The 144,179-nt window shown below is 43.8% G+C and overlaps 1 protein-coding gene across 2 annotated transcripts; it reads right to left on the bottom strand.

Annotated features, from left to right (window-relative positions):
* Nucleotides 1-12,601: 12,601 nt before the first annotated feature.
* LOC123771591 (zinc finger protein 84-like) lies at nucleotides 12,602-121,141 on the bottom strand. Of its 2 annotated transcripts, XM_069313750.1 has the most exons (4): nucleotides 121,003-121,141; nucleotides 117,304-117,413; nucleotides 116,772-116,839; nucleotides 12,602-19,786 (listed from the first exon to the last, which is right to left on the bottom strand). In XM_069313750.1, exon 4 carries the CDS (start codon nucleotides 17,773-17,775, stop codon nucleotides 16,057-16,059), a length of 1,719 nt encoding a protein of 572 aa, XP_069169851.1. In that variant the 5' UTR covers nucleotides 17,776-19,786; nucleotides 116,772-116,839; nucleotides 117,304-117,413; nucleotides 121,003-121,141; the 3' UTR covers nucleotides 12,602-16,056. The 2 variants fall into 2 exon arrangements, with proteins under 2 accessions (XP_069169851.1, XP_069169852.1); XM_069313751.1 differs by lacking the exon at nucleotides 116,772-116,839.
* Nucleotides 121,142-144,179: the final 23,038 nt, after the last annotated feature.

The raw sequence follows: 144,179 nt of genomic DNA on the forward strand, positions 1-144,179 counted from the left end.
AGAATGTCGAATTTTACGAGATAGGAGTAGAGCTGTTTGTAGATAATTTTTTCAAATATTTTTGATAGTATGGGTAGGTTCGATATTGGTCTATAGTTGTTTGTCTGCCGGAATACCTCCTTTATGAACTGGCGTTACTCTTGCTTTTTTAAGGATATCAGGGAAGGTATGACACTCAAGGGATTTGTTGAACGGCAGAGCTATAGGTGGCGCAAGGGCATGGGAGGCGCTCTTGTATACAATGGATGGGATTTCACTGATGTTCCCAGCTTTGGTTTTTAGTGAGTGTATGATGGACACAACATCTGACGGGCTGGCAACAACGGAGGTCTTCGCAGCAAAAGCAGTACGAATATAGACCTCCAATTTCACCAGGACATCAGTCGTGCTGTGGCACTTGCGGAAACCAAATTGAGAAGGGGAGAGGAGGTGATGGTGTTCCAGGAAGCACATCAGACGAACGTTAACCATACGTTCAAAGAGTTTGCAGGCACAACTTGTGAGGGCAATAGGGCAAAAGTTCTTAGGGGATGTTCCCAGAGACCCTAGTTTGCGAACAGGGAAGACAACGGCATCGAGCCAGTCCTCAGGGACTGACGACGACTCCCAGATCCGATTATACAGACTCAGTAAATACCGAGACGTGCACGGAGGGAGATGGCGAAGCATCTCATAATGAATAGCATCGGAGCCTGCCGCCGTAGAACCGCAGAGGGCAGAACGAAGCAGAACGAAGTTCAGAGAGAGAGAAGGGATTGTTATAGGGAAGCCGAAGATGAGTGCAGAAATCCAAAGGACGAGACTCAAGGACAGGTTTACGAAGAAGGAAAGATTGGGGAAGATGAAGACCAGAGCTAACAGAAGAAAAGTGGGAACCCAGTTCGGTAGCGACCTGCAACGGGTCCGCCACAAGAGTACCATGGAGGTGAAGGACAGGTGAAACATTGGGAACGAACTTACCTGCTATCTTGCGGATATGCTTCCAGATCTGTGGCAGAAGAGTTTCGGACGTTGTTACGACCCTGGGTTCCTCAGTGGAAACCAGAGGTCAAAACTGAGCTAATAAACTGCCTTTTAGTATTGAAAACTATTATAGTCTGTGGGTTGGTTGGTGTTGTCGTCGTTGTTCCTCCTTTGCAGACAACCCAACCCACAACTCGGTAGAGTGCTTATACCTCGCTAGGAGATCACACTAGGCGCTTCTGGCCCTTGGAGAGGGGCTCAACGTCACACATTTAGGGGATGCGGCTCCAACACTTAGCCTCGTTGTCACGTGCACACACCCACTCGAGCCGCTGTGACTCCCCACTCTCTCCTTAGGTGATATGATCTCCTCAATCCCCCTTTGACTTATTAGTATTACCTTCTACCCTGTCCACAGCAGTGGTTCTTGGTTCTTTCTCTCTCTCCTTCTTTACTACCTCCTGGGAAGCCTCACTAGGACAAGGGCAAACACCAGCAAATTGGGATACATTTACTGGACAAAGCACATACACGATACATACACACATATAATAATAATGAATCCTATACTCTATAATATTACAATCAGGTTGCACTCCAACACCATCAGAACTCTATCATCAGCTTATCAAGTGGTATCCTATCTCCTGGTTCACCACCTGATACTATCAACCTCCTCAAGTTGATCAAGTCTACATACACTGTTGCACCATCAGCAAGAGAATATATATATGTATCTATAAATGTGTACAAAGAAAATCAGCATTTGAATGCAATAACATATATCAGTATAAATGTTCATTGATACACAACAATGATCAGTCGATCACTCTATCAGTCCTAGAACGCATACATCTGTAGGTAATCCAGCCTACGACTGTAACTCTAAACTTCAGTGTAAAACACTCCTTGACATAAGAATGCCAACAGTCACTCACCTCTCACTGCGTCTTGCACGCTAATGACAACCAAACACTATCAACTCCCTACAAGTAATCCACCAGAACTTCCCTTCCACCTCTGGAAGTTCACTACCCTAATATCCTTAGGTTCTTCCGGGCTTCACTACCAGGATCCTCTGCAGCTCCTCCAGGCTGCTATCATGAAGTTTCCTTGAGCAACTACGGTGCTTCACCCTTCTGCTAGGTTCCTCCACAGCTCTCTTGGCTGCTACACCATGCTGAAGTTCCCTCGAGCAACTATGGTGCTTCACCACCTCTACAGAGGCACGTGACACTCCTCTTCACTGCTGCTTCTCCTCACAGCTCGAGGTCCTCTCCTCCACTACCTTGGAGTCTCATCAACTACTTCATCTGTGCTGGCTTCGAAGTTCTCAGCAACTTCTTCCCCAAAGACAAACCTGCAACCCATCGACACTCCAATAAAAATGTTTCCCTTTTAACACAAACAAAATCAATCACACAATATGTTTGCCTCAAACCTCTATCTGTCCTCTACATACAGTGAGAGTGGACTCCCCCGTTTTGGGCGGGTCCATACTCCACCTCGCCTGGCGGCGGTCCTCACTCGCTGGGAGGGTCTTCCTCCGTCAGGAGCCAGGCTCCCTCAGTCGCCTGCCAGCGCTCAGAGGGGACGGACGTCGCTCCGTGTTCCTCCCTCTCCACTCTCTTATTTCAGGCCTTCTGCCTTATTAAAACATGTCTAACTTATAAATAAACATCGCTACTGTCGCTGGGCACACGACCAACTACAAGCAATCACTATGAACTGGCGTATATCGTGCTTACCACAGATCGTCTGGTTGAGGGCGCTCCTTCCTCTGACGAGGCTTGGTCAGGGCGCTTCCACGGCCCACAATAAAGCCTCCGGGCGGCTTAATATTCACTAATTATCGCCCACGACTTAAGACCACACGTCCCCAGCTCGATTCCACAGCTGGTACGTCTACAAACTTCTCTTCTCTTAGAGATATATCACAAGGGGTTCCCTTCTGACGAGAGCTCAACGGAGCGCGGCTTTCCCCTGCGATGTCTGGCACTCAAGTGAGGTCAAAGCCCCTCCAGAAGCGAGCCTCACGCCTCCAGCAAAATGTCCACATCTCCTAGCCAGTCATTTATCTGTTTCCTTCTTCACTGCCCATAATCTTAAATTGTTTTACATATCCAACCAGCCATTTTACATATGGGTTATCACCTCAATATTTGCTAGACCTTTTAATCAGGTCAGGCTTGATGAATAACTCTCAAGGAGGGAGACTCGTTTCTCCTGCAAGCTGAGATCATAACAAAACGCATCACGAGGTGCGCTTGTTTGTATCTTCCCTGCCAGACGTAAGACTATTCTTGTTTTCCAAAGAGCATTTAAGACTGAGCTTGGGGTTGATTATTAAATAATAACATAGGCACCAACTATGTTTACTAATACTTTCTAATCATTTGTAAAGTTAAACCTGAGTAAACTGGGTATAGGGCTGCGGTACGATTAGTTGAGCAGTCTGCCGGCAGCGAGCCAGCTGGGGGAAAGGAGACAGAGTCTTTCTTTCTCTGAGCTGGCGTGGTGTGGACAGGATCCTCCTACCCTTCCTCCTCGTTTCCTTATTTCTGTGTCTTGTTCAAGCTAAGTATATACTGTGTACATTATTCAATTTCTGGCATACACATGTTCTATGTGTAGAGTAGTATACTTTGTGTGTAGTAGGTGTTTTTAGTTTATATTACTAGTTATTCTAAAGGGGGTCCCAGTGGAACCACGTGGTCTCCCTACCCTAAGCTGACTCTAGCTTCAAGTGTTTCCTTAGTAGAACTTTACCCTAGCTTGTTTTCAGTGTAAAACCTTGTGTCCTGCTTATGTGGACCAAGGCTTTTAACGTAAGATAGTGTGGTAAAGTAATTATTATTTTTGATATTGGTGTGAATGTATATGGGGGGTTGTTAAGGGGTTAATAAATAAGTGAAGTAAGAGTATCAGTTCTTCCTGTGTAGATCTTAAATCAACCTCTAGACTGACCTTGTGTATAGCCAAGTATTCAGCACTGCTTATAGTTTTATTTAGGGGCCGGGCCTTTTAGATCTCCCACATTGATAACTCTTAATGCTTACTACTGCCCCTACATCCAGATAATACTAGGCCCCATAGTACAAACACTCCCCATATATAACATGTAATGGAGGAGACATAAGATGCCCAACATTCACGTTTAGCTGTATGGATGGCCCTATGGGCCACCACACTCACCTTCCAAACGAAGAAAAGAATCGGCCATATGCTGACGGCGGTGCCTCTTCCAGGCTGCACGCTTACAGCGGACAGCCCGAGCACAGTCTGCATTCCACCAGGGAACGCACTTCTGTGTAACCTGAAAGGAAGAGTGAGGAATAGAGCAGAGGGCAGCGTCGAAGACAGTGACCTCTCCCTTCTGCCTCTCCCTCGCTCTCTCCTCCTTTTTCATGACAGAGACAGTAGCACTGAGGGTAAAGAGGTTCCAGTCCGCTTTCGCAAACTGCCACCTAGGGAAGGAGAGGGGAGGGCGAAAAGAGAAAAAGGAAACAAGGATGGGGAAATGGTCACTGCCATGGAGGTCATCAAGAACCTGCCACTTGAAATCTAAGTAAAGAGAAGAAGTGCAAAGAGAAAGATCAAGACCGGAAAGGGTGCAAGTCCGAGAGTCCAAATGCATGGGCTCACCAGAATTCAGAAGAGACAGGGAAGAAGAGAGGATAAACATCTCAAGAAGGCGACCCCGGGTGTTCATCAGAACATCACCCCAAAGGGAATGATGACAATTGAAATCACCCAGCAGGAGCACAGGCTCTGGCAAGGAGTCCAGTAAGTGTTTCAGATCAGGAAGAGAAAGCAGGACACTCAAGGGGAGATAAATGGAACAGTGTACCATTTCCCCACAAAGATACGAGCAGCATTAGAATGGAGAGACTAAGGAAAAAGTAAGGGGACAAAGGGAACATCAGAGCAAATCAAGAGAGCAGAAGAGTTAGGAGCCCCACCTGTTCTGGAGGGGGGGGAGAGAAAGGAAAAGCCACGAAAACGACCAGGACGAGCACCAAGCATCGGCTCCTGGAAACAGACACAAAGGGGCAAAAACCGCGAAATCAGAAGTTGGCGTTCAAGGAAATTGGCATAATAACTTCGAACGTTCCATTGAAGAATAGACATCGACGAGAAGAGAAAGGACAACAACAGAGAACAAGGAAGAAACAAAGGCGAAAGAGCAACACAGCACATTAAAGAATGCCAGGGTCGGGATCAGGGTCAGCAAAGTCAGGGTTAGGGGGCATGGGTAAACTGAGCAAAGACGGAGGGAAGGAAGCGGGAGAATAGATCAGAGGTGGACAGGTGGGGTCCGGAGGAGGCAACCGAGAGGAGCAGTCAAGGGCAGCAGCAGGAAGAGGGGGAGGAGAAAGAGGGGAGCGCAACTCAGAAAGGGCAGCAACCGAGAGGGAAGCGGGGGCCAAAGAAACCTCCATAGCAGGAACAGGAGGCACAACCACCGAAATGGGAGGGGAAGGAGCGATAGAGGCAAAAGTAGGGGCCAAGGAAGTAAGTAATTATCAAAAGAAGGCACCAAACCAGGAAGGCTATGTAGCACCATCAAATACGCAAAATAATCAGAGGGCGCTAAATATCACCAAGGATGCCAATACGAGAACAAAAACGCATAAGGCGAACGATATCAAAAGTATCCGAGTCACCAAGAATTCTATCGAGGGACAGGTGACCGCGAGGGGCGGTCGGAAAGGAAGACACACGTTCGTCCTGGAAGTCAGGACATTCAAGAAGGACATGCATAGCCGTAAGAGGGACAATGCAACTAGGACAATAAGGAGCAGGGCGGCGCTCCATCAAGTGACCATGGGTTAAGCGAGTATGGACAATACGCAACCTCGCCAGAGCTGTTTCCCACCGCCGGTTACGATGGAAGGACGGCCACGAGGAAACACAACATTTAAGAGTACGTAGCTTGTTACCAGTAACAGACAACCAAGAAACCTGCCAACGGGTAAGGACAGAGGAATGGATAACCGGGTAAAAGTCGGAATACGGAATGCCTTTACGAGAGATGGGACAAGAGCGGACAGCTTCCTTGGCGGCAGCATCCGCACGCTCATTTAAAGACACACCAATATGGCTGGGAACCCAACAAAACTCAACCGACTTAAATTTACTGTGAACAAGAAACAAACAATGCTGGATCTCGACAACTACTGGATGAACCGGATTAAAGGACCCGAGAGCCATGAGGGCACTACGAGAGTCAACAACAACTACAAAGGAAGACTGACAACGAGAAAGCAGGAGACGAAGAGCATAGAGAATAGCATAAAGTTCCGTTGTAAAGATGCTAGTCTCCGGAGGCAAGCGACACATATAAGTGCGATCAGGAAAAACAACAGAGTAGCCAACACCGTCCGCTGACTTAGACCCATCGGTGAAGACAGAAACGGAGCGGGAGTGAGAAGAAAAGTGCTCGAGGAAAAGGCGTTTTAGAACCGTAGGAGGGGTAAAAGCTTTAGTGATACGGGTCAAGGATGTACAAAGCCGCGGCAGAGGGACCCTCCACGGGGGCAAAGAAGAAACAACATGAGGAGAAACATCAGAAATACGAACGGAAAGAGAATCCTGTAGGCGAGATAACCGGACAGAAAGAGGGAGGTGGTGAAGAGGAACAGGAACCGCAGGAGGGGTAAAAGTTAAAGCACGACAGAGGCGAGAGGAAGGATGTTGCAAGGACCGCGCAAGATAGCGAAGACAGTAGCGATCACGGCGGTCCTGGAGAGACAGGAAGCCAGTGTCAACATACAAGCTAAGGATGGGAGTCGAACGAAAGGCACCAGAACTGAGGCGCAACCCAGTATGGTGCAAAGCATCAAGACGGCGAAGAGTAGAAGGAGAAGCAGACGAGTAAGCAGGGCAACCATAATCGAGCTTAGACAGGACGAGAGAGGAATGTAAAGCAAGGAGAGTGCGCCTATCTGCCCCCCAAGAAGTATGGGACAAGACCCGAAGGAGGGTAAGGGCCTTAGAGCACTCAACACGGAGGTAAGAGATATGGGGAGACCAAGACAAACGAGTGTCAAGGAATAACCCCAAAAGCTTCGCGGAATCTTTGTATTCAAGGGGATGACCATAAAGTGACAAAGAGGGACGAAGAACAACCCGTTTCCGCGTAAAAGTCATGGCACAAGTCTTAGAAGTAGAGAACTTGAAGCCATGATCTGTGGCCCAAGACGACACGGAATCAATTGCAAGTTGAAGCCGGTGTTGAAGGAGAGGCGAATCATCACCCTGACAACAAAGGGTAAGGTGATCGACATAGAGAGCGGAGAAGACACCAGAAGGAAGAGAGGAAAGAAGACCATTGAGGGCAACCAGAAAAAGAGTAGTGCTCAGAACACTACCATGGGGCACACCTTCGTATTGCTGAAAAGAGGGAGAGAGAGCGGTACCAAGGCGCACCCGAAAGGAATGACGAGAGAGGAAGCTGCGGAGAAAGAGAGGGAGATGACCATGAAGGCCAAAAGAATGAAGTTGAGATAGGATATGATAACGCCAAGTGGTGTCGTAAGCCTTTTCCAGGTCAAAAAGGACGGCAACAACGGAGGTCTTTGCAGCAAAAGCAGTACGAATATAGACCTCCAAGTTCACCAGGACATCTGTCGTGCTGCGGCACTTGCGGAAACCAAATTGAGAAGGGGAGAGGAGGTGATGGTGTTCCAGGAACCACATCAGACGAACGTTAACCATACGTTCAAAGAGTTTGCAGACACAACTTGTGAGAGCAATAGGGCGAAAGTCCTTAGGGGAAGTACCCAGAGACCCCGGTTTGCGAACAGGGAGGACAACGGCATCGAGCCAGTCCTCAGGGACTGACGACGACTCCCAGATCCGATTATACAGACTCAGTAAATACTGAGACGTGCTCGGAGGGAGATGGCGAAGCATCTCATAATGAATACCATCGGAGCCCGCCGCCGTAGAACCGCAGAGGGCCAGGGCAGAACGAAGTTCAGAGAGAGAGAAGGGATCATTATAGGGAAGCTGAAGATGAGTGCAGAAATCTAAAGGACGAGACTCAAGGACAGGTTTACGAAGAAGGAAAGATTGGGGAAGATGAAGACCAGAGCTAACAGAAGAAAAGTGGGAACCCAGTTCGGAAGCGACCTGCAACGGGTCCGCCACAAGAGTATCATGGAAGTGAAGGACCGGTGAAACATTGGGAACGAACTTACCCGCTATCTTGCGGATGCGCTTCCAGATCTGGGCCAGAGGGGTTTCGGACGTAATTGTTGAGACATAAGATGCCCAACATTCACGTTTAGCCGTACGGATGGCCCTACGGGCCACCGCACTCGCTTTCCGAAAGAAAAGAAAAGAATCGGTCGTCTGCCTACGACGGTGCCTCTTCCAGGCTGCACGCTTACAGCGGACAGCCCGAGCACAGTCCGCATTCCACCAGGGAACACACTTCCGTGGACCCCGAGAGGAAGAGCGAGGAATAGAGCGGAGGGCAGCGTTGAAGACAGTGTCATGAAAAAGGAGGAGAGCGCGAGAGAGAGGCAGAAGGGAGAGGTCAGAGAGAGCAGCACTGAGGGTAAATAGGGTCCAGTCTGCCTTAGCAAACTGCCACCTAGGGAAGGAGAGGGGAGGGCGAAAAGAGAAAAAGGAAACAAGGATGGGGAAATGGTCACTGCCATGGAGGTCATCAAGAACCTGCCACTTGAAATCTAAGTAAAGAGAAGAAGTGCAAAGAGAAAGATCAAGACCGGAAAGGGTGCGAGTCCGAGAGTCCAAATGCATGGGCTCACCAGAATTCAGAAGAGACAGGGAAGAAGAGAGGATAAACATCTCAAGAAGGCGACCCCGGGTGTTCATCAGAACATCACCCCAAAGGGAATGATGACAATTGAAATCACCCAGCAGGAGCACAAGCTCTGGCAAGGAGTCCCCCCACACCCACCATGGAGCCACAATTAGAGGCAGGACACCCAACAAGACGCTATAGCCGATCATGCCTGGGCCACCTAGGGGTGCGTCACAAGTATACGCCCCACAAACCGCCACCTTAAGAACCGACAGTCCGTCGAGATTGGGTTCAGTGACGAAAGGGGGATTGACAATAAAAGGTTCCCCTCGCTCTCGACGTTGGGTACTACAGTTCTACAGGTGCAAGAGTATGCCTCCTCAAGCACCCGGGCGTCAAAATAGAGGAAGTCTAAAGAAATAACCAAAACAAGCAAAAGGTCGGCAGGAAACGACAAGCAGATAGGAGAAGAGGGGAGAGAAAAACGAAACAGAATGGAAAGGAAAAGTCGCTCAGCACAATTGGAGAGGACGGCAGCAGGACCACAAGGCTACAAAAGGACAGAGGACTGCCCCAAGGAGCATCACACTCCGGCAGCCGCCCACTAAGCCCCCTCACGGCATCAACAAGCTGAGCCGGGAGGGGGCCAAGCTTGTAAAGCATAAGGTAGTATTGAAAAGGTTATGGAAAAAGATCAATTTGTAAGGTAGTATTGAAAAGGTCGCTTTGTATGATCCCTCACAGGAAAAGATTCAGTTTGCCTCACGAGTGTCTGTCAGTCAGAAAGAGATTCAGCTAGCCTCAAAGTGTCCGTCAGTTAGGAAGAGATTCAGGTATTCTTGAAAATATCTATGGAAAACACCACCATGGAAGCCGCTAACACTGTTCATCTATGCTACTTGTATCAGATGCATCATCACTGAAGGCAGAAAACGATTCGTCTATGTATCATCTAAATATATTGTAGATAGCATAGGATTGCAAGGGTGACGCTCAGAGCTACAACTGGATACGCTTGCTGTATCATCCACATAGGTGCTGTATCACTTGCATCCAACCTTTGCGTTTGGTCCTTATTGTGCATAGCTTCACCAATATTTTGACCCCAATGTTCTTAAAACAATTTGGTTTGAATTTCACTGACAGAGCATGATCTTTCAACACCACCCCAGACAGGTGTTTGGAAACCAGAGGCGCGTGCGACACCCATGGTTGCTTATTCAGTACTAACCCAGCCAGCAGCCCTAGGGCATTCTGGGAATTTTTTCCAAGATGGCTGCCTCTCACTGGAGGTCCTAAGAGTCCATTTCGTACACAACCAACCTCGTACACATTTAGAATTGGTACCGAAAAATCAAAGAGTTTTCTCGAGGTTGGCACAGCACTGCGCCAACCGAGAATACTCGGTTGGCGCAGTTAAGTGGTTAAACGGGTATGACCAATACATAATCTCGCGAGAGCCATTTCCCACCGCCGGTTTTGGTGGTAAGAGAAAGGCCGTGGTGACATGCTACCCTTAAGAGCACACAGCTTGTTACCAGTAACAGAAGATCAGTGATCCTGTCACCGGGCAAGGATTGAGGAATGAATAACTGGGTAGAAGTCGAAATAAGGAACACCTTTGCGGGAAATGGGTCAAGTGCGGCTAGCCTCCTTCGCAACAGCATCAGCACGTGCATTTAAGGAAACGCCTATTTGACTGGGAACCCAGCAAAACTCGACTGTCTGAAATCTACAGGAGATAAGAAACTGTCAATATTGAATTTCGACGACTACAGGATGGACAGGATTAGAGGATTCCAGAGCCATTAGGGCACTGCGAGTCTACTACAACAAAGGAAGATTGACAGCGAGAAAGCAGTTCACGATGAGCATTCAAAATTACATTGAGTTCTGCCATGAAGATGCCTCCAGAGGCAGGCGACACATACAGGTGCACTCAGGAAATACAACAGGGTAGCCTACATCATCGGCAGACTTGGATACATCTGTGAAGATGGAGATAAAGCAGGAGTGTGAATAAAAGTGAGCAAGGAAAATTCGTTTCAGAACTGTAGGAGGGGTAAAAGCTTTACTCATGTGGGGTCAAAACTTAGGAATAGGGACCCACTATAGGGGCAAAGATGGAATGACACAAGGAAAAACATTTGCAAGACGATCCGAGAGAGAGAACTTTGCCAGCAAGACAGTCACACAGAAAGGGGAAGGTGGTGAAAGGAAACAGGGTCTACAGGAGGGGTAATGGTCAAAGTACGACATTAGCAAGAGTGAGGGTGTTGTAGGGACCGCGCAAAGTAGTGAAGACAGTAATGATCACACTGATCCTGTAGACACAGGATGCCGGTTACAACATACAGGCTCTGGGTAGGAATCAAACGAAAGGCACCAGAACTGAGGCGTAGCCTAGTACAGTGAAGAGCATCAAGACGACGAAGAGTTGAGGGAAAGGCAGAAGTAAGTAATTATCAAAAAGAAGGCACCAAACCGTGAAGGTTATGTAGCACTATCAAATGTGTGGGATAACCAGAGGGCGCTAAATATCACCAAGGACGCTAATACGAGAACAGAAACGCATAAGGCGAACGATATCAAAAGTATCCGAGTCACCAAGAATACCATTAAGATACAAACAACACCGAGGGACGGTCGGAAAACAAGACACAAGCTCGTCCCGGAAGTCAGGACATTCAACAAGGATGTGCACGACCGTAAGAGGGACAATGCAATTAGGATAATGTGCACTCTACATTATTAAAACAGTTAACACTGAAAAGCATCACTGAAAGTACTCAGAGTATGGGTAACGATGTGTATCAGTGCTATACCGACGGCTCTGTAGAAGAATGTGGACGATGTACCGAATGTGCATGTAATATATTTGAACACATACAGCAATGAAGCACGTCAATGACTGGGCAAGTACAACTCAAACCGAACTTGCAGGCATATACCTTGCCACTGAATTTTTAAAAGACAAAGGCAGTGGACTTTTATACTGTGACTCGCAGAGTGCACTCCTGGCATTGAACGCACATAGTAGTGACACCTAGAAAATAGTCAGTGATATTCGAATGAATGTTTTAGCTGCTAAAGAAAACAGATTTGAAATTAAATTCCTATGGATACCATCACATGTTGGCATCTCAAGGCATGACACTGTTGATATGCTTGCAAAGAAAGCCTGTAGAAAACCAGTGGTAGAAATTGATATGGGTGTTTCATTAGCAGTGACAAAGAGAATACTTAAACAAATATCTAATGCAGATCTCACCAACCTAACAAATTCACAAAGACCTGAAAGTTGTAGCATTAAATATTATGATGGATATTGTGAGGAGACATTCACATATATGGGACTATAGAACAAGAACCTGGCAATGTGATGTTATAGTGGCCAGAATACGCCTGGGATATAGACGTATCTGGCAGCTTTCTCAAAACCCAAATGTCGAGTACACAATGTGTCAACTTTGTGAAAGAGAAAACATGCACTCTCTTGAACATTATATTGTAGATACACTGACTTTCGCCCTCCTGGGCTAAGGTATGCTGAACTGTGTAATTACTATATGAGTACTGGAACACTTGATGATATATTGGACTTGTACCCAAGATTAACCATGTAATGTATCAATTATACAATGCATGTATGTGATGTAACTATATAACCTGAGCTTGTAAAAGCACCTTAATCACCTTCAGTGATTAAGCCATGGTGCTTAATCACCTTCAGTGATTAAGCACTTAATTGCACACTAGTTTCTCTATCAGCATCTCACCCTGTCAGAGTAAGAGAGACAAATGTATGTGAATGCATGTGTATGTGTATGTGTGTATATATGTATGTATATATGTATATATGTGTGTGTGTATGTATATGAATGTGTATAAAGTATATATGGAAGCTGATCAGAATTACATTTCACCTTTGTAAATGCACATTACTGCCAAAATGCCAAAACATTCTGGCCAAAGGAGGAGCAAGGTCGGGGCCCAATGCAGCGGAGGCTACAGAGCCCGGTCTTCCAACACGGACAGACTCGGGGGCTCGGTCGCCCACCCCACGAGCCTGAGAAGGTAAAGGAGAAACAGAATTTAACATGAGGACGAAAAAGAAACATTCATTCACATATGTGCCCCCACACCCACCATGGAGCCACAGTTAGAGGCAGGACACCCAACAAGAAGCTATTGCTGATCATGCCGGGGCCTCCTAGGGCTGTGTCGTGAGTATATGCCCCACAAACGCCACCTTAAGAACCGTCAGTCTGTCGAGATCATGTTCAGTGATGAAAGGAGGATTGACAATAAAAGGTTCCCCTCGCTCTCGACTTTGGGTACTACAGTTCTACGGGTGCAGGAGTACGCCTCCTCAAGCACCCGGGCGTCAAAATAGTAGTAGTCCAAAGGAATAACCAAAACAAGCAAAAGGTCGGCAGGAAACGACAAGCAGATAGGAGAAGAGGGGGGAGAAAAACGAAACAGAAGGAAAAGGAAAAGTTGTTCAGCACAATTAGAGAGGATAGCAGCAGGAGCACAAGGCTACAAAAGGGCAGAGGAGTGTCCCAACGAGCATTACACTCCAGCAGCCGCCCACTAAGCCCCCCTCATGGCATCAACGAGCTGAACAGGGAGGGGGGAGGCAGAAGAGTAAGCAGGACAGCCGTAATTGAGTTTAGACAGCATGAGAAAGGAATGTAAAGAGAGCAAGCAGCATGCGCCCTTCAGCTCCCCAGGAAGTATGGGACAAGACCTTAAGTAAGTTAAGGGCTTTGAAGCATTCAACTCGAAGGTAAGAGATAAGGGGTGATTAAGACAAGCAAGTGTCAAAGATTAACTCAAAAAGTTTAACAGAATCCTTTATAAAAGAGGATTACTATAAAGAGGACAGAGTGGGGTCGAAGAACGACCTGCTTCCAAGTAAAGGTCATAGCACAAGTCTTAGTTGGAGAGAACTTGAAGCCATGATTGGTGGCCCAGGACGACATGGTATCAATCGCAGGTTGAAGCCGCCATTGGAGAAAAGGCGAGTCATCACCTTGACAGCAGAGGGTAAGATCATCAACATAGAAAGCTGAGAAAATGCCAGAGAGATGGGAGGAAAGAAGACCATTGAGGGTTACCAGGAAAATAGTAGTGCTCAGAACACAACCTTGAGGTACACCTTCGTATTGCCGAAAAGAGGCAGAGAGGTTCCCTTAGAATCTCATTCTAAGGGAACGACAAGAGAGGAAGATCTTGAGTTAGAGAGGGAGATTGCCACGAAGGCCAAAAGAACAGAGTTGGAACAGAATGTGGTATCTCCAGGTGGTGTCATACGCCTTTTCCAGGTCCAAAAGGACTGCAACCACGAAGGTCTTCACAGCAAAGGTAGTACAAACATAGACCTCTAAGTTCAGGAGGACATCAGTCATGCAGCAACACTTGCGAAAGCCAAATTGAGGAGAGAGAGGGAGGGGGGGGGCGATAGCATTCCAAGAACCATATCAGACAGACACTGACCATACATTTAAAGAGGTTGCAGACACAACTCATTAAAGCAATGGAGCGAAAGTCTTTAGGGAATGACCACAGAGAACTAGGTTTTCAAATAGGAAGAATAACCGCCTCAAGTCAGTCCTTGGGAACTGATGACAACTCCCAGACACTGTTATAAACATTCAGGAAATACTGAAATATGTATGGAGGGAGATGTCAAAGTATTACATAATGAATATCAAATGAACCCGCCGCTGTAGAACCGCAGAAGGCCAGGGCAGACTGGAGTTCTGAGAGAGAGAGGAGCGTTATAGAGAAGATGAAGAGGCGTTTGAAAATCTAAGTGACAAGATTCAAGAAGAGGCTTAAGAGTAAGGAAAGGAGGAAGATGAGAATCGGAGCTAACAGTTGAAAAGTGTGAACCCAGTTCGGTTTTGACCGAGACCGGATCTGCCACAATAGAACCACAGAGGTGAAGAACTGGCAAGACATCTGGAAAAAAACTTACCCACTAACTTGCAGATTTCCTCCCAGATCAAGGGCAGAGGGGTGTTAGACATAATAGTGGAAATGAAAGATCTCCAACTCTCACTCTTAGTCATACAGATGGCCCTACGGGCCACTACACTTGACTTCTGGCGCAAAAGCAAAGAATCAGGCGTCCATCAACAACGGTGTTTCTTCCAGGCCGCACGCTTACAGTGGACAGCCTGAGCACAGGCTGCATTCCACCAGGGAACGCACTTCTGTGAACCCCGGGAGGTAGAGCGAGGAGGGCAGCATCAAAAACTATCATGAAAGGAGGAGGGGGGCTCGGGAAAGAGGAAAATCAAAGAGGTTGGAAAGAGTAACACAAAGGTAAAGAGGTTCCAAACAGCCTTGTCAAACTTCCACCTAGGGAAGGAGAGGGGAGGGTGAGAAGAAAAGAAAAGTGAGAAGGATGGGGAAAAGGTCACTGTTATGTAGGTCATCAAGAACCCGCCAGGTGAAGTCCATATAAAGAGAAGATGAGCAGAAAGATCAATACAGGAAAGGGTGGGGAATCAACATGAGTGGGTTTGCCAGAATTCACTAGTTATACATGAAGAGAAGTGAGCACAAATGGTTCAAGAAGGCATCCCCGGGTGTTTGTCAGAATATCTCCCCAGACGGTATACTGACAGTTAAAATCATCCAAAAGGAGCACAGGCTCTGGTAAAGAGTCCAACAGGTGTTTAGGATCATGAAGAGAAAGCGTAAAATTTGAGGGGAGATAAACGGAACAGACTGTATACCATTTACTCACAAAGATACGGACCACAAAACACTGAATGGGTGACTGAAAAAGTCGGGGGATGAAGGGAATATCACGACAGATCAAGAGAGCAGTAGAGTTATGCGCAGTAAAAGCTGGAGGGGAAAAGAGAAAGTAATAACCATGCCAAGTAAGTTTTATTGTTGTCTTTTGGGAGGGAGTTCTTTGGTTGTTCTACCTCTTCCCCTCACTTCATTACACACGCAAATCACAATAGCATGTTGCTTCAATGAACAAATCCACAAGGGCCGTGACGAGGATTCGAACCGTCAGAAGAGGTAGAACGGCCTATTGACATAGTTAGAGTGCATGGGGGAATTGTGTAAAACCCTGGTTTGTGTCTCGGAGAGGCTGCAGGATTCAAGTAAGTTCAGTAAAACTTCTGGTTTCAACTCTTTTTAGCATGTCGTAGCTCAGTCGATAAGGCAGCGTCTGCGATGATCTAAGACGTAGGTTCAAATCCTTGTCACGGTCCTTGTGGATTTGTTCATTGATGCATCACACTATTGTGATTTCTGTGTGTTTTTGACAATATTCAAATGACTTATGCTGTATGAATCCTAATGTGCTTTATTAGATTTGATTTTTGTTTAAAGTCTTTTTGACACTCTGAACAGTGATATGGTTTCTCTCCTGTATGAATCCTCGTGTGTGTTATTAGAGTTGATTTTTGTGAAAAGTCTTTTTGACATTCTGAACAGTGATATGGTTTCTCTCCTGTATGAATCCTCATGTGTGTTATTAGATTTGATTTTTTTGAAAAGTCTTTTTGACATTCTGAACAGTGATATGGTTTCTCTCCTGTATGAATCCTCATGTGTGTTATTAGAGATGATTTTTTTGAAAAGTCTTTTTGACATTCTGAACAGTGATATGGTTTCTCTCCTGTATGAATCCTCATGTGTTTTCTTAAATATGATTTTTGTGAAAAGTCTTTTTGACACACTAAACAGTGATATGGTTTCTCTCCTGTATGAATCCTCATGTGTGTTATTAGATTTGATTTAAATGAAAAGTCTTTTTGACATTCTGAACAGTGATATGGTTTCTCTCCTGTATGAATCCTCATGTGTGTTATTAGACTTGATTTAAATGAAAAGTCTTTTTGACATTCTGAACAGTGATATGGTTTCTCTCCTGTATGAATCCTCATGTGTGTTATTAGAAATGATTTTTGTGAAAAGTCTTTTTGACATTCTGAACAGTGATATGGTTTCTCTCCTGTATGAATCCTCATATGTGTTATTAGATATGATTTTTGTGAAAAGTCTTTTTGACATTCTGAACAGTGATATGGTTTCTCTCCTGTATGAATCCTCATGTGTTTTCTTAGATATGATTTTTGTGAAAAGTCTTTTTGACATTCTGAACAGTGATATGGTTTCTCTCCTGTATGAATCCTCATGTGTGTTATTAGAGATGATTTTTTTGAAAAGTCTTTTTGACATTCTGAACAGTGATATGGTTTCTCTCCTGTATGAATCCTCATGTGTGTTATTAGAGATGATTTTTTTGAAAAGTCTTTTTGACATTCTGAACAGTGATATGGTTTCTCTCCTGTATGAATCCTCATGTGTGTTATTAGAAATGATTTTTGTGAAAAGTCTTTTTGACATTCTGAACAGTGATATGGTTTCTCTCCTGTATGAATCCTCATGTGTGTTATTAGACTTGATTTAAGTGAAAAGTCTTTTTGACATTCTGAACAGTGATATGGTTTCTCTCCTGTATGAATCCTCATGTGTGTTATTAGAAATGATTTTTGTGAAAAGTCTTTTTGACATTCTGAACAGTGATATGGCTTCTCTCCTGTATGAATCCTCATGTGTGTTATTAGAGATGATTTATGTGAAAAGTCTTTTTGACATACTGAACAGTGATATGGTTTCTCTCCTGTATTAATCCTGATGTGTGCTATTAGAGATGATTTAAGTGAAAAGTCTTTTTGACATTCTGAACAGTGATATGGCTTCTCTCCTGTATGAATCCTCATGTGTGTTATTAGAGATGATTTTCGTGTAAAGTTTTTTTGACACTCTGAACAGTGATATGGGTTCCTTCCTGTATGAATCCTCATGTGTGTTATTAGAGATAATTTGTGTGAAAAGTCTTTTTGACATACTGAACAGTGATATGGTTTCTCTCCTGTATGAATCCTCATGTGTGTTATTAGACTTGATTTCCTTGTAAAGTTTTTTTGACATACTGAACAGTGATATTGTTTCTCTCCTTTATGAATCCTTGCGTGTGTGTTATTAGCCATAATTTATTTTTAAAGTCTTTCAGACACATTCTACAGTGATATGACTTTTCTCCTGAACGGTCACTTATTTATATTTTGATATTTTTTAAAGTAGTTGTAGTACATTACTACTACTAAAGTAGTAGTAATGTATTTATTTTTTTCTCTAAATGTTTTGTATGCTATTATGCGAGATGTTTTCATAATATAATTTTAAACATTCAACACTGATGACATTTTTCTTTTGAATAAATATTTGTACAGTTTTCTTGATTGTATAAACCTTTACAGCTATTTGATCCAATAAGCAAGTATTATCTAATGAAATATTCTACATTTCATTAGTTAAGTCTTGTAGACAATTATTACTAGTATTTGTCTCCTTTATAAATTGTTGTGTTCTTTATAAATCTTAGTAATATATTTTTTATATAATTTTAAATGCATGAGCTTTTATTTATTACTAAAGCAAATATTGTTAAGAGATGCCAAAAACACTTGGACTGTCGGATACATAAATAATTCAAGTAACTACATAGTAATCAGTATAGAGTAACCAGAATAGAGCACACAGGTTATAGTGTTAACTCTGTTGTCAACAGATGGCACTCAATATCAGATAAGCAATTGGAATAATCTAACTTTTGCAGGAATATAAACCAATTTAATTACTTGTCAAAGACACAAGAGAATGGAAAAAAGTTACAATATGTAAACCACAGGTATTATTCATAAATAGTAAGATAATATTGTGCTTATTATATTATAAAATGTGCTAGACATAAAATATACTCTACAATATTTCCTGTGAATCAGCAAGTGTAAAAGCAAACATACAAATCTACGTCTCCAGATGCGTTCACCAGCAGGAAAGTTAGTGTCTGTGTATAACTTTGTAATCATTACAAACAAATCTTGTGGCAATTTTTTTTTTTTTTAAGATTTAGCAAAATGTCTTTGTATAAGAAAATTAAATATATTATAAATTTATTTATAATTATACTGTTTTATCATACTGTACATATAGCAACAGCAGAGAGGGATGGTTTATTATAAATACAGCCACAGTATTAAGATGTTTCACTACAGAACCTTATTATAAACATCACCACAGAACTATGGGATGTCTTATTATATATATAACCACAGAACTGAGGGATGTCTTATTATAAATATAACCACAGAACTGATGGATGTCTTATTATAAATATAACCACAGCACAAGAGTCAGGTACAGTGGACCCTCATGTGGTCTGTCATTTGCAAAAATATATGTATGTGATTTTTACAAGAACTTACTGATCCAATGTACCATGCACATTGTTATTTTTATATCCCCTATACCATTCATGTAAATATGTAAATAAATAAATAAATTCTGAGCATTAAGAACACTGATATATTATCTTATTTCGAGAGCCTTTTGAGCTTAAGAGCAAATTACCTAAGAAAAAATTCATAATTACTATACAGTATAAAGATTATTTATTTGAAATGCTTTCTCAACATTTACAATGGCTCACATAGGAGAAAAAGTATGTAATGTTTTAAAACTGAAAATATATATTAAACTTTTTTATATTAGAACCTAATTATAAAAATAATTAATTTGGAAATCTTAAAATGTTTTCTTGCCAAACAATAGTATTAAAAACAATACTGTACCACATACACAATGAACTAATAAATACTGAGATTTTAAAATTAATGATACACCAAATTTAATTTAAATACACATTTTCTTTGTTACCATAGTGCATGAGATGTTAATAATGCATGACATATTGATAATACATATAGTCATTCACATGAGTGTGCTGAAGACAGTCTTACCCATCTACATGTAGTATTTCTTACACCATAATGTGTTTCATAATGCTGCTGACAACACGTATGCAGTATATCTGACAGTGTGTGTGGATGCTGACACTGCAGGTATTATTCAATACCACTGGGTCCTGACACTGCAGGTATTATTCAATACCACTGGGTCCTGACACTGCAGGTATTATTCTTCTGGTGACTGTAGGAGCTGTGAAAGAAAGGATTGAGAGATTACCAAATCGTTTAAAGTCAACAAATACCAAATACAGAATCTTTGAAATCTAGTAAAGATTTCCCAAACAGGATTTTTTTTAAATAATTCCAATACTATAATGGTTCTTTCTCCAAATAAAACAAAGATATACAGTATAGGTAAAATATAGAAGCCAGCAGACTGCAAACAGGTACCAATCCCTGCGCACAGGAATCTTAGCAGATACAGTATATAGAAAAAGGCAAACATAATTCCAATCTACAAAAATGGTATCCGAGAAGACCCTCTAAATTATAAACCCGTATCATTAACAAGTATGGTAGTTAAAACATTAGAAAAAAATAGCTAACACCAAATGGGTTGATCCATTGTTGTTAACACAACAATGGGTAGAACACCTGGAGAATACAATAATGACATCATAATGGACAGACGGTATGGTTTTCGAACAGGAAGATCCTGTGTAACAAATCTACTTAGTTTTTATGAATCACAGAGATTCTACAGGAAAGAGATGGTTGGCCAACTGTCTATCTGGACCTAAAAGACCAGCATTGATGTAATGAAATGCCATCTTCTGGGTGAGACCAGAGGCTCCCTGGAGCTATCCGGACTGATATGAGTGAATTAGACCGTGGTATCAGCCAAGTGAATGGAGTTCTTAGGCCTAACAGGGACCACAAACCAGAACCTAGGCCCCCCTCAGAGAGGCACGAGGAGCAATGGCCTATAGAAAGCCTCGTGAGGTTGGAAGCATTCTATGTCTGCCATCGACCAAGACAGGCACCAAAGAAAGGTGGGTACCCCAAAGCAAACCCTATCTGATTAAAAAAAACCAGCGTTGAATGTAATGAAACGCCATTTTCTGGGTGAGTCCCGGAGGCTCCCCGGAGCTATCCATGGCTGATATGGATACCCTAACTATTTTGCATCAGTCGATGTGGGTGGCGTTCTAGGCCTACCGGGGACCATGAGCCAGAACCTGGCCCCCCTCAGAGAGGCATGGAAAGCAATGGCCCATAGAATTGCACATGTGATTTGGAGCATTCTATATCTGCCATCGACCGGAACAGGCACCCAGAAAGGTAAGCGCCACAAAACAAACCCTTATTCTGGTTAACAACAAAAATCGACAAACGAGTGGACAGAACTCCCCCAGGAAAATGAACTAACAAGCATGACGTCACACGAGCCTCGCCGCCGCATGTCTGCGCAACTCCCCCCTCCCTGGGAGGGGGAAGGGGGAGCCCCAGACCCCCGCGCCGGTGATTCCCGCCCCAGTTCTGAGGCTGGATATCAAAACCGCGAAAAAACCGCCGACGAGCCTCCGGGACTCACCCAGAAAATGGAGTTTCATTACATTTAACGCTGGTTTTCTGGGGGGAGCTCCTACGGCTTCCCGGAGCTTATTCACCAAAGACTACCTAAGAAAACAAGGGGACATACCCGGGAGGCGGTCGGTGAACCACACCTCAACACCAAGTTGAGACAACCTAAGGACCCCTCCGGAAAGCAGCAGGCACATCATTCGCCAGAAAAACGGAGAACGGCTGCAGACGAAGAGACCTATGACCACGACCACAGGAGCCAAAAACCACTGCGCCTGAGAAGAGCATGAAGCTCTGCCACACGACCCCCAGAGGCCAATGCCAACATAAAAAGAGAGCAGAGACAAAGCAAACCTGAACCGAAGGAGCCACAACAACCAAGGAGAAGAAAAACAGGAGAGCACCCTGTCCAAAGACCAGAACGATACAGGCAGTGCATGAGCAGGCCGGAGGTGAAACAATGCACGAGACAGCCTGCGAAACGGCACAGAAGGAACATCGATACCAAACGCTAGCAGCAGAAACCAAGGTGCCAGACCCAGGAACGGCCCCAAGTGCCTATACATCCTCCGCAAGCCAATCCTATGACAGCCCCAGGAGGGGAAAGAAAATGCAGGACCAAAACCAAAATGCCACAAACATGCAAGTCCACCGCCACAAGTGCAGCTGACAGGGAAGCAACCCACATAAGGAGCCGCCCCGCACCAACATCCCGCAGAAGGGCAGGAGCGAAAAGACTCATTAAGAGGAGCAAAATCGCTCTCAGGAAAATGAGTAGCGCCAAGACAGCGCTAAGAGAAGATATGAACAGAAGAACAAGGCCAAACACCCAGAAACTGCCTGGAATAGGACCCACAAGCCCTAGAAAAGACCGGAGGGAAGCTCAACCGAATGACGACAGACGTACCAGAAAACGGGAAGGAGCAAAACCGTCCCGAACCTTCGAGAACAAAAAGAAGCAAACACAAAGGACGAAGGCACAAAAACCCCATCACACCCGAGACCAAAAGTCATGCAGAAACCCCAAGAAGAGGGGGACATGACGGAGAAGGCCCGTCCCGGAAAAAAGGGGCGAAGACCGTAGAAAAGCACCCACCGACAGGACGGAAGCAAAGGGCACAATGGACAAGGAAACTGAGCCCAGGGAGGGGCCGACGCCCACAAAGCACGTGCGGAAAGGGGGGAACAGAAAAACCCCACACCACAAAACCGCAAGCCCCGCCCAGAGGGGTAGAAATACCCCGGCGGGGACCAACGGGGCCTGAGGCCCCTCACGTTAGCCCCCCCAGAGCCCCAGCGTCAAGAAAAACCCCGGGGCAGCCGTGAAAAACACTAAGGAAGGGAGCCCACTAGGCTCTGGAACTTGAACCAAAATCGGAGGATAGGCGAGGGGCGAGACGAAGACCCCAAGCTCATCCCCAGCCAGCTCAACAAGGCGAGGACAACGAGGACAGGACAGAGAATCCAAGGAACATGGAAAAACCAGGCCCAGCACAGCAAGACCGGCAAGGAAGGAGGGCCCCAGAAGGAGCACGGAAGGGCCGAACAAAATGCCACAACCAACCCCAACACGCAGCCGCAGTACCAAAACCGCAGCAGAACGTCACCACACTCCCCGAGGAAGCGACAGAGAAGATAAAGATAAATCGGAACATGAGTGGCACACAAGGGGACATAGGCGGAAACCGAGCACCCAACTGAGCCACAGGGACGGTAGAAGAAACGTGTACAGTGGAACAGGCAATCGAAGGAACACATTAGGCAGCCCAACTAGGGCTGTCCCCATACACAGCCCCAAGAGCAGAAACGAGAGCGCCCATGAAGCACAGAATCCGCTCGACAGGCAAACGACAGGGGAGAGGCGGAACCAAAGAGCCAGAACCCAATCCTGCAAGCACAAGGAGGCGAGCACAAAACGCCCTCGACACAGGAAAACGTACCACCGAACAGGCACCCCCACTGTTGCACCGTGGAACAAGATGGAGGCGGGGCCCTGAACTCCAGCAAGGTTAGACAAGCATAGGAGAGGGGCAGGAGGAGTACAGGCAGGAGCCGTCTCAGAAGGGCCAAGAGGCCACCCACAGATACCCGTGAACCGAGCAAGGAATCAGGTGGAGAGAACAAGAGCTGCCCTGTATGGGCTAATAGCCCTGCAGTAGGCACCTCGGGTGGTACGGTCCACGTTCTCAAGTACGTATGTACACCCATTCCTACTTCCAAAAACAAAAACAGCGTCAGGACGAAGGAGACGCCATACCGCACCAACCCACCTGCAGAACATAGGCTCTGAAGGGCCATGACGCAAGCCTATGAGTCCGTAGCCGCCGGAGGCGGCCAGGGCACCCATGCTGGAGAGGAGGAGGGGAGCAGCGAAGGAGGCTCCCCACCCTAGAATGCAGGAAAAAAACCTTGTGACTTCCCCACAGCGGCACTCCAGAACACCCCCAAAGCAACGGGGCACGGATTGGATTAAGAAAAGAGCGAGAGGCAAAGCCCCCTGAGAGAAATGGATGCAGAACAACACGTGTGCACACCGCCCAGAGCCAAAACAAACTCCCACGGTGCATGTGCAGGACGCGAAAGAAAAGTAGCCCAACAAGGTGAGAAGTAGCCCAACCGGCGACAAGCAGCCCAACCGGCGACAAGCAGCCCAACCGGCGACAAGGAGCCCAACCGGCGGCAAGAGCCCAACCGGCGGCAAGGAGCCCAACCGGCAGCAAGGAGCCCAACCGGCGGCAAGAAGCCTAAACTGCAACAAAGAGCCCAAACCGCTACAAGGAGCCCAAACCGCTACAAAGGAGCCCAAACCGCTACAAAGGAGCGCAAACAGCTACAAGGAGCCCAAACAGCTACAAGGAACCAGTATGGAGGCAAATTCCGGGACACGCAGGAGGTAAGCCGCAAAGACCAACAGCACCGCAGGCGAAGAGATGCGGGTAGCCGAAAACCTCCAAAAGACGGAACCGAAAAACCACAGGGACACGGAACCGACCTGGGGAGGAGCAGAACCCAAACCCAAATCGTACGATTAGGGGGAAAGAAAAACCCCACTCCTCGCAACAGTAAGCCCCGCTCAGAAGGACGGAAATCCAGGCGGGGCACAATGGAGCCCAAGGCCCCCCTCCCCAACCTCAGGAGCCTCTACAACAGGCCCCAGGGCCGAGTCGCCCTCCAAAGCCCCGGCCCCAGAAGAAAAAGCCGGGGCAGCCGAGAGAGCTGGAAGAGAAGGGGCCCACTGGTCAGACCCCGGAGCATCGGCCGGAAGAACAGACTCAAATGCCTCCGCAGCTACCCCGGACGGGGCAACCCCCGAAACTGCCCAAGTCTCAGAACCTCTAACCCCGCCCCGACCCCGAAGCCTGCAGATGCGTAGGGGCCGGAAGCAGGAGGGAGAAAAACAAGGGGGAGTGGAAGGAACCAAGGCCGAAGTGACCAAAACCCCCAAGTCTGGGTCCCTACACAAAGCGGGGCAGCATCGGGGCGTCCAAGGAAGCGACAAACCCGAGCGCGTTGCAACAACCTACCTTGCAACGCGCGAGCTGCCTGCACCCACGGGAATTCATCAGCAGACTGGGTGAATGGAGTCACAAACAAGCAACAAAGCTCGCAGGACTCAGGGTCGAATGTGTCACCGACCCAACAGGCAGCATGACAGAGGCAAAAAACAAGTTGAGTCACCCTAAGACAAAGGGACAGAGCAACCCTCAACTCGCACAAAGCGAGAGGGGACGCAAGGGTCTCCACTATCGGACCCGAGAGCCCCCGGGGGGTTTCCCAGGGCTCCTAGACTGGGTCTGCTAAGGGTTATCCCAGGCAGGGCACTGCCAACTGGCGCCCCAAACTACCAAGCAAACTGCTAAAGCTGAACCCACGGGACGTGTCCACCCGTGAGGGCGAAGCAGGGGGGTGCCACCACACAAACAAACCTAACATAAGGGGGGGGGGAACACAAGGCAGACCCCCTACCAGGCAAAAACAAATATAAAAGAAAAACCACACAAGTGGACAACGTACCCGGAGGGAACAGAGCCGGCCGCTGTCATAGGTGAAAACTAGCGACGCAGTACCCTGCGCCCCACCAGTACTATAACTACCACGTACCCCAAGGTAAACAAGGGAGGAAAACCCCCAAACACTTGGGGCGGCTAAACGCCAAGCAGCAAAAAGCCAACAGAGGTAGACCCAAGGTGATTTGTGGAAGGCAACCCCAAGCCCCAAGGGTGGTACTTACAGGGCACTCAGGGAAGGTGACCCTAAGCACATGCAGGCTGAGTACCTGAGAATACTACTCCAAGCTCACACGACAACCGTAGTAGAAGCACTGCAAATAAGTCACAGCACTGAGACAAGACCGGAGCTGGAGCCACACGACCATGCATTATCCCATCAGCCGAGGAACTGGGGCGGGGATCGCCGGCGCAGGGGTCTGGGGCTCCCCCTTCCCCCTCCCGGGGAGGGGGGAGTTGCGCAGACATGCGGCGCGGCTCGTGTGACATCATGCTTGTTAGTTTGTTTTCCTGGGGGAGTTCTGTCCACTCGTTTGTCGATTTTTGTTGTTAACCAGAATAGGGGTTTGTTTTGTGGCGCTTACCTTTCTGGGTGCCTGTCCCGGTCAATGGCAGATACAGAATGCTCCAAATCACATGTGCAATTCTATGGGCCATTGCTCCCCGTGCCTCTCTGAGGGGGCTAGGTTCTGGCTCGTGGTCCCCGGTAGGCCTAGAACTCCACCCACATCGACTGATGCAAAATAGTTAGGGTATCCATATCAGCCATGGATAGCTCCGGGGAGCTGTAGGGGCTCCCTCCAGAAATTGCTACTGAAAGCCAAACTGTTGAGAAGAACTCTCCAAACTAAAAACGAACAAACGAGCATGATGTCACAACCATCTCCGTGCCACTGTCAGTGCAGCTCCCCACTTCTGCAGAAGGGGGAAGGGGGAGCTCCAGACCTCCCACACCGGCTATCACCCCCAAGTTCAGAGGCTGGATGTCAAAAACTGTGAAAAACCTCCGACCGGAGGAAGGGAGGGTTGCCGGGAAGACTCCGGGTCTAACCCAAAAAATGGTGTTTCATTACATTCAACGCTAGTTTTCTGGGGCAGCCCCTTTGGCTTCCCGGAGCTACTTAACCAAAGATAAAAACAAGAGGGACTTTCCTGGGAGGAGGTCGCCACTCGCTCCAGGGGCACCATGCAAGCGCCCGCTTCCAAGAGAAGCCGGACCTGGGACAAAGAAGTCATCCGAAAGCAGGAGCAATAGACCCAGGGGTTCAGATGGAACAAGTCCAGAATGTACCGCAAGTCCGCACAATCTCGTTTCAGAACCGGAAACAGGCGGGAAACCGACCTGAGGGATGAGGACTTTTGTCCACACCCAAGCAAACCCACTCCAAGATGACCCAACAGAGAGAGAGAGAGCCTGCCCTGCCAGCTCCAAGCCCCCCGAAGAAGGAGGGGCCACCCAATGCCACTGCAAGCCGCATGAAGAGACCCGAAAAGCCGACAAATCGTGGGACCAGGCGTGAGCAAACTGTACGAACCTCTCCCCCCCAATTGCCTCGTCAATAGGATGACCAACGAAAGGGCCGAAGCCCCTTATGAAAAGCCGATAGATGAGCAGAGCAATTACCGCTCCAACCAGACGTCGTCGGCCCGGAAGGCTGTTCCGACTCTGAAAATGGCACCACTGGCATACGACGACAAGAGGAACCTCGAGCCCTGGGGCATGACCCTTTTGGGAAGAAACCCCACGGGGCCCCCTAAGAACCAAAAAGTCCAAGATGGGACGACAACTAGAAACCTCCGTTTGCAGAAACTGCACCATCGCATACTCTGCAAACAGAAAGGACAAAATGGGCATAGAAAACCTAAGAGCCAGAGCTCAAGCGGATTCTAAGGATTGAGCGAGCACCGCCTGATGGCACCCAAAACGAGAAGCAAAAAACAGAGACACTGCCTCCCTCAGGATCGGCACAAACAGCTTTAACAAGGAAGCCGATGCCCGCACCACTGCGACCAACGCACCAGAGCTAGGATCAGCAACCAACGCCTCCATGTCCTCCTTAAGCCAGTCCGAAGACAGCTTGAGAAGGGAAAAGAAACGCAAGACCGAAGCCTAATGGTCATGGATGAGTAAGTCCTCAGCAACCAGGGCAGCCGAAAGGAAGGGAACCTGCACGCGAAGCTACACAGGCTGACATCCCAAAGAAGGACAGGGATGAACAAACAAGCAGTGAAGCGTTCAATCTCGCCCCCCGGGTAAATCTGAACAACTGTCAGGGCCTCTCGCCACTGAAGCATGTGGGACCGACAGAACGTATGTCATACCGCCATTGAAAATACAGGCTATTTTGCCAAAGAGGACGACTCCGGAACCTCGTAACGCACCCAGTAAGGAAAGGAAAAACCGATCACAAATGAGGCAGGATCCATTATCGAGGCACAATCCAGGTCGTGCAAGAGATGGCCTCGAGCCACAATGGCCTCCTGCACCTAATGGGGCACGATGTGGGAAGCCGAAAACCTCCGGAAGTGAGGGACAGAAGTACCAGAGGGATCCCGGGGAGGGGTTGATGCTATATCAAAATCGTATAGAGAGGGAGGGGATGAGAAAACCCCACCCCCCTGCAACAACAAGCCTCGCTCATAGGGTACCAACACCCAAGCGGGGTCAAATGGAGCCCAAGCCCCCCAAGTCAACCCCCTCCCTTGCCTCGGGAACCTCCACATTAGGACCCGGGGCCGAGTCGTCCTGCAAACCCTGTGCCTCAAGAGATAAGGCAGAGTCCACCGGAAAAGTTGGAACAAACAGGGCCCACTGGTCACACCCAGAAGCACCGGCTGGAGAAAAAGGCTCGAATGCCTCCGTCATCACACCAGAAGGAGCATCCCCTGAAACTGCCCGAATCTCACCACCAACTAAACCCTGCCCTGACTCTGAAACCCTTAAACACTTCAGAACTGGGTGCAGAGGGTCGAAGAACAGCAGGGGAAGGACAAGGGAGGCATGGACGAAACAAAGTTGAGGCGATAACAACCCCAAGTTCGAATCCCTATATGCAAAACTGGGCAGGCTCGGGGCATCCGGGTTAGTAACCAACCCAGCGCACTGCAGCAACCTAAAACATGAATGCAACGCCGAAGCTGCCTGCACCCGAGTATTAAGATCAGTGGATTGGATGAACTGGAGTACAAGCACGGAACACCACTCACAGGACTCCGGGTCAAAGGTGTCATGGACCCAACAGGCAGCATGAGGGAGGCACAAATTGGTGATTGTCATCCAGAGACAAGGGGACAGAGCAACCCTCAAACTGAGTCTTGAAGTGGGTAGAATATAGTTGTGAATTAATGCACAACTATATTCTACCCACTTCAAGACTCCGCTCCAATATAGAAGCATCAAGAAATATGGGCCAATAGGCCCTCTGCAATTACTTCCATTCTTACCTTCAATACCCATTATTTCGTGTTCTGTCTTGTGTTGAAAGCTTATTTTCACCTCGTCCAAAACTGTTGTAACATATCACCTCACCCAAATGCAGGTATAAAAAATCGAAGATGTTTAACACTTTCGCGCTCCGTAGAAACTCGCGGTTGACTGGGGGATCGTGGCCCCTCCGTGCGGGTAAGCGCGCGGTGACACCCAAATGTGTATACTCATTCCAGTTTTCTCACCTTAATTCTCGCGCTACGTCGCTCGTTTTGGTATCATTGTGTTCGCAATTAAATTCTCTACAGCTGTGTATAAATATAATGTCCAAAAGCCTAGCGTGACTCCCAACAGCAAAGCGTAAAGTCGGCAAAAACGCACAAAATCAGTAACATGTGCATTCTCCTTCCATTTTTTTACCTTAATTCTCGTGCTACGTCGCTCGTTTTGGTATCATTGTGTTCGCAATTAAATTCCCTACAGATGTGTAAGAATAAAATGTACAAAAGGCTGGAGTGCCTCCCCGCAGAAAAGCCTAAAGTTACCCGTGAACAAGCACCATTTTGTACATTGCAACCTAATGTTCAACTCGTTCAATTTGATAACATCAAATTTCGTGCTAGGTCGCTCATTTTGGTATCAAATTGTTCGCAATAAAGAGGCGAGTATTTTAAAACTAGTCCCAGAATAATAGAACAATAACTGGATTTTTAACAAATATTTTAATTCTGGACGCTCATCATCACAAATTTATTTATATCTTTCCAGTGTTCTGACATAAATATTTGTGTTATATCTTTCATTTTGGTATCAAATTGTTCGCAATAAAACGGCGCGCATTTTAAAACTAGTCCCAAGATAATAGGACAATAAATAGAATTTTAACAATTATTTTAATATTCGGACCAAAGGCCTATTTATAATATTTCAAGTGTTTGGACATCAAGTTTCATGTTATATCTTTGATTTTGGTATCAAATTGTGTGCAATCTAAAGGCGCTTATTTTAAAACCACTACAAGATTGATCTGATAAAATTTAAATTTTTAAAAAATATTTTAATGAGTGACTCAGTATTGCGTCGTTGGAACACATTCAGTAGAAAAATAAATGACGAGATAATCAGTCTGTGGAACCTCAAAGTGTTAAGCTCTATTCACTTAAAGTTCAGTTGTGTGTGTAAACTAAAGTCTTTGAAAATGTAATAAGTTTTACGAAACGCGCTCAAGTGTCGTGTCAGACTAGAAATAAAAATGAATTTTGGAGAATAGATTTTTCAATTACCATCAACAGTGAAAAGAAACATAAGAAAGATCAAGAAAATTCGTGTTAGAATTATTAATCTTACTTTTTCGGTCATATTTAATAATATATATGTATATATGTATATATATATAATTATTAAATATGACCGAAAAAGTAAGATTAATAATTCTAACACGAATTTTCTTGATCTTTTGTACATTTCTTTTCACTGTTGGTGGTAATTCAAAAATCAATTCTCCAAAATTCATTTTTATTTCTAGTCTGACGCGACACTTGAGCGCGTTTCGTAAAACTTATTACATTTTCAAAGACTTTAGTTTACACATACACAACTGAATAGAACTTACACATCTCCGATTTGTTTATATCTACATTTGAGTGAGGTGGATGGGGCGAGGTGGTATTAATAGGGTATTAATTTCATCAACACAAGACAGAACACGAAACAATGGGTATTGAATGGAAGTGATTGTAGAAAGCCTATTGGTTCATATTTCTTGATGCTTCTATATTGGAGCGGAGTCTTGAGGTGGGTAGAATATAGTTGTGCATTAATTGGCTGTTGATTGCTGGTGTTGACTTTTTAATGTGTAGTGCCTCGCAAACGTCAAGCCGCCTGCTATCGCTGTATCTATCGATGATTTCTGTGTTGTTTACTAGGATTTCTCTGGCGATGGTTTGGTTGTGGGAAGAGATTATATGTTCCTTAACCCTTAACATGCTCGGGGTCTAATATCCTGCCATCCGCACAGGCGCATGTCATTTTGAAAAAAAAAATTTTTTTTTTTTTTTGCTAATCTGTTAAGTTCTGTTCACTGATCACGGGAAAAATAAAAAAAAAAATTCTATTGTACTTACTTTTGTTACAATAGAGCCGAAAAGCTCGGTGATGACGTCACAATCTGCATGTTCGCTCATGCAGTACTTGCCCGGGAGGTGTTGCGCGCGGTCCTCAAACAGCCAGAGTTGCCACAAATATATTTTCGCGCTATTTATTTACAATGTCTAAGCGCATTTTATCTAATTTTTTTTCACTAATTGTATTTCAAATACTGTTTGAACATATTTTGTATCAATAATTGTTGCATATTTGAGTATACACAGGCGCACACAAATGTTTTCAATTACGGCAATATAATATGTCATTACAGTCTATTATATTGTATGTTCTGCTTATATTTGTACTGTCTCCACTCGATCATCCGGACTATATGGGAAGGACCCCCAGCCGGATTATCACATTTTTCGGATAATGGTACTTTTTCACCTACGAGTCCAAAAGTGACCATTTCCAACTATTTTTTATAACACAAACAACATAATTTGAATTGCCTTGCCACATACAATTATTAAATATTCAACTAGAAACCTCAACTTACCTTGTTGGTGTTCGTCTTCTTGATCGATGCCACACATCTTGAAGTTAAAAATTCTTAACAATTTACGTAACCTATACTAACACAACACTAAAATTAACACTTAAAATTACTGCACAGTTCATTAAGCTAAGTTAGTTTTGACTGCCAGCTGCTGAAGCCTCACTGGTTGAGGGCATTTGGGTTGCCTGTGAGGCCTCGGTTGTTGAAGGCGCTTGCTTGCACCTCACTTGTTGAAGCGCTTGCATGTCCTCACTTGTTGAAGGCGCTTGGCTTGCCTGTGACGCCTCACTTGTTAAAGGCGCTTGACTTGCCTGTAATGCCTCACTTGTTGAAGGAGCTTGGCTTGCCTGTGGCGCCTCACTTGTTGAAGGCGCTTGGCTGCCTGTGACGCCTCACTGGTTGAACAACACGTAACTTGTCTTTAATTGCTAGGACAATCTTCTTCCTCTTAACACTTCCAGAACGATTGATGCTGCTACCAGACATATTCTTGGCCAAAAATGTTCAAAATTACTATGAAAATTAAGAAAGTTATTTAAAAAAATATTTCACTAATGGCGCAACACTGTGAGGCCGCACTGGTTGAGGTGTATAACAGTGACTTGTCTTTAATTGTTAGGACAACTTTCTTCCTCTTAACACCTCCAGAACGATTGATGCTGCTACCAGACATAGTCTTGGCCAAAAATGTTCAAAGTTACTATGAAAATAAAAAAGTTATTTAAAAAAATATTTCACTAATGGCGCAGCACTGTGTATAACACGAGGGACGGACGCACATGGGTTGACCAGTGTTAGACAGGTCCACTTGGGGTGAGGCAGCTATAGCGCGTTACGTAGGCCGCCAGGAGGAAAAAAATTCACAATATTTTTTAAGGAAACTTCAGCCTGTGCACAATGCTTTTAGGAAACTTATTTATTTGTTATTACATAATTACTAGTACTTATTTCATTTGTTTTTGGCTATGATTAATTGTTCTAAAATTAATGGTAATTCCTGTACCCAGGTGGTCCCTCCTGACGCACCCCTCCCACCCTCCCAACACCACCCACCCACCCAACCCCCCTCCTCCACCATGTGTCTAGAGCCACAGACGGGATTAATACGGTATGGCCGTATTTTCATCCGGCCAAACCAGCTTTTATCCGGTTCCTGTGGCCATTTTGGCCGGATATTGTGATAACTTTATCCGATCACGATTTTGGCCGTATAAGGGCGTTTTCCGGATGTTTGAATCCCGGATAATCGCGGGGTTACAGTATATATTTACACACACGCACACGCTATCTGCTTATATGTTTACATATTTACACACTCGCACACGCTATACACACTTTGAAGCACACTTAGAAGATTTCTAGACTGTGGTAGTCATTGAAGCAGTCGACAGCACATAATGGGATACCACACGTTTCACACCATGTTTGCACAAGCTTCCGTTTCTTGTCTCTACGTGTCGTTGTTTTACACACCAAGCAATCACGTTGGGCTATTGCACGCTTCACACCAGGTGGCAAATACTTAAGTTTGTGTGCTAGGAAGCCTTCAGTGTGAGCGAGGCGTGGAGTACCAGCATGTTGCAACAGTGGGTTTATGATGGGCCGCTGAATACCTGGGACATCTTTTGCAAACTTTCCTAATAACTGTATTGCAGCATCAAATACAAAGTCACGGAAAGTGGGCTTACGTCCAGTTCTCACAAGGTACATGTTGAAACAGTTCAGCATGCTCATGTCCACAAGATGGAAGAACACTTTTTTCGTCCACCTACATGTCTTCCGCACACACTCTGCAGTGCCAATCATCATGTCTGATTTATCAATCAACCGCATGTTGATATTATAGTCTAAAACACAGTCTGGCTTATATAGTGGTGCGTTTGTTTTATGGCTCACTTTCCCACTGTTCACCAGTGTTCCATCATGAATTGTTGTCAACAAGTTCACCTCTCTTTTGTCTTTCCACCGAACTGACAGAATGTTATCACTTTTCCTTCTCTGACACTCACCAACTGCAATGTCGTTGTCAAACACAGGCATTTCCCTTCGTTGTGGCTTTACTGTACCAACCAATCTGGTTCTATTTTCTAGCAAGAACCGAGCTAGCAAGGCACTTGTATAGTAATTATCTGTGTATAAAATGTGTCCCTTGTTCATCCACGGAGCCATGATGGTCTTCACTACACTCCCCGAGAATCCATGTTCGTCGTTACCGGGAATGTCTACATCACTAGCCGAGTACAGAATCATGTGTAACACGTATCCTGTCTCACAATCACAAAGAACAAAAAATTTCAGGCCAAATCGGTTTCGTTTTGAGGGAATGTACTGTTTGAATGGAACATGTCCCTTGAAAAGTATGAGAGATTCATCAACCACCAGCTTCTGTGCTGGTACGTAAAAATCTCTGAATTTTCCAATAACATCGTTCATGTAGTGCCTCACTCGCCACAGTCTATCATCAGGTGTTCGGTCCTGAACACTTCCAAAATGTAGACACCTGAGGAGTATCTGAAACCTGTCTCGTGACATATATTTCCCGAATAAAGGTGTTGGTATTGTCTTGTCCTTGCTCCAATAGTCATTTATTGCATGTTTGTGACAGTGCTTCATCAACAAACAGAGTGCCCAACAAACAGAGTGCCAAAAACACATACATTTCCGCCACTGTGGTATTTTTCCAACGCTGCAGTCGTGAAAATTTTGTGATTTCCCTCTCAATCAGGTAAGCAGCATGCAGGTTCGTTTGGTGTACAATGTATTCCATGAGTGGTTCATCATAGAATGCTGTAAAATATTCCATCTCAGCCATGTCCTCACCTTGATTAGGGAAAAGGTTTGTAATCCCTACATCTTTATCGTCAAAGTGAGGAATATTAGGAATAAAATCGTCACCATCACTCCACTCAAGTACACCAGGCGTCCTGCGAGATGCAGAGGAAAGACGGCGAGGAAGCGATGCATACCGGCGACCAGGAGCTGAATACCGTCTGCGAGAAGCACGGCGGCTACGTGCACGTGAGGTGGGTGCATGTGAGGTGGATGCACGTGAACACGAGGGTCTTGGTCCCTCATGTGGTGCCATGCGGTGGCGCTTGGCCGGGCGAGATGCTGCTGACGCGACAATTTCTCGCCCAGTTACACCACTGGTACCAGCCACAGGCTCAATAAAACTTTGATCTGAGTCACTAAACCCAGAAAAGGAGTCACCTCCCTCTGACTCGTCACCCTCAAACAGAAAATATCCACAGGAACTGTGAGGTCGTGGTAGAATTGGGGTAGAAAATGGGCGAGGAGGCATGGGTGAGCGTATAGGCCTCGCCATGGCATGGTGGTCATTCTCACTTTCACTGCTGCTGCTACTATCACCCGACAACTGTGTATAATCCTCATCGTTGTCTGAATCGTCAAACACACTTTCTTCACCTTCAGAGAATAATTCGTGGGCTATTTGCTCTGGGGTGAGGGACTGAGTGGTGCGTGCCCGTGAGGCGTTTGACCGTGCGCTCGCCATGGTGACTCTCGCTAAACTGAGGCCTCTCATGCCTTCGGATCGTGAGCGGGAATTTTTTTCAAAATGGCCGCTGTTTACTAGAGCCCCTGGGCAGCGTATGGGACCCCCAGCTACCCCGCGGGCCATTCAAATCGTGCGCGGTACCCATAAACTTCATATGAAGTGAAGCGCAGTTGACTGGTAAAACGATTTACACTTCATATGAAGTGATGCGCACTTTAAGGGTTAATAGAGCCCTGTTGCTTATGCATCGTTAAACGCCTAGAAAGAGATGTTGTTGTCTTGCCTATATACTGGGTTTTTTGGAGCTTACAGTCCCCAAGAGGGCATTTGAAGGCATAGACGACGTTGGTCTCTTTTAAAGCGTTCTGCTTTGTGTCTGGAGAGTTTCTCATGAGTAGGCTGGCCGTTTTTCTGGTTTTATAGTAAACTAAAGTCTTTGAAAATGTAATAAGTTTTACGAAATGCGCTCAAGTGTCGCGTCAGACTAGAAATAAAAATGAATTTTGGAGAATTGATTTTTGAATTACCACCAACAGTGAAAAGAAATGTACGAAAGATCGAGAAAATTCGTGTTAGAATTATTAATCCTACTTTTTCGGTCATATTTAATAATATATGTCTACAGGAAAGACTGCTACCAAAATATACTAATATACAGGATATATATATATATTATACAGGATATATATATATATATATATATATATATATATATACATATATATATATATATATATACACACACATACATACACACATGTCGTACCTAGTAGCCAGAATGCACTTCTCGGCCTACTATGCAAGGCCCGATTTGCCTAATAAGCCAAGTTTTCCTGAATTAATATAATTTTTTTCTTTTGAAATGATAAAGCTACCCATTTCATAATGTATGAGGTCAATTTTTTTTTATTGGCGTTAAAACTAACGTAGATATATGACCGAACCTAACCAACCCTACCTAACCTAACGTAACCTATCTTTATAGGTAAGGTTAGGTTAGGTAGCCGAAAAAGTTAGGTTAGGTTAGGTAGGTTAGGTAGTCGAAAAACAATTAATTCATGAAAACTTGGCTTATTATGCAAATTGGGCCTTGCATAGTAGGCTGAGAAGTGCGTTCTGGCTACTAGGTACGACATTGCATGTATATATATATATATATATATATATATATATATATATATATATATGATTTCAGTGACAGAACCGAAACCGCATATATGATTTCGTTTCTAGCGCTATAATTTAAATGCCCTGCCTGGGATAAGGGCAGCAATAGTGCAGCCACGACTGATAGTTGCCAGACAGATGCCACCTAGAAAAACAATCCAGGCCAACATTCCTGGGTGTGAGAGCTTCAGTATTCAGCGAGCCACCAAGGCTGATGCACGTAGCATGAGATCACAGCACTGCTGTTAAGCTTGTGACCACAGCAACGCCTACAAATGCCATAATATATATGATCATGCACCTCTATTTGGTGTATCATGCACCATTAATTTAGCGATGATAGTATTACGGGAGACCTCTGACTGATAAAACTGACCAGGATTCTGATAATAGCAGGATTGTGGTGATAATTAGTGCTGTGCTCCATGGAGGGAGGAGTAATGCTGTGGGAGGGAAGGTGGTGGTGTCATCTTCTGACTGTGTGTGGCCACCTTTTATTGACTGCACTCACCATACCAGCTTAGTGGTTCGCTATGGTGAGCACAAATGTAGATACTTATATATAACGTGTGTATAGAGTGTAATAACAGCAATAGGAGTAGATTGGGAGCCACCATTTTGGTGAGGGAGGTGCGTCGTCTGCACGACTTGTCATGTTTACTGGTGGCCACTATGGTCTTTGGGCACCGTACCAGCTTATTTGTACAGGTATGGTGAATAAAACAAGTAGATACTTATATATAATGTGTGTATATAGCGTAATAACACCACAAACAATATTGTTGTAGGAGAAATATTAGTGTGTTTGGCCTTGAGGACGGCCGCCACCAGCTGACTGTGAGAGTAGCTACGTCTTTGTGCCTTTACTCATCATACAAGCTTAGATGTACAGTTATGGTGAACAAAACATGTAAATACTTATATATAATGTCTGTGTATAGTGAATAAATGCAAAAACAGTATTGTTGCAGGAGAATGAGGGCAAGTGAGGTGTTGAGGGAAGGAGTGGCAGCGTGTGGCTGGCTGGTGTGTGGTGGTCACTCCTTGTTGCATTTTGACTCACAATACCAACTTAGTGGTTCATTATGGTAAGCAAAACATGCAGATACTTATATATAACCTGTGTACATAGTGTAATAACAACAAAACTATTTGTTTATTGTTTTATGAACATAATTGAATCACTAATATGAACACCATAATTTTGAGTGCAGCAATGGTTCACACATTTTATTATATCAATACTGTATATCACAATTTACTCTATTGAATAATATTACTGCAAAAAAAAAAAAAAAATCAGAGACATTGAAATAATTAGGTAATAATATATTTGTGGCAACTGCCACAAATATATAGTGACAGCTCGGGAGGAGTAGACCTTGTCTGGCGAAGGCTCTGTCAACGCCCCTTTTTTGCCAGACTTCCCTACCCTATTGCGGCTAAAATATGCCACCTACGATTTTTTTGTTATTTTTTCCTTGATCAGGGAACAAAAATGAACACTTCTATAAGACAAAAGAATTTTATGGATTTTTTTTGTTGTTGTTGAGCCTGTAGGTGTTTAAGTAAGTAATTATCAAAAGAAGGCACCAAACCGGGAAGGCTATGTAGCACCATCAAATACGCAAAATAATCAGAGGGCGCTAAATATCACCAAGGATGCCAATACGAGAACAAAAACGCATAAGGCGAACGATATCAAAAGTATCCGAGTCACCAAGAATTCTACCGAGGGACAGGTGACCGCGAGGGGCGGTCGGAAAGCAAGACACACGCTCGTCCTGGAAGTCAGGACATTCAAGAAGGACATGCACGACTGTAAGAGGGACAATGCAACTAGGACAAGAAGGGGCAGGGCGGCGCTCCATCAAGTGACCATGGGTTAAGCGAGTATGGCCAATACGCAACCTCGCCAGAGCTGTTTCCCACCTCCGGTTACGGTGGAAGGAGGACGGCCACGAGGAAACACAACATTTAAGAGTACGTAGCCTGTTACCAGTAACAGACAACCAAGAAGCCTGCCAACGGGTAAGGACTGAGGAATGGATAACCGGGTAAAAGTCGGAATACGGAATGCCTTTACGAGAGATGGGACAAGAGCGGACAGCTTCCTTGGCGGCAGCATCCGCACGCTCATTTAAAGACACACCAATATGGCTGGGAACCCAACAAAACTCAACCGACTTAAATTTACTGTGAACGAGAAACAGCCAATGCTGGATCGCGACAACTACTGGATGAACCGGATTAAAGGACCCAAGAGCCACGAGGGCACTACGAGAGTCAACAACAACTACAAAGGAAGACTGACAACGAGAAAGCAGGAGACGAAGAGCATAGAGAATAGCATAAAGTTCCGCTGTAAAGATGCTAGTCTCCGGAGGCAAGCGACACATATAAGTGCGATCAGGAAAAACAACAGAGTAGCCAACACCGTCCGGTGACTTAGACACATCGGTGAAGACAGAAATGGAGCGGGAGTGAGAAGAAAAGTGCTCGAGGAAAAGGCGTTTTAGAACCGTAGGAGGGGTAAAAGCTTTAGTGATACGGGTCAAGGATGTACAAAACCGCGGAAGAGGGACCCTCCACGGGGGCAAAGAAGGAACAACATGAGGAGAAACATCAGAAATACGAACGGAAAGAGAATCCTGTAGGCGAGATAACCGGACAGAAAGAGGGAGGTGGTGAAGAGGAACAGGAACCGCAGGAGGGGTAAAAGTTAAAGCACGACAGAGGCGAGAGGAAGGATGTTGCAAGGACCGCGCAAGATAGCGAAGACAGTAGCGATCACGGCGGTCCTGGAGAGACAGGAAGCCAGTGTCAACATACAAGCTAAGGATGGGAGTCGAACGAAAGGCACCAGAACTGAGGCGCAACCCAGTATGGTGCAAAGCATTAAGACGGCGAAGATAGAAGGAGAAGCAGACGAGTAAGCAGGGCAACCATAATCGAGCTCAGACAGGATGAGAGAGGAATGTAAAGCAAGGAGAGTGCGAATATCTGCCCCCCAAGAAGTATGGGACAAGACCCGAAGGAGGGTAAGGGCCTTAGAGCACTCAACACGGAGGTAAGAGATATGGGGAGACCAAGACAAACGAGTGTCAAGGAATAACCCCAAAAGCTTCGCGGAATCTTTGTATTAAAGGGGATGACCATAAAGTGACAAAGAGGGACGAAGAACAACCCGTTTCCGCGTAAAAGTCATGGCACAAGTCTTAGAAGTAGAGAACTTGAAGCCATGATCTGTGGCCCAAGACGACACGGCATCAATTGCAAGTTGAAGCCGGCGTTGAAGGAGAGGCGAATCATCACCCTGACAACAAAGGGTATGATCATCAACAAAGAGAGCGGAGAAGACACCAGAAGGAAGAGAGGAAAGAAGACCATTGAGGGCAACCAGAAAAAGAGTAGTGCTCAGAACACTACACTGGGGCACACCTTCGTATTGCTGAAAAGAGGGAGAGAGAGCGGTACCAAGGCGCACCCGAAAGGAACGACGAGAGAGGAAGCTGCGGAGAAAGAGAGGGAGATGACCACGAAGGCCAAAAGAATGAAGTTGAGATAGGATATGATAACGCCAAGTGGTGTCGTAAGACTTTTCCAGGTCAAAAAGGACGGCAACAATGGAGGTCTTCGCAGCAAAAGCAGTACGAATATAGACCTCCAAGTTCACCAGGACATCTGTCGTGCTGCGGCACTTGCGGAAACCAAATTGAGAAGGGGAGAGGTGGTGATGGTGTTCCAGGAACCACATCACACGAACGTTAACCATACGTTCAAAGAGTTTGCAGACACAACTTGTGAGAGCAATAGGGCGAAAGTCCTTAGGGGAAGTACCCAGAGACCCCGGTTTGCGAACAGGGAGGACAACGGCATCGAGCCAGTCCTCAGGGACTGACGACGACTCCCAGATCCGATTATACAGACTCAGTAAATACTGAGACGTGCTCGGAGGGAGATGGCGAAGCATCTCATAATGAATACCATCGGAGCCCGCCGCCGTAGAACTGCAGAGGGCCAGGGCAGAACGAAGTTCAGAGAGAGAGAAGGGATCATTATAGGGAAGCTGAAGATGAGTGCAGAAATCTAAAGGGCGAGACTCAAGGACAGGTTTACGAAGAAGGAAAGATTGGGAAGATGAAGACCAGAGCTAACAGAAGAAAAGTGGGAACCCAGTTCGGAAGCGACCTGCAACGGGTCCGCCACAAGAGTATCATGGAGGTGAAGGACCGGTGAAACATCGGGAACGAACTTACCCGCTATCTTGCGGATACGCTTCCAGATCTGGGCCAGAGGGGTTTCGGACGTAATTGTTGAGACATAAGATGCCCAACATTCACGTTTAGCCGTACGGATGGCCCTACGGGCCACCGCACTCGCTTTCCGAAAGAAAAGAAAAGAATCGGTCGTCTGCCTATGGCGGTGCCTCTTCCAGGCTGCACACTTACAGCGGACAGCCCGAGCACAGTAAGCATTCCACCAGGGAACGCACTTCCGCGGACCCCGAGAGGAAGAGCGAGGAATAAAGCGGAGGGCAGCGTTGAAGACAGTGTCATGAAAAAGGAGGAGAGCGCGAGAGAGAGGCAGAAGGGAGAGGTCAGAGAGAGCAGCACTGAGGGTAAATAGGGTCCAGTCTGCCTTAGCAAACTGCCACCTAGGGAAAGAGAGGGAATGGCGAAAAGAGAAAAAGGAACCAAGGATGGGGAAATGATCACTTCCATGGAGGTCATCAAGAACCTGCCACGTGAAATCTAAGTAAAGAGAAGAAGAGCAGAGAGAAAGATCAAGACAAGAAAGGGTGCGAGTCCGAGAGTCCAAATGAGTGGGCTCACCAGAATTCAGAAGAGACAGGGAAGAAGAGAGGAGAAACGGCTCAAGGAGGCGACCCCGGGTATTCGTCAGAACGTCACCCCAAAGGGAATGACGACAATTGAAGTCACCCAGCAGGAGCAAAGGCTCCGGCAAGGAGTCCAGGAGGTGTTTCAAATCAGGAAGAGAGAGCGGGACACTCGGGGGGAGATAAATGGAACAAACTGTGTACCATTTCCCCACAAAGATACGAGCAGCAGAACAATGGAGAGGCGAAGGAAAAAGTAGAGGAACAAAGGGAACATCAGCACAAATCAAGAGAGCAGAAGAATTAGAAGCCCCAGCAATGGCTGGGGGGGAGGGGAAGAGAAAGGAATAGCCACGAAAACGACCAGGACGAGCACCATGCATTGGCTCCTGGAGACAGACACAAAGGGGCGAAAACCGCGAAATCAGAAGTTGGAGTTCGAGGAAATTGGCGTAATAACCTCGAACGTTCCATTGAAGAATGGACAACGAAGAGAAGAGAAAGGACAAAACCAGAGAACAAGGAAGAAACCAAGGCGAAAGAGCAACAGAGCACGTTAAAGAATATCAGGGTCGGGATCAGGGTCAGCAAAGTCAGGGTTAGGGGGCATGGGTAAACTGAGCAAAGACGGAGGGAAGGAAACGGGAGAACAGATCAGAGGAGGAGGAGGAGGAGGAAGAGAAGGAGACAATGGAGAGGAGCAGTCAAGGACAGCAGCAGGAAGAGGGGGAGTAGAAAGAGGGGAGCGCGCAGCAGCAAGAGCAGCAACCGAAAGGGAAGCAGGGGCCAAAGAAACCTCCATAGCAGGAACAGGGGGCGCAATCACTGAAACGGGAGGGGAAGGAGCAACAAAACCAGACGTAGGAGCTGAGGAAGAAAGCGAAGCCTTCTTACCCGCCGGGGAAGAGGAAGGAGAGGAGCCAGGCTTACGCTTCTGACTTAGAGAGACCGGTGTCCCAGCAACTACGTACCGGGCAACGGATTCCAGTGTCTCAACAGGAGAAGCCGAACGAGAGCACACACGACGGCCGCTAGGAGAGCGATGGACATCCGCCCGCACCGACAGGCGGTGGGGAGAGCCGATAGATGGAGGAAGAGGATGGGAAGGAGGATCGGAGGGGGACGAGGAAGAAGACACAGGAGACACAACAGACCGGGTAAAAGGAAGGGGAACCCCGGACAGAGGACCAGGAGGAGGATCCTTCGGGAGAGAACCCAAAGGAACAGAGGAAACAGAGGAGGGGGCAGTGGGCGCATCAGGGTCCAAGGCCCGGAAACGGTTGTGAGTCTGAGGAAGGCGGGAAGGACGAGGAGAGGAAGAGCGCAACACGCGAGCATAAGAGACATTAGCATAAGGCGGGAGCCGGCGAACCTGGCGTCTCGCCTCAGGAAAAGATAAACGCTCCCGGTGCTTCAAGTTGAGGACGGCTGCCTCAAGCTTGTAATGGACACATGCACGGGAGAAGGTAGGATGGGCCTCACCGCAGTTGAGGCAACGAGCCTGGGGAGAAGTGCACTCCGACTTAGAGTGACCTTCGCCACCACACAAAGGACAGAGAGAGTGAGTCCCGGAGCAGCGGAGGGCACCATGCCCAAACCTCCAGCACTTGTTGCAGAGCCGAGGAGAAGGAATGTACTCCTGGACAGAGCACCTGGCACCAGCAAGAATGACAGAGGGTGGAAGGGTCCTACCATCAAAGGTAATCTTCACAACCCGGAGGGGTTGACGGCGACTACCACGAGGGGGACGAGTAAACGTGTCCACCTGGAGAATAGAATGGCCCTGGGCAGCAAGGATATGTCGAATATCGTCGTGGCAGTCGCGCAGGTCCCGAACACTGGTCGCAACATGGGGCGGGAGCAAAATAGTGCCAACACTGGCATTCAACTGAGCGTTCTTCGAGACCCGAACAGGGGTCTCGCCAAGGCAGGATAAGGCAGCCAAGCGGGAAGCAGCATCCTGAGAAGGAGCAGCAACGACACGTGTACTGAGACGAGTGGGGTTGAAAGTAATGGAGGCATCCACAGAATCAACGAGATGTCGATGGTGGGAGAAATCATCAGGAGGCGCAGAATCAAGAGGGAGGAGATCAAAATATTTGGCCCACGAAGCGGGACCAAACAAAACTTGATAGGTAGCAGAACTGGAAGGAATCGAGCGAGGGCGGCCGTGACGAGGACGGCGGTGAGAACCCCCAGAGAGAGAGGGGTTAAAAGGCGCAGTAGTTACAACTAGAGAAGGAGCCACGCCTGGGGACGAGGTAGTCACCACCGGGGGCCTGGGGCTCGACCCAACCACAGAGGAGGGAGGGGAGCCAGGGGAAGGAGTCAGAGAGGCCAAAGGAGGAGCAAGGTCGGGGCCCAATGCAGCGGAGGCTACAGAGCCCGGTCTTCCAATACGGACCGACTCGAGGGCTTGGTCGCCCACCCCACGAGCCTGAGCAGGTACACCAGAAGCAGCCGAAACAGGGGTTATCACCATGACGAAAAGAAGAATTCATTCACGAATGTGCCCCCACACCCACCATGGAGCCACAATTAGAGGCAGGACACCCAGCAAGAAGCTATCGCCGATCTTGCCGGGGCCTCCTAGGGGTGCGTCGTGAGTATACGCCCCACAAACGGCACCTTAAGAAACCGACAGTCCGTCGAGATCGGGTTCAGTGACGAAAGGGGGATTGACAATAAAAGGTTCCCCTCACTCTCGACGTCGGGTACTACAGTTCTACGGGTGCAAGAGTATGCCTCCTCAAGCACCCGGGCATCAAAATAGAAGTCCAAGGGAAGAACCAGAACGAGCAAAAGGTCGGCAGGAAACGGCAAGCAGATAGGAGAAGAGGGGGGAGAAAAACGAAACAGAAGGAAAAGGAAAAGATGCCCAGCAGAATTGGAGAGGACGGCAGCAGGAGCACAAAACTAGAAAAGGACAGAGGACTGTCCCAAGGAGCATCACACTCCGGCAGCCGTCCACTAAGCCCCCACACAGCGACAACAAGCTGAGCGGGGAGGGGGTGTAGGTGTTTAAGCCATTTGACCCCTAGCGGTTTGAGGGTTAAGGGGGACTGAGTATTTGCATGAATGTGCAAACCCTGAGTTTATTTGTGGAAGTTTAAACAAAAAATTGCGTTAGTGTATAAGTTTTTGCGAAAGTAAGTGCAAGCTAGTGGTATTGATGAGGATAGGAAGCTGGTGGCTTGTTTTGAGGTCTCTCTCTCTATTTTTGTCCCTGATATGTTTAAGTAAGTTTGTGTGAGTTTAAGTAAGAGAGTGAAACTGTTTTAAGTTTAGGGGGGGACTAAGTATTTTGTGCGAATGTGAAAGCCCCGTGTTTATTTGTCTAAGTAAGTTGAACCAAAAAATTGAGTTTGTGTATGAGTTTTTGTGAACGAGTTTGTTTAAACACGTGCTATCATTAAAACTTCCAGAGTAATGACAGGAATGCCAAAAATGAATTTATCTTCTCCCTTTTTAAAAGGTGGAGGTCTAACATTTTTAAAAACCCTTTGGGCGTGACATACCCCTACTGACATCAACAGGTGACTGATGGATTTGACTTTTAAATTTTTAGGCATGATAGCAAAAAGGATTGTATAGCAACAGATAGCGACAGTAGTCACCTTACATTAGTTATTGGGGTCCCCCACTACAATAGCTGTGATCTATTGTGGTGTTTCAAATATACAATTTAATATGGAATATGCACAGATTTCTAATATATATTAAATTGTTGAGATGAAAAACACTCAACTACTTGGCCTTCATAGTATATTTACAAGTATTAACACTTTCGCCCACTGATGACTAAGGAAAAATAAAATAAAAAACATTTGGTTTTGTGAAAACCGTGGGTTTGGACATTATATGCATATACATCTGTAGGGATTTTTATTGTGAACACATTGATACCAAAATGAAAGACCTTGGACGAGAACTGAGGTAAGAAAATTGATGAATGAACACATTTTATTGCTCTTTATTAGCACTCACTGGGGTAACGCACTGTCACTTTCTCTATTTGCTGTGGGTGGTACATCGACCTTTTGGACTTTATTTGCATATACAGTACACCTGTAGGGAATTCTATTGCGAACACAATAATACAAAAATGAAAAACCTAAGACGAGAATTGATGTGACTAAAGTGAAAAGAGTGTACACATTTCATTGCTCTTCAGCGCTCCCGGGTAACTAACTCACTCTCACTTTGTCTGCTTTGTGCGGGTGGTACGCCAGGCTTTCGAACTTCGTATGCACTTAATTGTGTAGAAAATTCTATTGTGAACATATTGATATCAAATTGGAAAACCTAGGATGAGAATTGAGATGACAAAGTTGAAAAGAGTATACACTTCTCAGTATTACCGCACTCTCTAATGGACGGCCCGGCGCTCCTCCCTGCTCTCATCACCTGCTTTCATTACGTCGGCGGGTGGAGTGTGCCACGGTTTTTGACAATATATGCATATACTCCTGTTGGGAATTTTATTGCAAACACAATGATACCAAAATGAAAGACCTAGGACGAAAATTGAGGTGACCAAAGTGAAAGGAGAGAATACATTTTATCACTCTAGTGTGCTCCCAGGTAACTTTCTCTGTTTGTTGCGGGTGGTAAGCCGGGCTTTTTGAGTTTATTTGCTTTGAGTTCTGTAGAGCATTCTATTGCGAACACATTGATACAAAATTGAAAAACCTAGGACGAGAATTAAGGTGACAAAGTTGAAAAAGAGTCTACACTTTTCAGTATTACCTCACGCTCCCGCGGAATGTCCAAAACCACTAGGGTAGGAAAAATGATTGCTCGCCTAAAATGCGAGTGTTAAATTTATTTATGGGGTGTCAAACCCAACACATTATGCTGAGGCCCCACTATTTAGCAATGTTTTTTGTATTCTATAAAATATCGCAAATAATGTCAATGTTCTTAATGTTTATTACAAAAGACAAACATTCATTTGATGCTATTTTCCATATTAAAAACTAATTTGGGGCCCCACAAATATATCTATAAACAGCTTAGAACGAAATAAATACAAGAATGTCTTTTTCACCAGTACTCAACTGAATTCCACAGAAAAAAGGAATCTTACTTCAACAACACTAGTGCCATTTTCATGTTTACATATGACCTCTTGTTTTTCCTCTATGGTAATTCTTACATGTCTTTTCATATGTGGAACCTTACCACTGACTTTCTTGGGACCCATGGCATGATATATAAATCTGTTTTATGTTCAAAAAGCCAAAAATCACAACAAAATCCAAATTTCTTATAGGCGTGATCATCACTAAGTGGGCAGCTCTAGTAAACTGAGGCAGGTCGGCCCGCGTGACCAGGAACCACACGCTCGGTTGACCCAAACGTGTACCAACAAATATTATTAGTCGACGACACTATCGTAAGTCGAGTTGCATTTTTCAGTCAAATTTACACAGTAACTTGAAATTATCGTAAGTTGGGGCAATCGTAAGTCAAGGTGCCACTGTATTTATTTATTTATATATAAACCAGAGTTCTTACATTCTTGTACAGCCACTAGTACACGTATCATTTCGGGCAAGTCCTTAATCCTGTTTTCCCTGGAATACGACCCCGCGAAAAATCTTTTAACAACCAAGTGCTTCTAAGTACCTCTTTTACTGTAGAGTTAAACAGAGGCTACAGTTAACCCTTAGACCTCGCATATTACCGCACATATTGAGGGTATACTAGTGAAAAACATTCAAATTACGTAGAAATAACTGAAAAATGTTAAACAAATCTCCAACTTATTGACTTCAGTGTCGTGAAACTTTCATCCAAATATTTTCAGAAATTGATTTTAGACAAATTTTAAAAAAATAAGAACGTTGTGTTGATAAGGCGAACAGCTCCTAATAACTGGAATTGAAGGATTATGCAGTAATAGAGAGATGCAAGCACCTGTTCGACACTCAAAGAAGAAGAATAGTAGTAAGAAGTGTCCACAAAGTGGATATGCAGTTGGTGCCTTTGTATCATTGCTGAGTAATACTTAATAACACAAATAATAATAAATAACTATGTTAATATGCTTTATTTTATCAACTGAAATGGTAACATTTTCTCAGCTAATTTGGTGAAAAGCTGACAGTGAGTGAACTATCGAGGTGGAGCATGTTGGCGCCAGCCATGTGTTGCTAACTAACTGATAACCAGAGCTCACCACTGACCCCACCTGCCTCCACTGACAACGTCCACCATTGACAACATCTGCCTCCCCTGACACCACTTGCCTCCCCCTGACACCACAAGCCTCCCCTGACAACACCTAACACCACCTGCCTCCCCTGACACCACTTGCCTCCCCCTGACCCCACCTGCCTCTCCTGACAACACCTGACACCACTTGTCTCCCCTGACAACACCTGACTCCCTTGACAACACCTGACACCACCTGCCTACCCTGAAACCACCTACCTCCCATGACAACAACTGACACCACCTGCCTCACCTGACACCACCTGTCTCCTCTGCCAACACCTGCTTCCCTTGACAACACCTGACACCACCTGCCTAAGCTGACACTCCCTGCCTTCCCTGACAACACCTGCCACTCCCTGCCTTCCCTGACAACACCTGCCACTACCTGCCTCTCCTGACAACACCTGACACCACCTGCCTCCCCTGACACCACCTGCATCCCATGACACCACCTGCCTCCCCTGACTAAACCTGTCTCTCTTGACAACACTTTCCACCACTGACACCACCTGCCTCCCCTGACCACACCTGCCTCCCCAGACAACACTTTTCACCACTGACACTACCTGCCTCCCCTGACAACACCAGACACCACCTGCCTCCCCTGACAACACCTACCTTCCCTGACAACACCTGACACTACATGCCTCCCCTGACAAGACCTGACACCACCAGTCTTTTCTGACAACCTCCAATGTGAATAACTTCCAACACCTGCCTCCTGACACTAAACCCCTAACTGACACCACTTGCCCACAGACTCCAAGCCTTACCTACCTTGAGGTTACCTTGAGGTGCTTCCGGGGTTTAGCGTCCCCGCGGCTCGGTCGTCGACCAGGCCTCCTGGTTGCTGGACTGATCAACCAGGCTGTTGGACGCGGCTGCTCGCAGCCTTACGTATGAGTCACAGCCTGGTTGATCAGGTATCCTTTGGAGGTACTTATCCAGTTCTCTCTTGAACACTGTGAGGGGATTGCCAGTTATGCCCCTTATGTGTAGCGGAAGCGTGTTGAACAGTCTCGGGCCTCTGATGTTGATAGAGTTCTCTCTCAGAGTACCTGTTGCACCCCCGCTTTTCAACGGGGGTATTCTGCACATCCTGCCATGTCTTCTGGTCTCATGTGATGTTATTTCTGTGTGCAGGTTTGGGACCAGCCCCTCTAATATTTTCCACGTTTAAATTATTATGTATCTCTCTGGCCTGCGCTCAAGGGAGTACAGATTTAGGCTCTTTAGTCGGTCCCAATAGTTTAGGTGTTTTACTGAGTGGATTCTAGCAGTATCCACCCTCACCAATGATGCAACCTGCCTCCCCTGACACCATTTTATCATCCTTCAACAATTTCTCACTGGAAAGAATAAGTAAGCAAAATATAATACTGTACAACTGTTTACATTTTCATGATTCATAGTTGATGACAGTGGCTGTCATCAACTATGACAGCATGGCCTCGGTGATCGCTTGGACGAACAATCCTCACTTAAACATTTGTATGTTTCACTGAACATTTAGTACTGAATTCAATTTGTTCGGATCATCCGGGAATTCGATAGAGCGGGGTTCATTAGTGAGGATGCACTGTATGTTACTGTCATCAATGTCCAAAAAATATTTTTTTTAGGAATTATTCTTTTTTTAAGATTTTAGTTTTTTTCCTTTGTTTATTATCTGATTTAGTTGTAACCTTTACAGCCTGGAGAATGCATATGTTTTCCTATGTGAAGATTGATTTATTTGTTGACCAATTTCATTCTGTCACAACTTGCAAAACTTGGGACTTTTAATTTTTTTTGGTTGACTTTTTCTCTGATTTCAAACTATTTTCTTTGTCTCTTTAGGTTGTTTTGATGATTAGGGACCATATTAGGACTTTTTCACTTATATAAAGTATACCCTAAATATATCCCCTAAATCATTATAATTATCCCTATATTTTGTGTTTTTTGGGGGGTTATTTTTTCTTGACTTCATTTCGACACATATTGACCGACAACTTTCACATACTCGAGTACGAATGCCAAACAATGTTAATTAAAACATACAATTAAATTAACGAATTAAAACTACCTTTATTCATTGTTGATAACTTCAACTTCAATTATCTCTGAAACTAGAGTTTCAACCTTGAGTGGGTTCTAAAATTCCAGTTTTTGACCGATTCTCACTATTTTAACAATGTCTGCTCAGCTGTCTGCTCTGCAATCCCTTCAGAATGGATTTTTCATAAACTTTATACATTTGGAGTTATAATTTTTTGGGGTTTAAATTTGCCGCATACTGTAACCACTTGATTATCCGGGATTCAAACATCCGGAAAACGCCCTAATACGGCCAAAATCGTGACCGGATAAAGTTCTCAATATCCAGCCAAAATGGCCATGGGAGCCGGATAAAAGCTGGTTTGGCCGGAATGAAAAATCGGAACCGGTTAACTTGCTGCCGATGTTACACTATCTGGACAGTCAGCTGGATAATTATTGAATTGTCCGAATATAAAAGCCATGGGTCGGGCCGTACCGTATTAATCCCATCTGCCTGTGGCTCGATGCACGTGGTGGAGGAGGGGGTGGGTGGGTGGTGTTGGGAGAGAGGGGAGCTTTGGGAGGGACCACTTGGGGGGGGATAAGGGGGATGTGGAGCAGCCTATACACTACAGTACAGGAATTGCCATTACTTTTAGAACAATTTATTATAGCCAAAATCAAAAGAAATATTGTCTCCACTCGATCAACCGGACTATATGGGAAGGACCCCAGCCAGATTATCACATTTTTCGGATAATGGTACTTTTTCACCTACGAGTCCAAAAGTGACCATTTCCAACTATTTTTATACTACAAACAACATAAGTTGAATTGCCTTGCCACATATAATTATTAAATATTCAACTAGAAACCTCAACTTACCTTGTTGGTGTTCGTCGTCTTGATTGATGCCACACATCTTGAAGTTTAGAATTCCTAACAATTTACGTAACCTATACTAACACAACACTAAAATTAACACTTAAAATTACTGTACAGTTCATTAAGCAAAGTTAGTTTTGACTGCCAGCTGTTGAAGCCTCACTGGTTAAAGGCATTTGGGTTGCCTGTGAGGCCTCACTTGTTGAGGGCGCTTGCTTGCGCCTCACTTGTTGAAGGCGCTTGGCTTGCCTGTGGCGTCTCACTTGCAGAAGGTGCTTGGCTTTCCTGTGGCGCCTCACTTGTTGAAGGCGCTTGCTTGCGCCTCACTTGTTGAAGGCGCTTGGCTTGCCTGTGACGCCTCTCTGGTTAAACAACACGTAACTTGTCTTTAATTGCTACGACTACCTTCTTCCTCTAAACACCTCCAGAACGATTGATGCTGCTACCAGACATAGTCTTGGCCAAAAATTTTCAAAGTTACTATGAAAATAAAAAAGTTATTTAAAAAAACATTTCACTAATGGCACAGCACTGTGGTATAACACGAGGGACGGGAGCACATGGGTTGACCAGTGTTGGACGGGTCCACTTGGGGGCAGTTATAGCACGTTACGTAGGCCGCCAGGAGGAAAAAAACTCAATATTTTTTTAACCCTTAAATGGCGCATAGCTATATACCATTTGACACCCACAGGCACATACCAAAAAAAAAAAAAAAAAATTATTTTTTCTTCCTAACCTGTTAATTTGTGTTCACTGATCACGGGAAAAATAATAAAAAAATCGTAAGTGGCATATATTGCCCACTATAGGGCGGGGAAGTGTGGCAAAAATCAGGCGCTGACTGAGCGTGCGTCCCAGGCGGTCTGTTAATCGCCAGCTGTCAGGCCAGAGTTTCCACAATGAGATAATTACCTAATTATTTCAATGTCTCTGATTGATTTTTTGTAGTTTTTTTGCTGTAATATTATTCAATAGTGTGTAGTGTGATATATTTATATAATAAAATGAGTGAATCATCGCTGTACTCAAAAATATGATGTGCATACTGTTGATTCAATTATGTTCATCAAACAGTGAACAAATACTTTGTCGGTTATTATACTATATACACAGGTTATATATACAGTGCTTCCTCAGTCTAACGAACCCCGCTCTATCGAATTCCCGGAAGAGCCGAACAAATTGAATTCGGTACCAAATGTTCAGTGGAACATACAAATGTTCGATTAAGTGAGGAATGTTCGTCCAAGCGGTCACCGAGGCCGAGCGTCGGAGCTGGCTGTCATCAACTATGATTCGCCAGAGTGTAAACAGTTATACATGTACAGTATAGTGTTTTATTATCCTTACCCATTGTTTCTAGCGAGAAATGGTGATAAAATGGAGTCAGGGGGGGTAATGGTGAGAGAGTTGTTGTCAGGAGGCAAGTGATGTCATTAGTTAGGGTTTTTTGTTAGGGGGCAGGTAGTGTAAGTTACGTATTCTCATGGGAGGCAGGTTGTCAGCCAGGCAGCTGACAACCAGCTGAAATGGTGTCAGGAGGGCATTGGTGAGTTGTTGTCAGGAGGCAAATGGTGTCAGTAGTTAGGGGTTTTTGTTAGGGGGCAGGTGGTGTAAGTTTCGTATTCTCATGGGAGGCAGGTTGTCAGCCAGGCAGCTGACAACCAGCTGAAATGGTGATAAAATGGTGTCAGGAGGGCATTGGTGAGAGAGTTGTTGTCAGGAGGCAAATGGTGTCAGTAGTTAGGGGTTTTTGTTAGGGGGCAGGTGTTGTCAGTGGTAGAAGTTGTCAAGGGAGGCTGGAGTAATACTGTACAGGTACAGTAGTGGTGTCAGTAAAGGCTGTAGGCAGGCACCACATGTGACTGGCAGCTCCTTGCTCCCTCTCCAGCCCCCCCTCCCCACCCTCCTTCCTGCACCTGACCACCAGAGACCAGCCACTACTCCTCTCCTCTCTCGTCGTCAGATGCCAAGAGTCAATTTAATAATAATTATCGCATTATCTACACTGAGAATAGCCTTTTTATTAGAAAAATGTCATATTGGCACAATAATAATGGTGAAAATTGTGATATATACAGTACATATTTTAAACAGTTTCAACACATTTCCTTTTCACTGAATTTTTAATAAAATTGGGGTGTAGATAACAGTTGGCTTTGTGTGGCCGGCAGGTCGCTCCTTGAGCCATTGGGGGGGGGGGGGGGGGTTTGTTTCCTGGATCTCTCCCTCCCTCCCTCTAACAGCCTACGTACTGTACATGAGGTTTTATGCAATACAGTACTGTACTGTATAAAATGAATAAAACTTCAAAAGACAATATTTTATTAATTATAACAACAAACAATATTATTTGAAAACAATTTGTAAGTCTATTTAGATTAAATTTTGAGTAGGCCAATAAAACAAGCACAGGTCGTGTAAACGTTAGGCCTTGGTGAGGTGGCTGGCACCATTTGTCTCCCCTCCTCCAAGTGTGAAAACGTGTTGCTCGCGCGTGAAGGATAATTTTGAACAATTTTTATCGTTTGAACTCTTATACTGTCAAGATGTCTCAGAGCAGCATTCGTGGTGTTCAAGATTTAAAACGAAAGAGAAAATATTTGTCAATTGATCAGAAAATTGATTTAATAGAGAAAGCAGAGCGTGGATACTCAGTCACCCGTTTCGCCCAAGAATTCAACATCGGTAAAGCTACAGTTTGTGATATAAAAAAGCAGAAGGATAATATTAGGAAATTCGTTACTCAAACTCAAACTCATGCAATAGGCAACAGGAAAACATTGAAGCCTGCTATATATACGGATTTGGACTCTGCTGTATTCAAATGGTTTACACAGCATCGTGCGAAAGGAATTGCTGTTTCAGTTGATTCTATTAGAAATGCAGCTGAAAGACTTGCTGAAAAGTTAAACATTGACAATTTCAAGGCTAGCACTGGATGGGTATGTCGATTTAAAGAGGCATGGCATCATTAACAAGAAAATTTGTGGCGAAGCCTTAAGTGCAGATGTAGGAAGTGTTAATGCATTTAAATATAAACTTTCTCAGTACATGGTATCTAATAATCTAAGCTGGTTTCAAGTGTACAATGCATATGAAACAGGCTTTAACTGGAAATGCCTTCAAAGAAACACTTTGGCCTCTAGGCTTGAGAAGAGTATTCCTGGTCGCAAGGTAAGCAAGGAAAGAATTTCAGCATTATTGTGCGGTAATGCAGATGGCAGTCACCGAACAAAGTACGCAATTGTTGGGAAATCTGCCAACCCCAGAGCATTGAAAAACTGCATGAACAGATTACCTGTCGTTTACTACAACACCAAAAATGCCTGGTTCACACAGATTATTTTTGAAGACTGGTTCCAGAATCACTTTTGTAAAGAAGTAAGAAAGCATCAGATCAATGAGCGTGGCATTCGTCCTGCTGATGTAAAGGCAATGCTGTTGGTTGATAATGCCCCAGCTCACCCCATTGCTAAATTAACATCGCCTGATGGTAAAATAACATGTATGGCTTTACCACCAAATACTACATCTTTAATACAGCCCATGGATCAGGGGGTTATCTATGCTCTCAAACGGCTTTATAAGAGAGCTATGAATGTAGAAATAATGGAAGTTCTGCTCTCTCAGGAAGACGAGAGGCTTAATAAGGATACAAGAGCTAGTAGAACACTAGAAAACTTTAAGAAATATTCAATTAAAGACGCTATTTACATCTGGGCCAAACAATGGAACGAGTTGAAGGTCACCACATTAAAGAACGCATGGAATAAAATTCTGAGTCCAGTACCTGGTGAGAATGAAGACGAAGATGACTATGATTTTGAGGGCTTTGATAATGCGATTTTTGAGACATTAAGAGATGCTGGCGAGGAAGATTTGCAACTTTCTGATGTGACTGAGTGGTTAGATAATGATGCTGATGATCCAGGTTATGGTAAATTAACTGATGATGAGATTATCCAGTGTGTTACTGGTAATGCTGATGAGGATGCGGAAGAGGAGGAAGATACCTGTAGCATGTTACCTATTCCATATGCTGCATCATTGCAAAACCTTAATCAGCTGCGTGATATGGTTGCTGTAACTGATGATGAAGACGTGGCAGATTATTATCTACACCTAAGGGGATTGAAAGATATTATAATGAAGAAGCTCATAATGAAGAAACAAACTAAGATTCAAAAGTTTTTGGTACAGCTTAACAGTAGGCCTACAGGACCAGCACCCAGCACTAGCAAGGACTCACCTGAAGATGCCCAGGCAACTGGACCAGCACCTAGCACTAGCAAGGACTCACCTGAGGATGCCCAGGATACTGTACCAGCACCTAGCACTGCAACCCGTTCTCACACAAGACAGCACATATATGACTTAATGCTTAAAGTCAATATGTTGAATATGATTTAGTACATATGTGATACATTTCCAGTTACCTTTTTTACCAAGGCCCAAACTCTTCCTCACGTACCAATTTACGTGTCACAGTACCCGTCCATCAACATAGATAGCAGAATATTCGTGATTGGTTCAATTATAATGAAAATTGTAGTTTTCAGGTCCCACATGGGTTGTGAAATTTACCTACTATTGTCAATGCTCTTAGAATATTACAGATCAGCTACTTCCTATTGAAGGCTCGTAGTTTTGTTTTGAGAAATATTAGTTGTTCTTAGTAAATTATAATAAGCACTAAAAATTATTACATAGAATAACAGTCCTTCACCAATCAATATTATATACCATAGTTTGTGCTTTACAAATCTTTAAAGGATGTTTTGTAGGAACGCTAACAGAAAACGATGTTATGTTGGAATGTTTATGGGGTAAACTACTGCAAACTTGGGGATCACTTCCACCCACAGGAAGGGAATGGGGTCCAATACCATCCACTGGATGTGTATGGCGTCCACTACCACCGACAGGATGGGTATGGGGCTCACAACCACCCACAGGATGGGTATGGGGTTCAATACCACCCACAGGATGAGTATGGCATCCACTATCACCCACAGGATGGGTATATGTATGGGGCTCCAACCACCCACAGAATAAGTATGGGGTCCAATAACACCCACTGGATGTGTATGGCGTCCATTGCCGCCCACAGGATGAGTATAGGGTCCAGTATCGCCCACAGGATTAGTATATAGAGTCCACTGCCGCCCACAGGGTCGGTAAAGGGTCCACTACTGCCCACAGGGTTGGTAGGGGGTCAACTGCTGCCCACAGGGTCGGTAGGGGGTTCACTACCGCCCACAGGGTCGGTATGGGGTCTACTGCCACCCACAGGGTCGGTATGGGGTCCACTACCGCCCACAGGGTCGGTAGGGCGTCGACAGGGTCGGTAGGGGTCCACTGCCGCCCACAGGGTCGGTATGGGGTCCACTGGCGCCCACAGGGTCGGCAGGGGGTCCACTGCCGCCCACAGGGTCGCTATGAAGTCAACTACCGCCCATAGTGTCTGTATAGTGCCCACTACTGCCCATAGTGTTATTATGGGGTCCACTACCCCTCATAGTGTCGGTATGGGGGTCCATTACTACCCATAGGGTGTGTCTCGGGTCTATTTTTTTCTGTATAGCAGAGGTGGACGTTATTATAGACGTTATAGCAGACGTTATTATAGAGTAACGTCATCCCTGTTCTTAATTTTTATGTTATATTTTTTGACTTGTTTGCTTGCACTGTACATAGCCAAGGAATTGTCTGTTTTTAATTTGCTTTCAGTTTAATTAAAGTTTCAATGTTCATACTATGTGTTTTGTGTGTAGTCCCTTACTTTACCACAGACAACAGCCAAGCAGTCGATCTTTTTTTTCTTAATGTGATAGGCATTGACACCAGCCATTAGGAGGACTGCCGAACATCTACACTCCTTCAATTTTCTGTCACATTAAATAGGGGCCTGTCCGGGAGCCTCACTCAGGTACTAGTACTAGAACATCAATTTATGGTAAGTGTACTTGGCAGTTGCTTTTCAATATTTTCATTACTTTTAATATTTATATGGTGCTGTGTGTGTATTGTGCATTCCAAGAGTAGCATATTGTGAGTGTTGGATAACTTTGGATTACGTGGTGACTGAAGGCCTCAGTCATTCTCTTAACCCTTACACTGCTCAGGGGTCCTTGGGACATTTACACCCCTGTGCGCAAGAAAAAAAAATTCAAAAAAATTTTTTCCGTCTTCTAAACATGTTAATTTGTGTCCCCTGAGCACGGAAAAAATAAAAAAAAATCGTAGGTGACATATTTTGGGCGCAATTGACCGAGGAAGTCTGGCAAAAAGTGGGCGTTGACAGAGCGGTCGTCAGACCCGGTCAGCGTCACCCGCGCTGACAGATGGGAGTTGCCACAAAGATATTATTACCTAATTGTTTCAATGTCTCCGATTGATTTTTTCTTAGTTTTTTTGCAGTAATATTATTCAATAGTGTGTATTGTAATATATTTATATAATAAAAGTGGTTAATAATCGCTATACTCAAAAGTATGATGTGCATATTAGTGATTCAATTATTATGTTTATAAAACAATAAACAAATGGTTTAGCTGCTATTGCACTCTATACACAGGTTACATATAAGTATCTGCATGTTTTGGTCACCATAACGAACCACTAAGTTGGTATTGAGAGTCGAAAAGCAACGAGGAGTTACCGCCACACACCAGCCAGCCACTCGCTGCCACTCCCTCAACACACGCACTAAACTTTCTCCCCCAACAATACCAGTTGTGGTGTTATTACACTATATACAGACGTTATATATAAGTATGTGTATATTTTGTTCACCACAACTGTACAGCTAAGCTGATATAGTTAGTTCAGGCACTAAGAGTCGTCGCTATACACAGATGGCGGCTGGTGGCTACCTCACTCATTCAAGGTCACACGCACTAAACTTTCTCCCCCAACAATACCTTTTGCAGTGTTATTACCCTATATACACATATTATATATAAACATCTACATGTTTTATGCACCGTAACTGTACACCTAAGCTTGTAGTGCGCCCAAAGAGCATAGTGGCCACTCTCTAAACAGCTAGACAAATCGTGCAGACGACGTCACCTCCGTCACCCATATGGCTCCTCCCAGCATAATCCTTTTGCTGTTATTACACTAATACACACATTATATATAAGTATCTACATTTGTGTTCACCATAGAGAACCACTGACCTGGTATGGTGAATGCAAACACCAAACAGGTGGCCACACAGTCAGTAAACAATGCTGTCTCCCTCCATCTCTCAGCATCACTCCTCCCACAGGGCTAATTATTACAACAATCCTGCTATTATCACAACCCTGGTTATTTATATCACAGTCATTGGTCATCTGTAATATTGTCATCGCTAAATAATAACAATTATATATTTATTTTGACATTTTTCGGCGATGCTGTGGTCACAAGCTGAACCTCAATGCTGTTCGCTCATGCTGCGTGCGCCGGCCTTGGTTGCTCCAACAGTACTGTGCCTCTCACACCTGAGAATATTACCCACGATATTTTTTTTAAATGGCATCTGTTTACAAGAGCCCTGAGGAAGCTACTGTGAACCCCGTGTAGCCGCGGGCCATTTGAATCAGGCCTGGCACCCTATGGCGTATATATACGCCATGCGCACCATGGGACATGTTACTCAGGGCGTATATATACGCCATGCGCAGTTTAAGGGTTAATTGGTCATCCCTCCCTCCGTGTTATTACTCGTGTTTTCCACCTTTTGTCCCTAGGATATTTCTCAATCTCGACCAATCATCATTTTGGTACCCTGGTACTTTGATTTGTCTTCGGGTCAAAGCACCCTATCTTCTGCAATCCAACCGAAGGAGGATACAGAGGGCCATAGTTCCTCTAGCACGGACTAAGTTGCTGAGTTGGAACCTCAACAGCAGTTCTCGTCACCAGTTGACACTCACACCCCTACACATCGGTCAGAGATAATGATATTTACTTAGGTAGGGAATTAGCTTCCTTTTTTCAGAGCACAAAGTTCGCTAATTCTGTAAGTATCATATTTCATTTAGTGGGAAAACCCTTGCTTCTGTCCTATAGAGACTCAGCAAGGTATGCCTACATTCTTGGACTACTTAATTCACTTTTAAAACAATTAAATGTTTCATTTGTTTTAGAAACTATTGGTTTCATTTATTTAGTAGGATTTTCTTGCCCTTATTCTCTTACATTGAGTACCAGGTACAAGATTTCCTGTGCTTTTGATTGACTAATCATTTACCCTACTAAAATTAACGTTAATTGTTAACGATTAAAATTCCACAGGATAGTTACCAGTTGCCACGTCATCCTGTTACTGACACTTACCATATCACAAGTATATTCAGTGTACATTTATTTGCTATTTTCACCATGTTTCGTCTCCCAGCTTTCCGTAACGATCCAGCAGGTGAAATAGGGAACTTAATTCATGCCAAGAAGACCGAATTACAAACTCTTGCACAGGAGTATCAACTAGATGTTCCCCATGGAGCCAACAAAAATGACTTGCACAATTTAATATTGGATCACCTCTTAGATGAAGGGAAGATTGACTCGGAAACTCGCGAAAATTATTCTATTGCAGATAGACATGCCCTGGCAACTATGAAGTTGAAGCTCGAACTTGCAAAAATTGAACAGGAACTACAAAAAAGAAGCTTACAAATGAGGGAGAGAGAGGCTGCCATAAAGAAAAAACAACAAGAACGTGAGGCGGCCCTGGCAAAAGAAGCTCTCCAGATAAGGGAAAGAGAGGTTGCAATAAGGAAAGAAGAACTGGAACGTGAAGCCACCCTCAAGGAATGCGAGATGGCCCTAAAGATAGAAGAGACGGCCCTACTCCAAGAGCGTGAGCGAGTACAGCTTGAAGCAAAACAACGTCACCTGGAGATGCAATGCGAACATAGTAAGAAGCAAGCTGATATGATTCTAGCATGTCGTCAACAAGAACTCACGTTGGAAACTACACACCACACTCAGCGTCAACAAGTTACAGCTAGTCTTCCCTGAAGTTTCAATGTCTCCCATGTAAGTTAATGCCACCATTCGTTGAGACAGAGATCGATGTCTTTTTCACCACTTTTGAGACCCTAGCTAAAAAACTTAGCTGGCCTGCAGATCAATGGTCTACCCTTCTCAGAGTGCACCTCACAGGTAGAGCTGCAGTTACTCTCAGTACCTTAGTGTCTGAGAATGACTACCAGACCCTGAAGCAAGCAGTTCTGGACGCCTACCTTCTCTCCACCGAAAGCTACAGATGAAAATTCCGTGATTATCTAAAGGCAAGTACCACCACCTTTCTAGAATTTGCCAATACAAAGAAAAGATATTTCATGAAATGGCTGGAAGCAGCACATGTCTCTACATTTTCAGAACTCGTCAACCTCATGCTAGTTGAGGAATTCTTGAGACGTGTTCCCCCTTCCGTCCGTTTATATTTAGCACACAAAGAAGAAACCGACTACATCAGGTGTGCGAAGTCGGCTGCCCTTACAGCCTCATCCACTGGCTAACACCAGAACCACCTTCCAGTAAGAAGTCTTGGTATAGTTATGATAAAGTGAGTACAGATCAAGCGTGCTCTCAATTGTATTGTAAGTATTGCAACCTCTATGGACATACCATAGATAGATGTGGGAAGGCTCAATACAAAGGCAATAATGAAACTACTAAACCCAAACCAACTCCTCCTAAGTCCGGTAAGCCTGTGATGAATGTTGGTGTTCCTGTTAATGATCTCTCTCTCTTCAGCAAACACCTGTATCTTGGAACTGTCTCTACCAACGGTATAGATTCGGAGGGACGTTTCAAATTGAAGATCTTGAGGGACACAGCGGCTCTTCAGTTAATAATATTGAAATCAGCTGTGCCTAATATCACCTACACTGGGGAAACCGTCCTTATCACTGACCTCACTGCTACCACTCCGTATCCACTCGCCAGAGTCCACCTGGATTGTCCTTTGTGACCGGTGAAGTCCAAGTCGCCATCAGGGAAAAGCCTTTTCCCATGTCTGGAGTGCAACTTCTCCTGGGCCTTCGACTTGGCAGAATATCTGCAACCGTCCAACCTGATCATCATGGACAAACCCCAGGTGTGTAACTCTGTAGTGGACAATCCCATCTTTGAGTATGTTTCAGCAGAGGTTCAAGAAAGTGATGAAGTTTCTCTCCGGTTTTGGTGACCACCCGTGCACAAGCTGCACGCCCGCAACCAGCTGACTCTACTGCAACCGCTGTCCCTCAAGATCCTCAGAATCTACCACCGAATCTTACTAGTTTGGACTTCCGTAAGTTACAGAGGGAGGATCCTTCATTAACACCACTATTCTTCCAGGCTGAGACTCAACCTGACAGTATCCCTGGGTACTTCCTAGAGAATCAGTTGCTCTACCGCAGGTGCAGACCCAGTAAGCTGAAGGAGGATGACGATTGGGCAAATATCGAACAACTAGTGGTTCCCACCAGCCTACGGCCCGATATTCTATTTCTGGCCCACGGAGCACTTTCTCACTATGGTTTTAACAAAACCTACCACGGAATCAGACAAGACTACTACTGGCCAGGTATGGTTAAAGACCATACCAAAAGTTACGTGCAACAGTGTCATACATGTCAGATGGCAGATAAACCTAACATCTCTATTCCCCAGGCTCCATTGACTCCTATCCAGGTGCCTGCAGAACCTTTCCACAGACTCATCATAGACTGTGTTGGTCCTTTACCCCGGACCAGTTCTGGCAACGCCTATATACTAACTATCCTGTGTCCTACCACCAGATTCCCCATAGCAGTTCCAGTAAAGAACATTACGGCTGCTACTGTGGTGAAACAACTATTGAAGATCTTCACCCAGTATGGATTTCCAAAAGAGGTTCAAAGTGACTGTGGCACCAACTTCACCAGTGATCTCTTCAAGAAGACACTGGAAGAGTTCAACATCACACAGGTATTGTCCAGCCCCTATCATCCTGCTTCACAGGGTTCTCTTGAACGTAGTCATCAGACTATTAAAGCACTCCTAAAGAAATTTTGCAATGAAACCTTGAAGGACTGGGATAAACAACTTGACCTCAATATGTGCATTTTCAGAAGTCTCCCTAATGAGTCTCTAGGAGTATCTCCTTATGAGATGCTCTACGGACGTAAGTGCCGTACTCCTCTCAAAGCTTTTAAAGACTCTCTACGTAATGCCACCTTCAGTGACCCTCAGAATGTGCCCCAGTTTCTTCAAAACTTAAAACACATTCTAGAGAGAGTACGTAAATTTGCTAATGACAATCTATTGAAAGCTCAGGAGAGGATGAAGACTCATTTTGACCAAAGCAGCAAATTAAGGAAATTTAAACCAGGAGACTTCGTGTTGGCATACTTTCCTATCCCAGGTTCTCCATTGCAAAACAAGTTTTCAGGACCCTACCGCATCAAGGAGTGCAGAAACAACCACAACTACGTTCTTGAGACTCCAGATAGGTGGCAGAAGACCCAGTTGTGCCACGTCAACCTCCTGAAGCAGTATCAAGGTACTCCCCCCACTGTATTGGTATCATTATCCACATTTGAAGGTCCATACCTCCACAGTGAGACCTTCCCTGCTTCTCCTCCCGAAAGCACTAACATAGATGGAATTACAAATAAAGCAAATGAGCTTGGAGAACTGGTACTAGAGGAAAACCCAGACATAATAGCCCTCACAGAAACAAAGATCACGAAAACAATAACAAATGCAGTGTTTCCACAGGACTATTATGTTATGCGGAAAGAGAGGGAAGGAAGAGGTGGGGGTGGTGTAGCTCTGCTGGTAAGAAAAGGCTGGGATTTTGAGGAGATGGATATTCAGGGCTGTGAAGGTTTCAGTGACTACATAGCAGGTACTGTAACAAATGGAGGGAAAAAAATTATAGTCGCAGTCATATACAATCCACCACCAAATGACAGAAGACCTAGACAGGAATATGATAGAAACAACATGGCCACCATTAACATAATAGAAAGAGCAGCTTCTGTTGCTAGCAGGAATGGATCTGGACTACTAATTATGGGAGACTTCAACCATGGGAAGATAGATTGGAAGAACAGAGACCCGCATGGAGGACCAGAAACATGGAGAGCTAAGCTGCTGGACGTGGCAACAAGAAACTTTCTAAGCCAGCATACCAAAGAGCCAACAAGAATGAGAGGAGAAGATGAACCAGCAATGCTTGATTTGATATTTACCCTAAATGAATGGGATATAAGGGAAGTTAAGATGGAAGCGCCCTTGGGAATGAGTGACCACAGTGTATAGAACTTTGAGTACCTGGTAGAGCTAGGACTTATCTCCCCCCAAAAAGAACTAGGAATCAAAAGGCTGGCATACCGAAAGGGGAATTATGAACAGATGAGAAGTTTCCTAAGTGAAATACCTTGGGACACAGACCTCAGAGACAAGTCTGTACAGGGTATGATGGACTATGTTACCCAAAAGTGTCAGGAGGCAGTAAACAGGTTCATCCCGGCCCAAAGGGAAAAATCCGAGAAGCAACAAAAGAATCCATGGTATAATAGGGCATGTATGGAAGCGAAGAAACTGAACAAGAAGGCGTGGAGGAACTTCCGGAATAACAGAACACCAGAAAGCAGGGAGAGATACCAGAGAACCAGGAATGAGTACGTCAGGGTGAGAAGAGAAGCAGAGAAAATTTTTGAAAATGATATAGCAAACAAAGCCAAGACCGAACCAAAGCTACTCCACAGTCACATCAGAAGGAAAACAACAGTGAAAGAACAGGTATTGAAACTTAGAACAGGCGAGGACAGGTATACAGAGAATGACAGAGAGGTGTGTGAGGAACTCAACAAGAGGTTCCAGGAGGTCTTCACAATAGAACAGGGTGAGGTCACTGTGCTAGGAGAAAGGGAGGTAAACCAGGCGGCCTTGGAGGAGTTCGAAATTACGAGAGAGGAGGTCAAGAGACACCTGCTGGATCTGGATGTTAGAAAGGCGGTTGGTCCAGATGGGATCTCACCATGGGTACTGAAAGAGTGTGCAGAGGCACTTTGCTTGCCACTCTCCATAGTGTATAGTAAATCACTAGAGACGGGAGACCTACCAGAAATATGGAAGACGGCGAATGTGGTCCCAATATACAAAAAGGGCGACAGACAAGAGGCACTGAACTACAGGCCAGTGTCCTTGACTTGTATACCATGCAAGGTGATGGAGAAGATCGTGAGAAAAAACCTGGTAACACATCTGGAGAGAAGGGACTTCGTGACAAATCGCCAACATGGATTCAGGGAGGGTAAATCTTGCCTTACAGGCTTGATAGAATTCTACGATCAGGTGACACAGATTAAGCAAGAAAGAGAGGGCTGGGCGGACTGCATTTTCTTGGATTGTCGGAAAGCCTTTGACACAGTACCGCATAAGAGGCTGGTACATAAGCTGGAGAGACAGGCAGGTGTAGCTGGTAAGGTGCTCCAGTGGATAAGGGAGTATCTAAGCAATAGGAAGCAGAGAGTTACGGTGAGGGGTGAGACCTCCGATTGGCGTGAAGTCACCAGTGGAGTCCCACAGGGCTCTGTACTCGGTCCTATCTTATTTCTGATATATGTAAATGATCTCCCGGAGGGTATCGATTCATTTCTCTCAATGTTTGCGGACGATGCTAAAATTATGAGAAGGATTAAAACAGAAGAGGACTGTTTGAGGCTTCAAGAAGACCTAGACAAGCTGAAGGAATGGTCGAACAAATGGTTGTTAGAGTTTAACCCAACCAAATGTAATGTAATGAAGATAGGTGTAGGGAGCAGGAGGCCAGATACAAGGTATCATCTGGGAGAGGAAATTCTTCAGGAGTCAGAGAAGGAAAAAGACTTGGGGGTTGATATCACGCCAGACCTGTCTCCTGCAGCACATATCAAGCGGATAACATCAGCGGCATATGCCAGGCTGGCCAACATACGAACGGCATTCAGAAACTTGTGTAAAGAATCATTCAGAACTTTGTATACCACATATGTCAGGCCAATCCTGGAGTATGCAGCCCCAGCATGGAGTCCATATCTAGTCAAGGATAAGACTAAACTGGAAAAGGTTCAAAGGTTTGCCACCAGACTAGTACCCGAGCTGAGAGGTATGAGCTACGAGGAGAGACTACGGGAATTAAACCTCACTTCGCTGGAAGACAGAAGAGTTAGGGGGGACATGATCACCACATTCAAGATTCTGAAGGGGATTGATAGGGTAGATAAAGACAGTCTATTTAACACAAGGGGAACACGCACAAGGGGACACAGGTGGAAACTGAGTGCCCAAATGAGCCACAGAGATATTAGAAAGAACTTTTTTAGTGTCAGAGTGGTTGACAAATGGAATGCATTAGGGGGTGATGTGGTGGAGGCTGACTCCATACACAGTTTCAAGCGTAGATATGACAGAGCCCGATAGGCTCAGGAATCTGTACACCTGTTGATTGACGGTCGAGAGGCGGGACCAAAGAGCCAGAGCTCAACCCCCGCAAACACAACTAGGTGAGTACAACTAGGTGAGTACTGAGGCAGTGCTTTCCAACTCGGAAATCCTAACTGATCTTCATACCTATTAGCAGGACAGTAATAGTGCTCCTCTCATCAGAATCTTCAAGGAACATCAGAAGTTGTTCAGCGATGAACCACAGGAGTGTAATGTGGTTCAGCACGACATCCAGCTACTCCCTGACACCCGACCAATTCGTCAACCTTTCTACCGAATCAGCCCTAGCAAAAAGGAAGTTATGCATGCTGAAGTACAGTACCTCCTGGATCATGGGCTGGCCACCCCTTGTGAGTCCCCTTGGGCCTCACCCTGCATCTTGGTGCCGAAACCGCACAGTAAAGTGAGGCTGTGTACCGATTACCGGAAATTGAATCTAGTGACTGTCAAGGATGCTTACCCATTACCTAGAATAGATGACATCCTTCACGCCATTGGTAATGCTCGGTATTTATCCAAACTAGACTTACTCAAGGGATACTACCAAGTATGTTTGACAGAGCGAGCTAAGGAAATATCTGCCTTCACCACTCCTTTTGGCCTTTACAGATATGAACGCCTCCCATTTGGACTATGTAATGCCCCGGCCACCTTCCAGTGAGCTGTCAACCGCGTCATCCATGGCTTAGATAACACCTATGCCTACTTGGATATCTTTGTGGCAACAAACACCTGCAACGAACATCTGCTCCAGCTGCAACGATTGTTCGCCAAGCTCCTGACCGCCGGCCTCACCATTAACTTGGGCAAGTCCACCTTTGCTAAAGGTAAAGTGCGTTATCTTGGTCATGTGATAGGGAGTGGCAGCCTAGCTCCGTTAAACATACACACTCAAGCCATCCAGTATTACCCACAGCCTACCACCAGGAAGCAGCTCCTGCGCTTCCTTGGTCTTGCCTCCTACTACTGTAGGTTTGTGAAGAATTTTAGTACGGTAGCGACACCATTGATCACTTTAACCCTTAAACTGCGCAACGTGCCTGCAGGCTCACGTCTGGTTTGCGCAACGCGCCTCCGGGTATTTGTATTTTTCACGTTCTATTCAAAACTCACGCGGCTATATGGGGTTCACATCAGCTTCCTCAGGGCTCTTGTAAACAGACGCCATCTTTAAAAAAAATCGGGGTCCACATTCCCGGGTGTGGGAGCCTCAGTAGTGTGAGAGCAACCAGGGCTGGCGCTCGCAGCATGAGCGCACAGCACTGCTGTTCAGCGTGTGACCACAGCATCGCCTAATTATGGCAAAATATATATATAACTTGTATTATTTAGCTATGATAGTGTTATAGAAGAGCCTGAGTGTGATAATGACTGGGTACAATGTTCAAATATCAGTGATTCAGTGCTGTTCACGATGTTCACAGCGCTAGCCACAGCACCACAGCAATATTACGTCCATCTAGGAATCTTCAAATGATTTCTTAGGTTCCTTTTCAAAATAAATGTGTGGTCAATTATTCATTTACAGGAATTAGTGACCAAGATTGTGATAATAGCAGGAATGTGGTTATAATTAGCATTGTGTGTAGTATTGTGGAAGGGGGAATTTTGGTGAGGGAGGGAGGGCGAGAATTGAGGTAGCCTCATTGTGTGTGTGTGTGGCAGGCACTCGTTGTTTTGCTCACCATGCTAGCTTAGTGGTTCGCTATGGGCAAAACATATGTACATGGGTATATATAGTGTGTGTATATAGTGTAAGAACAGCAACAGGAGAATGTTGAGAGGAGCTATTTTGGTGAGGGAGGTGACGTAATCGTAGCGTCGTCTGCTGTGTGATTTTTCATGCAGTGTATAGTGGCCACTGTACTGTTTGGACACAATACCGGCTTACTTGCATAGTTCTGGTAAATAAAACATGTAGATAGGCATATAGAACATGTGTAATAAGAACTATAACAGTATAGTGGGAGGAGCAATGTTGGCGAGTAAGATGTTGGAGTGAGGGAGACTGGCTGGGTGTGGCTGCTCTCACTCGAGATGTTCTGAATGTGTTCATGGCCAAATGCTCCTATTGGCCCATACGAGGCAGCTGCTATTGGCCCATACGAGGCAGCTGCTATTGGCCCATATGAGGCAGCTGCTATTGGCATATACGAGGCAGCTGCTATTGGCCCATACGAGGCAGCTACTAATGCCCCATACGAGGTAGCTGCTATTGGCCCATACGAGGCAGCTGCTATTGGCCCATACGAGGCAGCTGCTATTGGCCCATACGAGGCAGCTGCTATTGGCCCATACGAAGCAGCTGCTACGCGATGTTCTGAATGTGTTGTCAGTCAGGTGCAATCATCAGTCAGTCAGGTGCAGTTAGTGAGAGGTTGTGTTAGCTGGAGCTCCGATTCTAGTAACATTATTATTGCAATAGTGGAAGGATTAGTGAAGGATTTGGTGAGTCTGGTTGGAGCTCTGAGAGCAGAGATGGATTCCCTGCGGGAGGAGGTACGACGGCTGAGACTTCGGGAGGATACGAAGGAGGAGGCCAGTGTTGACGGGACCTCATTAAGAAGGACTGACGGGACCAGTATTAAGAAGACCTCGTCTTGGCAAGTTGTGAACGACAGGGGTCTTAAGAAGACCTTGGCAAAACCGACAACTAATAGCCTACACCTAAGGACTTTTAATGCATTTGACGTATTAGAGGACGAGTGCTGTGGTGAACCTGTTGTTCAAAGAGGAGGCAAAGCAACGAGGAGCATTGAAGTGCAGGTCCCTCAAACTGCTCGAAAGGAAAAGGGAGAATCGAAGCGAATTTTGGTTGTGGAAGATTCCCAGGTGAGGTATTTAGACAGAACGTTTTGTGCCAGAGATAGGGGGTTTGCTATCCGGAAGCTGGAATTGGTGATATTGTTGGAAACATGAATGATATTATGACGGGAAATGGAAACAAACCCATTATTTGTATTAGTGCAGGGGGTAATGATGTTGGGCGAGTTAGGAGTGAGGAACTAATACAGAGATTCAGGACAGCCATTGAATTAGTTAGGAGCAAGGGAGGAATCCTGATCATATGTGGCATTCTTCCAAGAAATTGAATTGAATTGAAATTGAAATAAGTTTATTGAGGTAAAATACACACAAAGGGATGAGGTAGCTCAAGCTATTCTCACCCCATTCAGTACAACGTGTTAATATATACATAGACACACATCACAAATAAACATATTGCCAAACATTGAGAGGTAAACATATACATTTCCTCCTTCACAAGTAGTATGTTATCAGACGTACACACAAATACTTTTATGACCTAGGTATACTGTAGAGACAATTTGCAAGAGACATGCAGATAATTCAACAAAATATTACAATCTTGGTGCAAAATTTTTATATCTCTCAAGAATATCATCAACCTTTCCGTTGTGACACATCCAGGCTATTTGTTCAGGAACAGTCCTTATCTCAGTGTTTCTATATACATTAATCAACGGACAATCAAGAACATAATGGGCCAGGGTGTGAGACCTTAACATACCACATAGTTTACACTTCGTGTCATTATCATGAACATCTATCCCATATTCCCAGTAATATTTGTACCCAAGCCTGAGCCGCATGTACACAGAGTCACTCCAAGCATTTCTCCTTTTACCATAAGTGAAATGGGTGTTTTGACTCGCATACTTGTAGTGTTGCATGGTTTGACTACTCTCATACATTATCTCTCTCCTCACCACTCCCGCCTGTGCCTGAATATTTCTGATTTTGCTTCTTATTTGTCTCATTGTGAATTCACATTCAATGTCAACTTGTGGTTTTGATGTGGCACGTTTGGCCAAGTCATCCGCCACCTCGTTGAGCACTATTCCAACATGAGATGGAATCCACATGAATTTCACACTATAACCTTTCAGCTGTATCTCAGTTATTCTTCTCTTACAGTCCTCAACTATAGACATGAAGACTGGGTTTCGACTGTTTAAGGACTCCAGTGCTCCTCGGCTATCGACAAATACAAAAACATTTTTGTCGTCATGACGTACTTCCTCCAAACACGCCAGAATGGCCTGCAGTTCAGCTTGTGTGGATGATATATAATTACTAAGCCAGAGTTCAATTATCCTGTCCACAGTCCCAAACTCCGTATAATCCCTTATTAGGACACCACACCCGGCCCTGCCATCCTCCGCCACCGACTCGTCGCAATATACATGTAAACTGTTGCCTCTTGGTAACCGAGATATCATGCTTCCATACAAACACCGTAATTGTCCCGGTTCATGATGAATCTTTTTCACCTTGAGGGGTACAATTTCGACGTCTATTTTCTGTACTTTCCAGGGAGCAGACATATTACACTGTCGAGAGGGTTTACAGCAGTCAAGTACGTCGTATTCCCTGAGGTCATGAGCTAATCCCCTCGTGTAGCGTGTCTCCCTCAGTTTCCTGAAAGTGTGTACGTCACTCAAGCAGGTCTGAACGCTCTCAAACAGCTTATCCCCTCCTTTTCTCCGCATGAAACGAATAGATACTCTAGTGTTAATGTCGCGGACTCTATCACACACACTCTGTAAATTTAATTCCATTCTCATTATTTCAATCATTGCATTTCTTTGACATCGACGAATAATCCTCATAGCCTCGTTCTGTATCAGCTCTATTTTTTGAATTCTGCCTTGGCCTGTGTAAGACAATACGGGTGCTGCGTAGTCTATCAGGGACTGAACAGTACTTATGTATAACATCCGCAAGATAGGTACCCCAACACCTTTACCAGAAAAAGCCAGTGCTTTCAGAGGATGCAGACGGGCTTTACATAAGGTGCTGATATGATTTATTTCAGCATTTTTACTCTCACATGTGTATCCAACATACATGCCCAGATACTTGTACTTCTGAACACGGCTCAGTTCCACACTATTTAGAGTGTTATATTTCTTCGTTTCCTATACTCGTATATGGTTTTATCTGCATTTATAACTAAGCCTAACTTGTGACAGGTTGTACCAAGTATGTTAAGAGCAGTTTGAATTTTGTTCCCAGAAGTGCCTTGTATAATTATGTCATCAGCATATATGCAACCCGTTCTCGCAAATTCGTAAAGTCAATATTGACTTATTAACTACGTGCATAGGTGATATACTAAACATAATTGATACCCTTAAAAAGATTCATAGAAAACACCGACCTTACCTAACCTTGTTAGTATCTTAAGATAAGCATCTTATTGCTTCGTAATTACGATTATTACTTAACCTATACCTATTATAGGTTAGGTAATAATTGTAATTACGAAGCAATAAGATGCTTATCTTAAGATACTAACAAGGTTAGGTAAGGTCGGTGTTTTCTATGAATCTTTTTAAGGGTATCTATTATGTTAAGTATGTCACCTATGAACATATTCAATAAGTCAATATTGACTTATTAAATTTGCGAGAACGGGTTGATATATGATCGTCGTGACCCCTGGAGGATACATCTCTGATGCTAATCTGTTCATTAATACATTGAATAAGGTGGGACTTAATACTCCCCCTTGTGGGGTACCTAACTGAAACCTCTGTTCCTCAGACATGTATCCCTGGTAATACACCTGACCTTTTCTGCCTTGTTGATAATCCCTTATCCAGTGTAGCAATCTCCCTGTTATTCCCAGATTGGCTAATTCGTATAAGATTACTTCCCCATTGGCTTTATCAAATGCTCCTTGTAGATCAACAAAAACTCTACAATTGTCATCCACATTAGACAAACACTTTAAGAGACAATCCGCAGTACTTTTGCCTTTGATAAAACCAAAGAGATTACTGGACATGTTATCACCTACAAGGTAGAGTAGCCTATTTAACAAAATCCTTTCCATCATTTTACAAAAGCAGGATATTAAGGAGACAGGTCTGTAGCCTCCGTTTGACTTAGGGATAGGAATGATGACAGTCTCTTTCCATTTTCTTGGTAACTTTCCCTCTCTATAACTCATATTAAACAAATCAAGTAAGAGACTAGGTTTCATACCGGCTAAATAATTAAGTATGTCATACGTTACTCCATCTTTTCCCGGAGCCGTAGAGCTGCCACTTTTTATAGCATCCAGTAGCTCATCGTGAGTTATCTCAGTGCATGTTATAGATCTTGTATTTAAGGCACATAAAGTTACTCCATTTCTAATATTTTCCCATGACTCAATGGTGACTCTCGTGTCTGCAGGTAAGGACTCCATACCAGCAGCACTTGCCCATTTATCTACTAACTCATTAGCAACTTTCCCTGGATCTGAATGAGCAATGAATTTGGTCTTACAACCCCTGACTTTGTTTACTGCTCTCCATATGTCTTTCAGGTTCTTAGTATTACCAATGGACTTGGCAAAGTCTTGCCAGTATCTGTCCCGCGCCTCCTTCCTCGCCTAACTGCATTCCCTAGCCACTTCCAACATTGTATTTTTCTCTTCATCCCTCATTCCATATTTTAACCATTCTTTATGTGCACTCCGTAGCATTCTCTCCCACCCCTTGACTTGCTGATCATTGGAATATTTAAATTTCTTAGGTCCATGCGTCTTGCTTCCCTTGCCCCCGTTATTTTCCCTCTGTACTAATTTCTCTATGTTCTCGACCATGTCCTCGTAAAAACTATCAACGCAGAGCGGCGTGTATTGTTGATACCAATCTCCCATATTTTGAATAAAATAATTTTTCATATCTTTATTAATATTTAGCCTTTTCCTTTGAAAGTGGACTTGTTTTTTCCCCAGTGATAATTCCACGTTCAATGCAAAGTGGTCACTAAGTAGTTCCCGAACAACCCGAGCCTCCCCCATAATCCCCTGAGAGTTTAAAAGGCAGGCATAGTCAAGCCGTCCTCCCCTGATGTGAGTTGGTTCATTGTTTCCCAAGAGACAGGTATCTGGATGATCTTGTAGAAACTGTAACCACTTGACCCCATTAGTATTAAAACTACCCACTGTCCCAAGGTTTGTGTGCCGAGCATTAAGGTCCCCAATGACCAGTGAAGGATTAGTATAAATGCAGTCAGGTAAATAGTTAGCGTCGAAGCAGTTCCTGGATACATACAAATTAACTACAATAAATTCCCCTTCCCTTAATGATAATTTAACACAGACACACTCTATACCTTGCGTTTTTGATGGCGGTTCTACTAACTCTGCTGGTATGGAGTTCTTAACATAAATCGACGTGCCTCTGACGTTATTTGCGGCGAAGAGGTTAAACCCTTTATAGCCATTTAATTTCAATAATCCTTCATTCCTATCCCCTGTCTCTTGGAGAGCTACAACATCAATATTATTTCCCATCACATAACAATGAACATCTGTAACCCTGTTTCTTAAACCATTAACATTCCATGACAACACCTTCAGTCTAGGGTGATCCATTATTAATCAATTCACTGTCTAAGTCAGCCCCAATAAGTTCACTAAATGATAGCCATACCGTGTATAACATCTCCCACCTCCTCCCAAGTTCACCAGTAAAAGCGACATTGCGATTCTCAAGAGATTTTTTCAGGCCTGTGACGTCCATTAGCGGCCCAAATGATTCCTTCATTTTATGTGTAATTATAGGGTTCTTCCTTTCACTACGACTATCATCATTCACACACACTTCACTTTCCTTCATTTCATCACTCAATATTTCATTATTGTCCTCAACCACTATATCCTGATTATCCTTCACCGTTTTGTGATTTTCCTTGACCTCCTGAACGTTCAATTTCGCCTCGATGGACTCGATTCTCTGCCCAAGATGTCGGAGGAACTCACCAACTTTTCTAAGTTCAGCCCACACTTCCTTGACCGTATCATTATGGCCCTCTTTCTGAGCCACAGTAGCCACTTCACTCACCGTTACACTGTCCCTGCCGGAGTCCTGAGTGGTGGCGTGGCTGCTTGTTGCTTGAGCCTGCCTAAGTAAAGGTGACTCCTTTACCCACGCATTCGTCCGGTTCACTGGCACTGTTTGGGGCAGACTGTTTTGCTGTGCTCCCGGTGTCTGGGTAAGAGCTCTTGCTTGCTCTGTATCATTCACCGGCCGGGGAACATCCATACTCGGCCTCTTGCTACACACAGCCAAGCTGGCATTGTGAACACCTCCACAATTGCAGGCCGGCTGGAAAGATATTGCAAATCAAATGCAATATCTTTCATAGACAACTGGGAACGCTTCTATGGAAGAAATGAAATGTATGCTCGTGATGGGGTGCATCTATTGAGGGCTGGGGTTGTTGCTGTTGCGAACTCGTTGGAACCAGTGGTTAGAGGTGTTTGTTTGGGTTTAAACTGTTAGTAGATAGTGGTATGGGAATTGATTTGGAGAAAGGAGGTAATAAAAGTATGTGTTTATGGGAGAAAGGAATTGGCAAAATGATCAGGGAAAGAGAAAGGCCTCAAAATAACAATTCACTTAGGGTATATTACACTAACAGTAGAAGTCTAAGAAATAAAATTAACGAATTAAATGCTCTTGTCTGCACAGAAGAAATAGATATTATTGCACTTACCGAAACGTGGATGAATGTAGAAAATAGAGAACTATTAGCTGAATATCAAATAAATGGATTTAAACTATTTCACATAGATAGATATATTAGACGAGGAGGTGGAGTAGCCATATATGTTAGGGACAATTTGAAATGTAGTCTCAAAGAGGGAATCAAAACTGAGCCACACACACAAACTATTTGGATAGAATTAAACGAAAAAGCTAATAATATTATAATAGGAGTTATATATAGAAGACCAAATTTAGACAGAATGGAAGCAAAGCATCTATGGGATGACATATCTAGAGCATCTAGATCTAACAGTATTTATGTCATGGGTGACTTTAATTTTAGTGGAATAAACTGGTTGAACAAAACAGGGAATAGTGAAGCAGAAGATTTTCTACAATTAATTGACGATTGCTTTCTTACGCAACACATTAAGGAACCAACACGGGAAAATAATATTTTAGATTTAGTGTTAACTAACAGGGAAACACAAATTAATGACATCGAAATAGGGAGTGAGCTAGGGAACAGTGATCACAAAGAAATCAGATTTAGCATAGAATGGAATAGACCTGTAGGAGAAAATTCTGTTAAAGTGCCAGATTTTCGAAAAGCTGATTTTAATAGCCTAAGAAATTTTTTGGGTCAAATTGATTGGAAAGTCTTGGGTATGGGGTGTGAGCTGGTCTTGGAGCGAGACATGAACCCCGCGATAGGCGACTTAAATGGGGATTTCGATGTGGATTCAATATATAACTTATTTAAGAATATTCTAAACAAAGCACAGGAACGTAGTATACCATACAAATTGAATAGATCGAATACTAATGACCCAAAGTGGATAACAAAGAATTTGAAGAACCTTATAGGTAAAAGGAGAGCTTGGTACAAAAGGATTAAAAATGGGGAGGTCACTTTAGAACAGGAATTCGTACAACTGGTTAGAAATGTTAAAAAAGAGATAAGGAAAGCAAAAAGAAACTATGAAGTTCGCATAGCAGGGCAAGCAAATACAAATCCTAAAGGGTTTTTTCAGTTATATCGTACTAAGACTAGGGAAAGGATAGGTCCATTAAAAACTGAGACAGGTCAAATAACAGATAGTGATGAAGAGATGAGTAGTATTTTTAATAAATATTTTGTATCTGTATTTACTAAAGAGGAACTTAAGAATATGCCTTCAGCTGAACAAGTCTATGTGGGTGGGGACGAGGACAGGTTGACGAGTTTAGCAGTTACCAGGGAGGATGTTCTTAAATAGTAAAACTCAAACCAAACAAATCCCCAGGGCCGGATGAAGTGTTTGCCAGGGTGCTTAAAGAATGCAAAGAGGAGCTTTGTGACCCACTGTCAACCATATTTAATAAATCAATAGAGTCAGGCAGAGTGCCAGAGTTTTGGAAAGTTGCTAATGTGATACTGTACCAGTTTTTAAGAAAGGAGATTGATCACTTACGTCTAACTATCGACCAATTAGCCTAACGTCTATTGTGGGAAAGTTACTCGAATCTATAATAGCAAATAAAATTCGTCTTCATCTTGAAAAACATAAATTAATAATTGAGTCGCAACATGGTTTTATAAATGGCTGTTCATGTTTAACAAATTTGTAATATTTTTATTCTAGCATAGTTGAGGCAGTTGATAGTGGTAAGGATTGTGATGTTGTGTACCTTGACTTTAGCAAAGCTTTTGATACAGTGCCACATGAAAGACTGATTAAAAAGATAGAGTCTCATGGTATTGGGGGTGCTATATTAAGCTGGATTAGGGCATGGCTATACCAAAGGAAACACAGAGTTAGTATAAATGGAATCAAGTCAGAGTGGGAAAATGTTGTAAGTGGAGTGCATCAAGGCTCTGTCCTGGGACCTCTGTTGTTTATAATATATATAAATGATTTAGATTCAGGTTTGAGTAGCAACATTTGCAAATTTGCCGATGATACAAAAATCGGTAGGGAAATTATTTCGGAGGAGGACTCCCTATCACTTCAAGTTGATCTAGATAGGGTTTTGAAATGGTCAAAGGATTGGCAGATGCAGTTTAATGCTGATAAATGTAAAGTTCTGAGGTTAGGTAATGATGATAGAGTTACAAGATACGAGCTAGATGGTGTTGAGATTGCGAAGTCGGATTGCGAAAGGGATCTGGGAGTTATGATTAGTAAGAATTTAAAACAAAAGGATCAATGCATAAATGTTCGTAATAAGGCAAATCGGACACTTGGATTTATTAATCGCAGCGTTAGTAACAAGACACCTGTTGTGGTTCTCAAGCTATATCTTGCTCTAGTTAGGCCCCATTTAGATTATGCAGTTCAGTTTTGGTCGCCATATTATAGAATGGATATAAATTCACTTGAACGTGTCCAGCGTAGGATGACTAAGTTAATTTAACACTTTCCTGGATTTTTTACTTGGACTTACGGGCGGTTTGCTTAACTGCTTGTCGGATCACGACATAAATTTACGGACCGTGTTATATTGGGTATTTACTACTCGATCGACTTGGGGTTTGTATGAATATGTTTGCCATTAAATTTTTGTTTTCTTTAATAGGCACTGTGCCTATTTGAGAAAACGGCAATGTATTGTAACTTAGAGGAGAGACTATTGAATTGATGACAACGAGTGTAATCGCGCACTCCACACACTCTTGTGTTGGCCGCGATCATGATTCTACATTTATATGCATATGTCTGTGTAGAGAATTTTATTCCGAACACTTTACAAACAAAAAAACCGAGTGAATCAAGTATAAACTTGAAAAAACATGAGCAAAGTAAAAACTTTTTACGCTCACGGGTACAAACACGCGTAAGATTCGCGTAAGATTTTATTCGCCGCAAATTTATTTGACGCTCTGTTGGCCAATTCTACCCATGTTCTTATAGAACTTTCTATTGTGAACACATTGCTATAAAAATGAAATACGTAGCTCGAGAAATACAGTGTGTCCTCACTTGAACGAACTATATGGGGCGAGGCCGATTCGTTCCAGTGCGGAATTTGTTCCATCCGTCCGGCCCCAAAAAACCCCCTCTGACCCCCCCCCCCAAAAAAAAAAATTTAACCTTAATTCATGTAATCTTTCTAAATCTAAAATCTAGTTTATAAATCTAGCAATAAATTGTTTCTGTGTTTTACTGTACTTACCTTAACAGTTGAGTTGTGTAGTGCAGACTTTTAGCCTCAATACCCTGAGAGTGCCAGATATGATATGAATATAAATTCATTAAGGAACAGTAACTTTTCTAACAAATGTACATTATACACTACAGTCTGTACATAAAGTACAAACCACTAGAACCACACTACAGTACTTAACACTTTCGCGCTCTCCGCGAAGGTCAGGGAAACAACCGTAAGTGCTCACGGCGTTTTGCCGCGTAAGCGTAAAAACAAAAATGTGTATACTCTTTTACTCTCATGACCTTAGTTCTCGAGCTACGTATTTCATTTTGGTACCAACGTGTTCGCAATAAAATTCTCTAGAAGAACATCAGTAAAATAAGTCACGAAACGTATAGGGATACCAGCACCAAATAAATAACTACGAAGATGACTCGCCGTGAGCGCCCAACAGCAACAAAATGTTTTTACTCTTGGGATTGTTATCACCTCCACACTTGTCCTACAGCGTTAATTTTGGTATCAATGGACTCGCAATGAAATTCCCAACACGGTGATATGAATATATGCGTAGAATAATGATTGCGGCCCACCCGCAAGAGTGTGGGAAGTGGTGAAATTGTTACCCGGTGTCGATGACGGGACGACGCACGGCGCTTTGAAAGTTTATACTTATTTCATTCTCATGACATTATTATTCTATGTACGTCATTCATTTTTGTGTCAATGTGTTCGCAATAGAATGTTCTATGAGCCCGTAGGTAAAAAAGATCAACAAAGCGTAAGATAGAATAGCGCCAAATATAAAACAACGCTGGAACATATCAGTGAGAATCAAACACACACGAAATGTTTTTACTTTTGTTATGTTTGTGAACCTTTCATGAACTTATTGTACCATGCAGCCTATTGGTGAGAAAGAGAGCCTCATGGCACGCAGTTTGAAACAAACCCAAAGTAAATAGGATAAAAATTGAATTTTATACAAATATTTTACGAGGACATAAGTTTGTTTACTATGCGGGAGCGGGTAGGCGAAACAGGACTCCGGCGTGAGTCCTCATCCCGCGAAAGTGTTAAGTAAACGTATACTGTACTGTATCACTTAAACTACACTTTTTACACTTTGTACATTTATGTCATTAGAACTGTGTTGTACAGCTCAATTAGCACTCCCAGGTAAGTTATGGCTAGTGCTGGGTGCTGGTCCAGTTGCCTGGGCATCCTCAGGTAAGTCCTTGCTGGTGCTAGGTGTTGGTCCAGTATCCTGGGCATCCTCAGGTGAGTCCATGCTAGTGCTCAACCCGTTCTCACACAAGACAGCACATATATGACTTAATGCTTAAAGTCAATATGTTGAATATGAATTAGTAAATATGTGACATATTCCCAGTTACTTTTTTTACCAAGGCCCAAACTCTTCCTCACGTACCAATTTACGTGTCACAGTACCCGTCCGTCAACATAGATAGCAGAATATTCGTGATTGGTTCAATTATAAGGAAAATTGTAGTTTTCAGGTCCCACATGGGTTGTGAAATTTACCTACTATTGTCCATGCTCTTAGAATATTACAGATCAGCTACTTCCTATTGAAGGCTCGTAGTTTTGTTTTGAGAAATATTAGTTGTTGTTAGTAAATTATAATAAGCACTAAAAATTATTACATAGAATAACAGTCCTTCACCAATCAATATTATATACCATAGTTTGTGCTTTACAAATCTTTAAAGGATGTTTTGTAGGAATGCTAACAGAAAACGATGTTACGTTGGAATGTCTATGGGGTAAACTACTGCAAACAGGACGGTATTGTGTCTACTATACCAACTATAGCTAGGATGGGTATATTGTCACCTACCGCCTGTTAGGTGGGAAAGGGGTCCAATACCACCCACAGGATGGGTATGAGGGTCACATCCACCCACAGGATGAGTATGGGGACCACATCCACCCACAGGAAGGGTATGAGGTCCAATACCACCCACAGGATGGGTATGGGACTCCAACCACCCATAGAATGGGTATGGGGCTCCAACCACAAATAAAATGGGTATAGGGTCCAATAACACCCACTGGATGTGTATGGCGTCCATTGCCGCACGTCGAGCTCGAAAACCGCAGCATTCATCTCAGAACCATGCCTATTTCACACAGATTCCTTAATAAACGTAAGAGTTTTATATGTCACAAGAAAGATAGAAATATAAGCTTCATTCTAAATACCTTACCATGGGCATATTTAAATTTAAAGCGAAGATACGTGTACTTTTATAATAGCCGAGCTTTAACCCCGGACAGATTGATCGACCGAGCAACTCTCTCTCAGAACAATGTTTATTTCACGTGAATTCGTTAATAAACATATATGTTTTATATGTCTCAAGAAAGGCAGACATATAAGCTTCACTTTAAACACTTCACCATGGACATATTTAAAGTTCTAATGAAGATACATGTATTTTAAAAATTACGGAGCTCCCACCCCGTACAGACTGAACGACAGAGCAACTCTCTCAGATCAATGTTTATTTCACGTAAATTCGTTAATAAACACAAATGTTTTATGTCTTAAGCAAGATAGAAATAAGAGCTTCATTTTAAATACATTACAATAGACATATTTATAGCTCAAGTGAAGATACATATGTTTTTATAGTAGCGCTCAGTAGCTTGTCGGGCATGGAGTGCAGACGCCTACGCACTTGCCGATATATTGTATAATTAACAAAGATACGTTAATAAAGCCTAAAATCTTATATGCCTCCAGAAAGACCGAGATATGAACATTATTATGATTTCACCAAATGAAATATATCATGTTCGAGAACAAAGATATATCAATTTTAAATTAAGTTTCGACTCTTGCTCGGGCGAGAGAGAGGGAGCGACTCTCGCCCCATCTATTGGAGATTCTGTCCACTAAAGACCCAAAGCTACTCAAACCCTCCTAGCATTATTTAAGTAATGAAGTAATATGGTATATTTACTATAATGTGGGTGCTGAATGCAGAACATGAGAAAACATATATTTACTCCAAACTAATATAATTTCATTATGAAATAAGTAAATAAGTAGCATCAAAGGAAGTCGACGGTCCAAGCGTCAATGTTGTGGAGCGACTTATCCAAGATATATCGTTGTTTGGAAAGTGTTTGTTGGCATATCCAGTTGTCGCACTTCTCTGCACAAATTATCACAAATTTAAATTATAATGTTAACAAGTAGAATACGTATTTTTAATAAAATCTAACATAGCTAGCCAGAAAACATTTAACATTTATTAAAAAAATATATGTTTGGAAGTTAAATCGACTTAATAGGACAATAGTTTTGTTATATATACTCGTTATTCGTTGACATGCGTTCGCTACTTAAACTACCATGTACTGTACTTATGTAAAATCTCCCATGTCTCTTCGCTCATCTCACCGAACCCTACAGGCTCTTTGATATATTGTTTAATTAATTGAGATTCACAAATAAAGCTTATAATTGTATATGTTATCAAAAAGGCAGAGGTTATTTTAGTTCATTTATTATGCACCCCATACCCATCCTATGAGCGATAGTGGAGTGTTACAGAGGCACATAATGGGCTCAGGGACTGAGCCCCACAATTCATATAGCCAAGCAAGTTATAATCTTGATAAGCTAATTACAAAAGTCAATGCACATTGTCACATCAACAATGGGCTCGAGTCCGACCACAAGTACAGTTTATAATTTAAGCAACTGACATATATGGAGGGCTAGTGTCACAATTGATATGTTTATCCTACACATAACCCCCTCTCCCCCATCCAATGGGTAGCGGTGGATAGGTTACAATCAAGTCGTTTTTTGCGTTTTATTCAGAGATTAGATCTTATTGGGTGAGGAAAGATATTCATATTTTAAAGAAGGCTTCTTGGCTGATGCTCTCCATTGATGGAAAATATACAACCTTTTGAAAATCAATGTTAGTTTGATCTAGATATTGTAATTAACGAAAGTATTTATGTCATCTGAAAGGTAGAAATATAGGCTACATTTAAAATCCTTTGTCATAAATATAACTGAAGTGAAAACGAAGATATATGCGTTTTGATAGTTACTTGATGGCTAGCTCTGAGAGTGTGAAGCCCTGCACACCAGCCAATAAATTGTATAATTAGTTTCCATATATTTTAATTAATCTTAAAAATCTATATGTCAGAAGAAAGGAAGATGTAGCCGTTAATGTGACAACATTTAAAAATATATATATCTTAAGTTAAATAAATAATACCACCTTATTGCCGGTGTCCGGACACATGAAAATTACCTAGGTATCAGTATCCAGCCAGGCGGGGGATCACAGGCTGCACAATACTGATAAATTATGTAATGCACTACTTGTGGTCCATCTCGAACCCATTTATGATGTGACGACTTATAGTGAATTTTGTAACTAGCTCGTCAAGATTGTAACTTGCTTAGCTAAATGAATTGTGGGGTTCGGTCCATTCATTTTCTTTCTTTATTATGCACCCCATAATACACATCCCTTGGGCGGTGGTGTAAAGGATTACAGAGGCACATAATCGGTTCAGGAACTGAACCCTCTAGTTCGTTTAGCTAAGCAAATAACAATCTTTTGACGCTAGTTACAAAATTATTAATGTACACATACTTATGCATACATGTACATATTCATACGTATACATATATACATACACATACATATTTAATCACCACCACAAATACACACATCAGTAATCTTTTGTGTCACAAGTGATTCAACAAGAGGCTCACAACAGTCACTATACAAGGCACTTTACATTTATGGTGAGTCACACAGTTACTAGTCTTGCTGCACACCCACCCAATTGGGCGGCAGCTTTACAGTCATGTGCTCCACACCCACCCAACTGGACGGCAGCTTTACAGTCATGTGCTCCACACCCACCCAACTGGGCGGCAGCTTTACAGTCAATGTGCTGCACACCCACCCAACTGGGCGGAAGCTTTACAGTCATGTGCTCCACACCCACCCAACTGGGCGGCAGCTTTACAGTCATGTGCTCCACACCCACCCAACTGGGCGGCAGCTTTACAGTCATGTGCTCCACACCCACCCAACTGGGCGGCAGCTTTACAGTCATGTGCTCCACACCCACCCAACTGGGCGGCAGCTTTACAGTCATGTGCTGCACACCCACCCAACTGGGCGGCAGCTTTACAGTCATGTGCTCCACACCCACCCAACTGGGCGGCAGCTTTACAGTCATGTGCTCCACACCCACCCAACTGGGCGGCAGCTTTACAGTCATGTGCTCCACACCCACCCAACTGGGCAGCAGCTTTACAGTCATGTGCTGCACACCCACCCAACTGGGCGGCAGCTTTACAGTCATGTGCTCCACACCCACCCAACTGGGCAGCAGCTTTACAGTCATGTGCTCCACACCCACCCAACTGGGCGGCAGCTTTACAGTCATGTGCTCCACACCCACCCAACTGGGCGGCAGCTTTACAGTCATGTGCTCCACACCCACCCAACTGAGCGGCAGCTTTACAGTCATGTGCTCCACACCCACCCAACTGGGCGGCAGCTTTACAGTCATGTGCTCCACACCCACCCAACTGGGCGGCAGCTTTACAGTCATGTGCTCCACACCCACCCAACTGGGCGGCAGCTTTACAGTCATGTGCTCCACACCCACCCAACTGGGCGGCTGCTTTACAGTCATGTGCTCCACACCCACCCAACTGGGCGGCTGCTTTACAGTCATGTGCTCCACACCCACCCAACTGGGCGGCAGCTTTACAGTCATGTGCTCCACACCCACCCAACTGGGCGGCAGCTTTACAGTCATGTGCTCCACACCCACCCAACTGGGCGGCAGCTTTACAGTCATGTGTATGCATTACCTACAGTAAGCAAATTTTGGATACTTCGCTAAGATTTCGGGCAGCACATCATTATGAATGAAGTACTTACACATTTCATGGACACTATTGATGTTGTTATCTTTAAATTCCGCGATTTTTCACATTCCATTATATAATGACGCAAAGTATGTGAATAGTTCTGCTGACAGAGTTTACATTTAGTCAAATCTACATCATCAGATGTTACAAACTTCCAGAGGTACTTGTAGCTGAGCCTAAACCTAGCAGTGGTAACATCTAGAAGTCTGCTAACAATATTGGATGACCCATAGACGAGCGATTCATCAACGTTTATACAATATTGTGAAATTGAGTCAGTGTAGTAACATAAATTGGTAAATCATAAATATTGTAAGTTAAGAATCTGATGCATGTGTGTGTGTTGGGGGGGGGGGGGCGGGGGTTATACCCTTGGTAAGCGAGAGTGGAAAGTAACCTTAGACGTACTGCGGTCAATGTGGGGGGGGGGGGAGGGGGAGGGAGGGTGGGAGAGTCAAATTCACCCTCCAACATCTGGGCATAGTACCACCAGCCTCCACAACACTTCCCCAGCCTCCAGCTGATGCTTGTAGATGCCTCATCTAACCTCACCTATGTCACACATTAATCTACAGTTCCTGTGATATTTAAACTCATCACAGTGGCGTCTCACCAATATAAACTGTATTGGGTTTTGTCCCGAAATAGCTATATGCTGACTGGACATGTATGTATGTATGTATGTATGTATGTATGTATGTATGTATGCATGTATGAATGGATAGATGGATGGATGGATGTATGTACGCATGCATGCATGTATGTATGTATGTATGTATGTATGTATGTATGTATGTATGTATGTATGTATGGATGGATAGATGGATGGATGTATGTACGCATGCATGTATGTACGCATGCATGTATGTATGTATGTATGTATTCATATACGCATGTATATACGCATGTATTTATCTACGCACGTATGTATGTATGTATGTATGTATGTATGTATGTATGTATGTATGTATGTATGTATGCATGCATGTATGCATGTATGTTTGTATGTATATATGTATGTATGTATGTGTGTATGGATGGATGGATGTACACATGCATGTATATATGGATGTATGTATGGATAGATGGATGGATGTATGTACGCATGCATGTATGTATGTATGTATGTATTTATATACGCATGTATATACGCATGTATTTATCTACGCATGTATGTATGTATGTATGTATGTATGTATGTATGTATGTATGCATGTATGTATATATGTATATGTATGTATGTATGGATGGATGTACGCATGCATGTATGTATGGATGTATGTATGGATGTATGTATGGATGTATGTATGTATGTATTCCCAATCACGTTAAAGACTCCCCCTCTATCATCCAGTTTAAGAGAAAAACAACTATGTACTAAATAATCGACTCCTTGTAACTTTAATTATGCTGACCTTCCTATCTGTATTCAGACTGTGCCTACCATCATTATAGGTGATTATAACGCTAGACATAGGAATATTGGTAATTCGCAGTTCAGTAATCGTAACGGCAACCAACTGGTGTCACTATTAGGTAGTCACGATGATGCACAGATTGTGGGTGACCTTGAACCGACGAATATCTACGGAGGTATTCTTGATCTATGTCTCGGTTTCAACGTCTCCCACACCGTGCGCGCCTCGTCAATAGTGCCAGTTATGGCGTCTGATCATCTGGCCATATTAGCCACTGTAAACATTGGCAGCTCTATCCTCCCTGGTGGAGTGTTCAAGCGGAAGAGGCTGGCTGTGCCCATCGATCAACGAGACAATCTTGTTGCTCATGTGTCAGATTGGTACAGTTCATCTGAGCCTTCATCAGTTGAAGATTTTAACAGTGAGCTCACAGGTACTATCGAACAGTTTATAGAATCACATGATTCATCGTCCAGGCCACGTAACCCAAATTACACTGGCCATAGCACTTATGTTTATTATAATGATTCTAAATTGCAGACACTAAAACGCACTGCCAGAATAATTGGACTAGCTTATAGAAGGACCCGCACTGCTGAAATGCTCTTTCAAGCGGCTCTGGCTAAGGCCAGGGAACGTATGGTGGAGCTGAGGCAGACAGACTGGGAAACTTTTGTCCGTGGTCTCAATTCTCACACGCCACTAAGTCGGGCATGGAAGGATATCAACAAGATCAAAGGGAAAAATGCTGCAGAGATCTCGTACCCTAATCCTCTGCACAGAGCAAATGAGCTTGTTGGTGCTTGGGCCACGACTTCCAGCTTTGACAGTCTTCCTCTACCCTCACAGAATGAATTAAATGATAGATATACTGATAGGGCAAGGTTCCTTGACTTCATGCTTCATCAAGAGGATAACTGTGACGTGCTTTTACTGAATACGAACTAGATTCTGCTCTACATAAAGGCAAAGCTACATCACCCGGGGAGGATGGAGTTACTGACGGCATACTGCATATGCTTCTGCTAGTTCCAGGGAATACCTTTCTTCAATTGTATAATATGAGCTATGTAACTGGGGAGCTTCCTAAGTCATGGACCAACAGTGTTATTATTCCCATTCCTAAACCTCACCAGCCGAGTGCTTTTTGCCCAATCTCCCTCACTTGTTGTCTCTATAAGTGTCTTGAGAGGATGGTTCTCAACCGTCTCCTTTACAAAATTATTAATATGTTGTCTCCCCAGATATATGGCTTTATGCATGGAAAGAGTGTACATCACTGTATTACCACATTCCTCACCCTGCATACTGATATAGGTCATATACCACTTTCCTAGATCTTAAGTCAGCCTTTGACATTGCTAACCCACACGTCATTCTGAGAGAACTTGCTAAAATGAATGTTGGAATGTTAATGTTAAAAATTGTTCAAACTGAAATAAATATATAACACTGTACGGTACAGTTGTGTTTAATTATGTTTTGCGATTCCTTTGGAAAAGGTATTTGTGCACCAAGTACTACTAGGTCATTATGAGATATGCTGAATGTTGTCAATATACCATCTGAATACGCTTCACTTTGCGTTAATCATTGGACGTCCTAATGATTAAGGTCCCCAAAAGGACTTAATCAGACCTCAGTGGATAATTTTACTCTCTCTCTCTCTCTCTCAGAGCATCCCCTTATGTGTTGTATGTGGGGGCTGAAGTTCAGTCTCTTGTCTATGTATAGGTGAAGGAACTTTCCATAATTGTTATTGCTAATATTTACTTGTAATACTGGGTATACATCCGGTGTTCTTACCCTCGACCGCGGCGAGGGTAAGCCGTGGTCGTATGGTCTGAAACCCACAAATATTTACAATGGGAGGGTGGGGGGGGGGGATAACATTTCCTCTTCAAGCACGCGCACACAAATGAACTATGTTACTTAACTGGAAGCACTCGTACAACATAATTTACACGATTTCTCAGGATAATTATACTTCTTACCAGCATATATACACTATAGTACCTAGGAGGTTCTCTTCAATGGTATCTAAGATAATTAAAAGAACCCAAGCAAACCACTGTGGAAATGTGCAGGACAAACATATCAATTGTGACACTAGCTCTCCACATATGGCATTTGCTTAATTTAGAAACTGTACTTGTGGTCGATCTCGAACCCACGTTGTTGATGTGACGATGTGTTATGAATTTTGTGGCTAGCTCCTCAAGATTGTAACTTGCTTAGATAAATAAATTGTGTGTTTAGTCCCTGAACCTATTATGTGATAAATTAACTAAACTAAAAACTATAGTCTGGCGACGAAACCTGAACTGCATAATGTAAATAGGGATTAACCAGAAAAAGATATAGGTGAAGAATAACACCAGGTAACTGCGTTAATTACAATATCTAGATCAAACTAACGTTGATTTTCAAAGGTTGTATATTTTCCATCAATGGAGAGCATCAGCCAAGAAGCCTTCTTTAAAATATGAATATCTTTCCGCACCCAATAAGATCTAATCTCTAAATAAAACGCAAAAAAAGACTTGATTGTAACCTATCCACCGCTGCCCATTGGATGGGGGAGAGGGGGTTATGTGTAGGATAAACATATCAATTGTGACACTAGCCCTCCATATATGTCAGTTGCTTAAATTATAAACTGTACTTGTGGTCGGTCTCGAGCCCATTGTTGATGTGACAATGTACATTGACTTTTGTAACTAGCTTATCAAGATTATAACTTCCTTGGCTATATGAATTGTGGGGCTCAGTCCCTGAGCCCATTATGTGCCTCTGTAACACTCCACTATCGCCCATAGGATGGGTATGGGGTGCATAATAAATGAACTAAACTAAGCTCTGCCTTTTTGTTAACAAATACAATTATCAGCTTTATTTGTGAATCTCAATTAATTAAACAATATATCACAGAGCCTGTAGGGTTCGGTGAGATGAGCGAAGAGACATGGGAGATTAAATGGGATTCTTGTAATGTTATTTGTCTATTTGTACTCACTGAATTTGTGCGCTCCTTGAGGGACTTGAAGTAGAGGGGGGTAGAAATAGCCTAAGCTACTCTATCCCTTTGAGATGTATTTATTGCTTATCTCAATAAACATACTTGAACTTGAACTTGACATGGGAGATTTTACATAAGTACAGTACATGGTAGTTTAAGTAGCGAACGCATGTCAACGAATAACGAGTATATATAACAAAACTATTGTCCTATGAAGTCGATTTAACTTCCAAACATATATTTTTTTAATAAATGTTAAATGTTTTCTGGCTAGCTATGTTAGATTTTATTAAAAATACGTATTCTACTTGTTAACATTATAATTTAAATTTGTGATAATTTGTGCAGAGAAGTGCGACAACTGGATATGCCAACAAACACTTTCCAAACAACGATATATCTTGGAGAAGTCACTCCACAACATTGACGCTTGGACCGTCGACTTCCTTTGATGCTACTTATTTCATAATGAAATTATATTAGTTTGGAGTAAATATATGTTTTCTCATGTTCTGCATTCAGCACCCACATTATAGTAAATATACCATATTACTTCATTACTTAAATAATGCTAGGAGGGTTTGAGTAGCTTTGGGTCTTTAGTGGACAGAATCTCCAATAGATGGGGCGAGAGTCGCTCCCTCTCTCTCGCCCGAGCAAGAGTCGAAACTTAATTTAAAATTGATATATCTTTGTTCTCGAACATGATATATTTCATTTGGTGCAATCATAATAATGTTCATATCTCGGTCTTTCTGGAGGCATATAAGATTTTAGGCTTTATTAACGTATCTTTGTTAATTATACAATATATCGGCAAGTGCGTAGGCGTCTGCACTCCATGCCTGACAAGCTACTGAGCGCTACTATAAAAACATATGTATCTTCACTTGAGCTATAAATATGTCTATTGTAATGTATTTAAAATGAAGCTCTTATTTCTATCTTGCTTAAGACAAATAAAACATTTGTGTTTATTAACGAATTTACGTGAAATAAACATTGATTTGAGAGAGAGTTGCTCTGTCGTTCAGTCTGTACGGGGTGGGAGCTCCGTAATTTTTAAAATACATGTATCTTCATTAGAACTTTAAATATGTCTATGGTAAAGTGTTTAAAGTGAAGCTTATATGTCTGCCTTTCTTGAGACATATAAAACATATATGTTTATTAACGAATTTTACTTGAAATAAACATTGTTCTGAGAGAGAGTTGCTCGGTCGATCAATCTGTCCGGGGTTAAAGCTCGGCTATTATAAAAGTACACGTATCTTCGCTTTAAATTTAAATATGCCCATGGTAAGGTATTTAGAATGAAGCTTATATTTCTATCTTTCTTGTGACATATAAAACTCTTACGTTTATTAAGGAATCTGTGTGAAATAGGCATGGTTCTGAGATGAATGCTGCGGTTTTCGAGCTCGACGAGCAATGAAAACTGCCCCTTTTATAAAACTTCAAATATTTTCGGTTTTACTTAAAATATTTGTCTGGAAGAGGTTTAACATATAGTTCGCGTTTTTGTCTTTCTTCTGACTAATAAATAATTTTGGTTTAATAAGTCATCAAGATGTTTTCAACAATATTTCACATGTATTTCATGTGAACAATGTATTTCAACAATACAATACAACAAATACACACATTGGTACATTATTGCAAAGGCACTATACTATATATATATATATATATATATATATAAATTGTTGCAAGTCGAGCAACAAATATTTTACATTGAACAACAAATGAGATTGGAAAAGCAGTATTGCCACCTCTGCTATACAGAAAAAAATAGACCCCAGACACACCCTATGGGTAGTAATGGACCCCCATACCGACACTATGAGGGGTAGTGGACCCCATAATAACACTATGGGCGGTAGTGGGCACTATACAAACACTATGGGCGGTAGTTGACTTCATAGCGACCCTGTGGGCGGTAGTGGACCCCCTGCCGACCCTGTGGGCGCCAGTGGACCCCATACTGACCTTGTGGGCGGTAGTGGACCCCTTCCGACCCCTGTCGACGCCCTACCGACCCTGTGGGCGGTAGTGGACCCCATACCGACCCTGTGGGTGGCAGTAGACCCCATACCGACCCTGTGGGCAGTAGTGAACCCCCTACCGACCCTGTGGGCGGCAGTTGACCCCCTACCAACCCTGTGGGCGGTAGTGGACCCTTTACCGACCCTGTGGGCGGCAGTGGACTCTATATACTAATCCTGTGGGCGATACTGGACCCTATACTCATCCTGTGGGCGGCAATGGACGCCATACACATCCAGTGGGTGTTATTGGACCCCATACTTATTCTGTGGGTGGTTGGAGCCCCATATACCCATCCTGTGGGTGATAGTGGACGCCATACTCATCCTGTGGGTGGTATTGAACCCCATACCCATCCTGTGGGTGGTTGTGAGCCCCATACCCATCCTGTCGGTGGTAGTGGACGCCATACACATCCAGTGGATGGTATTGGACCCCATTCCCTTCCTGTGGGTGGAAGTGATCCCCAAGTTTGCAGTAGTTTACCCCATAAACATTCCAACATAACATCGTTTTCTGTTAGCGTTCCTACAAAACATCCTTTAAAGATTTGTAAAGCACAAACTATGGTATATAATATTGATTGGTGAAGGACTGTTATTCTATGTAATAATTTTTAGTGCTTATTATAATTTACTAACAACTAATATTTCTCAAAACAAAACTACGAGCCTTCAATAGGAAGTAGCTGATCTGTAATATTCTAAGAGCATGGACAATAGTAGGTAAATTTCACAACCCATGTGGGACCTGAAAACTACAATTTTTCATTATAATTGAACCAATCACGAATATTCTGCTATCTATGTTGACGGACGGGTACTGTGACACGTAAATTGATACGTGAGGAAGAGTTTGGGCCTTGGTAAAAAAGGTAACTGGAAATATATCACATATGTACTATATCATATTCAACATATTGACTTTAAGCATTAAGTCATATATGTGCTGTCTTGTGTGAGAACGGGTTGTAGTGCTAGGTGCTGGTACAGTATCCTGGGCATCCTCAGGTGAGTCCTTGCTAGTGCTAGGTGCTGGTCCAGTTGCCTGGGCATCCTCAGGTGAGTCCTTGCTAGTGCTGGGTGCTGGTCCTGTAGGCCTACTGTTAAGCTGTACCAAAAACTTTTGAATCTTAGTTTGTTTCTTCATTATGAGCTTCTTCATTATAATATCTTTCAATCCCCTTAGGTGTAGATAATAATCTGCCATGTCTTCATCATCAGTTACAGCAACCATATCAAGCAGCTGATTAAGGTTTTGCAATGATGCAGCATATGGAATAGGTAACATGCTACAGGTATCTTCCTCCTCTTCCGCATCCTCATCAGCATTACCAGTAACACACTGGATAATCTCATCATCAGTTAATTCACCATAACCTGGATCATCAGCATCATTATCTAACCACTCAGTCACATCAGAAAGTTGCAAATCTTCCTCGCCAGCATCTCTTATTGTCTCAAAAATCGCATTATCAAAGCCCTCAAAATCATAGTCATCTTCGTCTTCATTCTCACCAGGTACTGGACTCAGAATTTTATTCCATGCGTTCTTTAATGTGGTGACCTTCAACTCGTTCCATTGTTTGGCCCAGATGTAAATAGCGTCTTTAATTTAATATTTCTTAAAGTTTTCTAGTGTTCTACTAGCTCTTGTATCCTTATTAAGCCTCTCGTCTTACTGAGAGAGCAGAACTTCCATTATTTCTACATTCATAGCTCTCTTATAAAGCCGTTGAGAGCATAGATAACCCCCTGATCCATGGGCTGTATTAAAGATGTAGTATTTGGTGGTAAAGCCATACATGTTATTTTACCATCAAGCAATGTTAATTTAGCAATGGGGTGAGCTGGGGCATTATCAACCAACAGCATTGCCTTTACATCAGCAGGACGAATGCCACGCTCATTGATCTGATGCTTTCTTACTTTACAAAAGTGATTCTGGAACCAGTCTTCAAAAACAATGTGTGAACCAGGCATTTTTGGTGTTGTAGTAAACAACAGGTAATCTGTTCATGCAGTTTTTCAATGCTCTGGGGTTGGCAGATTTCCCAACAATTGCGCACTTTGTTCAGTGACTGCCATCTGCATTACCGCACAATAATGCTGAAATTCTTTCCTTGCTTACCTTGCGACCAGGAATACTCTTCTCAAGCCTAGAGGCCAAAGTGTTTCTTTGAAGGCATTTCCAGTTAAAGCCTGTTTCATATGCATTGTACACTTGAAACCAGCTTAGATTATTAGATACCATGTGCTGAGAAAGTTTATATTTAAATGCATTAACACTTCCTACATCTGCACTTAAGGCTTCGCCACAAATTTTCTTGTTAATGATGCCATGCCTCTTTAAATCGACATACCCATCCAGTGCTAGCCTTGAAATTGTCAATGTTTAACTTTTCAGCAAGTCTTTCAGCTGCATTTCTAATAGAATCAACTGAAACAGCAATTCCTTTCGCACGATGCTGTGTAAACCATTTGAATACAGCAGAGTCCAAATCCGTATATTTAGCAGGCTTCAATGTTTTCCTGTTGCCTATTGCATGAGTTTGACTTTGAGCAACGAATTTCCTAATATTATCCTTCTGCTTTTTTATATCACAAACTGTAGCTTTACCGATGTTGAATTCTTGGGCGAGATGGGTGACTGAGTATCCACGCTCTGCTTTCTCTATTAAATCAATTTTCTGATCAATTGACAAATATTTTCTCTTTCGTTTTAAATCTTGAACACCACGAATGCTGCTCTGAGACATCTTGACAGAGTATAAGAGTTCAAACGATAAAAATTGTTCAAAATTATCCTTCACGCGCGAGCAACACGTTTTCACACTGGGAGGAGGGGAGACAAATGGTGCCAGCCACCTCACCAAGGCCTAACGTTTACACGACCTGTGCTTGTTTTATTGGCCTACTCAAAATTTAATCTAAATAGACTTACAAATTGTTTTCAAATAATATTGTTTGTTGTTATAATTAATAAAATATTGTCTTTTGAAGTTTTATTCATTTTATACAGTACAGTACTGTATTGCATAAAACCTAATGTATTACAATACAGTACGTAGGCTGTTAGAGGGAGGGAGGGAGAGATCCAGGAAACAAACCCCCCCCCCCCAATGGCTCAAGGAGCGACCTGCCGGCCACACAAAGCCAACTGTTATCTACACCCCAATTTTATTAAAAATTCAGTGAAAAGGAAATGTGTTGAAACTGTTTAAAATATGTACTGTATATATCACAATTTTCACCATTATTATTGTGCCAATATGACATTTTTCTAATAAAAAGGCTATTCTCAGTGTAGATAATGCGATAATTATTATTAAATTGACTCTTGGCATCTGACGACGAGAGAGGAGAGGAGTAGTGGCTGGTCTCTGGTGGTCAGGTGCAGGAAGGAGGGTGGGGGGGGGGGTGCTAGAGAGGGAGCAAGGAGCTGCCAGTCACATGTGGTGCCTGCCTACAGCCTTTACTGACACCACTACTGTACCTGTACAGTATTACTCCAGCCTCCCTTGACAACTTCTACCACTGACAACACCTGCCCCCTAACAAAAAACCCTAACTACTGACACCATTTGCCTCCAGTCACATGTGGTGCCTGCCTACAGCCTTTACTGACACCACTACTGTACCTGTACAGTATTACTCCAGCCTCCCTTGACAACTTCTACCACTGACAACACCTGCCCCCTAACAAAAAACCCTAACTACTGACACCATTTGCCTCCTGACAACAACTCTCTCACCAATGCCCTCCTGACACCATTTTATCACCATTTGAGCTGGTTGTCAGCTGCCTGGCAGACAACCTGCCTCCCATGAGAATACGTAACTTACACTACCTGCCCCCTAACAAAAAACCCTAACTAATGACACCACTTGCCTCCTGACAACAACTCTCTCACCATTACCCCCCCTGACTCCATTTTATCACCATTTCTCGCTAGAAACAATGGGTAAGGATAATAAAACACTATACTGTACATGTATAACTGTTTACACTCTGGCGAATCATAGTTGATGACAGCCAGCTCCGACGCTCGGCCTCGGTGACCGCTTGGACGAACATTCCTCACTTAATCGAACATTTGTATGTTCCACTGAACATTTGGTACCAAATTCAATTTGTTCGGCTCTTCCGGGAATTCGATAGAGCGGGGTTCGTTAGACTGAGGAAGCACTGTAATGTCATGACAGTGAAATAAGTATAAACTTTCAAAGCGCTGCATCACAACAGTGTCGTCGCTGCTGAAATCACGGCTAACGCTTCGCCCAGTTCCCACACTCGTGCGGAACATAATTAGACATTGATAGGCATATGTCTGGGTGGCGAATTTTATTGCGAGTTTAGTGATATCAAAATAAGCGCTGTAGGATGACTGTGAGGCTGGCAACAAACAAAAGAGTATGAACATTTACTTCCTGTTTGGGTGTCACGGCGAGTCATCTTTGTGTTTATTTACTTCGTGGTGGGATACCAAATGCTTGGGTGACATTTTATGCATATGATCTTGTAGAGAATTTTATTGCCAACGCATTGATATCAAAATGAAAAACGTAGCTCGAGAATTGATGTTAGGAGCGTGAAAAGATTATAAACTTTTTTGTGTTTACGCTTGAGCGACCAGAATGCTGCGCGCACAACCCGCTTTTTTTTTCAGGGAGTGCCGCACGCACTAAAGTGTTAATTCCCCAAATTAGAAATCTTTCATATGAAGAAAGATTAACAAAGCTTAAGTTGCATTCACTGGGAAGGTGAAGAGTTAGGGGTGACATGATAGAGGTTTACAAGTAGGTGAATGGACATAACAAAGGGGATATTAATAGGGTATTAAAAGTATCAACACAAGACAGAACACGAAACAATGGGTATAAATTGGATAAGTTTAGATTTAGGAAAGACTTGGGTAAATACTGGTTCAGTAACAGGGTAGTTGATTTGTGGAACCAATTACCGCGTAACGTGCTGGAGGTGGGGTCCCTCGATTGTTTCAAGCGCGGGTTGGACAAGTATATGAGTGGGATTGGGTGGTTATAAATAGGAGCTGCCTCATATGGGCCAATAGGCATTCTGCACTTGCCTTTGTTCTTATGTTGATGGTAAATGTATATAGTGTGCGACAGTGTATAGTGTGTACATATGTTGTAAATATACATAAATGAACATGAAACATTGGTGTGAATAACTGTATGATGGGAGGGGCAAAGTTGGCAAATACAATGTTGGAGAAGTGAGGGAGGGCTGGCTGGGTGTGGCAGCTCTCACTCGCGGTGTTCTGAATGTGTTGATGGTGAATGTATATAGTGTGTGACAGTGTATAGTGTGTAAATAGAGTGTATATATACATAAATTAGCATGATACATAGTAAATATGTGCTGCATATGTGTACACAAGTGTCATGCACGTAACAGTGTCTTCGGACAGTACGGATGTTTTACTGCCATAATATAGTGTATGTGTTCACTATACATAGGATTAGCACGTAAAAACAAATAAAATGTATTTGGAACTGTGTGAAAAAAATGAACGAAAATATATTCGCGGCAACTCGCGCGCTCCGCCCAGAGCGCCCTACTGGCTCCGGGAGCGTACGTCACGGACGAACAGGGAATGATGACGTCACGCCCCAACTTACAGACCCCATAGCAGCCAAAGTAAGTACAATTTCGATTTTTTTCTACATACCCATACTGAGGGAAGGGTTTCTGACACTTTAAAAAGAAAAAAGAATCTTTTCCAGAGAATTTATTTCCTGCGCACTGCGGGGGTGTCATATTTGGAGGCAACGCAGTTAAGGGGTTAACCAGCCCCAAGCAACGGTACCATTGGACCATTCAGCAAACTATTGCTTTTGAACAACTTAAATCTCTGCTCTGTTCTAATCCCATTCTCGCCTCGCCAGATATCACGAAGCCTTTCATCCTCCATTTCGACACTAGTGGTACTGGCATCGGGGGTGTCCTGATGCAACAGCGAGGCGAGGAGGTTCTACCTGTTAGCTACTACAGCTACAAGTTAAAACCACACCAGAAGAATTACAGCACTATCGAAAAGGAACTCCTCTCCATCGTCCTGAACTTACAGCACTTTGCATCTTACCTACAAGGTGTTCAGTCTACCACCATCTACTCGGACCAAAATCCCCTACGCTTCTTGCAGCAGGCCCAATTCAACAATCAATGACTTCTACGATGGGCTGTGTATCTGCAGAATTTCAACCTGGAGATCTTCTACATCAAGGGTTCTGACAACATCTTGAGGTTATCTTGAGATCTTGAGGTTATCTTGAGATGATTTCGGGACTTTTAGTGTCCCCCGCGGCCCGGTCCTCTACCAGGCCTCCACCCCCAGGAAGCAGCCCGTGACAGCTGACTAACACCCAGGTACCTATTTTACTGCTAGGTAACAGGGGCATACGGTGAAAGAAACTCTGCCCATTGTTTCTCACCGGCGCCTGGGATCGAACCCAGAACCACAGGATCACAAGTCCCGCGTGCTTTCCGCTCGGCCGACCGGCTCCCTAGCAGCCTAGCATCATAGCAGACGCCCTATCCAGAGTCTATGAGATAGAGGCAGCTACACCTACCACTCTACCATCTGAAGACGTAACTTCACCCATTAGAGCAGGCTTCGGGGGAGAGTTGTGACGATAATCTTTTTCAAAAGAGATTGAGCCTGCTCTTCCCTACATAAAGTTACTTATATACATACAACAATAGGATGCTACCTTCAAGATACATCTACCAGTAGCACAAAAAGTTTTGACCAGGAGGCAAACGTACCCTAAACTCCCCCCTACTCCACACTCCCTCCATGCCGGCTCCCCACAGTCATCAACCAGCAAACTACCATTCCCAGCCTGCCTGCTTCTGATTGGTGACCTGCCGACTGCACACCTGCACCTCTGCACCTCAGCGCTCTCTACCAAGTCGATGTCTGGGCTTGTACCAGCCACTGAAGTTAGAATATCTTGTGCTCTCAAGCTGTGAACAACTAACTGATAAACACTCTGTCTATCAGGTGGATGTTTCTCAGCTAGTGCTTTATTCTCAGCACCTGCTTATTTTATTTTGTCTTTATATTATAGACCTGATATACCTGATCAACCAGGCTGTGACTCATACGTCAGGCTGCGAGCAGCCGCGTCTAACAGCCTGGTTGATCAGTCCAGTAACCAGGAGGCCTGGTCGACAACCGGGCCGCGGGGACACTAAGCCCCGGAAGCACCTCAAGGTAACCTCAAGGTAGAGTAACATCATCCCTGTTCTTAATTTTTATGTTATATTTTTTTACTTGTTTGTTTGCACTGTACATAGCCAAGGAATTGTCTTTGTTTTTAATTTGCTCTCAGTTTAATTAAAGTTTCATTGTTCATACTATGTGTTTTGAGTGTATTCCCTTACTTTACCACAGACAACAGCCAAGCAGTCTATCTTTTTTTTCTTAATGTGATAGGCATTGACACCAGCCATTAGGAGGACTGCCGAACATCTACACTCCTTCATTTTTTCGTCACAGAACATAGAACTTTATATATCATGCCATGGGTCCCAAGAAAGTCAGTGATAAGGTTCAACCTAAGAAAATAGTTGTAAAAAGAGGCAGTAGAGGATGTTCCTTCCTCATTAAGAAAGTGTGTGAAGTATGGGAAGAACTGCAAAGTTTTGTTGAAAAACTCACCCAGATAAAGCTGTAGCAGGCCATTACATTGACCTTTAAATGACAATGTGATGTCTTACTACAGACAAGTGTTAAAATGTAGGGAAAAACAAGTGTCTTTAGACAGATTCTTAGTAAGACAAGCAAGCACTGAGCCGCAAGCAGGTCCTAGTGGTATGCAGGCCAAAAATGTCAGTGTATCCCAGAAAAGTCTTCACTGCCTGATGTTATAATGGAAGGAGACCCCCCTTCCAACCCCTAACACCTCTCCTCACCCCTCGTCACCATCTTCCATATGCCATCAAGAGTCCTCCATAAAGGTAAGATAAACATATGTACTGTATTCTAGTTAGAGAAAAAAATTGTAGCCAGTATAAAATGTATTTGTAAGTTAATATTTTGGAGGGTGGGGAACGGATTAATTAAATTCCCTTTATTTCTTATGGGAAAAATCGCTTCGACTTACGATACGTGTCTGAGAACGGATTACCATCGTAAATCGAGGCCCCACTGTATGCACTTTTACTTTAATAAACAATCTGGTCATATCTAAAAGTCATACAACCGGATTTCTTCTAAAATCACAATTAGTCTGGAGGCCCCTACTGAAGCCAGTCCAGGTTTTACTTATGACCCACATGCACTCGGGTGGAAGGGCAGAGTGGTCCAACACCTTACACACCAACTTCAGAAACACATTGATATATTTCTCATTTATATATGTCACGTTAATGTGATTACTGTGTTCCTGAAGTTGGGTGTAAGGTGTGGGACCACTCTGCCCTTCCACCTGAGTGCTTGTGGGTCATAAGTATAACCTGGACTAGCTTCAGTAGGGGCCTCCAGACTGTGATTTCAATAGAAATCCGGTTGTATGACTTACAAGTGATCAGTTGTCTAGTGGTAAAAGTTTGCTGCTTGGTATTGCCAATGTCGTAGGTTTGCGTCCACTTCATTGCCCTAGTGGATTTTCTCATTGATATATATCATGTGATTTGTGTGTGATTATTATTATTAAACAATTATTACATGGTCAGTGAGAAACTTGACATTGAAACTTAGAAAGCTAACATTGAAACTTACCTTAAGTTTCAATGTTAGCACAATAAATCTTCATATAATGAGGATACTGAGCCAGACACCCACGAGAAGTAACCAGCTTTTACTTCTTGTTGATGGAAGGTGCAGTTTGCATGAAGGGTTTACCCTCCTGATGACTGCACGAGTACAAATGTTGGGTCATCCTGGCTCCTCACTCTTGACAATGACAGCACCAAGATTTGGGTTTGTTGTCTTTTGCTGAGGATAAAGGAGCGGTGACTAAATAAAGGTGTATGTTTGCAGGAGACTGGACGGAAAGGAGGGCGGGATGTTGTGTTTACGGCGTCAGTTGATGGTTGGTGGTATCCACGGCGGGGACTGGTCAAGTCGTCTACTGCGGTTTCGCATACCGCACTAGAAACAACTTCGTTCACTGAGAAGTTCGTACACACAAACCATTTCGTTCGTATATGCGCTGGTTTGTGTTCGCTGCTGTTCACAGTACAAACTGTGAACCTGATACATTCTGAGTTGAGTTCCAGTTTTAGTTATCCATTTGGAACAATGCTGAGCTTCAATAAAGAAATTCTGGAGGGCTTCTGTGCAAGGGTTAGGATGAGTTAGCCTAAGCATTTTTATACCAATTTGATAGTTAATTTCAGTAACACGATCAACAATGCTCGGAATATTTAGTTCCTTTCTCATATTAAGTGTTATCTCTTCACGTGATTTTCCCCATGAAACTGAAGGAGAAGACTGTGCTGCCATCATGATCAAGGTATTGCAGGATAAGATAAGGTATTTAATCCAAAAAAGTGACATCATATCAGCTTATAGTGTGGGTACCAAATCATCTGGTACAAATAACAGGAGAATTTGAGTTAAACTAGATAGCTGCTCCCACAAGTCTGATCTTATCACATCTGCAGTCGCTAGTAAATCCACTGTTAATGTGAATGAATGTCTGACCAGGTTCATGCAAAATCTCTTTTAAACTGCGTGGTTTCTGCAAAAATTCCCCTATAATTAAACATTGTTTTGTGCGAGATGGTAAAATTATAGCTAGGACCGACACTGGGAAAAACCTATTCAATGACCACTGAAGCTCACCTTAATTCCTCAGTGACTGTGGGATAGCTGCTGTATAGCCAGAATTCAAATTATAATCTCATTTAACTACCATTGTGTACTTTAGCTCTGCCTTTCCTTTCAAAAGGTTTTAACTTTATTAAAAAAAAAATTGTCATCTTTATTATTGTCTTTCTTTTTACTCCCATGTTCCATAGTACACTGGCTTTGCCTGTGTCCTCTAGTATAAACTTCATTATCCAGTGTACCTGAGTGTATCTCTATTTAAACTACCTCGTTTTGTTTTAGTGTAACTTTAGTATTCAACTAGAGTGTACTTATAATATTATAGTAAGTAAGCTTTTCATTTTATAGATTTCATAATTGCTTTTTTACTTTTTTGGTCATCTATTGTTATTAATTATTCTAGTTCATTTTTTACATTCCTAAGTTCCCATTAAGTTTTTATTACTTAAATTACCAATAAGCTTATATTACTTTAGAATTTTTATTCTACTTTTTCTTTGTAACCCAGGTTGCCTAGCCACACCACCATTGCTCCATTGTGCTCTTTGCTTTGCCTGTGCAATTTTCATCATTAGTGCAAATAATTACCTACGGTGTACCTAAAAGTACTTTTAAGCAACCTACCTCATTTTTGTGTATAGTTTTATATATATATTTTTTTTTCATATCTAGTTCTTTTATCATTGTCTTTTTGGCTTTTCTGTAAAACAGCCCTCTTATGCAAACTATTATAGATCCAGACCTTAACCTCTTATCTAGTATCTATGACAATCAGCACTTTAATGATCAAAATCGCAGATATTACACAGCACATGACGTAAATAATATTTTAGTGTGTAATCACAATGTTTCTGTAATTAACTTGAATGTAAGATCTCTTAGCAAACACTTTGATGATGTTAATGCCCTGGTTCAAACAGTTGACAACAAATTCTCTTTTATTGTGTTTACTGAAATGTGGTTAAAAGAGGACACTTCTCAACTCTACAACATGCCTAACTACTCAGCCATTCACAACTGTCGTCCTATACAAAGAGGTGGTGGTACTTCTCTTTACTACCACCATGCACTGACTTGCTTAAAAGTAATTAAATCTAGAGACCCTTATGGAGAGTATATATATGCCTGTTTCAGAGTCAAGGATAACGATGCTGTCTTGACTGTGGGAGCAGTCTACAGGGTTCCTAACACTGATGTGACTGAATTTAACTCTAACCTTAGAAATCTTATACTAGAGAACCAACTGAACAAAAACCACTTAATTATTTCTGGTGACTTTAACGTTGACCTCTGCGAGCCTGATAACCCTCCTGCTGCTAGTTTCCTCAACTGTATGAATTCCTGCTTCCTCATACCCTTAATCACTAGACCTACTAGAATCACTGACAGTACTGCCACGGCTCTTGATCACATCTGGACCAACATAACCTCTCCACTTACTTCAGGGATAATCATCGATAGCACTACAGACCATTACCCCACATTTCTCCTAACCAATATTAACAAACCACCTCTAGAGACAGAGGAGATAAGCTTTAGGCTGCACAGTGAAACTGCTATAGGCAATTTTATAGCTGCTGCTGCTAATATCAACTTGGAATCCGAATTAGGGAGCATAGCAGGATCATAACATCAACCTAGAAGTGCAATCATTTCTTCAAAAAACTCTCAGCCTTTTTAACACCTACTGTCCTATGCTAACGAAACAAGTCAACTAAAAGGCTAAACAATCCTTGGCTTACAAAGGGGATACTTAAATCCATTAATAAAAAACCAGCGTTGAATGTAATGAAACGCCATTTTCTGGGTGAGTCCCGGAGGCTCCCCGGAGCTATCCATGGCTGATATGGATACCCTAACTATTTTGCATCAGTCGATGTGGGTGGAGTTCTAGACCTACCGGGGACCACGAGCCAGAACCTGGCCCATTCAGAGAGGCATGGGGAGCAATGGCCCATAGAAATGCACATGTGATTTAGAGCATTCTATATCTGCCATCGACCGGGACAGGCACCCAGAAAGGTAAGCGCCACAAAACAAACCCCTATTCTGGTTAAACAACAAAATTGACAAACGAGTGGACAGAACTCCCCCAGGAAAACGAACTAACAAGCATGACGTTACGCGAGCCGCATGTCTGCGCAGCTCCCCCCTCCCCGAGAGGGGGAAGGGGGAGCCCCAGACCCCCGCGCCGGCGATCCCCACCCCAGTTCTGAGGCTGGATATCAAAACCGTGAAAAACCCGCCGACCGGAGGGCGGGAGGGTGCCGGGGAGCCTCCGGGACTCACCCAGAAAATGGCGTTTCATTACATTCAACGCTGGTTTTCTGGGGGGAGCCCCTACGGCTTTTCTGGGGGGAGCCCCTACGGCTCCCCGGAGCTACCTCACCAAAGACTACCTAAAAAACAAGGGGACATACCCGGGAGGCGGTAGGAGAATCACTCCACAACACAAAGTCGAGACAACAACCCAAGGTATAGCATTCGCCAGAAAAAGGGGAGAACGGACGCAGACGAAGAAAACCTATGATCACGACAATAGGAGCCAAAAACCACTGCGCCTGAGAAGAGCAAGAAGCTCTGCCACACGGCCCCCAGAGGCGAATGCCAACACAAAAAGAAAACCGAGGGAAAGCAAACTTGACCCCAAGGAGCCACAACCACCAAGGAGAAGAAAAACAGGAGAGCACCCTGTCCAAAGACCAGGACGACACAGACAGTGCATAAGCAGGCCGGAGGTGTAACAACGCCTGATCCAACCTGCGAAACGGCGCTGAAGGAATATCGATACCAAAAGCTAGCAGCAGAAACCAAGGTGCCAGACTCAGGAACGGCCCCAAGCGCCTCTACATCCTCCGCAAGCCAATCCTATGACAGCCCCAGGAGGGAAAAGAAAACGCAGGACCAAAACGAAAATGCCACAAGTGTGCAAGACCACCTCCACAAGTGCAGCTGACAGGGAAGGAACTCACATAAGGAGCCGCCCCGCACCAACATCCCGCAGAAGGGCAGGAGCGAAAAGACTCATTAGGAGGAGCAAAATCGCTCCCAGGAAAACTAGGAGTGCCGAGACAGTGTGAAGAGAAGAGATATTCACAAAAGAACAAAAAGGCCAACACCCAGACGCTGCTGGGAAAAGGACCCACAAGCCCTAGAAAGGACCGGAGGGAAGCTCAACCAAATGACGACAGACGCACCAGAAAAAGGGAAGGAGCAAAACAGTCACGAACCTTCGAGAACAAAAAGAAGCAAACACAAAGGACGAAGGCCCCAAAACCCCGTCGCACCCGAGACCAAAAGTCATGCAGAAACCCCAAGAAGAGGGAGACATGACGGAAGAAGGCCCGTCCCGGAAAAAGGGGCGAAGATCGTAGAAAAGCACCCACCGACAGGACGGAAACAACGGGTACAACAGACAAGGAAACCAAGCCCAGGGAGGGACCGACGCCCACAAAGCACGTGCGGAGAGGGGGAACGGACAACCCCACACCACAAAACTGCAAGTCCCCCCCAGAGGGTTAGAAACACCCCGGCGGGGACCAACGGGGCCTGAGGCCTCTCACGTGAGCCCCACCCCAGCCCTGGGAACCCACCCTGCAGGCCCCGGGGCCGAGCTGTCCCCTCAAAGCCCCAGCGTCAAGAAAACCCCGGGGCAGCAATGAAAAACACGAAGGAAGGGAGCCCACTAGGCTCTGGAACTTGAACCGAAACCGGAGGATAGGCGAGGGGTGAGATGAAGACCCCAAGCTCATCCCCAGCCAGCACAATGAGGCGAGGACAAGACAGTGAAACCAAGGAACCTGGAAAAACCAGGCCCTGCACGGCAAGACCGGCAAGGAAGGAGAGCCCCAGAGGGAGCACGGAAGGGCCGAGCATAACGCCACAACCAACCCCGACACGCAGCTGCAGTACCAAAACCGCAGCAAAACGTCACCACACTCCCCGAGGAAGCGACAGAGAAGATAGATAAAATGTACACGAGTGGCACACAAGGGGACATAGGCGGAAACCGAGCACCCAACTGAGCCACAGGGATGGTAGAAGAAACGTGTGCAGTGTAACAGGCAATCAAAGGAACACATTAGGCAGCCCAACATGGGCTGACCCTATACACAGCCCCAAGAGCAGAGATGAGAGTGCCCAAGAAGCACAGAATCTGCCCGACAGGCAGAACCCAACCTGCAAACACAAGGAGGCGAACACAAAACCTCCGACACAGGAAAAACGTACTACCAAACAGGCACCCCCACCGTTGCACTGTGGAACAAGGTGGAGGCGGGGCCCCGAACTCAAGCAAGGTTAGACAAGCATAGGAGAGGGGCAGGAGGAGTACAGGCAGGAACCGCCTCTGAAGGGACAAGAGGCCACCTGCAGACACCCGTGAACCGAGGAAGGAATCAGGTGGAGAACAAGAGCTGCCCAGTATGGGCTAATAGCCCTGCAGTAGGCACCTCGGGTAATACGGTCCACGTTCTCAAGTACGTATGTACACCCATTCCTACTCCCAAAAACAAAAACAGCGTCAGGATGAAGAAGACGCCAAAACCGCACCAACTCACCTGCAGAACATAGGCCCTGAAGGGCCATGACGCAAGCGTTCGAGTCCGTATCCGCCGGAGGCGGCCAGTGCGCCCACGCTGGAGAGGATGGGAGCAGCGAAGGAGGCTCCCCACCCTAGAACGCAGGGAAAAACCTCATGAATTCCACACAGCGGCACCCCAGAACACCCCCAAAGCAACGGGACACGGATGGGAATAAGAAAAGAACGAGAGGCGAAGCCCCCCCCCGAGAGAATTGGAGCACAACACGTGTGCACACCGCCCAGAACCAAAACAAACTCCCACGGCGCATGCGCAGGACGCGAAAGAAAGTAGCCCAACCAGGCGAGAAGAAGCCCAACCAGGCGCGAAGTAGCCCAACCAGGCGCGAAGTAGCCCAACCAGGCGCGAAGTAGCCCAACCAGGCGCGAAGTAGCCCAACCAGGCGCGAAGTAGCCCAACAAGGCGAGAAGTAGCCCAATAAAGCGAGAAGTAGCCCAATAAAGCGAGAAGTAGCCCAACAAGGCGAGAAGTAGCCCAACCGGCTACAAGGAGCCCAACCGGCCACAAAGGTGCCCAAACGGCCACAAACGAGCCCAAACGGCTACAAAGGAGCCCAAACGGCGACAAGGAGCCCAAACTACTACAAGGAGCCCAAACGGCTACAAGGAGCCCAAACGGCTACAAGGAGCCCAAACGGCTTCAAGGAGCCCAACTTGTCCAGAACAGAAGGAACCAGTATGGAGGCAAACTCCGGGACACGCAGGAGGAAGCCGCAAAGGCCAACCGCACCGCAGGCGAAGAGATGCGGGTAACTGAAAACCTCCTGAAGACGGAACCGAAGAAACCACAGGGACACGGAACCGAACCCGGGGAGGAGCAAAACCCAAGCCCAAATCGTATGCAGAGGGGGGAAAGAAAACCCCACTCCTCGTAACAGTAAGCCCCGCTCAGAAGGACTGAAATCCAGGCGGGGCGCAATGGAGCCCAAGGCTCCCAAGGCCGCTCATTCCCAACCCCAGGAGCCTCTGCACCAGGCCCCGGGGCAGAGTCGACCTCCAAAGCCCCGGCCTCACAAGAAAAAGCCGGGGCAGCCGAGAGAGCTGAAAGAAAAGGGGGCCCACTGGTCAAAACCCCGGAGCATCGGCCGGAGGAACAGACTCGAATGCCTCCGCAGCTACCCCGGACGGGGCAACCCCCGAAACTGCCCAAGTCTCAGAACCTCTAACCCCGCCCCGACCCCGAAGCCTGCAGATGCGTAGGGGCCGGAAGCAGGAGGGGGAAAAACAAGGGGGGCGTGGAAGGAACCAAGGCCGAAGCGACCAAAACCACCCAAGTCTGGGTCCCTACACAAGCGGGGCAGCATCGGGGCGTCCGGGGAAGCGACAAACCAGAGCGCGTTGCAACATCCTACCCTGCAACGCGCGAGCTGCCTGCACCCACGGGAATTCATCAGCAGACTGGGTGAATGGAGTCACGAACAAGCAACAAAGCTCGCAGGACTCAAGGGTCGAATGTGTCACCGACCCAACAGGCAGCATGATGGAGGCAAAAACAAGGAGAGTCACCCTGAGACAAAGGGTCAGAGCAACCCTCAAATCGCACAAAGCGAGAGGGGATGCAAGGGTCTCCACTATCGGACCCGAGAGCCCCCGGGGGGGTTTCCCAGGACCCCTAGACTGGGTCTGCTAAGGGTTATCCCAGGCAGGGTACTGCTAATTGGCGCCCCAAACTACCAAGCAAACTGCTAAAGCTGAACCCACGGGACGTGTCCATTCGCAAGGGCAAAGCACGGGGGTACCACCACACAAACAAACCTAATATAAGGGGGGGGGGGAAACAAGGAAGACCCCCTACCAGGCAAAAACAAAAAGAAAAAACCACACAAGTGGACAACGTACCCAGAGGGAACAGAGCCGGCCGCTGTCACAGGTGAAAACTAGCTACGCAGTACCCTGCGCCCCACCAGTGCGATAACTACCACTTACCCCAAGGTAAACAAGGGAGTGAAACCCCCAAACCCTCGGGGCGGCCAAATGCCAAGCAGTGAAAAGCCAACAGAGGTAGACCCAAGGTGACTTGTGGAAGGCAACCCCAAGCCCCAAGGGCGGTACTTACAGGGCATTCAGGGAAGGTGACCCTAAGACATGCAGCCCGAGTACCTGAGAATACTACTCCCAGCTCACACGACCACCGTAAGAGCAGCACTGCAAACAAGTCACAGCACTGGGACAAGACTGGAGCTGGAGCCACACGACCGTGCATGATCCCATCAGCCGAGGAACTGAGGTGGAGATCGCCGGCGCGGGGGTCTGGGGCTCCCCCTTCCCCCTCCCGGGCAGGAGGGAGCTGCGCAGACATGCGGCGCGGCTCGCGTGACGTCATGCTTGTTAGTTCGTTTTCCTGGGGGAGTTCTGTCCACTCGTTTGTCAATTTTGTTGTTTAACCAGAATAGGGGTTTGTTTTGTGGCGCTTACCTTTCTGGGTGCCTGTCCCGGTCGATGGCAGATATAGAATGCTCCAAATCACATGTGCATTTCTATGGGCCATTGCTCCCCGTGCCTCTCTGAGGGGGCCAGGTTCTGGCTCGTGGTCCCCGGTAGGCCTAGAACTCCACCCACATCGACTGATGCAAAATAGTTAGGGTATCCATATCAGCCATGGATAGCTCCGGGGAGCTGTAGGGGCTCCCCCCAGAAAACATGACTTTGAGAAGAAGTATAGGTTAGGAATCGTCTCCAAAGAATTTTCAAAGAATTACTCATCATTGCTATTTAAAATAATTAGGAGAGCCAAAATGAAATACTACGAAGATAAATTTACCCACACAAAGGGCAATATTAACACTTTTCTGAGATCTTCACTTGGATGTACGAGTGGTTTATTTAAGCGCTTGTCAGATCACGACGTACATTTACGGTCCGTGTTATAGTGGGTATATACTACTCGATCGACTTGGGGTTTGTATGAATATGTTTGCCATTAAATTTCCGTTTTCTCTAATAGGCACAGTGCCTATTTGAGAAAACGGCAATGTATTGTAACTTGGAGGAGAGACTATTGAGTTGGTGACACAACGAGGGTAATCGCCCACTCCACACACTCTTGTGTTGGCCGCGATCATGATTCTACATTTATATGCATATGTCTGTGTAGAGAATTTTATTGCGAGTTCAGTGATATAAAATTTAACGCTGTAGGACTAATGTGGAGCTGACAACAAACAAAAGAGTATGAACATTTTGTAGCTGTTTGGGCGTACAGCGAGACGGCAAGTGATCTACGTTTTTATTTATTTCGTGATGGAATAGCTAATGCTTTGGTTACATTTTATACATATGATCTTGTAGAGAATTTTATTGCCAACACATTGATACCAAAAGGAAATACGTAGCTCAAGAATTGGTGTCAGGAGAGTGTAAAGATTACACACTGTTTGGCGTTTACGCTCATGAGAAAAAAACGCCGCGTGCACAATGCGCAGAGTTTTTTGGCGGGTACCGCGCGCATTAAAGTGTTAAGAAAACATGGAGCACAATTTCTCAAATAATAGGATCAAAGAAGATTTTAAATAACAAACCAATACTCCTGTCAAATAATGATGGTCTGCTTTCAGCCTCTGACACTGCTCTTGAATTCAATAGGTTCTTCTCTTCCATTGGGTCATCCCTTGCAAATGATATTCCATCTTCCAGTATTAATATTTAGGACTATCTTACATGTAATATCCACAGTCTCTGTATCTAATGCCTACTAATTCCACTGATGTTACTGACATAATCCTTTCCATTAAAACCAAGTCTAGTGCCCTTGAGGAGATACCAACTTTTATTTACAAAAAACCAGCGTTGAATGTAATGAAACGCCATTTTCTGGGTGAGACCCGGAGGCTCCCCGGAGCTTTACCGGCTGATATGCTAATGTCAGACTTTGGCATCAGTCATGTGTATGGAGTTCTAGGGCCTACCGGGGACCACGAGCCAGAACCTGGCCCCCTCAGAGAGGCAAGGGGAGCAATGGCCTATAGAAACCCCCGTGTGGTTGGAAGCATTCTATGTCTGCCATCGACCGGGTCAAGCATCCAGAAAGGTAAGCATTCCAAAACAAACCCCTATTCTGGGTGAAAATTGCTACCTAAGCCGAACTAGTGGATAGAACTCTTCAACAGAAAACAAGGAAACTAGTATGACGTCATACATCACCGCGCCGCTGTCTGCGCAGCTCCACCCTCCCCGGGAGGGGGAAGGGGGAGCCCCAGACCTCCCACGCCGGCTATCCACCCATCAGTTCTGAGGCTGGATGTCAAAACACGCGAAAAACGCCGACCGGAGGGAGGGAGGGTTGCCGGGGAGCCTCCGGGTCTCACCCAGAAAATGGCGTTTCATTACATTCAACGCTGATTTTCTGGGGCGAGCCCCGTCGGCTCCCCGGAGCTAACTACCCACAGAGGAAGGTCAAAGGGACAGAACCGGGAGGCGGACACCACGCACCCCCCAAGGAGGCGAGACAACCGGCAGCAAATGCCAACCCAAGGCGCCACAGCCCCGAAAATCCCGGGAACAACACGAGAACCACGAGCAGCAAGGCCCCTGCACGAACACCAAAAATCCATGCCCGAAAGACCGCAAGGCCACGTCGCCCAGACGGCAGCGAGAGCAGCGAAGCCACAAATGCCACAGGCATGAGGGAAGAACACAGGCAGCTTAGCCGCAAGAACACGGCTGACCACCCGAGACACTATCACCCGTGAACCGGGAAGAACAGCACTGGATCAACGCAAAACGCGCTCCGGACCCAAACGCCGTGGCACGCAAACAACAGCGGAGGGCCGCCACTGAACACAAAAACGACACACCCCCGGCCCGACCAACGAAGCACCAACAAACCCTGGACCCCTCCAGAATGCAGCAGCCTCACCCCGCGCCAGAAAAGATGGAGACTGCTGCCACCAAACAACCAAAATGCTAAAACCGAAGGAGCAAGAAAACTCAGCGACTCGACCCCCAGAGGCAAAGGCCCAAAGGAAAGAGCCGACGAAAAACCACACCGGAACCGAAGGGGCACTACCAACCGAGGAGAAGACAGAGCACGCTGACCAGAGACCAGGATGGTGCAAGCGGCGCACGAACAGGCCGGAGGTGAAACGACGCACAAGACAGCTGACTAACGGTGCAGAAGCAACACCAAGACCGAAAGCAAGCTGAAGCGGCTCCGCCTGCGCCGCACGAAAAGAGGCGACAGTATGTGCCAAGACAACGGCCCCCAACCCCCACTAGAAAACCAAGCCGAGAGTAAACCAAGCTAACAAGAGTAACCACCTAAGAAGGGACAGGAAAAGGAAGGACCGCCAAAATACCCGATACTGCCGCCAAGAGAAGCACGCAGGTGGGACACCTACCACGAAGCCACCTGACCACCAACCGGAGGCGAGACCACGAGGCAGAACATAAGCAGCCCCGACAAGGCCCCTCCGAGCCCAGGAAAAAGGCGGAGCCGCGAGAAGATCTCGGGCGCGACCACCGAAACCCAGGCTGCACAAGGAGATGGAACGTCTGCCGAACAGAAAAACTCCCCAAAGCATGCAAGCCCGCCAGGAGTTCAGAAACGACGGGTCCGACGCGAGACATCGCAAGACCCCCCCCCCCCCCCCCCAAAAAAAAAAAAAACAACCGGCAGGGCAAGCTAGGAAACCAAAGAAGGCGGAAGGGTCGCCGCCAGAACAGGACCCAAACCAAGGGGCACGAACAACTGCAATAGACCGAGACAAAGAAGCACATCACAGGACACAGGCTGACCAACGCCTAAGAACACACGCAGAACATCCCTGCTGCAGAGGAGGCAGGAAGAAAGAGCAGAAGCACAAAAAAAAACAGGAGAACAACCAGGGGTGGACAAGCAGGCAGGGACAAAAACCCCACGCAATCCCCAGGGACAAAACGGCAGCAAAGTGCCACTCCACAACCGGACACAGGAACAAGGACACGCCACCGTGAAACACGGTACCAATGCACACGTGCAGCAGCAGCAACAGGCACCACTGCAACACGTAAATAGCAACTCCCCTCTGCAAAGGCAGAGAACGGAGCAGGCAGACCCCAGACAGGGCCAACGGAGACACGACAAAACCCTGCAGGCCCAGAAACCTGCACCAGGCGACCGACGGCGGAGAAACCCCGCTCGATACCTGCTGGATGAGGTACTGGGAGCTCTTTTACACCTGAAGCCCGGCCCAAGGTCAGGCTAGACCGGCCAGAGGATGGCCCACCAGGCAGCTACTAGGAGCAGTCCACCGGCCCACATACCCCCACAACCAGGACGGGCCGGAACTGCCATACGAAAACAGGCCAGTGCGCCCTGGAAGTCCACGGACGAACCAGCAAGAAGGCTTATGCTCGCAAGTAGGTCGTGTAACAAGCACAGACCTCTGATGGTAATACAGTGTTCCCCAAAGGTGCCAATAGCACCACTGCACTCCACTGGTACTATCCCGCAAGTTCTACCAGATAGGCGGGACCCAAGAGCCAGAGCTCAAATCCTGCAAGCACAGCCAGGAGCCTTACCAGGTGAGTACAGAACCAACCCTACAACCCCCACACCTCACAACATTAAAAAAGGAGGGTCCCCTGAATGACTCCAGCATGGGTTGGACATGCACATGAGGGGGACAGGAAGGGGTGATAAAGGGACAGTCACTGGTGTGCGAACGGTCTCAGTCGTACAAAAATATACCTAAATAAAGACAGGTATATAAACACCGCCGCATCCAGCGCCCGGCTAAAAGACGCCAGACCGCAGAAACTCACCTGGCGAATGGTGGCACGAACTTGACACGACTCAACCGTGCCCAGAAGAACTTGGGAGCACCGCCAGGTGAAGACGCCAGAGCCGGACCCTGCCAGACCCGCAGGAGAGCAGAGAGAGGCGAAGGAGGCGGTCCACACCCATGACACAGGGAAAACCGCGGTGTCCTCCCCATAACTGGGAACCAGGACACCCCAGGCGTGAAGGGGCACATACCGCAGCCAGGGAGAAGAACGAGAGGCGAAGCACTGTAGCAAAAAAGGGCGCAAAACACCAGCACTGAAACACCGCCCAGACCAAAACAAACTCCACGGCGCATGCGCATAACACGATGGCCGAACGGCACACCCTCCCTGCGGGAAGGCGCCAGCCAGGACTACTGCACGAGAAAAGTAGCCAAAAGAGGAAGCAGGAACAATAAAACCGGCCAAAGAAGCAAAGAGCCCAAAAAAGGAACCCAACCGGGCGACAAGTAGCCCAACCGGGCGACAAGTAGCCCAACAGGGCGACAAGTAGCCCAACAGGGCGACAAGTAGCCCAACAGGGCGACAAGTAGCCCAACAGGGCGACAAGTAGCCCAACAGGGCGACAAGTAGCCCAACAGGGCGACAAGTAGCCCAACAGGGCGACAAGTAGCCCAACAGGGCGACAAGTAGCCCAACAGGGTGACAAGTACAAGGAGCCGACAGACGTTCCAATAACGCGGGAAGTAGCGAAAAACCTTCCCGTACCCTCGAGAACAGAAGCCAACACTAGTCCCGAAGGCACACGAAGGCGCAGGCGCACCCGTGATCAGAAGTCACGCAGAACCCCATCGAACGGGGAAACATGACAAAAACACCGTCCAAAAAAGGGGTGGGAGGAAACATCCACCCACAGGACGGAACCAACCGACTCAAAGGCCAAGGAACCGAGCCCGGGGAGGGGCCGACGTCCAACAGCACGTACGGCGAGTGGGGAGGAAAGACCCCACTCTGCGTAACCACAAGCCCCGCCTAGAGGGGGATAAAAACCCCCATGGGGTCTAACGGGGCCAAGGCCCCCCCAAGTCAGCCCCTCCCCAGCCCCGGGATCCTACACGACAGGCCCCGGGGCCGAGCCGTTCCCCCAAAGCCCCGGCCGTACCAGAAAACCGGGGCAGCCGTGAGAACACTAAGGAAGGGAGCCCACTGGCAGACTCATACAACACGGCTGGAGGAATAGGCTCAAATGCCCCCGTCACTACCCCGGAAGGGGAAATCCCCGAGACTGCCCGAGTCTCAACACCAAAAACCCCGCCCCGAACCTACAGACGGTAAGGAACCGGATGCAGGCAGGGTGAACCAAGGGAAAGACAAGAGGGCGTGGATGGAACCGAAGCAACCAACATCCCCAAGTCCGAAAACGAACTACAACAGGGCAGCCCCGGGGCTCCCGGGGAGGAAACCACGAGAACGTTGCCACCACCAAGGCTCAAGTGCAACGCCCCTGCTGCCCGCACCCGCTTTGTTAGCACAACTGGGTAACCGAGCCACAACGAGCAACCAAACTCGCAGGACTCCGGGTCGAAGGTGTCACCGACCCCACAGGCAGCAGACGGAGGCAAAACAGAGAGTCGCCCAGAGACAAAGGTGAGAGCAACCCTCAAACTCGCTGGAAGCGAGGGGGGGGGACTCTGGGGTCACATCCATCGGACCCGCGCGCCCCCAGGGGTTTCCCAGGGTCCCGAGCGTTTACTTTAAGAGGACTCGCGCTCAGGTAATCCCAGGCAGGGTACTGCTAACCGGCACCCAAAGCTACCAAACAACTTTCTAAGAGCTGAACCCCCGGGACGTGTACACTCACAGGGACCTAGCAGGGGTACCACCAGAAAATACTCAGAACACAAGGGACACAAGGGGCAAGAACGAAGGCAGACCCCCCCACCAGGTAGATAAACAAAAAGAAAAAGAAAACCCCGCAAGAGGCCAGCGTACCCAAGCGGAACAGAGCCGGCCGCTAAGATTGGTAAAGACAAGCTGCACAGTACCCTGCGCCCAACCAGTGCAAACACTGCCCCTTACTCTAAGGCGAACAAGGGAGACAGAACACCCGAGCACACAAAGAGCGGCCGAAAACCAAGCAGTAAACGGCCAAGCAGGGGCAGGACCCAAGGAACTTGTGGAAGGTGGCCCCAAGCCCCAAGGGCAGTACTTACAGGGCACCTAGGGAAGGGAACCCTAGGCGCATGCAGCCCGAGTACTGAAGAATTACTCCCGGCTCACGCACCACCTAGAAAACAGACACCACACTCTAGGTACAGTGCTGAAACAACCACTGGAGCCGGAGCACATAACCATTGCCTATAGCATCAGCTGAAGAACTGATGGGTGGATAGCCGGCGTGGGAGGTCTGGGGCTCCCCCTTCCCCCTCCCGGGGAGGGGGGAGCTGCGCAGACAGCGGCGCGGTGACGTATGACGTCATACTAGTTTCCTTGTTTTCTGTTGAAGAGTTCTATCCACTAGTTCGGCTTAGGTAGCAATTTTCACCAGAATAGGGGTTTGTTTTGGAATGCTTACCTTTCTGGATGCTTGACCCGTTCGATGGCAGACATAGAATGCTTCCAACCACACGGGGGTTTCTATAGGCCATTGCTCCCCTTGCCTCTTTGAGGGGGCGAGGTTCTGGCACGTGGTCCCCGGTAGGCCCTAGAACTCTATACACATGACTGATGCCAAAGTCTGACATTAGCATATCAGCCGGTAAAGCTCCGGGGAGCCGACGGGGCTCCCCCCAGAAAAGTTTCAAAAATTGTTGGCATTCTTTCTAAGATCAGATATTATGTACCTCGTCCTGCCATAGTGACACACTATTACTCTCTCATCTATCCTTATCTCAACTATGGTATTTGAGCTTGGGGTTCTACTACCCTAAATCATTTACGTCCTCTAATTACTCAACACAAAGCTCCTATTAAGACAATATCTAACTCTGGCCCCAGACATCACTTGGTACCCTTACTCAAATCTCTGAATATGTTTGATATTAAGTCACTGCACATCCTCTCATGTGTATTTAATATATATATAAAACCCTGAACTGTAATGTCAATCCGGACCTTAAAAGCTTCCTAGAAGGTTGTAACAGATCCCATGAGCACCACACCAGAAACAGATACCTATTTGATATTCCAAGAGTACGACTTAGTCAAACTAGAAATGCTTTACAAATCAAGAGACCCAGAATGTGGAATGACCTTCCCAATTATGTTAAAGACTGCATGTACCTCTCCCAACCAGTTTAAGATTAAAACTAAGTGCTACCTAATTAACTCAATGTAACCTATTTCACCCCTAAATGTCAACCCATGATACCTGGTTGATGGAGTTCTGGGAGTTCTTCTACTCCCCAAGCCCGGCCCGAGGCCAGACTTGACTTGTGAGAGTTTGGTCCACCAGGCTGTTGCTTGGAGCGGCCTGCAGGCCCACATACCCACCACAGCCCGGTTGGTCCGGCACTCCTTGAAGGAAACAATCTAGTTTCCTCTTGAGGATGTCCACAGTTGTTCCTGTAGTATTTCTGATCTACGATTTTATACAATGCTGTTTGTTGACCAAATTGTATTTTTGCTTTTTTACTGTCATGTTCCCCCCCCCCCCCCCCCCCCCCGCCCTTTTTCATTTTTTTCTTATTTTTTCTCAACACAATTTATACTTTAATCTCAATTAAAGTTAAGTTTTAGTCTTTGTTTTTCCTGCTCGAAACGCTTTGCATAATAGTGGCTTTAGGCATTGTATGTACTAGCTTTATCTATAAATCCATCAACTTTTGTATCTTACCTTGTATGTATGTACTTTACCTGAATAAATATTTGTATTTGTATTTGGTTTAGCCGGATAAAATATCAGAGCCGGTTAATTTGCTGCCGATGTTACACTATCTAGACAGTCAGCCAGATAATCATGGAATTGTCCGTATATGAAAACCATGAGGCAGGCCGTACCGTATTAATCCCGTCTGCCTGTGGCTCGAGGCGCATGGTGTAGGAGGGGGTGGTGTCGAGAGAGAGGGGAGCATTGGGAGGGACCACCAGGGGGGATAAGGGTTGGATGGGGGAGCGGCCTATACACTACAGTACAGGAGTTACCATTGATTTTAGAACAATTCATCATAGCCAAAGTCAAAAGAAATACTAGTAATTATGTAATAAAAAATACCATACAAGTTTCCTAAAAACAATTTGCACAGGCTGAAGTTTCCTTCAAAAATGTTTTTTTTTTCCTGCTGGCGGCCTACGTAACGTGCCTCCTCCCTGCCCCGACTGGACCCATCCAGGCCTGGTCAAGCCATGTGCTCTCTACCCTCGTGTTACACCACAGTGCTGCGCCATTAGTGAAATATTTTTTTAATACCTTTTTTATTTTCATAGTAACTTTGAACATTTTTGACCAAGACTATGTCTGGTAGCAGCATGAATCATTCTGGAGATGTTAAGAGGAAGAAGGATGTCCTAACAATTAAGGACAAGCTATGTGTTATACAACTTTGTGAAAACGGCCGGGCGACCTCAAGTGTTGCCAAGGAATTTAATATAGGTACTAGTACTGTTTCTGATATAAGGAAACAAAAAGAGAAACTTATAAAATTCATTTCAACCTGTAAAAGTGAAGGTGCAAGCACTAGCAGAGAGTGTGGTAGAAAGACTATGAAAACTTCGACGCATGTACAGTTGGATGAGGCTACGTACAAGTGATTTGCTCAGCACTGCACAGCTGGCCTGACAATTTGCAGCCAGAAATACAAAATGCTGCAAGCAGGTTTGCTGCAAGCCTTGGAATAAAGGATTTCGAAGCGAGTGAAGGGTGGGTTGCAAGGTTCAAGGGTAGGCACAATATTGTGAAGAGGAAAATTTTCGGTGAAAAATTGAGTGCAGATGAAAGCAGTGTAGAACCATTTAAACAAATTAAGAGCATACATTGTGGCAAATAATTTATATTCGTATCAAATTTACAATGCAGATGAAACTGGGTTGTATTGGAGGAGTTTACCAGAAAAATCTCTAGCAATGAGAAGTGAGGGTTGTGTGCCAGGACGTAAGGTCAACAAGGACAGGCTCTTGGCCATGATGTGTGCGAATGCCGACGGCACAGACAGAATCACGTGTGCAATTGTTGGCAAATCTAAGAAACCAAGATCCTTGCATGGACAGACTGCCAGTCAAATATTATACGTGTAATAAATATTGGATAAGTTTAGATTTAGGAAAGACTTGGGTAAATACTGGTTCAGTAACAGGGTTGTTGATTTGTGGAACCAATTACCGCTTAACGTGCTGGAGGTGGGGTCCCTCGATTGTTTCAAGCGCGGGTTGGACTAGTATATGAGTGGGATTGGGTGATTATAAATAGGAGCTGCCTCGTATGGGCCAATAGGCCTTCTGCAGTTGCCTTTGTTCTTATGTTCTTAAATATTAATATTATAAGTGCCGGACAAACCGAGCTCACAGACCAACCAGGCCAACTTAAAATTATCTGTTGATTTGGGAAACGTTCCAGTACAATAAGTCACATGACTGTGCATACGGATGATAAACCTCGTGAATATCCTGAGTGTGGCAAGGGATTCAATCATCTGCGACTTATAAAAGCTCACAGGATTGTGCATACAGCTGATAAACCTCCCGTGTGTCATGAGTGTGGGAAAGGATTCAGATGATGCATTGCAGATGGTGCATTCAGATGATGAACATTACCCAGTTCCTTCATCTGGGAAGAATGAAGACATATTGGTGCATTCGGATGATAAATAGTACCTAGTTCAATTAATCAGTAGACTGTATATCATACTAACAATAAACATACAACCCCAATGAATTTTCCAGTGAGGTTTGATAGAAATTTACTTCAGGACACATACTAGAAAAAGTTTATAAGTTACAAATAACAATTTTTGTGTGTGTGAATTTTTTGGTGGATAATATACATTTATACACTAAAGGGACCTAGCCATATTTATTCTTAAACGTCTTCAAACTGATATTACTTTGAAATTTAACAATAAAAACATAAGAATTTTTACTATTAACACTTAAAAACAAAAACTGGTAGAATTTTTCAATTAATATTATTGCAAACCCTTTTGATTGGTTTTGTTATAAAGTTAAAGTTCAATATAGTAGGCTAAGCTAAGCTTTGCTAAGCTAGAACAGAGGATTTTTGGACTTGTAGATTTGTAAACCTCATCCTGTAAACATTCATGTTTCTACATGTTAAACAAGCTACGAGGATGAGGGAAGGGGATGTTCCCTCCATTCTGGATGTTATATTTACAAGAGGAAGAGATATTTATCATTCAGTACCTCTCTCCCTTGGGTAAAAGTGACCATGTCTTTTTGGGAATAAAGTATGCAATGCATTATAATCTGTTAGAAAATAAGCTTGAAGCAGTTGAAAAACCTGATTTGTGGAAAAGTCATTATGGGGAACTCGGATATTTCCTTAAGGAATTTGACAAACACTTGCTGTTAGGACATGAAGTAAATGAGATGTATGTCAAGTTTTGTGAAATATATGATAAAGGCACAACAAAATTTATTCCAAAGGAGAGATGCAGAACTAGGAAAAGGAGATTTGTTTATAGATGTCATCTGGATTTTTCCGAGTTTCGGAGTTTCCGTGATATTTTCTATTTTGATCAAAATATGTATAATGTTAATTTTGATAAATGAGCTTTCCTGTCTACTTAGGTAATGATTCCAAAGATCGTCCTTCCTTTCCTCCCGGGAATCTGGATGTAGCAGGTGCTCAATTGTCAAAAGTGAAAAATTTGGTTTGTCATCCGAATGCACCATATCGGTAATTTTTTTAATATTTTAAAAATAGTAAATGGCACTATTTTTGCAAAATCATTACAAGATCTATTATTCTAATAGGGGTTTGATAAAATACAGTAGAATGCCTACTGGTTTTACCTGTAATAGGGTTTGATATAGTTGATTATGGATATATTGTAATGAAATGCTCCTATTGTTAAGAAACACTTTTTTAAAAGAGTATTTTGTAATGAGCAGCTCTGAAAATCAGTTGATTACAGATAATGCTACATAATACACTTAATGTGTGTATATGTTACCACAAGTGAGGTATATAATAGTATTTATAAGTAAGATGTAATTGTGTCTTTGACACTGATAAAATTAAGTACTGTGGTTTTATATACTGATAATTAGCTAAAAATATATACTGTACAAGTAAATAAATTATTTTACCTTGCACCGAGATCCACCAAGCCTGTATGGTGTGCGTTTCAGTACTTCGGAAATCTGGAATCTCTTATCTGCAATGAAACAATACATATTATTGCACTTACCAAAACATGGATGAATGTAGAAAATAGAGAACTATTAGATGAATATCAAATTAATGGATTTAATCTATTTCACACAGATAGATATATTAGACAAGGAGAGAGAGTAGCCATGTATGTTAGGCAATATTTGAAATGTAGTCTCGAAAAGACTACATTTCAACAGAAACGTGCCACACACCAGTCACAAGACTGAACCTCATCGAGGCCAAACGTCTAAATGAGAGCATGAACGAGTAAGAAATAATACTTTAACACCAGGCATCATACACACAATGAATGCACCTGCAGACACACAACGAGCACTATCAACATAGCAAAGAATACTCCATAAAAAAAAATCATTAAATATGATTGACAATGAGATGAAATAATGCACAGTATGTCAATTTTGTGAAATTTTTTCATTACTGAACTAGGTTTTCAATGCTTACATTTGTTATTCTTGGCATTCTTTGCTTCATATCTGAAGCTTCGTTTTAAGTTTCCACTTCAGACGTGTCTTCCGCAGCTATGCATCTCCGGTTTGCAGCATCAAAATCATCTGCAATAGCTGAATATAATTAATAATATATCAGTGAGATATATATTTATCATTACCTAGTAGTAGTGAACACTAAGAAATAACATAAATCAGCTTTCTAAAGAGATGTTTAATAATATGACACACATGATTTGGAACTTATAACTGGGTTAAGTACTTTGCACATACAGTGGTACCTCGGAATGCGAGTGTCCCTGTATGCGAGGTTTTCGGAAGACGAGCAGTATTTACTCCAAAAATTTGTCTCGGAAGGCGAGCGTTACTTCGGGACTCGAGTTTGTTGATACGCGTACAGGCCGACCTAGCGCGTGGTGGTTCGGCGATCGTCGCCCCTCTGCCCCACCGCCCCTCAGTTTACCATTGTCTCGCGCTCAGTGACTACCCCCACATCAATTCTTCTCGCGGATTTTCAGTGTTTTGTTGGATTTTTGGTGATTTGTCTATACAATTTGTTATTATATATCTCACCATGGGTCCCAAGAAAGCCAGTGGTAAGGATAAAGGCCAGAAAGCTCATGTGAGGATGACAATAGAGGAGAAACAAGAGATCATTCGGAAGCATGAGAACGGTACACGTGTTGTTGAACTTTGTAGGCAGTACAACAAAGCCACATCAACAATATGCACTATACTTAAGAAGAAAAATAAGATTATGGGTGCTAAAGTGGCAAAAGGAGTAAGAACATTAACGGCACAAAGACCACAAATACTTGAAGAAGTGGAAAAGTTGTTATTAATTTGGATACACGACAAGGAGTTGAGGGGTGATAGTGTTTCGGAGGCCATTATTTGTGAGAAAGCCAGGGTGTTGCACGAAGACCTTCTAAAGAATACCCCTGCAACGAGTGATGCAGATAAGAAAGAGTTTAAGGCAAGCAGGGCCTGGTTTGAAAAATTTAGAAAGAGAAGTGGTATCCATAGTGTTACAAGGCATGGGGAGGCAGCCAGCTCAGACAAACCAGCCGCTGGACGATTTATTGACGAATTTAAAGAGTTTGCAGAGGCTGAGGGATACCTACCGCAACAAGTGTTTAATTGTGACGAAACAGGACTGTTTTGGAAAAGAATGCCTAAGAGGACATACATTACAAAGGAGGAAAAATCCTTGCCTGGACACAAGCCTATGAAAGATAGGTTTACGCTTGTGCTGTGTGGAAATGCGAGTGGCGATTTGAAAATTAAACCCTTGCTAGTGTATCATTCTGAAAATCCAAGGGTTTTCAAACAGTATAATGTGCAGAAAACCCATTTGTGTGTTATGTGGAAGTCTAATAAAAAAGCATGGGTGACTAGGCTTATTTTTTCGGAGTGGGTGAATGAAGTGCTGTGCCCTGCCATAGAAAAATATCTGCAGGAGAAACAATTGCCACTCAAAGCCGTGCTTCTCCTTGACAATGCTCCTGCTCATCCTCCAGGCTTGGAAGATGATTTGTTGCCTAGATACAATAAATTCCTTCCTCCTAACACCACTCCTCTAATTCAGCCTATGGACCAGAAAATCATAGCGAATTTTAAGAAACTTTATGAAAGGGCTCTTTTCCGGAAATGTTTTGAAGTGACTGAAGCCACAAACCTCACCCTCAAAGAGTTCTGGAGAGAGCATTTTAACATTTGTAGTGCTTTAAAACTCGTTGACAAAGCCTGGCAAGAAGTGACTCAAAGAACCCTGATCTCTGGCTGGAGAAAATTGTGGCCTGAAGGTGTGAGAGAACTAGACTTTGAGGGGTTTGAGCCTATAAATGATGCGCCTATTGTTGAGGAAATTGTTAGTCTAGGCCAGCAAATGGGCTTGGAATTGGATGGTGATGATGTGGAGGAGTTGGTGGAAGAACACAACGAAGAACTCCTAGCCCTTCAACAGGAACAGCAAGCCAACGCAGCAGCGAATGATTCTGCAGTGGAGGAGGAGGTGGCAGCAGCACCAGCGAATGTCCCTTCTGCAGTAATTAAGAAGGTGTGTCAGATGTGGGAAGAGATTCAAACAACTATTGAACAGACTCACCCAGAGAAAGCTGTAGTAGGCCGTTGTCTTAATCTTTTCAATGACAATGTGATGCCTTACTACAGAGACAGCTTGCGAAGAAGGGAAAAGCAAGCTTCCATGGACAGATTTGTGGTGAGGAAATCGAGCAGTGAGCCTCAACCAGGAGCTAGTGGCACTCAGGTAAAACGTCCCAGGGAGAGCACACCAGAAAGGTCCTCACTGCCTGATGTGATTATGGAAGGGGACTCCCCTTCCAAACAGTAACTCCTCTCCTCCTCCCCCCTCCTCACCATCTTCCATACGCCTACAGCACTCGACAGCAAGGTAAGTAATAACTGGAACATAGTTTTGTAGGTTTATTTAGATGAATTAGGTAAATTAGGTATAAAAATTTAGTTTGATGTGGGGTTTTTGGGGTAGTCAGGAACGGATTAATTCATTTCCCTTTATTTCTTATGGGGAAATTAACTTCGGAATGCGAGGCGTCTCCAGGAACGGATTAAACTCGTATTCTGAGGTATGCCTGTAAGTCTCAAGGAGCCATTAGGAAACCCTGCTTGTGATTAAAATATTATGCTGTTTTTATATACTGTGTGTGCAGCACAGTACCTCGCCTTTCCATACACCAGCACTGGCCCTCACCTCTCAATACACCACCACTGCCCCTCACCTCTCAATACACCACCACTGCCCCTCACCTCTCAATACACCACCACTGCCCCTCACCTCTCAATACACCACCACTGCCCCTCACCTCTCAATACACCACCACTGCCCCTCACCTCTCAATACACCACCACTGCCCCTCACCTCTCAATACACCACCACTGCTCCTCACCTCTCAATACACCACCATTGCCCCTCACCTCTCAATACACCACCACTGCCCCTCACCTCTCAATACACCACCACTGCTCATCTCTCAATACACCACCACTGCCCCTCACCTCTCAATACACCACCACTGCCCCTCACCTCTCAATACACCACCACTGCCCCTCACCTCTCAATACACCAGCACTGCCCCTCACCTCTCAATACACCACCACTGCTCCTCACCTCTTAATACACCACCACTGCCCCTCACCTCTCAATACACCACCACTGCCCCTCACCTCTCAATACACCACCACTGCCCCTCACCTCTCAATACACCACCACTGCCCCTCACCTCTCAATACACCACCACTGCTCCTCACCTCTTAATACACCACCACTGCCCCTCACCTCTCAATACACCACCACTGCTCCTCACCTCTTAATACACCACCACTGCCCCTCACCTCTCAATACACCACCACTGCCCCTCACCTCTCAATACACCAGCACTGCCCCTCACCTCTCAATACACCACCACTGCCCCTCACCTATCAATACACCACCACTGCCCCTCACCTCTCAATACACCAGCACTGCCCCTCACCTCTCAATACACCACCAATGCCCCTCACCTCTCAATACACTACCACTGCCCCTCACCTCTCAATACACCACCACTGCCCCTCACTTCTCAATACACCACCACTGCTCCTCACCTCTTAATACACCAGCACTATAGCCAGCACCAGAATCTAATAATATTATAAAATATAAGTGTTTACTTACGATAATATTTGCGTGATTGCATGAAGCGTTTGTCTTCTTGCTGACTGCACGGACCACAAACTGACCGCTTTGTTGATGTTCCTGGCGGCGGATGACGCTGTGACGTCACAGGTGAGGGACGCTTTGCGCACTACTCAATCGTCGCTTCAACCCATCATAAATAGTTTTGTTATTTTTATTATTTTATTTTTATTTATTTTTATAAAAGAAGTTACACTGGAGGTTAACAGAGAATATAGAAAATAAGTTGAATTAACATTCTTGTAAAGCCACTAACACGCATAGCGTTTCGGGTAAGTCTTTAAACTAACAGTTTTTTTTTTATAAATTAACAGTAAAATTGATAAAAAATGTTACCAGGTATTTTATAGCTTTTCTTTACAGGTACAGATAATTTTAAGTAAAATAATTACAGTAAAATCAACAAAAATGTTTACAGGTAATTTGAAGAAATATTGACACAAAAGCAGATCAGAATAATACACAATAAAGAAACAAGGATTACTAGATACATGAGAATAGCATTTCAGGGTTATACATTGGTTCACTGAAGCACAATATGAGGATCATTTCGAGGAAAAGTTTCAAGGAATAATGCAGTAGAAAATGCACTCAATACAACAACCATGATATCAAATGATATCTAAGATTACAATGTTAAAGTAATATGGCTTAGGTACAAATATTGGGGGATTGAGTAGCACTAGATACAGTGTGAAGATAAAGCCCATGGTAGAAAACTATGAAGATGAAATTAGGTACTTTTTAGTTTTATTTTTGAATATGGCAAAAGTTGGACAGCTTTTCAAGTCATTAGGGAATAAGTTCCATAGACTAGGTCCCTTTATTTACATAGAGCGTTTACATAGATTAAGTTTGACTCTGGGGATATCAAAGAGATATTTATGTCTGGTGTGGTGGGCATGTGTTCTGTTACATCTGTCCAGGAAGAGTTTCAGAACAGGGTTTGCACTTAGAAAAAGGGTTTTATAAACGTAATTTACACAGGAAAATGTGTGAACTGAATTTATGTTTAGCATGTTGAGGGATTTAAACAGAGGAGCTGTGTGTTGTCTGAAAGTAGAGTTAGTTATTGTCCTGATAGCAGATTTTTGCTGGATGATGATGGGCTTGAGGTAGTTTGCAGAGGTTGAACCCCAAGCACAGCTACCATAAGTAAGATAGAGATAGATAAGTGCATAATAGAGTGAGAGGAGAGCAGAGTAGGGTACATAATATCTGATCTTAGAGAGTATACCAATTGTTTTAGAAACCTTTTTAGTTATGTGTTGTATATGGGTGCTGAAGTTGAGTCTCTTGTCTAAGTACAGGCCAAGAAACTTTCCATCATTTTTATTGCTAATGTTTACATTATCTATCTGAAGCTGAATTGCATTTGTTGATTTGCTTCCAAATAAGATGTAGTAGGTCTTTTCTATGTTTAGTGTGAGTTTGTTGGTTGACATCCACAAGTAGACTTTTTTTAATTAATTGTTTACAACCATATTTAACATGAGTGGGTTGGGGTCAAAGTAGATGAGTAGTATCATCAGCAAACAATATAGGTTTAAGTATGTTAGAGACATTAGGGAGATCATTGATGTATATAAGAAACAGGAGGGTCCTAGGATGCTGCCCTGTGGCACCCATACAGTTATTGGTAGAGTGGGAGAGGTTATATCATTGATGGCTACATATTAGTGTCTGTTACTAAGATAGGATCGGATATAGTTCAGGGCAAGGTCACGGATTCCATATTGGTGGAGTTTAAGTAAGAGGTAGTTATGGTTAACAGTATCAAAAGCCTTTCTCAGGTCAATGAAGAGTCCAATTGGAAACTCACTTCTGTCGAGGGCTGAGAAGATTAAGTCAAGCAGACTAACAATACCATCATTGGTACTCTTTTGGGAGCGGAAGCCAAACTGACAAGGACTTAGTATATTGAATTTTATAAGGGAGTAGAGCTGTTGGTAAAAAAAAAATTAAAATATTTATGATAATATAGGTAGATTTGATATGGGTCTGTAATTATTTATGTCTGCCGTGTTACCTCCTTTATGAACTGGCGTTACTCTTGCTTTTTTTAAGGATATCAGGGAAGGTATGATACTCTAGGGATTTATTGAACAGCAATGCTATGGGTGGTGCAAGGGCGTGGGGGGCACTCTTGTATACCATCGATGGTATTTCACTAATGTTCCCCGCTTTGGTTTTTAACGAGTGAATGATGGACACAACATCTGGAGGGCTGACCGGAGAGAGAAGAGAGTTTGGATAGCTGCCTGAAAGATATGTGGTAACATATGTCTGAGTCTCTGGGATTTTTCGGGCAAGGTTAGCACCAATCGATGAAAAGAAGCTATTAAATTCAGTTGTTGTTTCAAGATCTGTTGCAGGTACTCACTTAGTTGTACTCACCTAGTTGTGCTTGCGGGGGTTGAGCTCTGGCTCTTTGGTCCCGCCTCTCAACCGTCAATCAACAGGTGTACAGGTTCCTGAGCCTATTGGGCTCTATCATATCTACACTTGAAACTGTGTATGGAGTCAGCCTCCACCACATTACTTCCAAATGCATTCCATTTGTCAACCACTCTAACACTAAAAAAGTTCTTTCTAATATCTCTGTGGCTCATTTGGGCACTCAATTTCCACCTGTGTCCCCTAGTGCGTGTGCCCCTTGTGTTAAATAGCCTGTCTTTATCAACCCTGTCGATTCCCTTGAGAATCTTGAATGTGGTGACCATGTCCCTTACTAACTCTTCTGTCTTCCAACGAAGTGAGGTTTAATTCCCGTAGTCTCTCCTCGTAGCTCATAGCTCTCAGCTCGGGTACTAGTCTGGTGGCAAACCTTTGAACCTTTTCCAGTTTAGTCTTATGCTTGACTAGATATGGACTCCATGCTGGAGCTGCATACTCCAGGATTGGTCTGACATATGTGGTATATAATGTTTTGAAAGATTCCTTACACAAGTTTCTAAAGGCCGTTCTTATGTTAGCCAACCTGGCATATGGTGCTGATGTTATCCTCTTGATATGAGCTTCAGGGGACAGGTCTGGTGTGATAACCCCAGGTCTTTCTCTCTCTCTCTGACTCTTGAAGTATTTCATCTCCCAAATGATACCTTGTATCTGGTCTCCTGCTTCCTACCCCTATCTTCATTACATTACTTTTGCTTGGGTTAAACTCTAACAGCCATTTCTTCGATCATTCCTGCAGCATGTCCAGGTCTTCTTGAAGCCTCAAGCTGTCCTCCACTGTCTTAATCCTTCTCATAATTTTGCTGTCGTCAGCAAACATTGAGAGGAATGAGTCTATACCCTCTGGGAGATCATTTACGTATATCAAACAGGATAGGTCCGAGTACAGAGCCCTGTGGGACTCAACTGGTGACTTCACGCCATTCTGAGGTCTCATCTCTCACTGTAACTCTCTGCTTCCTATTGCTTAGGTACTCCCTTATCCACTGGAGCGTTCTACCAGTTACTCCTGCCTGTTTTTCCAGCTTATGCATCAACCTTTTATGGGGTACTGTGTCGAAGGCTTTCCGACAGTCCAAAAAATGCAGTCCGCCCATCTTTCTCTTTCTTGCTTAATCTTTGTTACCTGATTGTAGAATTCTATCAAGCCTGTAAGGCAAGATTTACCCTCCCTGAACCCATGTTGATGGGTTGTCACGAAGTCTCTTCTCTCCAGATGTGTTACTAGATTTTTTCTCACAATCTTCTCCATCACCTTGCATGGTATACAAGTTAAGGACACTGGTCTGTAGTTCAGTGCCTCTTGTCTGTCTCCCTTTTTGTATATTGGTACTACATTAGCAGTCTTCCATATTTCTGGTAGGTCTCCCGTTTCCAGTGACCTACTATACACTATGGAGAGTGGCAAGCAAAGTGCTCCTGCACACTCTTTCAATACCCATGGCGAGATTCCGTCCGGCCTAACAGCTTTTCTCACATCCAGCTCCAATAGGTGCTTCTTGACCTCATCTCTTGTAATTTCAAACCTTTCCAAGGTCACCTGGTTTGCTGCCACCTCTCCTAGCGCCGTGACTTCTCCCTGTTCTATTGTAAAGACCTCCTGGAACCTTTTGTTGAGTTCTTCACACACCTCTTTGTCAATCTCTGTGTACCTGTCCTCGCCCACCCTAAGTTTCATCACCTGTTCCTTCAGTACATTAATGACACTATGTAAAAGACACATCTAATACTTTATGTAGGGCATACGTAAATCTGTGTATCTATGTATTTACGTATGTAGGTTAGCTTAGCATTTTAAAAGCACCGAATCACCTTCTGTGGTTGAGTGTTCAATAAACCCTTGAATTGTATGTTTAACACTTCTCTAACCCTGTCCATGGAGGACAGAAGAAAATGTATATATGCTGGTTAGCATTGTAAATGTGTGGCCACGTCTGTGGTAGAAAAAAAAAACTGTTGTCTTCCTCCTGATGTGACTGTGTAGTAGCTTTGGTTCGGTCTTGCCTTTATTAGCTATATCATTTTCATTCCTTTTCTCAGCTTCTCTTCTCACTAACATACTCGTTCCTGGTTCTCTGGTATCTCTCTCTACTTTCTGGTGTTCTGTTATTACGGAAGTTCCTCCATTCCCTTTTGTTCAGCTCCTTTGCTTTCATACATTCCCTATTAAACCACGGATTCTTCTTTTGCTGGTGTATAACTATCCTTGGAGATTTTTTATTTTATTATGTGAATGTTGTTTAGCTTCTAGGATGTTAGAGATCTCTCTCCATGTGCTTTTCATGTTGCTTCTTTGAATCTATTCTCGTAATAGGAACGCCTTGCTTTTCTTATTATCCTGGTAAGCACTAATGAGTACCTCTTTACCACTTCCTTTCCAACTAGGCCAATCCTAAGTTTTTTTTCATATTCATGTTTCTTGTCGATTGCTTTAAGCGAGTATGGCCAATACGCAACCTCGCCAGAGCAGTTTCCCACCGCCGGTTACGGTGGTAGGAGGATGGCCACGAGGAAACACAACATTTAAGAGTACGGAGTTTGTTACCAGTAACAGACGACCAAGAAGCCAGCCAACGGGTAAGGATGGAGGAATGGATAACCGGGTAAAAGTCGGAATATGGAATACCTTTACGAGAGACGGGGCAAGAGCGGACAGCTTCCTTGGCGGCAGCATCCGCACGCTCATTTAAAGACACACCAATATGACTGGGAACCCAACAAAACTTAACCGACTTAAACTTACTGTGAACAAGAAACAGCCAATGCTGGATCTCGACAACTACGGGATGAACCGGATTAAAGGACCCGAGAGCCATGAGGACACTACGAGAGTCAACAACAACCACAAAGGAAGACTGACAACGAGAGAGCAGGAGACGAAGAGCATAGAGAATAGCATAAAGCTCCTCTGTAAATATGCTAGTCTCCAGAGATAAGCGACACATATAAGTGCGATCAGGAAAAACAACAGAGTAGCCAACACCGTCCGCAGACTTAGACCCATCGGTGAAGACAGAAACGGAGCGGGAGTGAGAAGAAGAGTGCTCAAGGAAAAGGCATTTTAGAACCGTAGGAGGGGTAATAGCTTTAGTGACGCGGGTCAAGGACGTACAAAACTGCGGAAGGGGGACTCTCCACGGGGGCAAAGAAGGAACAACACGAGGAGAAACATTAGAAACACGAACGGAAAGAGAATCCTGTAAGCGAGATAACCGGACAGACAGAGGGAGGTGGTGAAGAGGAACAGGAACTGCAGGAGGGGTAAAAGTTAAAGCACGACAGAGGCGAGAGGAAGGCTGTTGCAAGGACCGAACAAGATAGCGAAGACAGTAGCGATCACGGCGGTCCTGGAGAGACAGGAAGCCAGTGTCAACATACAAGCTAAGGACGGGAGTCGAACAAAAGGCACCAGAACTGAGGCGCAGCCCAGTATGGTGCAAAGCATCAAGACGGTGAAGAGCAGAAGAGTAAGCAGGGCAACCATAATTTATTTATTTATATATATACAAGAAGGTACATTGGGTTTGTGAGAATACATTGGATAGTACAGTATTTACATTCTTGTAAAGCCACTAGTACGCGCAGCGTTTCGGGCAGGTCCTTAATCTAGCAGATAATTTTAAGTAGGTAATTCCTATCAGAATTGATAAATGATAAAGATACATTGCAAGAGAAAAATGAGATGAGAGAGCTTAGTAAGTATATTAAAGCACATTGTTATATTAAAGCTCTGATTGATTACATTGACAGCTTGATTAGTAATTTAAACAAGATTAATAGACACCATACAGCAGATTGACAGCACATATAAGACAGCAATGATCACAATGGTAAAGATGTTCAGATTGGGTACATAAAGATTGGGAGACTGGGTAGCAAAAGATACAGATAAACAAGATTTATAAACACCATACAGCAGATTGGCAGCACATATAAGAAGACAGCAATGATCACAATGGTAAAGATGTTCAAATTGGGAACATAAAGGTTGGGAGATTGGGTAGCAATAGATACAGTGCAATTTTAAGGCAAAAAGTGAAAAACTATGAAGATGAAATTAGGTACTTTTTAGTATTGATTTTGAATGATGTAAAAGTTGGACAGCTTTTCAATTCAGTAGGGAGTGAGTTCCATAAACTGGGTCCCTTTATTTGCATAGAGTGTTTACACAGATTAAGTTTAACTCTGGGGATATCAAAGAGATATTTATTTCTGGTGTGGTGATAATGGGTCATCTGTCCAGGAAGAGTTTCAGACAAGGATTTGCATTTAAGAACAGGGTTTTGTAAATGTAGTTCACAAAACACAAGAGAATTTGTGGAGTGAGATTATGTTTAGCATGTTTAGGGAGTTAAACAAGGGGGCTGTGTGTTGTCTGAAAGCAGAATTTGATATTATTCTGATAGCAGATTTTTGCTGGGTGATGATGGACTTGAGGTGGTTTGCAGTGGTTGAACCCCATGCACAGACACCATAGTTGAGATAGGGATAGATTAGTGCATAATATAGAGAGATGAGAGCAGAGTTAGGTACATAATATCTGATTTTGGAGAGTATACCAACTGTTTTAGAGACTTTCTTAGTTATGTGTTGTATGTGGGTACTGAAGTTGAGTCTCTTGTCTAGGAATATGCCAAGAAACTTTCCATCATTTTTATTGCTAATGTTTACATTGTCTATCTGAAGCTGAATTGCATTTGTAGATTTGCTTCCAAATAGGATGTAGTAGGTCTTTTCTATGTTAAGTGTTAGTTTGTTGGTTGACATCCATAAGTGGACTTTTTTTAGTTCATTATTAACAACATCATTTAGTGTATGTGGGTTGGAGTTGGAGTAGATGAGGGTAGTATCATCAGCAAACAAAATAGGTTTCAGAATGTTAGAGACATTAGGCAGATCATTGATGTATATAAGAAATAGAAGAGGTCCCAAGATGCATCCCTGTGGCACTCCAACGGTTATTGGTAGAATGGGAGAGATTATATTATTGATGGCTACACATTGGTGTCTATCACTAAGATAGGATTGGATATAGTCCAGTGCATGGCCTCGGATTCCATAATGATGGAGTTTACATAAGAGGTAATCGTGATTAACAGTATCAAAGGCCTTTCTCAGGTCAATGAAGAGTCCAATTGGAAACTCATTTTTGTCAAGGGCTGAGTAAATTATACCAAGGAGACTAATAATTGCATCGTTGGTACTCTTTTGAGAGCGGAACCCAAACTGACAGGGGCTAAGAATGTCAAATTTTACGAGATAGGAGTAGAGCTGTTTGTAGATAATTTTTTCAAATATTTTTGATAGTATGGGTAGGTTCGATATTGGTCTATAGTTGTTTATGTCTGCCGGATTACCTCCTTTATGAACTGGCGTTACTCTTGCTTTTTTAAGGATATCAGGGGAGGTATGACACTCAAGGGATTTGTTGAACAGCAGAGCTATAGGTGGCGCAAGGGCATGGGAGGCGCTCTTGTATACAATGGATGGGATTTCACTGATGTTCCCAGCTTTGGTTTTTAGTGAGTGTATGATGGACACAACATCTGTCGGGCTGACTGGTGAGAGGAGAAGATAGTTTGGATAGCTGCCTGAGAGATATGTGTTGATATGTGTCTGAGTCTGTGGGATTTTACTTGCAAGGTTAGCACCAATCGATGAAAAGAAGCTATTAAATTCATTCGCCATTTCTAAGTCAGATGACGGTGTAAGGCCATCCTTAGAGAGTGTTATCTGGTTGTGGGAGTGTTGTTTAGTTCCCAGGATATTAGAGATGGTATTCCATCTGCTTTTCATGTTGCCTTTTGCTTCTTTCAATCTAGTCTCATAATATGAAAGTTTTGCTTTTCTTATGATACTGGTAAGCACTGATGAGTACCTTTTAACTACTTCCTTTGAAACTAGGCCACTCCTAAATTTCTTTTCGTATTCATGTTTTTTGTTGATTGATTTAATTATGCCACTTGTGAGCCACGGGTTATTTTTTCTTTTATCAGTAACTTGTTTTGGTATGGAGGGGACAGTGAGTGTTGTAGAGGCTTAGAGTTTTGGAGAGAAAGAGGTTAGTTGATGAGTTTATATCCTGTGAATTATTAAATTCAGATTCCCAGTTAATATTGTGGAGTGCATTAGAGAGATTGCCTAAAGCTGATTCACTATGTAGCCTGAATGAAAGTTTCTTGGTTTCTGGTGGTGATGTGTCAATGTTTGCTATGAGGAAAGTAGGATAGTGGTCAGTTGTTCTGTCATAAATTACCCCAGATGTAAGGGGAACTGTTATATTAGTCCATAGGTGATCCAGGGTAGTGGCAGATGTTTGAGTGACTCGGGTGGGCTTGGTAATTGTGGGGATTAGCATACAGGAGTGCATGCTGTTACGGAAATAGTCAACTTGAGGGTTGTTTTGAAGACCCAGGTCAATATTGAAATCACCTCCCAGAATGATGTGATATTTGTTGAGATTGTTATTTATGATAAGATTCCTTACATTGTCAGAGAATAAAGTTATGTTGGTATTAGGAAATCTATAGATGGCACCGATAGTCAGGGAGGATTTAAGGGATTTACTGGAGAACTTGGCAAAGGTATATTCACAATAGTCATCTCTATCACTAATAACACTATTGCAAATGAAGGTATCTTTGTAATATATTGCTGTACCACCACCTTTTTTATTAGGCCTGCAGTTATGAATGGCTTTATAACCAGCTAAATTGTAGAGTTGGGTATAGTCATTACTTAGCCAAGTTTCTGTTAAAATGATGAATGATAATTTAGTACCTAGTGCTGTAAGTAGTGCATTTATATCATCAAAATGTTTACCAAGTGACCTAACATTTTGGTTGTAAACTGATAAGCAGGTGCTATTTAGGAGTTTGTTTTTTGCAAGATTTGCTGTGTAATACCTGCAATAATGATGATCAATGTGCTGATTTGTGTGGATATGGGACAGAAGATTTCGATCAGGATCAATATCAGTAAGCATATAGATAAGATAATGTCACGATACAATAAGATAAGCAATTACAGGAACAGATAAATACTAAATCTGCTGTAAAATAGAAAGTAATTATAGCAAAACACAACAATATAACAATACAATAAGAGCTTACAAAGTATTAAGTCTGCTAAAATTAGAGAATAATTATGGCAAAACACAACAATAAATGCAAGTAAACAAAAGAACTGAAACAATTAGAGGTAGAATAAAGGTCACTAGATAGCCATGGAGGATACACAAGTTTGGTGGAGAGAACAAAAAATCAGTAGAGACTGTCAAGATGAATATATAAAAAATTTGACAAATGATAATTGTAAAGTAAAATAATCTTAAAGATAATAAATTTTATTTAGCTTAGTTTTTAACCTATAATTAGTATGAACTTAATTAAAAGAACAAAATGAGATCAATAATTGATTTCAATAAATGACATAAATCAATACAATTAAATTTAAAATTTAAATGGAATAGGGTAAGATTAGATTTAAGAGTAAAATTTTACAATGAAACTGAGGTAGATGCTTGCATAAGTGCATGGAGACTTGATGGATTATTTAGGAAATTATATGAATGAGAGAACATTAGGTAAATGGTAAGGCAGAGACAGCACCTTAGACAAAGTTAGATTAAGTTAGGTTAGGCTCAGGCACTGAAAGAGTTATTTTAAGTACTGGCATTGGTCGGGTTCAGGTTTTCAGATATACCACAGTCACTAAAGAAGGCCAGTAGTTGTTGGTCACATTTTATTTCATATCTTTTTCCTGTACTTTCCTTCTTCGCAAAAATCGTTCCATTCCTAGTGTAGCACTGCTTGATAAGACCAGGGTTTTGTTTGCGAATTTGATGCAGCCTGTAGAGGAGGGATCCACGTTGCACAGTAATTTTCGTATAATTCGAATATTTGTTGAACTCCCAGCCCCTTAAGACTGTCCATATTATGATGGATAGAGCTAACATACAATGTTTCATTAAGTTAAGTGGAATCTAGTTGGTTGACATTCACGAGTGTACTTTTTCACCTCATTATTTAAAATATTATTTAGTGTGTGTAGATTGGAGCTTGAAAAAATTAAGGTAAATCAGTAAATAGTAAACGTTTAGGAATTTTAGAGACATGTGGAAGGAAGAAGCCATGATAACCTGGGATTTTAGGTTCTAGTCCATCTCCCAGAAAGTTCTTCTGAAAGTTTCAAAATGATTTTTCAGTTGATAATATAGTGCACAGTAATTTAGGTTTAGCAAGAAAGAGATACAGCAATCATTACGTTTATGCAGGAGAAACATTTAGGAGAAAAAGCTTCAAATTGATTCCGTCGAATTCATTGATGCAAATATTGATTTATTTATTAGAGAGAATAATTCTTTTCTAAGTCACTTGCAAGTATGGTCGAGCTTTTATGGGTGAAATACGGTTTTCTAATCACCATTAGCAATGAATACTTTCCCAATTACTGTACTAATATGGTCATAAGTCATTCATCAATGCCACCCTAAATGCCAATTTATCACCTGTCTACTGTCTATTTTCTCTATACTTACTTTTGTAAGAATATTGTCTATGTATCACTAACCATCCTTACCAAAGATAATTAGATATATTATATGATGACTGACTAACTTATATGATTGACTGTACTGGGTCAGTCAGTCAGGTGCTGTCACAGTGAGAGGTTGTGTTAGCTGGAGCTCCGATTGTAGTAATATTATTACAGCAACATTGGAAGGATTAGTGAAGGAACTGGTGAATTTAGTTGGAGCTCTGAGGACAGAGCTGCATTCGCTACGGGAGGAGGTACGACAGCTGAAACAACATCAGGAAGAAACAAAGGAGGCGACCAGTGTTAAAAAGACCTCGTCTTGGCAAGTTGTAAAGGACAGGGGTCTTAAGAAGACCTTGGCAAAACCGACACCTAATAGCCTAAGGACTTCTAACGCATTTGATGTGTTAGAGGACGAGTGCTGTGGTGAACCTGTAGTTCAACGAGGAGGCAAAGGCAAAGCAACGAGGAACAATGAAGCGCAGGTCCCACAAAGTGCCCTAAAGGAAAAGGGAGGAACGAAGCGAATTTTGGTTGTGGGAGATTCCCAGGTGAGGTATTTAGACAGAACGTTTTGTGCCAGAGATAAAGGAAACAGGTTAAGGGTTTGCTATCCGGGAGCTGGTATTGGTGATATTGTTGGAAACATGAAAGATATTATGACGGGAAATGGGAACAAACACATTATTTGTATTAGTGCAGGGGGTAATGATGTTGGGCGAGTTAGGAGTGAGGAACTAATACAGAGATTCAAGACAGCAAAAGAATTAGTTAGGAGCAGGGGGAGGAATCCCGATCATATGTGCCATTCTTCCAAGAAAGGGAGTGGGAAATGAATGGATGTCGAGGGCACTTGGTGTCAAATGCCGGCTGGAAAGATATTGCAAATCTAATGCAATATCTTTCATAGACAACTGGGAACACTTCTATGGAGGAAATGAAATGTATGCTCGGTATGGGGTGCATCAATCGAGGGCTGGGGTTGTTGCTGTTGTGAACTCGTTGGAACCAGTGGTTAGAGGTGTTTGTTTGGGTTTAAACTGTTAGTAGATAGTGGTATGGGAATTGATTTGGAGGAAGGAGATAATAAAAGTATGTGTTTGGGGGAGAAAGAAATTGGCAAAATGATCAGGGAAAGAAAAGGGCCTCAAAATAACAATTCACTTAGGGTACACTACACTAACAGTAGAAGTCTAAGAAATAAAATAAACGATTTAAATACTCTTGTCTGCACAGAAAAAATAGATATTATCGCGCTTACCGAAACGTGGAAGAATGTAGAAAATAGAGAACTATTAGCTGAATATAAAATAAATGGATTTAAACTATTTCACACAGATAGGTAGATTAGACGAGGTGGGGGAGTAGCCATATACGTTAGGGACAATTTGAAATGTAGTCTCAAAGAGGGAATCAAGTCTGAGCCACACACAGAAACTATTTGGATAGAATTAAACGAAAAAGCAAATAATATTATAATAGGAGTTATATATAGGCCACCAAATTTAGACAGAATGGAAGCAAAGCATCTATGGGATGAAATATCTAGAACATCTAGATCTAACAGTATTTATGTCATGGGTGACTTTAATTTTAGTGGAATAAACTGGTTGAACAAAACAGGGAATAATGAAGCAGAAGATTTTCTAGTAATTAACTGACGATTGCTTTCTTACGCAACACATTAAGGAACCAACGCGGGAAAATAATATTTAGAGTTAGTGTTATCTAACAGGGAAACACAAATTAATGACATCGAAATAGGGAAGAAGCTAGGGAACAGTGATCATAAAGAAATCAGATTTAGCAAAGAATGGAATAGATCTGTAGGAGAAAATTCTGTTAAAGTACCTGATTTTCGAAAAGTTAATTTCAATATTTAAGACATTCAAGAAATTTATTGGGTCAAATAAATTGGAAAGTCTTGGGTATGGGGTGTGGGCCGGTTTTAGAGCTAGACGTGAACATAAGAACAAAGGTAACTGCAGAAGGCCTATTGGCCCATACGAGGCAGCTCCTATCTATAACCACCCAATCCCACTCATATACTTGTCCAACCCGCGCTTGAAACAATCGAGGGACCCCACATCCACCACGTTACGCGGCAATTGGTTCCACAAATCAACAACCCTGTTACTGAACCAGTATTTACCCAAGTCTATCCTAAATCTAAACTTATCCAATTTATACCCATTGTTTCGTGTTCTGTCTTGTGTTGATATTTTTAATACCCTATTAATATCCCTCATGTTATGTCCATTCATCCACTTGTAAACCTCTATCATGTCACCCCTAACTCTTTGCCTTTCCAGTGAATGCAACTTAAGCTTTGTTAATCTTTCTTCATATGAAAGATTTCTAATTTGGGGAATTAACTTAGTCATCCTACGTTGGACACATTCAAGTGAATTTATATCCATTCTATAATACGGCGACCAAAACTGAACTGCATAATCTAAATGGGGCCTAACCAGAGAAAGATATAGCTTAAGAACCACACCAGGTGTCTTGTTACTAACGCTGCGATTAATAAATCCCAGTGTCCTATTCGCCTTATTACGAACATTCATGCATTGATCCTTTTGTTTTAAATTCTTACTAATCATAACTCCCAAATCCCTTTCGCAATCCGACTTCACAATCTCAACACCATCTAGCTCGTATCTTGTAACTCTATCATCATTACCTAGCCTCAGAACTTTACATTTATCAGCATTAAACTGCATTTGCCAATCCTTTGACCATTTCAAAACCCTATCTATATCAAATTGAAGTGATAGTGAGTCCTCCTCCGAATTAATTTCCCTACCGATTTTCGTATCATCGGCAAATTTGCAAATGTTGCTACTCAAACCTGAATCTAAATCATTTATATATATTATAAACAACAGAGTTCCCAGGACAGAGCCCTGAGGTACTCCACTAACAACATTATCCCACTCTGACTTAACCACATTTATACTAACTCTCTGTTTCCTTTGGAATAGCCATGCCCTAATCCAACTTAATATAGCACCCCCAATACCATGAGTTTCTATTTTTTTAATTAGTCTTTCATGTGGCACTGTATCAAAAGCTTTGCTAAAGTCTAGGTACACAACATCACAATCCTTACCACTATCAACTGCCTCAACTATGCCAGAATAAAAAGTTAGCAAATTTGTTAAACATGAACGACCATTTGTAAAACCATGTTGCGACTCATTTATTAATTTATGTTTTTCAAGATGGAGACGAATTGTATTTGCAATTATTGATTCAAGTAACTTTCCCACAATAGACGTTAGGCTAATTGGCCGATAGTTTGACGCAAGTGATCTTGAGGTTATCTTGAGATGATTTCGGGGCTTTAGTGTCCCCGTGGCCCGGTCCTCGACCAGGCCTCCACCCCCAGGAAGCAGCCCGTGACAGCTGACTAGCACCCAGGTACCTATTTTACTGCTAGGTAACAGGGGCATAGGGTGAAAGAAACTCTGCCCATTGTTTCTCGCCGGCGCCTGGGATCGAACCCAGGACCACAGGATCACAAGTCCAGCGTGCTGTCCGCTCGGCTCCAGCTATCTCCTTTCTTAAAAATTGGTACCACATTAGCTACCTTCCATGACTCTGGCACTCTGCCTGACCCTATTGATTTATTAAATATGGTAGACAGTAACTCGGAAAGCTCCTCTTTGCATTCTTTAAGCACCCTGGCAAACACTTCATCCGGCCCTGGGGATTTGTTTGGTTTTAGTTTTTCTAATTGTTTAATTACATCCTCCCTGGTAACTGCTAAACTGGTAACTCCCTGGTAACTGAACTTAACAATATGAAGGCATATTGTTAAGTTCTTCTTTAGTTAATACAGATATAAAATATTTGTTAAAAATACTACTCATCTCCTTGTCATTATCCGTTATTTGACCTGTCTCAGATTTTAATGGACCTATATTTCCCTAGTCTTAGTTCGATATAACTGAAAAAAACCTTTAGGATTTGACTTTGCTTGCTCTGCTATGCGAACTTCATAGTTTCTTTTTGCTTTCCTAATCTCTTTTTTAACATTTCTAACCAGTTGTATGAATTCCTGTTCTAAACTGGCTTCCCCATTCTTAATCCTTTTGTACCAAGCTCTCTTTTTACCTATAAGGTTCTTTAAATTATTTATTATCCACTTTGGGTCATTAGTATTCGATCTATTCAATTTGTATGGTATACTACGTTCCTGTGCTTTGTTTAGAATATTCTTAAATATGTTATATATTAAATCCACATCGAAATCCCCTTTTACGTCACCTATCGCTGGGTTCATATCTCGCTCCAAGACCGGCCCACACCCCATACCCAAGACTTTCCAATCTATTTGACCCAAAAAATTTCTTAGGCTATTAAAATCAGCATTTCGAAAATCTGGCACTTTAACAGAATTTTCTCCTACAGGTCTATTCCATTCTATGCTAAATCTGATTACTTTGTGATCACTGTTCCCTAGCTCACTCCCTATTTCGATGTCATTAATTTGTGTTTCCCTGTTAGTTAACACTAAATCTAAAATATTATTTTCCCGCGTTGGTTCCTTAATGTGTTGCGTAAGAAAGCAATCGTCAATTAATTCTAGAAAATCTTCTGCTTCACTATTCCCTGTTTTGTTCACCCAGTTTATTCCACTAAAATTAAAGTCACCCATGACATAAATACTGTTAGATCTAGATGCTCTAGATATTTCATCCCATAGATGCTTTTCTTCCATTCTGTCTAAATTTGGTGGCCTATATATAACTCCTATTATAATATTATTTGCTTTTTCGTTTAATTCTATCCAAACAGTTTCTGTGTGTGGCTCAGTTTTAATTCCCTCTTTGAGACTACATTTCAAATTGTCCCTAACATATATGGCTTCTCCCCTTTCTCGTCTAATATATCTCTCTGTGTGAAATAGTTTAAATCCGTTTTTGATATTCAGCTAATAGTTCTCTATTTTCTACATTCATCCACGTTTCGGTAAGTGCAATAATATCTATTTTTTCTGTGCAGACAAGAGCATTTAATTCGTTAATTTTATTTCTTAGACTTATATTTTTAGTGTAATATACCCTAAGTTAATTGTTATTTTGAGGCCCTTTTCTTTCCCTGATCATTTTGCCAATTCTTTTTTCCCACGAACACATATTTTTATTACCTCCTTCCTCCAAATCAATTCCCATACCACTATCTACTAACAGTAGTTAGTAGATAACTACTATCACGCACAATACGTTCAATATCACGCTCGAACGCTCATCCGCTCCTGACGACCCTGCTCCCCCTCCAACTTTATCAGCTGCTCCTTGAGCCCACAACATCCCTAACATGATGTAACAACCCCAGAAGGCAGCTAAGTACCCAGTGACCTAAATGTGACCGAAATATTCGACAAAACCTAACCTACTACCTCATCTCGACCTCATTAGTGTTGCTCCCTGGAGGAAGCTAACCTGACGTTTGCTGCTGCCATATCAACAAGTCTACCCCATCTGCTGCATACATCTCTGCTGCTACCATGCTAAACAATTCTAAGCTCGGCAAGGCCGTAAAGAATGATAGCACACCTATCAGGATGAACCCAACCAGCCAAGCTAGCAACAGGAATAATGCGGCTGTCTTCCCCTTAGGGGCTACCGGGGGGAGTACCGACCCTCCCTGCGTCAACAATAACAAACCTTCCCAGCTGATTGAAGCGTCGTCACTGACTCGAGCCTTACAACAGTTATGTAACCATATGGAGCAACTTAAACGAGCTGCCTCCCCATGTACTGACTTTAAGCGTCCCGCTGATAATCCATGGCTCAGATTATTGACTCAAATACATGATGACCAAAAGTCTATAATCCGAGAGCAGTCGGACCTGATAATGAAGCTTCAGAGTGATGCTTTGGCAATGCACAAGGCTAACCAAGATCTGTCTGCCAGAGTCGGCCACCTCGAACATGAATTAAGCTCTCTTCGGATCTCGGTTACTAACTTTAAACCAGCAGAAACCTCTAAGAAGCAAGAAGAGATGTTACAAAAGTTAGAGAACCACTTTAACTCCCTACAACAGCAACACACTGCAACCCAAGACGAATCAGACCAACTTAAGCTCCTTGATTCTGTCATCATCTCATCACAGGATTTTCCCAATGAAACTGACAGAGAAGACTGTACTGCCATCGTGATCCAGGAATTGCGTACTAAGTTGAATTATTCAGTCGAAGCAAGAGACATTAAGTCAGCTTATAGAGTGGGTACCAAATCATCTGGTGCAAACAACAGAAGGATACGCGTGAAGTTAGATAGCTGCTCCCGCAAGTCAGACCTTATCACTGCTGCAGTCGCTAGGAAATCCAAGGTTTATGTGAACGAATGTCTTACCAGATTCAGACAAAATCTCTTATTTAAACTACGTGGAATTCGCAATAGATCCACTGCTATTAAACATTGTTTTGTGCGCGATGGTAAAGTAATAGCTAGGAAGACTGACTCTGGAAAAACTTATGTCATAACCACTGAAGCACACCTCACTTCTTTCCTGGATGACTGTGGGATATCAGCTGAATAACCAGAACATAATTTGTAGTCTCACATACAACCAAAGTGTACTTAAGCTCTGCCTTTCCTTTCCAAAGGTGTTTATTTTTATTTTTTATTTTAATTTTTACTTTATTTTTTTGTTTGTCATCTTTGCCTGTTTTATACTCTTAATTATTTGTTCTTAGTTAATCCCCTTGTCACTAAACCTAGGGCTTTTTATTACCCTGTTAATTAACCATTACTAAGCTAATTATCTTCAAGATCATTTTTTTTATGATTATTATTTTTCTTATTATTTTTTATTTTACATTTATATTGTCAGTCTCTACTGATTTTTTGTGTTTTATTTTATGTAACTTCTGTGTCCTCCCTGGCTATCTATTGGATCTTTATTTTACTTCTAAATTGTTACTATTTTATTGTATCTGCTTTTATTCTTGTGTTTTGCTTTATCGTGTATCTTGTATCGTGATCCCTCTGCATCTCTATGCACACTGATATTGATCCTGATCAAAATCTTCTGTCTCATATCTATACCAACCAGCACATTGATCATCATTATTGTAAGTATTTCACAGCACACCAGGCTAAAAACAAACTCCAAAATAGCACCTGTCTATCAGTTTACAACCAAAATGTTAGATCACTTGGTAAACATTTTGACGATTTAAATGCACTACTCACAGCACTAGGTACTAACCTATCGTTCATTATTTTAACAGAAACTTGGCTAAATAAAGACTATACCCAACTCTACAACTTAGCTGGTTATAAAGCCATTCATAACTGTAGGCCTAATAAAAAAGGTGGTGGCACAGCTATATATTACAGAGATACATTTATCTGCAACAGTGTTATTAGTGACAGAGATGACTACTGTGAATATACTTTTGCTCAGTTTACAATTAAATCCCTTAAATCCTCTTTGACTATTGGAGCCATCTATAGATTTCCTAATACTAACATAGCTTCTTTCTCAGACAACCTAAGGAATCTTATTATAAACAACAATCTCAACAAAAACCACATCATTCTGGGAGGAGACTTTAATATTGACCTGGGTCAACAAAACTGCTCTCAAGTTGACTATTTCCTTAACAGCATGAACTCCTGTATGCTAATCCCCACTATCACCAAACCTACCCGAGTCACTCAAACATCAGCCACTACCTTGGACCACATATGGACAAACATAACAGCTCCCCTTGTATCTGGTATAATCTACGACAGAACAACTGACCACTATCCTACCTTTCTCATAGCGAACATGGACATAACACCACCAAAAAGCAAGAAACTTTCATTTAGGCTACACAGTGAATCAGCTTTAGACAATCTTACAGAGGCACTTCACAATATTAACTGGGATTCTGAATTCAATAATACCCATGATATAAATTCATTAGCTAACCTCTTCCTCTCCAAAACTCTAAGCCTCTACAACCTTCATTGTCCCCTTCTTACAAAGCAAGTAACTGACAAAAGATTAAACAATCCATGGCTCACAAGTGGCATTCTCAACTCAATCAACAAGAAACATGAATATGAAAAGAAAGTTAGGATTGGCCTAGTTTCAAAGGAAGTAGCTAAAAGGTACTCATCAATGCTTACCAGTATCATAAGAAAGGCAAAACTTGCATATTATGTGAATAGATTCAATGAAGCAAAAGGCAACATGAAAAACACTTGGAAAACTATCTCTAGTATCCTAGGAACTAAACAACACTCACATAACCAAATAAAACTCTACAAGGATGGGGATATACCGTCAACTGATTTAGAAATGGCAAATGAATTTAATAGTTTCTTTTCATCGGTTGGTGCTAATCTTGCCAGTAAAATCCCACAGACTCAGACACATATTAACACATATCTCTCAGGCAGCTATCCAAACTCTCTTCTCCTTTCACCAATCAGCCCGGCAGATGTTGTGTCCATCATACACTCTCTAAAAACCAAGGCAGGGAACACCAGTGAAATTCCGTCCATTGTGTACAAGAGAGCCTCCCATGCCCTTGCCCCACCCATAGCACTACTGTTCAACAAATCTATAGAGTGTCACACCTTCCCTGATATCCTCAAAAAAGCAAGAGTAACGCCAGTCCATAAAGGAGGCAATCCGGCGGACATAAACAATTATAGACCAATATCAAATCTACCCATTCTATCAAAAATATTTGAAAAAATTATTTACAAACAGCTCTATTCCTACCTCGTAAAATTCGACATACTCAGCCCCTGCCAGTTTGGCTTCCGGTCCCAAAAGAGTACCAATGATGCAATCATTAGTCTCCTTGACATTATCTACTCAGCCCTTGACAAAAATGAGTTTCCGATTGGACTCTTCATTGACCTAAGAAAAGCCTTTGATACTGTTAATCACAACTACCTCTTACTTAAACTCCAGCATTATGGAATCCGAGGCCTTGCCCTTGACTACATCCGATCCTATCTTAGTGACAGACACCAATATGTAACCATCAATGATACAACTTCTTCCACTCTACCAATTACCGTTGGAGTGCCACAGGGCAGCATCTTAGGACCTCTTCTATTTCTTATATATATAAACGATCTGCCTAATGTCTCTAATATTCTCAAACCTATATTGTTTGCTGACGATACTACCCTTATCTACTCAAACCTCAACCCACATACACTAAATAATGTTGTGAATAATGAATTAAAAAAAGTCCACTTATGGATGTCAACGAACAAACTAACATTAAACATCGAAAAGACTTACTACATCTTATTTGGAAGCAAATCATCAAATGCAATTCAGCTACAGATAGACAACATTAACATCAGTAATAAAAATGATGGCAAGTTTCTTGGCCTATTCCTAGACAAGAGACTCAACTTCAGCACCCACATTCAACACATAACTAAGAAAGTCTCTAAGACAGTTGGTATACTCTCCAAAATCAGATATTATGTTCCTAACTCTGCTCTCCTCTCACTATATTATGCACTAATCTACCCTTATCTTAATTATGGTATCTGTGCATGGGGGTCTACCACTGCAAACCACCTTAAGCCCATCATCACACAGCAAAAATCTGCTATCAGAATAATAACTAACTCTGCTTTCAGACAACACTCAGCTCCCTTGTTTAAATCTCTAAACTTGCTAAATATTAACTCCCTCCACACATTCTCTTGTGTCAACTACATTTACAAAACCCTGTTCTTAAATGCAAACCATGCTCTGAAACTCTCCCTGGACAGATGTAATAGGACCCATTATCACCACACCAGAAATAAATATCTCTTTGATATCCCCAGGGTCAAACTTAATCTGTGTAAACACTCTATGCAAATTAAGGGACCTAGTCTATGGAACTCACTCCCTAGTGAATTGAAAAACTGTAAAACTTTTGCCTTATTTAAAAGCAAAACCAAAAAGTACCTAACTTCATCTATTTAGTTTCCTACACTGAGCTTTAAATTTGCTCTGTACCTAGTGGTACCCAATCTCATAATTTTTATGTAATATCAAACAACCTTATCATTGTGTTCATTGCTGTCTTCTTTTATGTGCTAGCCATATGCTGTATTGTGACTACCAATTTTTGTCAACTACCATTCAAGCTGTCATTGCAATCAATCTTATATTGTTTCTGCAGTATTGTGCCTACCAATTTGTTGTCAACTACCATTTTAAGCTGTCATTGCAATCAATCATAGCTACCTATGTGCTTTAATATACTGTACCTATAATTTTCTCTCATTTTTTTTTTCATTCCATGTAATCTGTTATCATTTTTTTGTCTATAAATTTTGCAAGTATTTACCTCCTTAAAATTTTCTTAGATTAAGGACCTGCCCGAAACGCTGCGCGTGCTAGTGGCTTTACAAGACTGTAATTACCATAATTGTATCCTCACATTCCTTATGTACATTCTTGTATATGCATAAATAAATAAATAAATAAATAAAACAGTTTAAACCCCAACAAACACCTCTAATCACTGATTCCAACGAGTTCGCAACAGCAACAACCCCAGCCCTGGATAGATGCACCCCATCACGCGCATACATTTCATTTCTTCCATAGAAGTGTTCCCAGTTGTCTATGAAAGATATTGCATTTGATTTGCAATATCTTACCAGCCTGCAATTGACACCAAGTGCCCTCGACATCCATTCATTTCCCACTCCCTTTCTTGGAAGAATGCCACATATGATCGGGATTCCATCCTTGCTCCTAACTAATTCAATGGCTGTCCTGAATCTCTGTATTAGTTCCTCACTCCTAACTCGTCCAACATCATTACCCCCTGCACTAATACAAATAATGGGTTTGTTCCCATTTCCCGTCATAATATCATTCATGTTTCCAACAATATCACCAATACCAGCTCCCGGATAGCAAACCCTTAACCGTATCTCTGGCATAAAACGTTCTGTCTAAATACCTCACCTGGGAATCTCCCACAACCAAAATTCGCTTCAGTACCTCCTTAACTTTCTGAGCAGCCTGAGGGGCCTGCGCTCCGCCGCTCCTCGCTGGTTTCCGTTCCAATTGAACTGCAGGCTCACCACAGCACTCGTCCTCCAACAAGGCAAATGAATTTGCTGTCCTTAGTGTGAGGAGATGGTTCACCAGCTCACTTACAATAGTGCTCTTATGCCTGTGGCAGCCAGTACACTTGTTAAGTGCACTTGTTAAGTGGGCGGACTTAAGTTTGGTAACCAGCAACCGAAACATCTAGTGTTTGGGCTCATGTGAGAGCCCCAGTCCTCAGCAGTCCAGAAATGTTACCCTGGCCGGAGTAACACGTCTGTGGACAGTGCTAGAGCTGATAGCATCATCTCCTTGTATGGCATGAGGCGAGACTCAACTTTGCGCGGGAACAGCTAGGCCGCAGGCGTGGGTGAGCTGTGGGCCTCCCGCGCTCGCTAGCCACTTGAGTCGTTGTCATGGAAACAGCCGCCATCTTAGTAAACATCTTGAGCCGCCATGTTGGTCGGCCATCTTGGAGTTGCCTTAGGGGCTATGCTACACCGTCGCTGATTGGATGAGAGGGGTAGGCCGCTGTATGCCTTCCTCTCATTGGTTATTTCAAGGAGGACGCGGGGATCGCCGGTGTAAGCATCATTCTGAACCCAGCTGCCACCTTGTCAAGACGCTTCCTGTACTCAATTCGGCTAAATTGAAGTATAGGGCGCCGTGGTGGCTGGACTACCCAACTGCTTCACCTACGACAGCGGTCGTCACAGAATCCGGCCGAAGTCGTCGCTTGGAGGGGAGAAAGACATTGTGTACAGTGGGTAGAGGTACAGTGATCTGGGATCGTGGGGTAATGTGCATACGAGCAGTAACGGACTCGTAGATCCCATACCAGTGATGATTAGACTTGCTAGTGCTCTGTAGCAGTCGATGGGAACGGGGAAATTCGTGTCAGTGTTAAGGCAGATTTCCCATGTTAATGTGTGAGACGCTATATCGTTGTGCGCGTCACCTGGGTACGAACGCTTCACTTCACCGGTGGGTCGAGGGTGCGAACTCAGCCGTATTGAGTGGGAGGGGTTCGAGTGCGTGCCAATTGTACGAAAAAATACCACGTAAGGTACTACCGCCGCCTACCGCTGCCCTGAGCGAGCCAGCCACCGGAAGCAGGGTGCGA

Source organism: Procambarus clarkii, chromosome 76 (assembly GCF_040958095.1).
Source record: "Procambarus clarkii isolate CNS0578487 chromosome 76, FALCON_Pclarkii_2.0, whole genome shotgun sequence".
Classification (NCBI taxonomy): Eukaryota; Metazoa; Arthropoda; class Malacostraca; order Decapoda; family Cambaridae; genus Procambarus; species Procambarus clarkii.

What these genes read in the sequence shown, in the direction of transcription:
- LOC123771591 (XM_069313751.1), bottom strand. Translation starts at nt 17,775, where the DNA reads ATGGCTAATAACACACACGCAAGGATTCATAAAGGAGAGAAACAATAT.